This window comes from Oncorhynchus kisutch, linkage group LG1, assembly GCF_002021735.2.
Source record: "Oncorhynchus kisutch isolate 150728-3 linkage group LG1, Okis_V2, whole genome shotgun sequence".
NCBI lineage: Eukaryota > Metazoa > Chordata > Actinopteri > Salmoniformes > Salmonidae > Oncorhynchus > Oncorhynchus kisutch.
Window position 1 is genome coordinate 35913553 of NC_034174.2, and position 121896 is coordinate 36035448.

The following is a 121896-nucleotide window of genomic DNA, read 5'->3' on the forward strand; positions in this document are numbered from 1 at the left end:
AGGTTAATAATGGAAGGTGATAATGTTGAAATGTTGTATTGATGAAATGTTTAAGTTGGTGGATGTTTAAGATGTAATGGGAGTGATACATTTGGTTGGAGTAAGATTGTAATTGAGTGGGGTAAGGAAGATTAATCTTTAAGAATGAATGTTTAAAAGTTAAGGTTAATAATGAGGCACATTAATAAAGGATGTTAGCTTGATCTGGAAATCCCCAGGTTAGAACAATTAGGGGTGAAGCGGATGGACATCCTGCTTAGGTGAGAAAAATGTGGAGGTTAAGGCAGCTGAAAATGTACCTTTTTGAATGAGGGTGTTAACCACTAGGTGTTAACCACTAGATGCATCATTAGGGTAGGCGTTAACCACTAGATGCATCATTAGGGTAGGCGTTAACCACTAGATACATCATTAGAGTAGGCGTTAACCACAATGAGCTAGCAGAAAGGAAAATGGAGGGTATAAAAGGGCTATGATTTTTGGGAGAAAAAAAGTCTCTCTTTGAGCTTGCTAGACGAACCTGTCGACTGCTGGAAGAAGATTTTTTCTGTAGAATATACTTTAAGCTCAAAAGGTACAGCAAAAATCTTCTTTGAGCATTATACTTAGATTTAGATTTGTATTATACTAAAGTACAATTCTTTGGGGAATCCTTAAGGTTACCTCATTGATAGAAGTGTGAAGTTGTTAGTTTTAGATGCCATCTGAAAAACTGATCATCCTGAGGGGGGAGCACACAAAACAGTTTGTAGAGTTGTAGAAGGTAATAAACCGTATTTTTTGTTATTCAATATTGTGCTTCTCATAAAATTGTAACAGACAAAAAACATTTTCTTGGCACACTCCAACATGGGTTTAATTAAGGGTGCTGAAATTTGTCTATCAAATAAATGTACTGTCAATTTTTGCTAATCATTGATTTGTGATTGATTGGTTTGGGATTTTTTATGCCTGTTTCTGGAATTTTGAATAATTGCTTTATTGTTCGGAAACCCTATGTCATCATACATGTCGTTTTACTCTAGGTTTCTGAAATAGGCTATCCAGCTAATTTTCTTGGTAATTCATAAAATCGGGAACCCGAGTAGCTGGTGTAAAGGAACCTAATCTAAGACCCAACTATAGTTACTGAGTGCATTGGTATGAGTTGTATGGAGGGGTGTCTTTGGGCTAAAGCCAAACCAGAGGAGCGCGTCCCTCTCATGGTGTGCCGAGGTTGAAACTCTGGTCCGGACCATCCTGAGAAGGTGCTGGGTTTATAAGGTTCAGGGTGAGGGAGCGTAGGCACTTGACTTCTGGGATAGCACACGTTACTGTAAGGCCCTTACTGATGAGCTTGAGGGACAGTCCATACCTGTAGACTAACTCAGTGGTATATCAAATCAAATCAAATCGTATTGGTCACATACACATGGTTAGCAGGTGTTAATGCGAGTGTAGTGAAATGCTTGTGCTTCTAGTTCCGACAGTAATGCAGTAATATCTAACAAGTAATCTAACAATTCCCCAACAGCTACCTAATACACACAAGTCTAAAGGGGTGAATGAGAATATGTACATATACTGTAAGCATATGGATGAGCGATGGCTGAGCGGCATAGGCAAAGTGCAATAGATGGCATAAGATACAGTATATACATGTGCTGTAAGTAATGTAAGATATGTAAACATGATTAAAGTGGCATTACTTAAAGTGGAATTGTTTAAAGTGACTAGTGATTGATTATTAAAGTGTCCAGTGATTGGGTCTCAATGTAGGCAGCAGCCTCTCTGAGTTAGTTATTGCTGTTTAGGCGTCTGATGGCCTTGAGATAGAAGCTGTTTTTCAGTCTCTTGGTCACAACTGTGATGCACCTATACTGACCTCACCTTCTGGATGATAGCAGGGTGAACAGGCAGTGGCTCAGGTGGCTGTTGTCCTTGATGATCTTTTTTGCCTTCCTGTGACATCGGGTGCTGTAGGTGTCATGGAGGGCAGGTAGTTTGCCCCCGGTGATGCGTTGTGCAGACCACACCACCCTCTGGAAAGTCTTGCGGTTGAGGCTGGTGCAGTTGCAGTACCAGGCTGTGATACAGCCCGACAGGATGCTCTCAATTGTGCATCTGTAAAAGTTTGTCAGGGTTTTCGGTGACAAGCCAAATTTCTTCAGCCTCCTGAGGTTGAAGAGGCACTGTTGCGCCTTCATCACCACACTGTCTGTGTGGGTGGACCATTTCAGATTGTCTGTGATGTGTACGCCCAGGAACTTAAAACTTTCCACCTTCTCCACTGCTGTCCCTTCGATGTGATTAGAAGGGTGATCTCTCTGCTGTTTCCTGAAGTCCACGATCAACTCCTTTGTTTTGTTGACGTACAGTGAGAGGTTGTTGTCCTGACACCACACTCCGAGTGCCCTCATCTCCTCCCTGTAGGCTGTCTCGTCGCTGTTGGTGATCAGGCCCACTACTGTTGTGTCTTCTGCAAACTTGATGATTGAGTTGGAGGTGTGCATGGCCACGCATTCGTGGGTGAACAGGGAGTACAGGAGAGGGCTGAGCACACACCCTTGTGGGGCCCCAGTGTTGAGCGTCAGCGAAGTGGAGATGTTGCTTCCTACCTTCACCACCTGGGGGCGGCCTGTCAGAAAGTCCAGGACCCAGTTGTACAGGGCGGGGTTGAGCCTCCAGCTTGATTATGAGTTTGGAGGGTACTATGGTGTTGAATGTTGAGCTGTAGTCAATGAATAGCATTCTTACATTGGCATTATTTTTGTCCAGATAGGATAGGACAGAGTGCAGTGTGATGGCAATTGCGTCATCTGTGAATCTGTTGGAGCCGTATGCAAACTGAGGTGGGTCTAGGGTGGCCGGTAAGGTGGCGGTGATATGATTGATGTCTAGCCTCTCAAAGCACTTCTTGATGACAGCCAGCCAGCTGGTCTGCGCATGCTCTGAGGACGCAGCTAGGGATTCCGCCTGGGCCAGCAGCCTTGCGAGGGTTAACACGTTTAAATGTTTTACTCACATCAACCACAGAGAAGGCGAGGGGGGGGGGGCTCAGTCTTTGTTAGCAAGCCGCGACAGTGGCACTGTATTAACCTCAAAGCGGGCAAAGAAGGTGTTTAGTTTGTCTGGAAGCGTGATGTCGGTGTCCGTGAGGTGGCTGTTTTTGTTTTTGTTGTCTTCCACGGTTTCTGGTTAGGGTAGGTTTTAATAGTCACAGTGGGTACATCATCTCCAATGCACTTCTTTATAAACACATTCACAGAGTCAGCGTATAGGTCATTGTTGTTCTCTGACCGGAAAATATTCTATCAGATCTGTAGGGATTAATGAGGACTGATAACTGACCTGGTATTGGGTAGGCAGGGGTGAGTTTAATTGTTAATCCTGCAGAGGTGGTATTTTAGCTTTGACAATGGGCCTGTAGTTGGATAGGATGTGCTGGTCAATGTTGGGCTTCTTCAGTAAGGGGGTGACCTTGTAAGTAAGACCTTTAAACAGGTCAACATTCAAAAGGTCGCAGGACCAGATGTATTACCAGGACGTGCACTGCGAGCATTCGCTGACCAACTGGCATGTATCTTCACTGACATTTTCAACCTCTCATAGTCTGAGTCTGGAATACCAACATATTTTAAGCAGACCACGATAGTGCCTGTGGCCAGGAACACTAAGATAACCTGCCTAAATGACTACCAACCCGTAACACTCACGTCTGTAGCCATGAAGTGCTTTGAAAGTATGGTCATGGCTCACATCAACACCATTATCCCAGAAACCCTAGACCCACTCCAATTTGCATACTTCCCCAACAGATCCACAGATGATGCAATCTCTATTGCACTCCACACTGCCCTTTCCCATCTGGACAAAAGGAACACCTATGTGAGAATGCTATTCATTGACTAGAGCTCAGGGTTCAATACCATAGTGCCCTCAAAGCTCATCAATAAGCTAAGGACCCTGGGACTAAACACCTCTCTCTGCAACTGGATCCTGGACTTCCTGACGGGCCGCTCCCAGGTGGTAAGGGTAGGTAACGACACATCCGCCACACTGATCCTCAACATCCTTAGGGATGTGTGCTCAGTCCCATCCTGTACTCCCTGTTCACTCATGATTGCACAGCCAGGCACGACTCCAACACCATCATTAAATTTGCAAATGACACAACAGTGGTAGGCCTGATCACCAACAACGATGAGACAGCCTATAGGAAGGAGGTCAGAGACCAGGCCGTGATCAAGACAAAGGAGATGATTGTGGACTACAGGAAAAAGAGGACCGAGCACGCCCCCATTGTCATCGACGGGGCTGCAGTGGAGCAGGTTGAGAGCTTCAAGTTCCTTGATGTCCGCATCACCAATAAACTAACATGGTCCAAGTACACCATGACAGTCGTGAAGAGTGCACAACAAAACCTATTCCCCCTCAGGAGACTGAATATACTTGGCATGGGTCCTCAGATCCTCAAAAGGTTCTACAGCTGCACCATCAAGAGAATCCTGACTGGTTGCATCACTGCCCGGTATGGAAACTGCTCGGCCTCCGACCTCAAGGCACTACAGAGGATAGTGCGAACGGCCCAGTACATCACTGGGGCCAAGCCTCCTGCCATCCAGGACCTCTATACCAGGCGGTGTCAGAGGAAGGCCCTAAAAATTGTCAAAGACTCCAGCCACCCTAGTCATAGACTGTTCTCTCTGCTACCACATGGCAAGAGCCAAGTCTAGGTCCAAGAGGCTTCTGAACAGCTTCTACCCCCAAGCCATAAGACTCCTGAACATCTAATCAAATGGCTACCCAGACCCCCCCCACCACCACTCTCTTTACACAGCTGCTACTCTATGTTGTTGTCATCTCTGCATAGTCACTTTAATAACTCTACCTACATGTACATACTACCTCAACTAAATGGCACATTACCACCCTGTATATAGTCTCACTATTGTTGTTTTACTGCTGCTTCTTAATTACTTGTTACTTTTATCTCTTATTCTTGTCTGCATTTCTTGAAATTGCATTGTTGGTTGGGGGCTCGTAAGTAAGCATTTCACTGTAAGGTTGTTGTATTCGGCGCATGTGACTAAGACATTTGATTTGACTGCAGCTGTTTTGAAGAGTGATTGTACCTCCCCGGTCAGCAGGGACTTGTTGATGAGAGTGGTGACAAACTGAAGCAGGCTAGAACAGGCTTTGAGTAGAGATGTAGGGATAGGGTCAAAGGAGTAAGTGGTGGCCTTCATTTTGGGGTTATCTTTGTGTTGTCAATTGTGGTGGAGTAGAAGGCAGATTGTGCTGATTTTAGGGCAGCAGAGTAGCTTGATTGGTGATCTTTGTACAAGTAACTGGACAGTGAGGCCATCCGCCCTCTAACGCGTCTCAAGTTTACAGCCATGAGTCTTCATTCTGCACAGTTCATCAGTAAAAACCAGGGTGAAGAATGTTGGAAAGTTACTTTTCGTGTTTTTTTTTCGGGAGCAAGGATGTACAGCCTGCACTTATACAGATTGACCATGTCATCGAGGGCCAACTCACTGCAGTCAGACTCAAAGGTAGGATGGATGTGTTCCAAAAAGAGGGATGGGTTGAGTTTCCTTAGGTTGCGGAATTGAATGGTCCTCTTTGGGAGTTGGAGAGGTCAAAGACAGTGTCACAGCCTTGTGGACAGAGATGCCTAGCTCGATGACATCCAAGTCAGAGGGAGGGACAGTGATAATGAGGTCCAATGTGTGTCCACGTTTGTGGATGGGAACATTTACATGTCAGTCCAGCAAGTTAAGTAAGTCAGCAGCCATAGAGTACGTGGGTGAGTCAACATGGATGTTAAAGTCTCCCAAAATTACAATGTTGGAGAGGATGGGGCATACAGAGGTTAATAGTTCTGAAAACTCAGGAATAAAATAAGTGCTTGTCTAGGGGGGTGGTAAACAAGGTTAACAGTGCGAGGATTTGGTTGTTTACATTTCAAAGCAAGGCACTTAAAATACAGAAAATCAGCATCAGTCAGTGGGTTTAAAATAAAGCAGTCACTGTATAAAACAGCAAGGCCTCCACCGCGGCCGTGGCTACATGCCTTGTCAATATACTTACAGTGCCTTGCGAAAGTATTCGGCCCCCTTGAACTTTGCGACCTTTTGCCACATTTCAGGCTTCAAACATAAAGATATAAAACTGTATTTTTTTGTGAAGAATCAACAACAAGTGGGACACAATCATGAAGTGGAACGACATTTATTGGATATTTCAAACTTTTTTAACATATCTAAAACTGAAAAATTGGGCGTGCAAAATTATTCAGCCCCTTTACTTTCAGTGCAGCAAACTTCAGTTTCAGTTTCAGTGAGGATCTCTGAATGATCCAATGTTGACCTAAATGACTAATGATGATAAATACAATCCACCTGTGTGTAATCAAGTCTCCGTATAAATGCACCTGCACTGTGATAGTCTCAGAGGTCTGTTAAAAGCGCAGAGAGCATCATGAAGAACAAGGAACACACCAGGCAGGTCCGAGATACTGTTGTGAAGAAGTTTAAAGCCGGATTTGGATACAAAAAGATTTCCCAAGCTTTAAACATCCCAAGGAGCACTGTGCAAGCGATAATATTGAAATGGAAGGAGTATCAGACCACTGCAAATCTACCAAGACCTGGCCGTCCCTCTAAACTTTCAGCTCATACAAGGAGAAGACTGATCAGAGATGCAGCCAAGAGAGGCCCATGATCACTCTGGATGAACTGCAGAGATCTACAGCTGAGGTGGGAGACTCTGTCCATAGGACAACAATCAGTCGTATATTGCACAAATCTGGCCTTTATGGAAGAGTGGCAAGAAGAAAGCCATTTCTTAAAGATATCCATAAAAAGTGTCGTTTAAAGTTTGCCACAAGCCACCTGGGAGACACACCAAACATGTGGAAGAAGGTGCTCTGGTCAGATGAAACCAAAATTGAACTTTTTGGCAACAATGCAAAACGTTATGTTTGGCGTAAAAGCAACACAGCTCATCACCCTGAACACACCATCCCCACTGTCAAACATGGTGGTGGCAGCATCATGGTTTGGGCCTGCTTTTCTTCAGCAGGGACAGGGAAGATGGTTAAAATTGATGGGAAGATGGATGGAGCCAAATACAGGACCATTCTGGAAGAAAACCTGATGGAGTCTGCAAAAGACCTGAGACTGGGACGGAGATTTGTCTTCCAACAAGACAATGATCCAAAACATAAAGCAAAATCTACAATGGAATGGTTCAAAAATAAACATATCCAGGTGTTAGAATGGCCAAGTCAAAGTCCAGACCTGAATCCAATCGAGAATCTGTGGAAAGAACTGAAAACTGCTGTTCACAAATGCTCTCCATCCAACCTCACTGAGCTCGAGCTGTTTTGCAAGGAGGAATGGGAAAAGATTTCAGTCTCTCGATGTGCAAAACTGATAGAGACATACCCCAAACGACTTAAGTGCTTGTCTAGGTGTGCAAAACTGATAGAGACATCAGCAAAACTGATAGAGACATACCCCAAACGACTTACAGCTGTAATCGCAGCAAAAGGTGGCGCTACAAAGTAATAACTTAAGGGGGCTGAACCAATTTTTCAGTTTTGGATTTGTTAAAAAAGTTTGAAATATCCAATAAATGTCGTTCCACTTCATGATTGTGTCCCACTTGTTGTTGATTCTTCACAAAAAAATACAGTTTTATATCTTTATGTTTGAAGCCTGAAATGTGGCAAAAGGTCGCAAAGTTCAAGGGGGCCGAATACTTTCGCAAGGCACTGTATATCTAGGCGGAGCTGCCTCATTTAGGTGGTAAAAGTTCCCCTCTTTGTGCCAAGTTTCAGTAAGGCAGATCATGTCAAAGACATTGTCAGATTTAAAAAAAGAGGAGATTTGTTTGTTAAGGTTTGAAGATTGTATAGTGTAGAACATGTGTAGGCGTTGGTGGATGTAGGAGTTTCATAGCAATGGTCTCATTGCATTTTGGTTGGTCACTGCGCTCTGTACGGACTGTAATGGCTTGGAGTGGGTGACGTCAATTGCCTAAGGGTCAGCCTGCAGAAATGGCCAGTGTCCTTTATCCTCCACTCCGCTGGGCATGTTTTGTTTTGCTCTCATTGCGAGTGCACACAATAGACATTAGTTTGTTAATTAGTCTACCACCTCATTGTCTGCATGTTTTCCATTTCGGAGGAGTCCTTCTGTGTACTGAATGAAGGTTGCTGCCATTACTGCATCTTTTGGTCCAGCCTTTGGTCCTGCAGATGGATATTTTAGCACATATTTAACTTCCTGCTTTGCTCCTATAGGTACACTCGCAATGGCCGCTAATCCACCCATTATGCCATCATTAGGGGCTCCTGAGTGGAGCAGCGGTCTAAGGCACTGCATTTCAGTGCTAGAAGCGTCACTACAGACACCCTGGTTCGATTCCAGGCTGAATCACGCAATTGGCCCAGCATCGTCCGGGTTTGGCCGGTGTAGGCAATCATTGTGAATAAGAATTTGTTCTTAACTGACTTGCCTAGTTAAATAAAGGTTTAATGTAAATGTTTAAAAAAATTGACACGAATAAGGATGCCCGTTCTATTCATTCTATTTCTATGGCAGCACATGCAGAGAGGAGAAAACGAGGTAAAAAAACAACTAAACAAAAGTAATATTTGCTATTCGAACAATTACGGTGACCACTGTCATTTGGCTGGCCAATTACAATCATCCAAAATTCCATGACTGTCGCAACACAAAATCAAATCAAATCAAATCAAATGCCCCGCCCCCCTTTCGGAAAAGCTGACCACGACTCCATTTTGTTGATCCTAACTAGGATCTCTATTGATGCAACACTGACTTGCCACCCATAATGACTCTGACTATTCCTTTGAAATTCCTCAGACTAAACATGACAACCAAACAGCACAACCACACTTATAATTAAAACTAAGTACAGGGACACGCATAGTCCAATTCAACAGCAACAAAACAAATGCACAGAGCCCTAGGCATAGACACTATGACACCAGCTCTGTGCTTCCAACAAATAGTTTACTGCAGGGCTTCATTTGCATATTGCTACAAGCACTATTATGCTGCTGCAGTCATCCAGCACTGCATAAATTCACCTGGCCTTCCAATCTTTATTTGGCGATGCACAAGGCTGCAATATTTATATATATTCAAAGGCTCCGTGTTCATGCCTGTATGCGCAATGTTAAAGTGGAATCCTGCAGTGTTGATTAACCTTGCATATTTACCCTGTGCCTGACTAGATGAATGACCTGGGCTCTGATAGCACATCGCACAGGCTGCTAACATGCTAACATGAATACTGCATAGCAATGCTGTAGCAATCAAACATGAGAACTTTTCATCACTCTGTAGTCCGTACCACAGCGCACCGCACACATATTCACCAGTCAGAGTGCGTCTGAAGTTAAGACAGGCTGTCAAACTTGGCCCCTCAACTCAGAATTAAGTTATTACTGAGTTTCAGTTTGGTATTTCACTGCCTGTTTCATGTGTCACTCTGCTTATTGCAGCATTTGCAATATTCCTTAAAAACAAAAACGCAACGGAAAAAGGACGAACGTACGCCAAAGCATTCACTGGGTGTTTTGGCAGTTAATACCTGGCGGCATTGCTTTAGAACAAAGAGGCCGAGGTAATTTGGCGGTTGGTGCTATGTCTTATTGGGAGACACTGAGCAGAGCTGGGCCGAGTTGAACCACATGAACAATACTTTTTCCATCTTAATTTCCCCATAATGGACAGTTTCAGGCTAAGCTGTGGGTGGTGTGCTGTGTGAGAAGAAGAGCAGCCCAGCGCTAAGACAGGGATTCAATATAACCTGTCATACCAATGTTAATATAATGTCTATGTTTACAAAGAACTGGTTGTGCACAAAAACTTGCCACTTCTTATTCTGAGAAGTGGAAGCATCTACCGATGCGGGGAGTAGTGCTGTAGACTCTTACTTATAGTTTACATTTATTTTGCTTTGTGCAAATTGGGGAAAATCACACACAAAACATTGGCCACACAGGCACTCATGAATGACTAACCCTTTTCATTAAAACACATCCTTTCTTTCCTCATTCTTTCAGAAAAATTATACATGTTTTTTATTGAAAGCCAGGGGAGTGGAAAAGTGTCGTCTCAGGGGATCTCTGCTCTGTCTGGCAGCGACAATAACACTCCCGGTTTCACTGCTTCCCAAAACCAGGAGGGGATCAGGAGCCACTCATCTCTGGCCTGTGGTTTCAGGAACAGAAGACATCCCTGCTCTTCTTCCAGCTAGGAATGACTGGCTTTCCAGCGGGGAGGGAAACAGGGAGAAAGTGAAGGATCAGTGTGCAGGGATCAGCACGTCACTTTGGTATTAGGCCAGTGTCTGTGCCACAGTGAGGTGCTCCTGCCCAGTCCGTGCTCAGTGTCCAGTCAGTCAGTGGGCCCCTACAGTGACTGGGGCACCACCATCCCAAGGTCCTGCCTGGCTCAAGCTAAGCTCTGTTTTCAATTATGTTCAGGTCTCCAAAGTGCTTCTGCTTACTCATCTCTACACACAACATTGGCCAGCCTCCCCCTTACCGTTCTCTCTCTTTGCTTTTTTTTTCTTTCAGACCTTGAATACATATTGAATTAAACTAAATACATTTGAGAGCTGTTCACGCTGCTCATTCCATGGGTAAGTGAATGCTCCTATCACTGTCTCACCCAAGCATCTTTGACCTGTGTTTTGGCTTACTGCCCACATACCTCCTGTATCCACAGCACTAACTTGCGAGTTGGTAATATCCCGCTCGTTTAGTAAAGTGCAGCCAGGATCCATACAGAGCGCAAGTTCTCCGCTTTCTCTCTGTGTATCATACAGGTGCATGTGTGATCAAGTGTGTGTTGCTTGTGTGTTTGCCATTTCACTGGCGGAGCTTGTTTTCGGGGGGGGTTGTGTTAGTGAACTCATTTTAGCTCACATCAAGCTCGTAGCACGGCTAATACTATACAGAAAAACGCTGCAAAGCTCAATGCAGAAGATGATTATGTATCAAGCACTACACTCCATAAACCACTATAAACTACTAAATAAATCAAATAAAAAGTTAGTTATCTGTCTTCTCTCAATCATGAATTTTCCATTGTTGCCCTTTCAGAAACATGGTTGACTGAAGAGACAACCATGCTTCATGACATGTCTCCTTATAATGCTGTTTACCACTGTAGAACATCAAGAGTGGGAGGAGAGTGTCCATTCATGTTCATAAACAAGAGAATAAGGGCACAAGGCGATACCCAAATGCAGACACAGGAGGCAGATGGTTGAGCTCCAATATTTATTATAACAAAAGGGGTAGGCAAAAGGCAGGTCAGAGTACAAACAGTACCAGGCAATAGGCAGGCTCGAGGTCAGTGGCAGGCAGGCAGAGTGGCCAGGCAGGCAGAGTGGCCAGGCAGGCAGGCACTCAACGTCAACAAAACTAAGGAGATGATTGTGGACTTCAGGAAACAGCAGAGGGAACACCCCCCCATCCACATCGATGGAACAGTAGTGGAGAGGGTAGCAAGTTTTAAGTTCCTCGGCATACACATCACAGACAAACTGAATTGGTCCACTCACACAGACAGCATCGTGAAGAAGGCGCAGCAGCGCCTCTTCAACCTCAGGAGGCTGAAGAAATTCGGCTTGTCACCAAAAGCACTCACAAACTTCTACAGATGCACAATCGAGAGCATCCTGGCGGGCTGTATCACCGCCTGGTATGGCAACTGCACCGCCCTCAACCGTAAGGCTCTCCAGAGGGTAGTGAGGTCTGCACAACGCATCACCGGGGGCAAACTACCTGCCCTCCAGGACACCTACACCACCCGATGCTACAGGAAGGCCATAAAGATCATCAAGGACATCAACCACCCGAGCCACTGCCTGTTCACCCCGCTGTCATCCAGAAGGCGAGGTCAGTACAGGTGCATCAAAGCTGGGACCGAGAGACTGAAAAACAGCTTCTATCTCAAGGCCATTAGACTGTTAAACAGCCACCACTAACATTGAGTGGCTACTGCCAACACACTGTCAATGCCACTGACTCTACTCCAGCCACTTTAATCATGGGAATTGATGGGAAATGATGTAAATATATCACTAGCCACTTTAAACAATGCTACCTTATATAATGTTACTTACCCTACATTATTCATCTCATATGCATACGTAGATACTGTACTCTATACCATCGACTGCATCCTTATGTAATACATGTATCACTAGCCACTTTAACTATGCCACTTGGTTTACATACTCATCTCATATGTATATACTGTACTCGATATCATCTACTGTATCTTGCCTATGCTGCTCTGTACCATCACTCATTCATATATCCTTATGTACATATTCTTTATCCCCTTACACTGTGTATAAGACAGTAGTTTTTTTTGGAATTGTTAGTTAGATTACTTGTTCGTTATTACTGCATTGTCGGAACTAGAAGCACAAGCATTTCGCTACACTCGCATTAACATCTGCTAACCATGTGTATGTGACAAATAAATCTGATTTGATTTGATTTGATTTGCTTTGCTCAGAGTCAGGACAGGCAGGGGTTCAGTAGCCAGGTCAGAGTCCAAACGGTACCAGACGATAGGCAGGTTCGAGGTCAGGGGCAGGCAGAGTGGTCAGGCAGGCGGGCTCAGAGTGAAGACAGGCAAGGGTCAAAACCAGGAGGGCGAGAAAAGAGAGACTGGGAAAAGCAGGAGCTGAGACACAAAAATGCTGGTTGACTTGACAAACAAGACAAACTGGCACAGAGAGACAGGAAACACAGATATATGGCATCCTACCTGGGCGCATACCTGGTTGACCGGGGTGTCGGTGGTGGAAGTCGGCGATGAGGGCTGGATCCAGGATGTCTCTAGCGAGAACCCAGCACCTCTCCTCCAGGTCGTAACCCTCCCAGTCAACCAGGTACTGGAAACCCCTGCCACGTGGTCAAACACCCAGGAGGCCTTTTACCGGCTGGCCATCGATGACATGGGGAGGAGGGGTGGGCCTGGAGACGGTGTTGCCATCAGAAGGAAAGAACCCAGTAACAAAGTCCAGAGAGATATGGGACCAGGGACGATGAGGGACAGGTAGTGGCTGAAGGAGGCCAGAAGGAGCTTTCTGTGGATTCTTGTTTTGAGCACACACAGTGCACGCGGCGACGAAGGCAGAGACGTCATGAACCATTGTGGGCTACCAGAAACGTTGTCAGAGAAAGGCTAGGGTTCGACGGGAACCTGGATTACAGGTCAGCCTGGAGGAATGAGCCCATTCCAGGACCCGGGACCGGACTGAGTATGGGACAATTAACCGGTTAGTTGGGCCCCCTTCAGGTTCATGCTGGGAACGTTGTGCCTTGCAAACCAAGGTTTCAATACCCCAACCCATTGAACCTGCAAGGCAGGAGGTAGGGAGAATGGTTTTGGAGACCGAGGGTGTGGCAGAGGAACTGCATAGGCAGGAAAGAGCATCAGGCTTCATTTCCTTTCTGCCGGATTGAGCCGATGGGACAGGAAGGAACAGGGATTGAGCCGATGGGACAGGAAGGAACAGGGATTGAGCCGATGGGACAGGAAGGCACAGGGATGGAGCTTTTGGTCCTGGGCAGATCGCTGGAACTGGATGGCCTCCACTACAACATCAGAAGCATCAACCTCCAGAACGAATTGACGGGATGGGTCCGGATGGACAAGGATGGGTGCTGTGGTGAACCAATGCTTCAGGTCTACAAAGGCTCTGTCAACAGCTGGAGACCATGTGAATGGTACTTTCGGAGAGGTGAGGGCAGAGAGGGGGGCCGTCAGGGTGCAGGGTGCTGTAGCCCCGAATGAAACAGCGGTAGAAGTTAGCAAACCCCATGAAACGTTGTAACTGCACCCTGGACGTAGGTTGAAGCCAATCTAACACTGCTTTCACATTTTCAGGATCTATTTGGACATTTCCGTCTGCGATGACATATCCCAGAATAGAGATTGTAGAGTGGTGGAACTCACACTTCTCAGCTTTCACAAACAACTAGTTCTCTAGTAGGCGCTGAAGGACTTGTATGACATGGAGAACGTGTTCTTGGGCAGACTGGGAAAAAACAGGATGTTGTCAAGGTAGCCGAACACAAACCTATTTAGCATGTCCCGGAGCACATTGTTTACCAGGGCCTGGAAGACAGCGGGGGCATTGGTGAGTCCAAACGACATGACCTCTTACTCATAATGTCCCCTGGCTGTGTTAAATGCTGTCTTCCACTCATCTACTTCACATATCCAAACCAGGTGGTAGGCATTCCGAAGGTCTAGCATGGAAAAAATGTTGGCCCCCTTAGAGGTTCGAAAGCCGAGGAGAGGAGTGGTAGGGGGTAACGATTTATATTGTTATACCATTAAGACCCTGGTAGTCAATGTACGGACGCAGGATCTTAGAAAAACACAGCGCAGGCAGGAGATGCAGACAGACGGATGCCTCCAGTAGCCAGAGAATCCTCAATGTACTCCTCCATGGCCTTGGTCTCCGGGCTGGATAGAGAATATAGCCGACCACGAGGTGGTGTGGTGCCGGGGAGGAGATCAATGGCACAATCATAAGGACGGTGCGGGAGAAGAGAAGTAGCACGTACCGTACTGAATACCTCCAGGTATGGTACTCAGTGGGAATGGCAGACTTTTGACTGAGGCTTTGCTTACGCCCTGAGGAGGACGTCTCGGGGATGGCTGTGCCGCTTTAAGGCAATGGGAATGACAAAACGGGCTCCAACCCAGGATGGAGCTCGTGGTCCAGTCAATAACAGGGTTGTGTTTTTGGAGCCAAGAACATTCCAGAGAAACAGGAACATGGGGTGAATCGATGAGGAGGAACCGTATGGCATCACTGTGGTTTCCTGAAACCCATATCTGAACGGGCACTGTGCTATGGGTGACTCTTCCAATTGAGCGGCTGTCCAGTGCATCCATGGGGACAGAGAAAGGTTGAGTGGGAATACCTCATTCAGAAACCATGGTAGCATCCATGGTATCATCCAGAAAACTTTCATCAGCCCCAGAGTCAATGAGCCCAGATTAGACTTAGACTGGTCTTCCAAAAACAGGTGTACGGGTGATGGGAATTAGGGGACTCCCAGTCTAGCTCACCAGAGTACTTGTACCCACCAGAGAAGGTTTTCTTAACAGGGCAGGTGGCAATATAATGTCCCACACCTCCACAGTACAGACAACAGTTATAACTCAGCCTATGTGAGCGTTCCCCAACTGATAATCTAGCTCTTCCCAGTTGCATGGTCTCTGGAGTATCCAAGCCATCTGTCGCCGATGATTCTCGAGAAACCTTGGGTGTTTTCGGCTCTCCTCGGAAATAAACACTTTGGGATTTCCGGATTCCTTAGGGCATGCGCCAGCATCAACAGATGATTGACTGTTCCCGAGGCCCAGCCTCCTTTCACACTGGCGTTCTTGTAGGCGCCCATCAATCGTAATCGAAAGGGCAATAAGGGAATCGAGGTCTAGTGGTATTTCCCAAGCTGCGAGCTCATCCTTTATCTCCTCGACAGTCCATGGAGGAAGGTGTCAAACAGAGCCTCCGGATTCCAGGAACTCTCGGTGGCCAATCTACCACGTAGTCTGCCACACTAGGGAAGTTCTGACGTACATGCTGTAGTTTTCGAGCCGGGCACTGGAGAATCAAAAACCTTCCTCACCTCTACCATAAATTCCTCCAGGCTATGGCACACAGTGAATTGCTGCTCCCACACAGACGTCGCCCAGGAGAGTGCCCTTCCAGACGTTAGCGTGATTAAATACGCTATCTTCGATTTGCCCGATGGGAATGAAGAGGGCTGGAGTTCGAAAATCAGGGAGCACTTGGAAAGGAATGCCCGGCAGGTACCTGGATCACCTGCCTAATGCTCCGGAGGAGGTCAGCGAGTTCTCGGGGAGCCGGGGTAGGTTGAACCAACCCACCACTAGTATATAGGTTAGTGGGTGGCTGGGAGGTCTCAGATGTGGCGTGCTGCCTATGATCTACTTCATGGATTTTCTCCATTATCGCCTTAAACCCTTGGTCGTGGCATTCCATCAGGGAACGAAGCCCTTCCAAAAGGTCCTGAAATAGCTCCTCATGCCTCCCAATGGTGGCTCCCTGCAGGGAGACAATGTGATGGAGCTGGTCCAAGTCTGTTGGGTCTGTCATGGCCAGTTCGTACTACAAGGGCACAAGGCGAGACCCAAATGCAGACATATGAGGTAGATGGTTGAGCTCCGATATTTATTATAACAAAAGGGGTAGGCAAAAGGCAGGTCAGGGACAGGCGAGAGTTCATAAACAAGGTCAGAGTCCAAACAGTACCATGTGATAGGCAGGAGCTGAGAGGAGCTGAGACACAAAAATGCTGGTTGTCTTGACAAACAAGAGGAACTGGCACAGAGAGACAGGAAACACAGGGATAAATACACCGGGGATAATAAGCGACACCTGGAGGGGTTGGAGACAAGCACAAGGACAGGTAAACAGATCAGTGTGTGACAAAGAGAGGACCTCACACTTACATATGATAACATTGATGTTTAATCTCTTGGTGGTAAAAAGTGATAATTGGATGCATCTACAGTATCTGCCATCCAATTCTGTCATTGGTAGTTTCATTGATATCCTTGCACCTTGGATTTGATTAATAATGAAAATGTAAAGAATATATTGGGTTATTACAACATAAACTGATTTAAAAGTCTGAACCACTCTATGACATCTGACTTTTTGAATATTTTATACTCCAGCTATCTGTATCCCTTCATCTATAAGCCCACAAGACTGATCAGTTCATCTGCCACCCTTATTGATAATATTTTATACTCCATCTGTATCCCTTCATCTATAAGCCCACAAGACTGATCAGTTCATCTGACACCATTATTGATCATATTTTAACACATTTTTTGAATATTGTGGCTAATACAGGTATACTTTATACTGACATTTCTGACCACTTTCCAAAATTCCACTTCCCTTTGGCAGCTGGAAATGAACGGATGGGAATGATTAGTAGCATTAAATGTAGAATATTTAACACAAGTAATTGTGAGCGCTTTTAAGATGTTGATTGACGATATTTCATTGGAAAATGTTTAGAATCAAGCCATTGTGGAGCCTGCTTACCAGACTTTTCTCACATCTTTCAATTCTGTATTTCACCACTGCTTTCCCTTAGTAAACCACGTAAGACAGGAGCAGAAGGTTATGTAAACCTTGGTTTACAACCAGTCTCATAAACTCCTTTAAAAATAAAGTTGTATAAAAATGTCTCACAAATCCCTCTCCCCTGAATTCTGCAAATTACAAAAAGTATAAGAACAAATTTACTCACCTACTTCGGATATCCCCAAAAATATATTTCACTAACAAAATCTAAGAATCCTTAAATAATATAAAGTAATCTTGGAAAATCATCAATCAACTGTTGCATAAGAAAAGGGCATCTACAACTATCCCATCTCAATGTATTGTTAGAAATAAGACCTATAGTGATCCTGATGTTATTTAATGTGAATTTAAAACTTTTTTGTGAATGTGGGTTCCTCTCTGTCAACGAAAATAGAGAAAGGGAAATCCCTTGGATTACATTAAGGGACATTTCCCTTCTCTGCTTCAGTTTGATCTTCCTGATGTAATGGAGGTGATGGAGGTAATTGGTAACTTAAAGATATCAGCAGAAGGTCATGATGAGATTGGTGCCTCTTTGGTGAAATCAGTGTCTTCCTCGATTACTGAGCCTCTAATTGCCAAAGTTATCCCGCTCTATAAATCTGGGGATCCAAGATATTTTACAAATTATTGCCCAACATCTTTCCTACCATGTTTTTCAAAAATCCTAGAAGAATTGGTGCAATGTTGAAACATTTAAATTCTCTGTATTCTATGTGAGCACCAAAATGGTTTTCGTAAAAACTACTCCACAGATATGGCTCTTTTACAACTTGCAGATAAAATCTTTACAGCCCTGAACAACAATGAATACGCTCTTGGCATGTTTTTAGATTTAACCAAAGCGTTTGACACGGTTGATCATGAAATATTTCTTTCTAAATTGCATTATTACAGTTTTCATGATTATACATATAATTGGCTTTATGGTTCAATAATTGTACCTTTGTTATTCACTAATTAATAAAGCCAACTCAGGCATGACCAAATGTTCTGAATGGTTCCAGATAAACAAATTATCTTTGAATGTGAAAAAATTCTAACTTTGTTGTATTCACAATAAAAAAATATTGAAAGAAAAAGAGCCAGAATCTCAATTGTTGGGAATGAAAAGTCACATCCACTAGATTCCTCTGAATTTTAATTGATGAAAAGTTATCCTGAAAAGATCATATTCAATTTGTATGCAGCAAAGTGATAAAATCTGTTGGTATAAGAAAGATACTATAGCTTAATTTACCAATATCTCATTTACTGTAATATTGCCTGGGCCAGTACCTCCTACCTACACACATTACTCAACATACAAAATAAATTTGCAAGACTAGCCATCTCCTGGCTTCATCTGCACCTTTGTTTACGAAACTCAATATCTAGTCTATTTACGACATTAATTTATGCCAATTATGCACTTTCATCTACAAATACGCATACCTACCTGACAGTTTACCTAAAACCTTCAATGGATTCTTCCAGGTTAACACTGGAAGGTTAACACAATCCATCTATATAAAACAAGATACTGCGATAACCTTCACCCTTCCCACTGCCGCACCTCACATAGAGAATTTACTATCAGAAACCGAGGTACCATACTCTAGAATTTTTATCTTCACATTGCCAAAATATCATCATCCCTCAATAACTTCAAGCGAAGACTGGGGGTCAGCCTGATGAACCAAACTACTCAATAATCTTCTCCATATAGCCTAACTCTCACAAACTCACATTTAAATATATATTTTTCATGATTACTGATCAATTAATTTATACATTTATAATTAGTAGGTTTTGTTTTCTGTTTTTACAAACCTATCATAATTTACATAATGTTGTGCAAATTCTTACACAGGGACACTCAAAGTCAGTCTTAAATGAATCATTGTTTATTGTCACTGTGCTGGAGGGTTTCAACAAACTTAATGCACCATAGTGAAAGTCTGTCAGAAGCTCTAACGGGGCAGTCCCGTTAGTTTTCCTATATACTGACAAGTTATATTTGTATTTAGCTTATTCATCATTTACAATTAATGTTTGCTTCATTCCTGTGACGACCAATACTGGGTCATGCATGTGACAGACCAATACCTCAAGAGGCTTCTTCTCTCTAAGCTGAGACCTTGAAACTGAGATATCCCTTTCTCTAAACAAGGTTCTGGGTGTAATGCCAAATTGCAGTTACTGATAGTGAGGATTTGTTCAATCAGTCACTTGCATGAACACAGAAATTGGTTTTAGAAAAGCACAAGCAGAGAACATAGAAATTGGTAAATAGAAAAGCACCAACATGAAATTTTCCATCACAGTAAGAATTCACACCCCTGAGTCAATACAGATTAGAATCACCTTTAGCAGCGATTACAGCTGTGAGTCTTCTGGGTAACTCTCTAAGAGCTTTTCACACCTGGATTGTACAATGTTTGCCCATTATTCTTTTCAAAATTCTTCAAGCACTGTCAAGTATGATGTCAATCATTGCTAGACAACCATTTTCAAGTCCTGCCATAGATTTTCAAGCAGATTTAAGTCAAAACTGTAACTCGGCCACTCAGGAATATTCACTGTCTTCGTGGTAAGGAACTCCAGTGTAGGTTTGGCCTTGTGTTTTAGGTTATTATCTTGCTGAAAGGTTCATTAATCTTCCAGCGTGTGCTGGAAAGCAGACTGAACCAGCTTTTCCTTTAGCATTTTGCCTGTGCAGAGCTCCATTCTGTTTTTTTTTATCCTGAAAAACTCCACAGTTCTTAACAATTACAAGCATACCCATTACATGATGCAGTCACCACTATGCTTGAAAATATGGAGAGTGGTACTCAGTAATGTGTTGTACTGGATTTGCACCAAACATAACACTTTGTATTCAGGACAAAAGTGAATTGCTTCGCAAAATGGTTTGCAGTACCACTTTAGTGCCTTGCTGCAAACATGTTTTTGAATATTTTTATTATGTACAGGTTTTCTTCTTTTCAGTCTGTCAATTAAGTTATTATTGTGGAGTAACTACAATGTTGTTGATCCATCTTCAGTTTTCTCCTCAAAAAAATCACCATTGGCCTCATGGTGAAATCCCTGAGAGGTTTCCTTCCTCTCCGGCAACTGAGTTAGGAAGGATGCTTGTATCTTTGTAGTGACTTGGTGTATTGTATAACTTCACCATGCTCAAAGGGATGTTCAATGTCTGCTTTTGTTTATTTTTTACCTATCTACCAATAGGTGCCCTACTTTGATAGGCATTGAAAAACCTCCCTGGTCTTTGTGGTTGAATCTTTGTGTGAAATTCACTGCTTTACTGAGGGACCTTGCAGATAATTGTATGTGTGTGGTACAGAGATGGGGTAGTCATTCAAAAATCATGTTTAACCTGTGATTTATGTGATTTGTTAAGCAAATCTTTACTCCTGAACTGATTTGGGCTTGCCGTAACAAAGGGGTTGAATACTATTTGACAAATTTTGTATTAATTTGGAAAATGTTTTACAAACAAAATTCCACTTTGACATTATGGGGTATTGTGTGTAGATCAGTGACACAAAACCAACATTTCATCAATTTTAAATTCATGCTGTAACACAACAACATTTGGAAAAAGTCAAGGAGTGTGAATACTTTCTGAAGGCACTGTATATTCTTATGGGAGCCAAATTGTTTATGTGATCATCAGAGGGGAAACGAAAGCACATCCATGCTCCAGACTCAGCTTTCATGAATGGGTTCATAATAGCTTACAGCCAAAGCGGTTCAAACACTAGAGCCAAATTCATAGGAAGAAAATACATTCAACATTGGCCTCAGAAACCACCAGAAACTAACCGCCAGAAGCTTCTGTTTTACCACAGAGAGCGTTAGCTTCAATCTGTTCACCTCTACCTTTCCTGTCTGGCAAAGTACCAGGATGTTGTCTCTGGTTTTTAATCTGAATTTAGAGAATTGAAAACGGAATCTGAATGCATCTGAGAAGTTCAATATTTTAAACTTTGATTAACTTGAAATTATGGTTTGTAAATTTGATACACAGACAATATAATCCAATATCTACCCTATTGAAATGTAATATATAAATATAGGATTTGAATATTCAATTCAGTTTTTAAATAACATTTAAATTTAACACAATATTCATTCAATTTCAAATCATGAAATTCAAGTTGTGCATTAGACGTTCAAAAATATTATAATATTATAATCCTAATATAATATCCTAATACAAATTCAAAATGATACAATTAAAATACAATCTGTTGGCAATGAAATCACTCCATATAGAACTTCTAAGCACCTTAACCCAAAGACTTAACACTGAGTGCATGTATAGTAGTCTCTCATGACAGACTTAATATTAGCTGGCCTGTGCGCACACAAGATTTGGACCTAGGTGCCAAGATCATATGTACTGTATAGAGACCGCGGAAGAGGCGACGTGAGAGGGTTTACGCCCATCAAAATATGTCCACGATAAGCAGACTGATAAGCAGACCGCCTGCCATCCCGCTCAGCCTATGGCCTTATAATGAAGCACACAATGAGAGCACAGCATCTCTCACAGGGTCTTAGCATGCAAAGCCTCCTCTATTTGGTTTTTACTATATGTGAATTCTTCTGCATTAGGTGAATCTGTTTCAGCTACAGATGCCATTATCTACTTAATTCTAAAACGGTGACTGCTAAGTGAGGGGAGAACTATGGGATGATTGGCAGGTTGGTATTGGATTGTGGAATAATAGACATGTTGAATCATAAGGAATCATAGAGATCCAATTATATAATTTCCATGTGTTTAATATGCTAAACTGACATATGGGAATTAAAAAATGGTCAAGAATTTGATGACCAGTTGGTCAATATACACGTGACACAAAACTAAAAAGTATTGTAAAATGTGAAATATTTATTACAAAGTTAATATGTACACTTGACAGTACATGTAAAGAACAATTAGCGACTAGTCCATGAAAAATTGTAATTTCCTATAAAGATATCAATACTTACAAAATGACACATATGTATAAAATATATTGCATAACTTGCCATATCCTGAAAATGTGCTTAAAGAAAAGTAAAGGCGTTTAACAGAGTTTAGCTCAGATCTTTCCTGTCCTGTTCCCAGCATTCCTCCTCAGGTTTTCCGTGCTCGTTTTCCCATGACAAAGGGCAGAGCAGAGTCTTCCTCCCTGGAGCAGAAAGTCCGCTTCCCACTCGAGGCGTTCTCTGAAACTCTGGAGAGAGAAATTCTCATAAGTGAGTCTGGGGCTTTTGGTCATGTATCAAGCCCCAGATTAATGGAGCAGAAAGACCAAATCACATTATTAGAAAAAATGACAATTCATGACTTCTATGGAACAATTCTCTCACAGACAAATGGGCAGCAAAAGGTGTCTTTATTTGCGTTGATGAGTCCTGTTCCCTATACAGCCCTGACGAAATCACACCCAGGGCTGCTCTACCACAGATAGTTACAGCATAGCCATTTCTGCATGAATGGGTGGGTGGGGGGGGAATAATAGTAGAACATTTAGGTTGTCTCTCCCATCCCTAAATGGTATCCCCACTAATGATATAGCTAGAATAAAACACTCCTTGACAACAGTGTGTTTCCAGGGAATTGGTACAGATATGTTGAAGTGTGAGGCATGGTGGTCTGGATGCAGTACAGGTCCTAATCTACTGTCCCACTGTCACAGCATAAGGCTTATAACATAAAGGATTTCTCCCTGCTCTGTTCTCCGCTCACATTCCTCTGTGGCCACATGCCCACTAACACAGACAGAAGGTCAACATGTGGAGGTCAGGTCTCTGCAGGGGGCAGCAGGTCACCGACCGCTCTGCACTGTGGGGTACATGTAAAATATCACAACATGTAGAGCATTGGCCTGGCAGGGTGCTGCAGGTCAAAGGGCATAGTCTCAAGAAGAGCTATGGTGGCCCTTCAGGTCGTTCTCCTAGTATCTAGGCCAGTGATCCCCAGTGGGGTGACTGAAGTGTTATTTTGGAAATGTTGACACAAGGAATTGACTTTATCCATGACATCAAAGGAAATGGTAGTCTAAAACAAAAGGCTTTTGGGGAAAGGGGGATACCTAGTCAGTTGTACAACTGAATGCCTTCAACTGAAATCTGTCTTCCACATTTACACCCAACCCCTCTGAATCAGAGAGGTGCAGAGGGCTGCCTTAATCGTCATTTTGAAAGACTTATCTGTGCTCTAGCTGAAATGCCCCACCTGACCTTCCACGGTCTGCTGATTTCCTCTCTGAAATTATAAAATCCCAGAGAATGCTTTCTCCTGAACTTTCCAACCTTTCTCCCTCTCAGTTCACTCTGCTGCTTATCGCCAGTGCGACGCACAGAATCCTGAGAAGTAGTCATATGTTCTTCTCCCTGATTTCTTTTTTTCCACAATTAATTAACACCAAGGGGTAAACAGGTTTTCGGGTTGTTAAAACCTTTTTGGGATAGGGGCCAGCATTTTCACTTTTGGAGGAATAGCGTGCCCAGAGTGAACTGCCTCCTACTCTGTCCCAGATGCTAATATATGCTTATTATTCTTAGTATTGGATAGAAAACACTCTGAGTTTCTAAAACTGTTTGAATGACGTCTGTGAGTATAACAATCACTTTTTATAGCTACTGTTTACAGGCCTCCTGGGCCATATACAGCGTTCCTCACTGAGTTCCCTGAATTCCTATCGGACCTTGTAGTCATAGCAGATAATATTCTAATCTTTGGTGACTTTAATATTCACATGGAAAAGTCCACAGACCCACTCCAAAAGGCTTTCGGAGCAATCATCGACTCAGTGGGTTTTGTCCAACATGTCTCTGGACCCACTCATGGATCTTAATGTTTTTCCTCATAATCCTGGACTATCGGACCACTATTTTATTACGTTTGCAATTGCAACAAATAATCTGCTCAGACCCCAACCAAGGAACATCAAAAGTCGTGCTATAAATTCACAGACAACACAAAGATTCCTTGATGTCCTTCCAGATTCCCTCTGTCTACCCAAGGACGCCAGAGGACAAAAATCAGTTAACCACCTAACTGAGGAACTCAATTTAACCTTGCGCAATACCCTAGATGCAGTTGCACCCCTAAAAACTAAAAACATTTCTCATAAGAAACTAGCTCCCTGGTACACAGAAAATACCCGAGCTCTGAAGCAAGCTTCCAGAAAATTGGAACGGAAATGGCGCCATACCAAACTGGAAGTCTTCCGACTAGCTTGGAAAGACAGTACCGTGCAGTACCGTAGAGCCCTTACTGCTGCTCGATCATCCTATTTTTCTAACTTAATTGAGGAAAATAAGAACAATCCGAAATTCCTTTTTGATACTGTCGCAAAGCTATCTAAAAAGCAGCATTTCCCAAGAGAGGATGACTTTCACTTTAGCAGTGATAAATTCATGAACTTCTTTGAGGAAAATATTATGATTATTAGAAAGCAAATTACGGACTCCTCTTTAAATCTGCGTATTCCTTCAAAGCTCAGTTGTCCTGAGTCTGTACAACTCTCCCAAGACTTAGGATCAAAGGAGACACTCGTGTTTTAGTACTATATCTCTTGACACAATGATGAAAATAATCATGGCCTCTAAACCTTCAAGCTGCATACTGGACCCTATTCCAACTAAACTACTGAAAGAGCTGCATCCTGTGCTTGACCCTCCTATGTTGAACATAATAAACGGCTCTCTATCCACCGGATGTGTACCAAACTCACTAAAAGTGGCAGTAATAAAGCCTCTCTTGAAAAAGCCCAACCTTGACCCACAAAATATTTAAAAATCTATCGGCCTGTATCGAATCTTCCATTCCTCTCAAAAATTTTAGAAAAGGCTGTTGCGCAGCAACTTACTGCCTTCCTGAAGACAAACAATGTATACTAAATGCTTCAGTCTGGATTTAGACCCCATCATAGCACTGATACGGCACTTGTGAAGGTGGTAAATGACATTTTAATGGCATCGGACCGAGGCTCTGCATCTGTCCTCGTGCTCCTAGACCTTAGTGCTGCTTTTGATACCATCGATCACCACATTCTTTTGGAGAGATTGGAAACCCAAATTGGTCTACACGGACATGTTCTGGCCTGGTTTAGATCTTATCTGTCGGAAAGATATCAGTTTGTCTCTGTGAATGGTTTGTCCTCTGACAAATCAACTGTACATTTCGGTGTTCCTCAAGGTTCCGTTTTAGGACCACTATTGTTTTCACTATATATTTTACCTCTTGGGGATGTTATTCGAAAACATAATGTTAACTTTCACTGCTATGCGGATGACACACAGCTGTACATTTCAATGAAACATGGTGAAGCCCCAAAATTGCCCTTGCTAGAAGCATGTGTTTCAGACATAAGGAAGTGGATGGCTGCAAACGTTCTACTTTTAAACTCTGACAAAACAGAGATGCTTGTTCTAGGTCCCAAGAAACAAAGAGATCTTCTGTTGAATCTGACAATTAATCTTAATGGTTGTACAGTTGTCTCAAATAAAACTGAAGGACCTCGGCGTTACTCTGGACCCTGGTCTCTCTTTTGAAGAACATATCAAGACCATTTCAAGGACAGCTTTTTTCCATCTACGTAACATCAAGAATCAGAAACTTTCTGTCCAAAAATGATGCAGAAAAATTAATCCATGCTTTTGTCACTTCTAGGTTAGACTACTGCAATGCTCTACTTTCCGGCTACCCGGATAAAGCACTAAATAAACTTCAGTTGGTGCAAAATACGGCTGCTAGAATCCTGACTAGAACCAAAAAATTTGATCATATTACTCCAGTGCTAGCCTCTCTACACTGGCTTCCTGTCAAAGCAAGGGCTGATTTCAAGGTTTTACTGCTAACCTACAAAGCATTACATGGGCTTGCTCCTACCTATCTCTCTGATTTGGTCCTGCCGTACATACCTACACGTACGCTACGGTCACAAGACGCAGGCCTCCTAATTGTCCCTAGAATTTCTAAGCAAACAGCTGGAGGCAGGGCTTTCTCCTATAGAGCTCCATTTTTATGGAACGGTCTGCCTACCCATGTCAGAGACGCAAACTCGGTCTCAACCTTTAAGTCCTTACTGAAGACTCATCTCTTCAGTGGGTGATATGATTGAGTGTAGTCTGGCCCAGGAGTGGGAAGGTGAACGGAAAGGCTCTGGAGCAACGAACCGCCCTTGCTGTCTCTGCCTGGCCGGTTCCCCTCTATCCACTGGGATTCTCTGCCTCTAACCCTATTACAGGGGCTGAGTCACTGGCTTACTGGGGCTCTCTCATGCCGTCCATGTAAGGGGTGCGTCACCTGAGTGGGTTGTGGTCATCCTGTCTGGGTTGGCGCCCCCCCTTGGGTTGTGCCATGGCGGAGATCTTTGTGGGCTATACTCGGCCTTGTCTCAGGATGGTAAGTTGGTGGTTGAAGATATCCCTCTAGTGGTGTGGGGGCTGTGCTTTGGCAGAGTGGGTGGGGTTATATCTTTCCTGTTTGACCCTGTCCGGGGGTGTCCTTGGATGGGGCCACAGTGTCTCCTGACCCCTCCTGTCTCAGCCTCCAGTATTTATGCTGCAGTAGTTTGTGTGTCGGGGGGCTAGGGTCAGTTTGTTATATCTGGAGTACCTCTCCTGTCCTATTCGGTGTCCTGTGTGAATCTAAGTGTGCGTTCTCTAATTCTCTCTTTCTATCTCTCTCTCGGAGGACCTGAGCCCTAGGACCATGCCCCAGGACTACCTGACATGATGACTCCTTGCTGTCCCCAGTCCACCTGGCCGTGCTGCTGCTCCAGTTTCAACTGTTCTGCCTTATTATTATTTGACCATGCTGGTCATTTATGAACATTTGAACATCTTGCCCATGCTCTGTTATAATCTCCACCCGGCACAGCCAGAAGAGGACTGGCCACCCCACATAGCCTGGTTCCTCTCTAGGTTTCTTCCTAGGTTTTGGCCTTTCTAGGGAGTTTTTCCTAGCCACCGTGCTTCTACACCTGCATTGCTTGCTGTTTGGGGTTTTAGGCTGGGTTTCTGTACAGCACTTTGAGATATCAGCTGATGTACGAAGGGCTATATAAATACATTTGATTTGATAACAGAACTCATATGGCAGGCAAAAACCTGAGAAGAATCCAACCAGGAAGTGGGAAATCTGAGGTTTGTAGTTTTTCAAAGCTTGGCCTACTGAATACACAGTATCTATGGTGTCAGGTTGCACTTCCTAAGGCTTCCACTAAATGTCAACCATATTTAGAAACTTGAATGAGGATTCTACTATAAAGGAGGGGCTCATGAGACCTGTTTGAGTCAGTGGTCTGGCAGAGTGTCTCAGGCTCGTGACGCGCACTCCCGGCAGAGTTAGCTCTTGTTCCAGTGCTTTTCTTCAGACATAGGAATTCTCCAGTTGGAACATTATTGATGTTTTATGTTAAAAACATCCTAACGATTGATTCCATACATCGTTTGACTTGTTTCTACGACCTGTAACGGAACTTTTCGAGTTGTCGTCTGGACGAAGTGCTCGCGCCTCATGAAGATGGATTACTGGGCTAAACACGCTAACAACAAGAGGCTATTTGGACATAAATGATGGACTTCATGGAACAAATCAGTCATTTATTGTCGAACTGGGATTCCTGGGAGTGCCTTCTAATGAAGATCATCAAAGCTAAGTTAATATTTATAGTGTTATTTCTAACTTCTGTTGACTCCAAAATGGAGGATATTTCTCTGGCTGGATTGGGTTCTGAGCACCGTTCTTAGATAATGCTTTTTCCGTAAAGTAAAAAAAAAATCTGACACAGTGGTTGCATTAAGGAGAAGTCTATCTTTAATTCTGTGAATAACACTTTTATCAATGTTTATTATGAGTATTTCTGCAAAATCACCGGATGTTTTGGAATCAAAACATTACTGCACGTAACGCGCCAATGTAAACTGAGATTTTTGGATATAAATATGCACATTATCGAACAAAACATACAAGTATTGTGTAACATGATGTCCTATGAGTGTCATCTGATGAAGATCATCAAAGGTTAGTGATGAATTTGATCTATATTTCTGCTTTTTGTGACTCCTATCTTTGGCTGGAAAAATGGCTGTTTTTTTGACTTGGCGGTGATCTAACATAATCATATGTTGTGCTTTTGCTGTAAAGCATTTTTGAAATCGGACATGATGGGTAGATTAACAAGAAGTTTATCTTTCATTTGCTGTATTGGACTTGTTAATATGTGAAAGTTCCATATTTCAAAAAAATATTTTTGAATTTCGCGCGCTGCCTTTTCAGCGGAATGTTGTCGAGGGGTTCCGCTCGCAGAACGCCTGCGCTAGAAAGGTTAATCTGCCCAAATCATTTTCCACCATCTCTGTTTCATGTGGAATAACCTGAATAGACTGGATAAGTCAAATTAAATCAAATTGCATTGGTCACGTACACATATTTTGCAGATGTTTCCAGCTCAAACAGTGCAGTAATACCTAATACAAAACAATACACAGAAATCCCTGCAAATAAAAATAAAGAAATTAAGAAACATCAGAATAGTGCTGAGACATAGGGAAATGAGTGGAGCAGAATAGAAGAATGCTCTGTAACCTGCGGTTCACTCTACCTCGGTTAGCGCATGGCCAACAAGTCACACAGATAATTATCACCCAGAGCTGTGTTTGGCTTCCTCGCTGGACAGCAGAATGAATGTGCCCTTCTATTGCAATGGCCCTGGCTATAGATAGGACCAACTTCAACAGACTGCAGACTGTCGCCACAGAAGTTATTATGTGCTCCCCTCTCTCTCACAGCAACTTTGTTATGATGATTGGAGAGAGGACACTTGCCAGGGAAAAATCCAATAGGTCATTTTGAACTATGCCTAGTTTATTACATTTTACAAGCCACCTCCTCATTGTCATGACGTTGGCCTGTGGGTAAGGTTTATGACCCCCCCCCCCCCCCCCCCATAAATACCTTTCTCCCTTCCCTCTCTCTTGACTCTACAGAGGGACTCTTGAATAGCCTTTGTTAAACATAGAGTCTGTATTTTCGGTAATAGAACCAGTTGAAAATATGTGTTGGTACTTAATGAATATGATGTCAGTTCGGTTGTCATCTGAGAAATTATGACTGATGACAGGACGACCTAAACTGTATCTTGGAGAGTTTACACATTATAGTTATCAGATTCACATGGAATTGTTGTGCAATTCAAATGTTTAAATATAACATTATTTGTGAAAAGATTACATTTCATTTTAGCTTCCAAATGAGAGATTTGGGTTTTCATAAGGTTAGGGCTCTGCTCAATCAGTGGCCCGCCCCTGTGAAGAGACATGGGTTATAAAATATATGAAACACACCCCTCTCCCTCCACTATATAAGTGTCACGTTCTGACCTTTATTTCCTTTGTTTTGGATTTATTTAGTATGGTCAGGGCGTGAGTTGGGTGGGCAGTCTATGTTTGATTTTCTATGATTTGGGGGTTTTCTATGTTTCGGCCTAGTATGGTTCTCAATCAGAGGCAGGTGTCATTAGTTGTCTCTGATTGAGAATCATACTTAGGTAGCCTGGGTGTCACTGTGTGTTTGTGGGTGATTGTCTATGTTGTAGCTTCACGGTCGTCATTTGTTTATTGTTTTGTATGCAGTGTCAGTACTTGCTTTATTAAAGATTTACCATGGACACTTACGACGCCGCATTTTGGTCCGATCCTTCTCGCCTCTCCTCTTCAGATGAAGAGGAGGACGGCCGTGACAGAATCACCCACCAACCAAGGACCAAGCGGCGTGGTAAACAGCAGCGACGACAGCAGCAGCAACAGCAAAAACAGCGGCCAGCATCACAGGACTCCTGGACATGGGAGGAGATTCTAGACGGGAAAGGACCCTGGGCACAGGCTGGGGAATATCGCCGCCCCAAAGCAGAGCTGGAGGCAGCGAAAGCTGAGCGGCGGCGATATGAGGAGGCAGCACGGCAGTGCGACAGGTACGAGAGGCAGCCCCAAAAATGTTTTGGGGGGGGGCAGACGAGGTGTGGTAGTAAGCCAGGTAGCAGACCTGAGCTCACTCCTCGTGCTTATTATAAGCAGCGCATTACTGGTCAGGCACCGTGTTATGCGGTTAAGCGCACGGTGTCGCCAGTGCGTGCCCATAGCCCGGTGCGCTATAGAGCAGCCCCCCGAAAGTGCCATGCGAGTGTGGGCATTGAGCCAGGGCGTATGGTGCCTGCTCAGCGGGTCTGGTCGCCGGTACGCAGTTTTGGTCCAGGTTATCCTGCGCCAGCTCTGCGTGCTGTGTCTCCGGGGCGCTGGGAGGGTGCAGTGCGTCCTCTGCCTGCGCTCCGCTCGTGCCGGGCGAATGTGGGAGTGGAGCCTAAGGGAGAGGTGCGTGTAGTAAGCACTAGATCTCCCGTGCTTACCCACAGCCCGGTTCAACCTGTGCCTGCACTCTGGAGGGTCCGGGCTAGAGTAGTTGTCCAGCCTGGGGAAGTGGTGCCAAGGTTGCGCACCAGAGCTCCAGTGCTCCCCCACAGCCCGGTCCTTCAGGTGCCTCCTAACACCAAGCCTCCTGAAGGTCTCCCCAGCCTGGTGGTTCCTGTGGCAGCCCCACGCACCAGGCTGTCTCTCTGTCTCCTCCCTGCAGGTGGTCCCGCCTGTCCGGCGCCGCTGCCGGAGTCTCCCGCCTGTCCGGCGCCGCTGCCGGAGCCTCCCGCCTGTCCGGCGCCTCCCGCCTGTCCGGCGCCGCTGCCGGAGCCTCCCGCCTGTCCGGCGCCGCTGCCGGAGCCTCCCGCCTGTCCGGAGCCTCCCGCCTGTCCGGCGCTGCTGCCGGAGTCTCCCGCCTGTCCGGCGCTGCGGCCGGAGTCTCCCGCCTGTCCGGCGCTGCGGCCGGAGTCTCCCGCCTGTCCGGCGCTGCCGCCGGAGTCTCCCGCCTGTCCGGCGCTGCTGCCGGAGTCTCCCACCTGTCCGGCGCTGCTGCCGGAGACTCCCACCTGTCCGGCGCTGCTGCCGGATTCTCCAGCCTGTCCGGCGCTGCTGCCGGAGTCTCCCGCCTGTCCGGCGCTGCTGCCGGAATATCCCGCCTGTCCGGCGCTGCTGCCGGAGTATCCCGCCTGTCCGGCGCTGCTGCCGGAGTCAGAGGCGCCAGAGCCCCTCAGCCCAGAGGCGCCAGAGCTTCCGCCCCTCTGTCCAGAGCTTCCGCCCCTCTGTCCAGAGCTTCCGCCCCTCTGTCCAGAGCTTCCGCCCCTCTGTCCAGAGCTTCCGCCCCTCTGTCCAGTGGGGTCATTGAGAGGGGTGGTCATGGTTAGAAAGCCACGGAGGCGGACAATAAGGCGGACAAAGACAATGGTTAAGTGGGGTCCGCGTCCCGCGCCAGAGCCGCCACCGCGGACAGACGCCCACCCAGACCCTCCCCTATAGGTCAAGGTTTTGCGGCCGGAGTCCGCACCTTTGGGGGGGGTACTGTCACGTTCTGACCTTTATTTCCTTTGTTTTGTATTTATTTAGTATGGGCAGGGCGTGAGTTGGGTGGGCAGTCTATGTTTGATTTTCTATGATTTGGGGTTTTCTATGTTTCGGCCACGTATGGTTCTCAATCAGAGGCAGGTGTCATTAGTTGTCTCTGATTGAGAATCATACTTAGGTAGCCTGGGTGTCACTGTGTGTTTGTGGGTGATTGTCTATGTTGTAGCTTCACGGTCGTCATTTGTTTATTGTTTTGTATGCAGTGTCAGTACTTGCTTTATTAAAGATTTACCATGGACACTTACGACGCCGCATTTTGGTCCGATCCTTCTCGCCTCTCCTCTTCAGATGAAGAGGAGGACGGCCGTGACAATAAGCCCTTGACGAAAATGTAACCTCCTGCTCCGAGGACAATAGGACGACGGTCCATACGTTGAAAAGGACTAACATGTCAACTACAGAACTAAGCCAAACTCAGCGTGAGCTTTGGTTGTGAATGGTATGAACTTTGAACTCTTATTCACTACAGAAGTGATACCTCCTAGCCGTTGAGTTAGCAGCGGCCGCTGTAAACGTGGGCTAGGAAAGGATGGACAGAGTATCCCGTCTACCACACAACTACGACACTACAACGTATTCCGTTCACCACCAGAGACACTCTTCAAAGGACTCTGTTGGGCAACACGGCCTTCCATCTACCACCAACCTATTGAAGCATAGCTCAGAGTAAATATTTATTGCATTTTCCTTTTCCAAATGGGTGGTAATTTAGAACGCATAAGATTCTGTATTTACGATAGAGTAGCTGCCTACGGCCCGGCCCGATAGAGACATAGCTTCTCCCTTTGTTCCTCAAGTCTTCCCGCTCTTTCACTCAAACCCAACCCCCGTTATTTGTGTAACCAGCTGTCATATCTGTTCCGTCCGCTAGGGGAGTTTTCCTTTATGACATCATGTAATCAATGTATGATTAATTCTGTGTATATGTAATTCTGTGTGATTAGTTAGGTATTTAGTAAATAAATAATTTAATCCAACTTTGTATTGCTGATTCAACTTGTTAGCCAGGGTTCGTGAAGATATCCAAGAATTTACAACTTTCAGATGAGACTGAAATAAGGTGACGATTAATATTGACTGCTATTGATGTAAAATATTACTAGGTCTTTAAGAGTTTATTCGGATGATAACTGCTCTATAAATATTATTTAGTGGTGCCCGACTCTCTAGTTAATTACATTTACATGATTAGCTCAATCAGGTAATATTAATGACAGAGAAAGGATTTTATAGAATAGCATGTCATATCACTTAATCCGGCATAGCCAAAGACACGACATCATCATACACCAATTACACAAAGTTTTACTCACTCTCTCTCTCTCACACACACACACACACACACACAATGAAGTTGTGTGCAAATGTGCCTCATTAATTAACTCCTGATCATTCCTGAGATCACAACAAAATTTGGCTTTTCATATTATCTGTTTGTCCAGCCCTTCTATTTAGCCTCGCAATGAAATGTTTAATCAACCAGGGCTACAACTACAACACAAAATAATTTGACATACACTACCAGTCAAAAGTTTTAGAACACCAACTCATTCAAGGCTTTTTCTTTATTTTTACATTGTAGAATAATAGTGAAGACATCAAAACTATGAAATAACACATATGGAATCATGTACAAACCAAAAAAGTGTTAAACAAATCCAAATATATTTTATATTTCGGATTCTTTTGCCTTGATGACAGCTTTGCACACTCTTGGCATTCTCTCAACCAGCTTCACCTGGAATGCCTTTCCAACAGTCTTGAAGGAGTTCCCACATATGCTTAGCACTTGTTGGCTGCTTATGCTTCACTCCGTTAGTGTAAATTGTTGCATTCTTGAGTTTTATTGACAAATGTCAATAAAAAAATGGTCAGTCAATGGAAAAACCTGATCAAAATGAATTTATATGACTGGTTTAAGTAAATACATTGTTTGCTCACTGGGAAATTAATATCCAGTGACAACTGCGTGGAGTTTGGAGTTTGTGACAGCAACTACGTGACCTATTAGAGTGTATCACTAGCCACTTTAAACTATGCCACATTGTTTACATACCCTACATTACTCATCTCATATGTATATACTGTACTCGATACCATCTACTGCATCTTGTCTATGCCGTTCTGTACCATCACTCATTCATATATCTTTATGTACATATTCTTTATCCCTTTACACTTATGTGTATAAGGTAGTAGTTTTGGAATTGTTAGGTTAGATTACTCGTTGGTTATTACTGCATTGTCGGAACTAGAAGCACAAGCATTTCGCTACACTCGCATTAACATCTGCTAACCATGTGTATGTGACAAATACATTTGATTTGATTTATTACAGTCCTATAGACACTATGTCCTGGGATTTCCTATGATTTTCTATGTAGAAGAACCCATTACATTCTAACAACTTGTGTAACTTATGAGCGTCATAGAGCAAAATCAGTTACAACCCAATTCTGATCTTTTTTCTACTATTTGGTCTTTTGAACAATCACACCAGTTACTTTCACATTGGCTCCATTTCCAATTAGTTAAACAAATGTCACAATTTGGCTGCCTGTAAATGCAGCCAGAGTGGCTCAGATAAATATAAAGGGGTGGCATAGCTCTGCATGTGTTCAGAGTTGGATGCAGCACCGTGGGTACCCTCGTATACCACATAGACATTTTAGTTGACGTCTGCCAATGATACTTAACTCACAATCCATAAAAAAAGCCCTGCTGAAATTGAATCCGCTATGCCATTTAGGTCACAGCAACCGCACACTTTTGTTTGGTGGAAAAACTGTCTATAGACAGATGCACACACTCAAAACTACAGTGCATTCGGAAAGTATTTAGACCCCTTCCCTTTTTCCACATTTTGTTATTCTGAAATGTATTAAATACACATTTTTCCTCATCAATCTACACACAATAACCCATAATGACAAAGCGAAAACAGGTTTCTAGAAATGTTTCCAAAAATCTGAAATACCTTATTTACAGAAGTATTCGTACCCTTTGTTATTAGAATCAAAATTGAGCTCAGGTGCATCCATTTTCCACTGATCATCCCTGAGATTTTTCTACAACTTGATCGGAGTCCACCTGTGGTAAATTCAATTGATTGAACATGATTTGAAAAGCCACACACCTGTCTATATAAGGTCCCACAGTTGACAGTGAAGGATACCAAAAAATATCTGCAGCATTGAAGGACGCCAAGAACACAGTAGCCTCCATCATTATTTTTATTACCCTGGACCAGATGGTAATAAAAGTGTGGAAAAGTGTGTGTGTGGGTGAAAACAAATAAAATATGAACAAAAAAGGTTTGCTGTGTCCCTTCACTCCCCCCTGGGCCTGCTATTTCAACATAGCACCAATAACCTGTCTGTCTGTCTCCCTGCCTGTCTCCCGCTTTTCTGGCACTCTGTACCCTTTGTAGTGTGTGAAACTAAACAATGTTTTGCGGGAACCTGCACAATGTTATTACAATACATTATTTTGATAGATTGTAAAAAGAAAAATGAAGTTTTTTTCCACACTGTACCCCAGCCAGGTACAAATTGGGGGAGGGACACAACAAATAAATAGTTTTGCATGTGTGGCTCCTTACCACAATCGATCAGTATGGCAAAGATAACCTCTGCTCAGAGGGCCATAGAACTATGTTTTACAGAGAGAGAAGCTAGTGTGGAAGGAGTCTCTTCCACTTTGGAAGATGAAGAATTTTCTGTGTATGAGGATCATGTCTCTATCAATTCGGAGTCTGACAGTGACTTGGAAGAAGAGGATGAGATTGACCCTCAGCCAGCCCCAGGACCCGCCCATCAGCAACCAGCTCATCAGCAGCCGGCAGCCTGCAGGAGGAGAAATATGTATGTCAAAATCTTTTGAAATTGAATGGTCTTCTTGACAAAGGAATGAGCCACCCTGCATGGCCGCCAATGTGATGAAACCAGAGAAAAACACGAATGGCGGTCAGTCATGGGCAGGACATAAAGTATTCTTTTTAACTGTTCATCCCAGACACCATCCAGTAAATTATTCTGGACTGCACTAATTTGGAGGGAAGGCATGCTTTTTTTTGTTGCAAACTTTGGGTTTTTACCCTTGCTGGTGTTTTCAGATCCAAATAGGGAATCCACAGAATCCCTGTGGGATGCAGAAACTGGCAGATAACTTTTCCGTGCACAATGTCTCTGGAAACCTTCCACATTATTTCCAGGATTATCTGCTTCCATAACCGAGACACCAGACCAGCTCGGCGGCAGAGAGACAAGCTAGCTGCAATCAGTGTGGGACAAGTGGGTGGACCCGCCTTCCCCTGTTTTACAACCCTGGGCCCAACGTTACTGTTGATGAGCATCTTATGCTATTTAGGGTCCGCTGCCCCTTCAGGCAGTACATACCGCAAAATATGGAATCAAGATCTGGGCTGCCTGTGATGCTGCATAATCATAATCATGTGTGGAACAGGCAAGTGTTTACAGGGATGAGGGATGAGGTTTGCCTGAATGTGACACAGGGACACAAGTGCCCACAACATCACATGCGATAACTTTTTTAGTTTGCACAAGCTGGGACAGGAGCTCCTCAAGAGGAAGCTGACGATGGTAGGAACAGTACAAAAAAAAACAAGCCAGAGCTCCTACCTCAGCTGTTGAATACACGTAACCAGCCTATCAATTCCTCTAGGTTTGTGTTCATGGCCGACACATCCCTAGTGTCCTACGTGCCAAAGAAAGGCAAAAATGTGGTACTTATGAGTACGCTGCATAGGGATGGGTTAATCTGTGTCCAGGAACATCAAAAAACAGTAATCCATTATGATTTCAATGCCACAAAAGCAGAGGTGGACAATTTAGACAAGGTGGTGGCAAAAGAAGAAACCTACGCTGGCCACTTGTGATATTCTTCGACATCTCATTTGTCATCTGGATGGCATTGAACCCATATTGGAACAGAGAGAAGCTCCAGACGTCAAATCCAGGGGAGGCAACATATCCCAAGGACCTCAGCTTCTGCAGTCATCGTGAGGATGATTCAAAAGGAGGATGCTGGTGCCCCATTCACTCAACCCACAGAACCAACAACTCCAATACCGGAAGTAAGTGTGAGTGATGTTGTTGCATGTGTGTGTCTGAGTCTCCTACCTTGGCCTGCTGTAACTATATATGTGAGTGAGATGTTAGTAAAATTCCAGAACTAAATGTTTTCATCATTCTAGATTACAGCCAGTAGAAACAAGAAGCGATGTGATGCAAGAATTCTAGCTTAATGCTTAGCGCATAGAATTAAAAAGGTTTTGTCAGATATTATTCATCCTAATCAGACAGGTTTTTTACATGGACGATACATTGGAGATAATATAAGACAAATACTGGAAACAATAGAACACTATGAAATATCTGGAAACCAGGCCTTTTTTTCATAGCGGACTTTGAAAAGGCTTTTGATAAAGTATGACTGGGGTTTATATATAAATGCCTGGAATATTTCAATTTGAGAGAATCTCTTATAAAATGGGTTAAAGTTATGTATAGTAACCCTAGGTGTAAAATAGTAAATAATGGCTACATTTCAGAAAGTTTTAAACTGTCAAGAGGAGTAAAACAAGGTGGTCCACTATAGGCACTATAACTATTTATTATTGACATTGACATGTTAGCTGTTACAATAAGTTCTAACAATAATATTAAAGGATTAGAAATCCATGCCTTAAAAACAAAAGGTGTCATTGTAAGCTGATGATTCATGTTTTTTTTTCATGAGATCTGTCTTTTTCTTTGCAACTCTGCCTAGAAGGCCAGCATCCAAGTGTCGCCTCTTCACCATTGATGTTGAGACTGGTGTTTTGCGGGTACTATTTGATGAAGCTGCCAGTTGAGGACTTGTGAGGCATCTGTTTCTCAAACTAGACAGACCTCTAATGTACTTGTCCTTTTGCTCAGTTGCGCAACGGGGCCTCCCACTCCTCTTTCTATTCTGGTTAGATCCAGTTTGCACTGTTCTGTGAAGGGAGTAGTACACAGCGTTGTACGAGATTTTCAGTTTCTAGGCAATTTCTCGCATGGAATAGCCTTAATTTCTCAGAACAAGAATAGACTGACGAGTTTCAGAAGAAAGGTCTTTGTTTCTGGCCATTTTAAGCCTGTAATCGAACCCACAAATGCTGATGCTCCAGATACTCAAGTAGTGTAAAGAAGGCCAGTTATATTGCTTTTTTAATCAGGACAACAGTTTTCAGCTGTGCTAACATAATTGCAAAAGGGTTTTCCAATTATCAATTAGCCCTTTAAAATGATAAACTTAGATTAGCTAACACAGGAGTGATGGTTGCTGATAATGGGCCTCTGTACGCCTATGTAGATATTCCATTAAAGATCAGCCATTTCCAGATACAATAGACAGTTACCACATTAACAATGTCTACACTGTATTTCTGATCAATTTGATGTTATTTTAATGGACAAAAATGTGCTTTTCTTTCAAAAACAAGGACATTTCTAAGTGACCCCAAACTTCTGAATGTTAATGTATATTTACCCCCAAAATATATGGGGGATTGGAAATGATGCAGACAATTACGTTGATGCAATATTAAAGATGATCCCTAAGAGAGAGAGATAAAAAAAGAAGCACTGTGATGTGTGTGGACCCAAGAAGGACAGGAAGACACAGAACACATTCATCAAGTGCAAGAAATACATTTGGAACACACACAGTAAAACTCTGTCCCTCATGTGGTGTGTAGACCTGCCTTAATTTGTGTTCAATGGGGCTAATTTATAATTTCCATAAAATTCTGTATGTAAAATTTGTCCTTCCAATTTGTTCAGTTCAAAGCAATAAACATCAATAGTGATGAAAACCTTGTTTCTTTTATTAAAAACCCAATAAAGTTGTTGATCCATCAGACCCGTGAACATTGGATGAATAACAAAAACATAAACACCACACAAGGGTTAAAGCCTCAAAGGATAAGATGAACCAACTTTCAAAACAAGTCCTTTTTGGCTAGCCACAGTAGTCAACTAGCTAGCTAGGTAGCCGTTTAGCTTTCTAGCACATTCCCAAAAGTGGTTTGAAATGTGGCTCGAAATCCCCGATTCCATGTGCTTTTTGGTTGTTTATATTCCAGGAAAAAGAACTGATTAGAGTGGATTTGAGTCGCATTAAACTTCCAATGTGAACAATACTTTAGAGCGCATTTGTTTTTTCCTCCCAAAATTTGTAAAATGACTTGTTGTTTAACTTACTTTCACTGCACTTTGAAATGTTGGTGGGAGCTCATTAGCATATTTGGGGGCATGGTCTAATATATGTTGTATTTGTGCCAACTGTTAGTGGAAGTGTTGTACCAGTTTAAGTGGTTTTATCGCTATGTTGATTATTAACCTCTCGGCGCACGGAACCCGGTAGCGAGCTGAAATTACACAACATACGGTGATCGCTACATAAATAGTCATATTAAACATTCATGAAAATACAAGTGTCTCACATGTATCGAAAGCCTAGAATCTTGCTAATCCAACTGCGTTGTCAGATTTAAAAAAGGATTTACTGCGAAAGAATACGATGATCTGAGGATAGAGCCCCATAAAAAAAACTATTTCAACCAGTACAGGCTAACAAAATCAAACTGAATTAAAATAGTTTACCTTTGACGTTCTTCGTCTGTTTGCATTCCCAATGCTCAGTTACACAATGAATGATCTTTTGTTTGATAAAATCCGTTTTTATAGCCTAACACGAAACATTTTGTGAACCACTTGTGTCGTGAATTCCGTCTCTTTCCATTTTCGACGACACATTAGAGGGTAAATACCCACACAAAACGTGACTTTTCCAGTCATGTTTGGTTTCATTGCAATCAACTGGTTTGTTTGTAACACAACCAAACATGATGGGCCATTTCGCCGGAAGTATTGACCGAAAGAAACCAATTTGAAGACAACAAGTAATGACATCACTGTGCACCAATGATATGACCACTGTTTCGTTGATTGACTGTATTTTAACCCAATGACCACTGATCGTCTTGAAATCTAGCTGGGTAGATAGCCAATGAGCTGAGGTAAATGGCAATATGCAATGGTTATGTGTTGGAAAACCAACCCATGTAGTAAAATCCGGTGTAAAGAGAGTAATTCGCTATTGAAGTTTTATACCGGAAGGAGCTACGCATATTACGCACAGCATTTTTTGGTAAACGCGCAGATTCAGCTGTTTATATATCAATCAGTATGGCAACTAAGTCAGGGAAAGCTAAATCGAAGTCTAGATATACAGGTGTACACACAATTTTAGAAGAAATTGATCGGAAAAGTGAGACGGATTGTTGTAAGACGATTCATTTAGCAATTTCCTAGTGGATGAATTTTTTTGAACAGAGAGGACATGTTTTGGACTGGTAAGTTTTTCTCATGCTAATGCCCTTGTTTGAAATTAATAATATAAAATATTATTTGCGATTTTTTTAAATTTTAGAAGCAATATATAAAAATGTAATGTGAGATGCGTGTGTCTGCCGCCCCACCCCAACTCGCATGAAATAGCCTATTTGAGGCTGTTGAGGGGAGGGCAGGCCCACAACAATGGCCAAAGTGAAATGGAGACAGTAGATACAGCTGGTCTCTTTGTAATATAATAAAGACAGTAGATCTAGCAGGTCTATAATAATATATTCAACCTTGTGTTCCCTGTACTCATATATATATATATATATATATATATATATATATATGATACTCACTTTACAGCAGAAAGAGACGTCTATGGCACCTGGCATCAGCAGCACAATATTGTGTAGAGCTTTGGCAAAGTGGGTGGGGTTATATCCTTCCTGTTTGGCCCTGTCTGGGGGTCTCATCGGATGGGGCCACAGTGTCTCCTGACCCCTCCTGTCTCAGCCTCCAGTATTTATGCTGCAGTAGTTTATGTGTCCGGGGGCTAGGGTCAGTTTGTTATATCTGGAGTACTTCTTCTGTCTTATCTGGTGTCCTGTGTGAATTTAAGTATGCTCTCTCTAATTCTCTCTTTCTCTCTCTTGGAGGACCTAAGCCCTAGGACCATGCATCAAGGCTACCTGGCATGATGATTCCTTGCTGTCCCCAGTCCACCTGGCTTTGCTGCTGTTCCAGTTTCAACTGTTCTGCCTGCGGCTATGGAACCCTAAACTGTTCATATTTACTCTTGAGGTGCTGTCCTGTTGCATCCTCTACAACTACTGTGATTATTATTAATTGACCCTGCTGGTCATCTATGAACGTTTGAAAATCTCGGCCATGTTCTGTTATAATCTCCACCCGGCACAGCCAGAAGAGGACTGGCCACCCCTCATAGCCTGGTTCCTCTCTAGGTTTCTTTTGGCCTTTCTAGGGAGTTTTTCCTAGGCACCGTGCTTCTACACCTGCATTGCTTGCTGTTTGGGGTTTTAGGCTGGGTTTCTGTACAGCACTTTGAGATATTAGCTGATGTACGAAGGGCTATATAAATACATTTGATTTGATAGAGGACTGAGGGTCTTCCAAATATTGAAAGTGTGTAAATAGTTACCCATGTTATTTTGTAAATATATATATTTTTTTCTTCATATATTTTTACCCTTATTTTTTTCTCCATTTTTTTTTTGTGGGGGGGGGGTGTTAGAATACCATTTAGGCATTTTGTATATAGTTATTTGTTTCAAAATGTATACCTTCACCAATTTGGCCACTTGGGTACATTTGGGCTACTTGTGTGGGACACCTGAGTGACTTCATGATAAATGTCATGTAGAACACTCATTTTGGAAGTTATCATTCTGAAACTTTGCACAAGTACTGTTGCCCTCTTATATTTTTCACTGAAATTGTCCCCATCATCCTATCTGAATGTTTGTTTTATCTTGTTCATTTTAAAGATGATACAACAATAAAAAGGTATGTTTTTTTCATTGTATTATCTAAACCAGATCTATTGTGTTATATTCTCCTACATTCAATTCACATTTACACAAACTTCAGAGTGTTTTCTTTCAAATGGTACCAAGAATATGCATATCCTTGCTTCTGGGCCAGAGCTACAGACAGTTAGATTTGGGTATGTCTTCCGGTGTAAATTGAATACATTAGGGGGGTAAGAGGTTTAAGGTTGAGCACCCAGTTCTACAATATTTGTAATAGCGTGTGACAATCAAGAGTTACACTTTAAAAAGAGGTTACTGTGCATTTTCCAGTAAGTTAATGGCAGTTGGTCGCATTGAAGTCTGCTGCAAGTAGTTATTGTAACTTACTGTGGCTCATCTCTGTCACGCTCACTGACCTGATGGTGTGTCAGGAAGGTCAGTTTGATGCCAACCAAGAGGTTGAGGCACGGTCTAGGCCTGCCTAACTTATGCCAGTCAGAGGAGAAGAAAGGAAGGCTGTTGTCTGTCTGGAAGCCCCTCTGCAACCATTACTTTGGCCACCAACCAAACTTGTTCTTGGAATTCCTTAGGACACACCGGGGGCCTATTCTAGGGCTTGTCCATGTACATAAATCAGGTCTTTCAGGAACGTAATCAGTGGACATGGAAAAATAAATAAATAAAGGCCATGTTCACAATATTATAGTCCACAACAGTGCCCAATGGGCGGTGGGGGGTGAATACTAACCTGGGCGTGAGGTGGGGGTGGAGGGATATAAACCTGGGTAGAAGGTGGGGGTGGAAGGATATGACTACTGGATGGACAGAGAAGAGAGGGAAAACAACATTTGGTTCATGGATCAGCATTTGTGGGGGTAGAGAGGGATGAGGGATGGGTATAGGGAGGTAACTTAGAGCAGTTTACTATTGGTTTGTTAAGAGCCATCCCCCACACATATACAGTACTTCTCAAAATGCCTTGACTTACTGTATAACCGATACCATCTGGGCCAGACATTTCTGACAAAACCAAAGGTTACAGATAAGACTTTTACATGCTTTCAGAGGGAAACTCTCCCTGTTTTGCAATAATTACTTTACAATTAAGAACTAAATCATGGCTTCCTGCTCATGAGTTCACCAGTCGCTCCCAGCTCCAGCTCTCAGGGGGAGTTGTGAATGGCTGTATATAGAGCAGAGATGTGAGGCTGTGTATTCAGCCCAGCAGAGGAGGAATGACATCAGGAACGTACGGTGGCAGCCATAGACATCACTGAAAGGTCATCGAAACAGAGATGAAGAGTGTGACCTTGATTATCCCCAAACACAATGACAGAGACACAACAAGAGAGGAGTCCAATTTATTGCCCTACCATGTTTGATATTCCAGTTGGCTCCCATCAAGGTGACTGAATGCGAACAACCCTTTGTTCTCCTACATTAAAGAGTCAAGGGGAAGCACACAAACAGAAAAGCTTCAAATTATGACATCCTAACTAGCGTGCACAATGCACACACCAAGTAAGGCACAGGCTTTACATGCCAGCAGCATACCACCCTGCATCCCACTGCTGGCTTGCCTCTGAAGCTAAGCAGGTTTGGTCCTGGTCAGTCCCTGGATGGGAGACCAGATGCTTCTGGAAGTGGTGTTGGGAGGCCAGTAGAGGGCACTAGTCACTCTGGTTTAAGGTGATCCGAGGGCAGTGAAGGGGACATTGCCCTGCATAGGGTGCCATCTTTCGGATGGGTGCTAGATGGGTGTCCTGACTCTCTGTGGTCATTAAAAAACACTTGGCACTTATCATAAGATTATTAACCCTGGTGTAATGGCTAAATGGCCACGCAATAGGCATATATCACTTATCAAGCTGATCTATGGTTAGAATTCTGCCACGAAAATCGTTGCTGTGCATCACCCAGGTGGGTGCTACACATTGGATGAGGTAAGTTTCCCAAGGGGTGCATGTTTTGGTTTTTGACCTAACACTACACAGCTGATTCAGCAGTTTAGAAAACCCTGCCCTTCTATGTAAAGCCCTTTAAGTACCTCAGCTAGCAGAAAAGTGCTATGTAAATGCAATCAATTATTAACATGCTATAATTGGTTCTCCATATGAGAGTTGTTCCCTTCAGAGTCAACTCTCAGACTTGTACTTGCCATTCTCGACTTGTACTTGCCATCCTCGAGCGTTGACAAACAGCAGCACCATGAACACCTGGCAATGAGAGGGCTGTCCAAAAATTACTAGAGCGCTTCTGCACACTGATTGTACAACAAGCATTCACGTGACATGGACCAGGTTCCATAGCTGTGTTGAGGACAAGGGAATGCCCAGCGCTATATATCTGGGACTCAACGTAAATGTCTAATTTTCCCAAGTCCATTCATGGGAAATCATTACATTAGCACAGGCACCAACTGGAAAAAGTCATTCAATAGACGCTCCATTGTCAGTTAGGTGCTGTTTTCTTAAATAACTTTCCTTCCACTCTTGAGGGTATTCATTTAAAAGTAGTGTCACATTTAGGAGACAAGCAGGTCTGTGCAGAAAGTAAAATGTCAGGAAGACACACTTCAGTACTCCTGATCGTGGAAAGAATGAGCATCATGAGGTTTAAAGGGAGATGTGACCGCAGCTCATGGAAACTCCACTATGTAACGTCTGCAAAATAAATAGCCAATTGGTTTTGTGGCAACAAATGTGCATTATGAATGGGAGGATCCTTGGCAGGCATCGTCACGGCAGAGCTCCTGTCAAATCTCATGTGATGTGACAAAGTGTCAGGATTTCCGTTATGAAAACATGGCGGCGGACATCTGACCAGCAGCATTTAAATTTATCGGATCTAAATACATTGGGTGAGTAACCTGATTAGGGCGTCCACACACGGTGCTCAGAATGACAGAAATCCCATTTAGATTATGGTCATTCATTTTAAGAGAACATGCAAGTCGATGTTAGAATAACTGTCCACATTTACTTTCCCTCAGCCAACAAGATGATTAAGGAACAGCATAATCACTAGCCTATACATATACGCTGCATGAGTTTCACTTTACAGTATATGACTGGAGACAGCAGAATCTATTTGAAAACAAAAGATTACAGGGTAGCCTACTCTCCTGACAAACAAATCAATAAAAAAAACGTCATACACACTGTAATTGGCCTACGAGAAGGGGAGACACAAATAGAATATGCCGTCCATTTAAACTGGAGGTGGCAATGACCAAACAATAATAAAGAGTGAATATGCAGTGCACACTGATGCTCTCGGTTGGTGCCAATAAGATAGGCTATAGGACTACTGTTGTTCGCTCAATTAAGTTGAGCATTTTTTTTATGTATTTCTGCATAGACAGGAGTAGGCTAATTAGGCTATATAATTTTGCCAATTTAATTAAATCTACTATCCCCCATAATAGAAAAGTTGGTCAGTTTGTTGAGAAAGAAATAGCCCAAACAGACTCTGGGACAGTGTGGGGAGATATATCCCAAATTCATACAACCAGTAGGCCTACATAAAACATTTTTTAAAGCAATGAATTTGATGCAACAGATCAGAAAGTTTAGCTTAAAATGTTGATAAGATATTATTTATTAACGTTATTATCGCTGCAATGTGCACAAGGCAGTAGGCTACATGCCAATGTACATTTGGCCAACAGACAACGAAAGGAAGTTGAAAACCAACAGAACATGAGAAAAATAGGGTACTGGTTTCAATGGCATTTGGAAGTCTTTGTAAAAACAATTGCCTCCACGGATATGGTCCAATTTTGCTTAGGCTACTTTGAAGCAAGGAAAACATGCCTCAGTAAAATGTTCAATTAAGTAGTTAAATGCATACGGCCTCCAACTCGTTGCAAAGTGGTGAAGCCTGCCTTCCGATGCATTTTAATGGGGAATGGGAAGCACGCCTCAATTACCAGTTGAGAAAGATAATATAAGATAAAGATAATTTTTTAATCGTGGCCCAAAATTATTTTTAATAAACTAATTAGCATTTAGAATTGTATGCAATGATTGGGTTTATTAAATCGCTGTCTGACAGATGTTCTGCTCAAAGGCTCTGTATCTGTACGATGTGCGAATGTGATAAATAAGATACATAACGAATATAAACACCAGCCATGACATGGGAACCAGCTGTGCAACAGGACTGATCATTACTCTGAGGTGGAGGGTGAGCCGGAGCTGCACCTTGCCTGACTACACTTCAAACAGTCATAGGCTGTAGGGGGCCTCACGACTTGAGACTGGAGGGACCAAAACCTTGGGAGTAGGTTTATGATACAGTGCTGTGAGAAAGTATTTGCTCCTTTTTGCATATTTTTGAAACTAAATGTTATCAGATCTTCAACCAAAACCCATTATTACATAAGGAATCTGAGTTTACAAATAACAATTATTTTTGAAAAAGCAATTGCCCCATTACACTCAATAACTGGTTGTGCCATCTTTAGCTGCAATGACTGCAACCAAATGCTTCCTGTAGTTATTGATCAGTCTCTCACATCGCTGTGGAGGACCTTTGGCCCACTCTTGCATGAGGAACTTCTTTAACTAAGCAATATTTGTGGGTTTTCAAGCATGAACTATGCGTTTCAAGTCCTGCCACAACATCTCAATTGGGATTAGGTCTGGACTTTGACTAGGCAATTCCAAAACTTCTAATTAGTTGCTTTCTAATCATTTTCATGTAGACACACGCAAACATTGTGTGTTTTGGATCAATGTCTTGCTGCATAACCCAGCTGTGCTTCAGTTTCAGCTCACAGACAGATATCCTGACATTCTCCTGTAGAATTATCTGATACAGAGCATAATTCACAGTTCCTTCTATTAAGGCAAGTCGTCCAGGTCCTGAGGCAGCAAAGCATCCCCAAACCATCACACTACCACCACCATGCTTGACCCTTGGTATAAGGTTCTTACTGTGGAATGCATTGTTTGGTGTTCTCCAGGCATAATGGAACCCATGTAGTCCAAAAAGTTGACTCAAGTTCGCCAAAAAGCACATGGAAGCACCTGGATGATCATCAAGACTCTTGTAATAATGTTCTATGGACAGATGAGTCAAAAGAATAACGTTTTGGACGATATGGGTCCCATTATGCCTTGTGAAAACCAAACCTGACATTAGCAGATTGTTAGTTGAAAAAGCATTAATCCGTGTCAAGTCAAGCAAGGCAGCTGTCCTAGCAGTTGCATCAGCAATTTCAGATCCAATCTGCCCATCAGTAAGGCCTACAATTACCCGCTATTGGCAATTTCCTCGCATCAGCTAACTCCAAATGACAAAAACCCAGCTAGCAGAATTGAGCTGAAGACTGCCCGTCTACAACAGATGTCCTGATGTGGCAACATGGCAGGAGCTGACATGATGATGAGGCCGCATGTTTCCAAACATCAGTGTTGTGTGTGAAGGTTTTGTTATTAAATTTGTCTGAAGAGCAGAATAACTTACTCATAGCATCTGTCAGCGAAGACGTCGGAGATGGAACTGAGAAAACAGAGAGGAGAAACTTGCTATTAAAACTTTCTATTAATAGTGTTCAACCAGTCATCACAACGGAGCAACACACACAAGTGGAACAGAGAAGAAAGAGATAGAGAGTTAAGCCTGGCTGCAGAATTGGCACCAGTCATTGAAACCAACACCATCAGGCTAAAAATAGGGCCATAACACATAACACACATCTCATCAGCAGCCCTCCCTCGCCTCATAACTTGTTGACAGAGCATATCTCTCACATCCAACTCTCCTACTTCGAAAGCACATTTGTATGCTGCTGCCACCCAGCTAAATGGTGGGAAGAACATGTGCAACAAACAGGATGCAGGTTTCTGACAGATTATATATAGTAATGCAATACATCACACCGAGAGAAGAGTTTTCGAAAATCAATACGGGACAAATTTGACAAAAATGAATCTATAGAAATAAACTCAGCAAAAAAAGAAACGTCCTCTCACTGTCAACTGAGTTTATTTTCAGCAAACTTAACATGTGTAAATATTTGTATGAACATAACAAGATTCAACAACTGAGACATAAACTGAACAAATTCCACAGACATGTGACTAACAGATGGAATGATGTAATAATGTAATAATGTATGTGGGCCACACGACACACAAACAAAAGAAAAGGTAAACCCAAGAAATGCATATTTCAGGAGAGTTAGCACCTTGCAGTCTTTGTAAGACTCTGCTTATGAGCGTGGGGGGGTCAATGACAAAAAAACACAATTGTGATTGTCAAAGTGGTATCAAAGATTAGGAAAAGGAAAGCACTTCACTGAATAATTTTCTCCCTGGGTGGTTTCTCTGCCTTTTGGACAGAGAGGAAGAGAGAGAAAGGGAGGAGACAGACATAGAGAAAGAGAGAGAACACTGTCCAGGTGATACTAACCAGCTGAGTCGTTTGGACTATGGCCCAGCCCAGGGATAGAAAACACTAATACGGGACCTATATGACAAAAATGTATCTATATAAATATATATATACAGTACCAGTCCAAAGTTTGGACACACCTACTCAATCAAGGGCTTTTCTTTATTTTTAACAGTTGCTGCATTGTAGAATAATAGTAAAGACATCAACACTATGAAACCACACATATAGAATCATGTAGTAACCAAAAAAGTGTTAAACAAATACAAATATATTTTAGTTTCTTCAAAGTAGCCACCCTTTGCCTTGATGACAGCCTCTTGGCATTCTCTCAATCAGATTCATCTGGAATGCTTTTCCAACAGTCTTGAATAAGTTCCCACATATGCTGAACACTTGCTGGATGCTATTCCATCACCCTGCGGTCCAACTCATTCCAAACCACCTCAATTGGGTTGAAGTCGTGATTGTGGAGGCCAGGTCATCTGATGCAGCACCCTATCACTCTCCTTCTTGGTCAAATAGCCCTTACACAGCCTGGAGGTGTGCTATCCATTGTCCTGTTGGAAAACAAATTATAGTTCCACTAAGCACAAACCAGATGGGATGGTGTATCGCTGCAGAATGCTGTTGTAGCCATGCTGCTGCCTTGAATTCTAAATAAATCACAGACGGTGTCGCCAGCGAAGCACCCCCACACCATACCTCCTCCTCCATGCTTCATGGTGGGAACCACACATGCAGAGATCATCCGCTCACCTACTCTGCGTCTCACAAGGACACAGCGGTTGGAACCATTTCCATTGCTTGTGTTTCTTGGACCAAGCTAGTCTCTTCTTATTATTGGTATCCTTTAGATGTGTTTTTTTTCTCTTCAGCAATTCGACCATGAAGGCCTCATTCACGCAGTCTCCTCTGAACAGTTGATGTTGAGATGTGTCTGTTACTCTGTGAAGCATTTATTTGGGCTGCAATGTGAATGTAATTGCTGATTTCGGGGGCTGGTTACTCTAATGAACTGATCCTCTGCAGCAGATGTAACTACGGGTCCTGCTTTCCTTTGGCGGTCCTCATGGGAGCCAGTTTCATCATAGCGCTTGATGGTTTTTGCGACTGCACTTCAAGAAACATTCAACATACACACACACACAAACACAGCGGGTACATACATACAAGGGGGTACATACAGTGAGGGAAAAAAGTATTTGATCCCCTGCTGATTTTGTACGTTTGCCCACTGACAAAGAAATGATCAGTCTATAATTTAATGGTAGGTTTATTTGAACAGTGAGAGACAGAATAACAAAAAAAAACAGAAAAACGCATGTCAAAAATGTTATAAATTGATTTGCATTTTAACGAGGGAAATAAGTATTTGACCCCCTCTCAATCAGAAAGATTTCTGGCTCCCAGGTGTCTTTTATACAGGTAACGAGCTGAGATTAGGAGCACACTCTTAAAGGGAGTGCTCCTAATCTCAGTTTGTTACCTGTATAAAAGACTCCTGTCCACAGAAGCATTCAATCAATCAGATTCCAAACTCTCCACCATTCCCAAGACCAAAGAGCTCTCCAAGGATGTCAGGGACAAGATTGTAGACCTACACAAGGCTGGAATGGGCTACAAGACCATCGTCAAGCAGCTTGGTGAGAAGGTGACAACAGTTGGTGCGATTATTCTCAAATGGAAGAAACACAAAAGAACTGTCAATCTCCCTTGGCCTGGGGCTCCATGCAAGATCTCACCTCGTGGAGTTGCAATGATCATGAGAACGGTGAGGAATCAGCCCAGAACTACACGGGAGGATCTTGTCAATGATCTCAAGGCAGCTGGGACCATAGTCACCAAGAAAACAATTGGCAACACACTACCCCGTGAAGGACTGAAATCCTGCAGCGCCCGCAAGGTCCCCCTGCTCAAGAAAGCACATATACATGCCCTTCTGAAGTTTGCCAATGAACATCTGAATGATTCAGAGGACAACTGGGTGAAAGTGTTGTGGTCAGATGAGACCAAAATGGAGCTCTTTCTCATCAACTCAACTCGCTGTGTTTGGAGGAGGAGGAATGCTGCCTATGACCCCAAGAACACCATCCCCACCGTCAAACATGGAGGTGGAAACATTAAGCTTTGGGGGTGTTTATCTGCTTAGGGGACAGGACTTCACCGCATCAAAGTGACAATGGACGGGGTCATGTACCGTCAAATCTTGGGTGAGTACCTCCTTACCTCAGCCAGGACATTGAAAATGGGTCGTGGATGGGTATTCCAGCATGACAATGACCCGAAACACAAGGCCAAGGCAACGAATGAGTGGCTCAAGAAGATGCACATTAAGGTCCTGGAGTGGCCGAGCCAGTCTCCAGACTTTAATCCTATAGACAATCTGTGGAGGGAGCTGAAGGTTCGAGTTGCCAAACGTCAGCCTCGAAACCTTAATGACTTGGAGAAGATCTGCAAAGAGGAGAGGGACAAAATCCCTCCTGAGATGTGTGTAAACCTGGTGGCCAACCGCAAGAAACATCTGACCTGTGATTGCCAACAAGGGTTTTGCAACCAGATACTAAGTCATGTTTTGCAGAGGGGTCAAATACTTATTTCCCTCATTAAAATGCAAATCAATTGATAACATTTTTGACATGCGTTTTTCTGGATTTTTGTTGTTGTTATTCTGTCTCTCACTGTTCAAATAAGTCTACCATTAAAATTATAGATGAATCATTTCTTTGTCAGTGGGCAAACGTACAAAATTAGCAGGGGATCAAATACTTTTTCCCCCTCACTGTACATACATACAGTCGTTGCTAAAATATAAATTTTTACAAAGTCTGCTGCCTCAGTTTGTATGATGGCAATATGCATATACTCCAGAATGTTATGAAGAGTGATCAGAAGAATTGCAAAGTCCCTCTTTGCATTGCAAATGAACTGAATCACCCAAAAACATTTCCACTGCATTTCTGCCCTGCCACAAAAGGACCAGCTGACATCATGTCAGTGATTCTCTCATTAACACAGGTGTGAGCGTTGACGAGGACAAGGCTGGAGATCACTCTGTCATGCTGATTGAGCTTGAATAACAGACTGGAAGTTTCAAAAGGAGGGTGGTGCTTGGAATCATTGTTCTTCCTCTGTCAATCATGGTTACCTGCAAGGAAACACGTGCCGTCATCATTGCTTTCCACAAAAAGGGCTTCACAGGCAAGGATATTGCTGCCAGTAAGATTGCACCTGAAATTTATTGGATCATCAAGAACTTCAAAGAGAGTGGTTCAATTGTTGTGAAGAAGGATTCAGGGCACCCAAGAAAGTCCAGCAAGCACCAGGACCGTCTCCTGAAGTTGATTCAGCTGCGGAATCATGGCACCACCAGTACAGAGCTTGCTCAGGAATGGCAGCAGGCAGGTGTGAGTGCATCTGAAGAGGGCGAAGACTTTCGGAGGATGGCCTGGAATCAAAAAGGGCAGCAAAGAAGCCAATTCTCTCCAGGAAAAACATCAGGGACAGACTGAAATTCAAATCAAATCAAATTTTATTTGTCACATACACATGGTTAGCAGATGTTAGTGCAAGTGTAGCGAAATGCTTGTGCTTCTAGTTCCGACAATGCAGTAATAACCAACAAGTAATCTAGCTAACAATTCCAAAACGACTACCTTATAGACACAAGTGTAAGGGGATAAAGAATATGTACATAAGATAGATGAATGAGTGATGGTACAGAGCGGCATAGGCAAGATACAGTAGATGGTATTGAGTGCAGTATATACATATGAGATGAGTATGTAAACAAAGTGGCATAGTTAAAGTGGCTAGTGATACATGTATTACATAAGGATGCAGTAGATGATATAGAGTACAGTATATATGTATATATATGAGATAAATAATGTAGGGTATGTAAACATTATATTAGGTAGCATTGTTTAAAGTGGCTAGTGATATATTTTACATAATTTCCCATCAATTCCCATTATTAAAGTGGCTGGAGTTGAGTCAGTGTGTTGGCAGCAGCCACTCAATGTTAGTGGTGGCTGTTTAACAGTCTGATGGCCTTAAGATAGAAGCTGTTTTTCAGTCTCCCGGTCCCAGCTTTGATGCATCTGTACTGACCTCGCCTTCTGGATGATAGCGGGGTGAACAGGCAATGGCTCGGGTGGTTGTTGTCCTTGATGATCTTTATGGCCTTCCTGTGACATCGGGTGGTGTAGGTGTCCTGGAGGGCAGGTAGTTTGTCCCCGGTGATGCGTTGTGCAGACCTCACTACCCTCTGGAGAGCCTTACGGTTGTGGGCGGAGCAGTTGCCGTACCAGGCGGTGATACAGCCCGACAGGATGCTCTCGATTGTGCATCTGTAGAAGTTTGTGAGTGCTTTTGGTGACAAGCCGAATTTCTTCAGCCTCCTGAGGTTGAAGAGGCGCTGCTGCGCCTTCTTCACGATGCTGTCTGTGTGGGTGGACCAATTCAGTTTGTCTGTGATGTGTACGCCGAGGAACTTAAAACTTACTACCCTCTCCACTACTGTTCTATCGATGTGGATAGGGGGGTGTTCCGTCTGCTGTTTCCTGAAGTCCACAATCATCTCCTTAGTTTTGTTGACGTTGAGTGTGAGGTTATTTTCCTGACACCACACTCCGAGGGCCCTCACACCTCCTCCCTGTAGGCCGTCTCGTCGTTGTTGGTAATCAAGCATACCACTGTTGTGTCGTCCGCAAACTTGATGATTGAGTTGGAGGCGTGCGTGGCCACGCAGTCGTGGGTGAACAGGGAGTACAGGAGAGGGCTCAGAACGCACCCTTGTGGGGCCCCAGTGTTGAGGATCAGCGGGGTGGAGATGTTGTTGCCTACCCTCACCACCTGGGGGCGGCCCGTCAGGAAGTCCAGTACCCAGTTGCACAGGGCGGGGTCGAGACCCAGGGTCTCGAGCTTGATGACGAGCATGGAGGGCACTATGGTGTTAAATGCCGAGCTGTAGTCGATGAACAGCATTCTCACATAGGTATTCCTCTTGTCCAGATGGGTTAGGGCAGTGTGCAGTGTGGTTGAGATTGCATCGTCTGTGGACCTATTTGGGCGGTAAGCAAATTGGAGTGGGTCTAGGTGAGATGGTCCTTGACTAGTCTCTCAAAGCACTTCATGATGACAGAAGTGAGTGCTACGGGGCGGTAGTCGTTTAGCTCAGTTACCTTAGCTTTCTTGGGAACAGGAACAATGGTGGCCCTCTTGAAGCATGTGGGAACAACAGACTGGGATAGGGATTGATTGAATATGTCCATAAACACACCAGCCAGCTGGTCTGCACATGCTCTGAGGGCGCGGCTGGGGATGCCGTCTGGGCCTGCAGCCTTGCGAGGGTTGACACGTTTAAATGTTTTCCTCACGTCGGCTGCAGTGAAGGAGAGTCCGCATGTTTTAGTTGCGGGCTGTGTCAGTGGCACTGTATTGTCCTCAAAGCGGGCAAAAAAGTTATTTAGTCTGCCTGGGAGCAAGACATCCTGGTCCGTGACGGTGCTGGTTTTCTTTTTGTAATCAGTGATTGACTGTAGACCCTGCCACATACCTCTTGTGTCTGAGCCGTTGAATTGAGATTCTCCTTTGTCTCTATACTGACGCTTAGCTTGTTTGATTGCCTTGCGGAGGGAATAGTTACACTGTTTGTATTCGGTCATGTTTCCAGTCACCTTGCCCTGATTAAAAGCAGTGGTTCGCGCTTTCAGTTTCACGCGAATGCTGCCATCAATCCACGGTGTCTGGTTTGGGAATGTTTTAATCGTTGCTATGGGAACGACATCTTCAACGCACATTCTAATGAACCGAATCAGCGTATTCGTCAATGTTGTCGTCTGACGCAATACGGAACATATCCCAGTCCACGTGATGGAAGCAGTCTTGGAGTGTGGAATCAGATTAGTCGGACCAGCGTTGAACAGACCTCAGCGCGGGAGCTTCTTGTTTTAGTTTCTGTCTGTAGGCAGGGATCAACAAAATGGAGTCGTGGTCAGCTTTTCCGAAAGGAGAGCGGGGCAGGGCCTTATATGCGTCGCGGAAGTTGGAATAGCAATGATCCAAGGTTTTTCCAGCCCTGGTTGCGCAATCAGCAAAAGGTACAGGGATTGGACTGCTGAGGACTGGGGTAAAGTCATTTTCTAGGATGAATCCCCTTTCCGATTGTTTGGGGAATCCGGAAAAAAGCTTGTCCGGAGAAGACAAGGTGACCTTAATCCCATTGAGAACTTGTAGTCAATTCTCAAGAGGTGGGTGGACAAACAAATACCCAGATATTCTGACAAATTCCAAGAATTGATTATGCAAGAATGGGCTGCCATCAGTCAGGATGTGGCCCAGAAGTTAATTGACAGCATGCCAGGGCGGATTGCAGAGGTCTTGAAAAAGAAAGGTCAACACTGCAAATATTGACTCTTTGCATCAACTTCATGTAATTGTCAATAAAAGCCTTTGACACATTAAATGCTTGTAATTATACCTCAGTATTCCATAGTAACATCTGACTAAAATATCTAAAGACACTGAAGCATCAAACTTTGTAGAAATTAATATTTGTGTCACTCTCAAAACTTTTATCAAATCAAATCAAATTTATTTATATAGCCCTTCGTACATCAGCTGATATCTCAAAGTGCTGTACAGAAACCCAGCCTAAAACCCCAAACAGCAAGCAATGCAGGTGTAGAAGCACGGTGGCTAGGAAAAACTCCCTAGAAAGGCCAATACCTAGGAAGAAACCTAGAGAGGAACCAGGCTATGTGGGGTGGCCAGTCCTCTTCTGGCTGTGCCGGGTGGAGATTATAACAGAACATGGCCAAGATGTTCAAATGTTCATAAATGACCAGCATGGTCGAATAATAATAAGGCAGAACAGTTGAAACTGGAGCAGTAGCCTTCTTTTAAACTTTTTACATATGCGATACATGACACACACACACACACACACACACACACAGTTGTAGTCGGAGGTTTACATACTTAAGTTGGAGTCATTAAAACTCATTTTTCAACCACTCCACAAATATCTTGTTAACAAACTATAGTTTTGGCAAGTCAGTTAGGACATCTACTTTGTGCATGACACAAGCAATTTTTCCAACAATTGTTTACAGACAGATTATTTCACTTATAACTCACTGTACCACAATTCCAGTGGGTCAGAGGTTTACATACACTACATTGACTGTGCATTTAAACAGCTTCTGATAGGCTAATTGACATAATTTGAGTGAATTGGAGGTGTACCTGTGGATGTATTACAAGGCCTACCTTCAAAATCAGTGCCTTTTTGCTTGACATCATGGGAAAATCAAAAGAAATCAGCCAAGACCTCAGAAAGACAAATGTAGACCTCCACAAGTCTGGTTCATCCTTGGGAGATATTTCTAAACACCTGAAGGTACCACGTTCATCTGTACAAACAATAGTACACAAGTATAAACACCATGGGACCACACAGCGTCATACTGCTCAGGAAGGAGACGCGTTCTGTCTCCTAGAGATGAGCGCACGTTGGTGTGAAAATGGCAAATTCATCCCAGAACAACAGCAAAGGACCTTGTGAAGAAGCTGGAGGAAACAGGTACAAAAGTATCTATATCCACAGTAAAACGAGTCCTGTATCGACATAACCTGAAAGGCCACTCAGCAAGAAGAAACCACTGCTCTTCTAAATTATGTGGATATATTGAAGAAACATCTCAAGACATCAGTCAGGAAGTTAAAGCTTGGTCGCAAATGGGTCTTCCAAATGGACAATGACCCCAAGCATACTTCCAATGTTGTGGCAAAATGGCTTCAAAGTTAAGATATTGGAGTGGCCATCACAAAGCCCTGACATCAATCCTATAGAAAAGTTGTCGGCAGAACCGAAAAAGCATGTGCGAGCAAGGAGGCTTACAAACCTGACTCCAGCTCTGTCAGGGGAAATGGGCCAAAACTCACCCAACTTGTTGTGGGAAGCTTGTGGAAGGCTACCCGAAACGTTTGACCCAAGTTAAACCATTTAAAGGCAATGCTACCAAATACTAATTGAGTGTATGTAAACATCTGACCCACTGGGAATGTGAGGAAAGAAATAAAAGCTGAAATAAATCACTCTACTATTATTCTGACATTTCACGTTCTTAAAATAAAGTGGTGATCCCAACTGACCTAAGACAGGGTATTTTATTAAATGTCAGGAATTGTGAAAAACTGAGTTTAAATGTATTTGGCTAAGGTGTATGTAAACTTCCAACTTCAACTGTATATACACCTATTTTGGAGGGGGGGGGGCTTTATTTAACTAGCCAAGTCGGTTAAGAACAAATTCTTATTTTCAATGACGGCCTAGGAACAGTGGGTTAACTGCCATGGGGATTCGGGGATTCGATCCTGCGGTTACTAGTTCAATGCTTTAGCCACTAGGCTACCTGCCGCCCCACCTGTTCTGAAAGGCCCCAGAGTCTGCAACACCTCAAAGCAAGGGGCACCACCAAGCAAGCGGCACCATGAAGATCAAAGAGCTCTTAAAACAGGTCAGGGTCAAAGTTTTGGAGAAGTACAGATCAGGGTTGGGTTATGAAAAAATATCCAAAACATCCCACGGAGCACCATTAAATCCATTATTAAAAAATGGAAAGAATATGGCACCACAACAAACCTGCCTAGAGAGGGCCACCCACCAAAACTCACGGACCAGGCAAGGAGGGCATTAATCAGAGAGGCAACAAAGATAACCCTGAAGGAGCTGCAAAGCTCCACAGCGGAGATTGGAATATCTGTCCATTGTACCACTTTAAGCCGTACACTCCACGGAGCTGGGCTTTACAGAAGAGTGGGCAGAAAAAAGCCATTGCTTAAAGAAGAAAAAAAAGAAAACACGTTTGGTGTTTGCCAAAAGGCATGTGGGAGACTCTCCAAACATATGGAAGAAGGTAGTCTGGTCAGATGAGACAAACATTTTGTTTTTTGGCCATCAAGGAAAAATCTATGTCTGGTGCAAACCCAATACTTCACATCACCCCGAGAACAACATCCCCAAAGTGAAGCATGGTGATGGCACCATCATGCTGTGGGAATGTTTATCATTGGCAGGGACTGAGAAACTGGTCAGAATTGAAGGAATGCTGGGTGCGCTAAATACAAGGAAATTCTTGAGGGAGACTTGTATCAGTTTTCCACAGATTTGAGACTGGGACAGAGGTTTACCTTCCAGCGGGACAATGACACTAAGCATACTGCTAAAGCAACACTCGAGTGGTTTATGGGGAAACATTTAAATGTCTTGGAATGGCCTAGTCAAAGCCAAGACCTCAATCCAATTGAGAATCTGTTGTATGACTTAAAGATTGCTGTACACCAGCGAAACCCATGCAACTTGAAGGAGCTAGAGCAGTTTTGCCTTGAAGAATGGGCAAAAATCCCAGTGGTTAGATTACAGAGACATACCCCAAGAGACTTGCAGCTGTAATTGCTGCAAAAGGTGACTCTACAAAGTATGGACTTTGGGGGGGGTGAGTAGTTACGCTCAAATTCAGTTTAGTCTTATTTCTTGTTTGTTTCACAATAAAAAATATTTTGCATCTTCAAAGTGGTAGGCATGTTGTGTAAATCAAATGATACAACCCCCCCCCCCAAAAAAAATCAATTTTAAGTCCAGGTTGTAAGGCAACAAAATAGGAAAAATGCCAAGGGCGAGCCACTATATTTATCTGACTATTCACAACAATTGTATTATTGTGTGCACGTAACCATACTCGTTGATCTACAAACCAAAATTCGGAGTAAACCACCCTCCCGCTTAGCCTCTTTCTCTCTGCTGGTGACAAATTGCCAGAAGCATTGCAGGAAGTAAATGCAGGAAGTGTAACCCATTAATGGAAATTATTGCGTCACAATACCAGGCAGCCATTGCAATTGTTTTTATGAGGGTTATTTTATTTTCATGACGGTCTTCATTCATAACTGTTGGTTACAAGGTTATACAGTAATTGTGCCAGCCCTAACTGTGCCATTGCATTGCATGGGTTTTTTAAATAAATCCCTTACTTGGCATATCACATGGTCATCATATCAAGCAGCTAATTTTGGCCTGGATGAAATACAATAGCTGGGATGATGTGAGGTTTACTGAGTTCTTTATCCAAAAATAGTACCTGAAAGGGTGGGTTAAACTTGGCTGTGAAACAGAGGAATGGTAAGTGTGTGTGGTGCCAGGCATAATCAAATATGACCCGATTTGGCTTGAATCCCCTGAGATCAGTGTCTTGGGGCCACAGAGGGCCTGGGAGGCAGGTAAGGACAACCCAGGACAAGGAGCCCATCTAAATGGATTAAACTAGGCCTCTTTGAAGCTGGTTCTTTTCATTGGAAGGCTATTAATATTAATAATGAAAAGCCCAGCGTGAATACTTCCTGGCCAGGGGAAAATGAACAAAAAATGATAACCTAACAGAGAGGAACCTCTAGCGAACTTCTGACTGCTAATAAAACACTTTATCAGGGGATTAACCCTTGCTTTGTAAAAACTACACAGCCACTCTGAGTCCATTAAATTAATGAGTCGATATACTTGGAAAGACGACTAGCTAATTTGACGTTGCATAACTTTTACTCACTTGTTCAGTTTAATCTTTATACTGAAGAGAAATTGATCAGAAAAGTAAATCCTTGTCATACATTGTGTTGCCCATGCTGCACTCCATGGCTTAATCTACAGTGCTTCCAGAAAGCATTCAGATCCCTTGACTTTTTTTTTTTACATGTTGTTACGTTACAGCCTTATTCTAAAATAGATTATTTTATCCATCTACACACAATACCCCATAATGACAGAGAAACAGGTTTTTCGAAATGTTAGCAAATGTATTAAACAGGGGGAAAAAACGTATTTACTAGTACTTTGTAGAACTTTGTCTAAGCTTAAGATGGCTATTTAAGTGAAAATGAATTCAGCCCTAAGTCGGCCTTTTTGAAAGTGAAGTTTGTAAGTTCTTCATGTAGCCTTATCAATATACAAATATAATGTATGTAGCCTACTCACTATTTCAGTGTTATTTTTGCAACATTTTCCTTTATATTATTCTCTTCTCTTGAAAGTAAATCAATACATGTCAGGGGAGGGGAACTTAAAAATAAAATCAATAAAGCAAGTTGGAGGCTGAATAAACTGCCATAGTGTGCAGAAGGAATGAGATTCACCAGAAATAACAAATGGAGAGAACCACAAAAAAGCAAACACATTGGATCAATCTATCCTGAACACCTGCGTTGAGCAGCCCTGATTTATCCCATAATGAGCAGAATACTGCAAGTAATGTTTCTCTCCTAAACATTAAATCAAAACCAAACAAGGACCTGCTTATAGTATGTACCTCCATACGGCTGGCCTTTCACTTATGTAAGATTAGAAGACAGCATTAAATGTTCTCTTCAGAGATGCTCTAAATACCCAACACCTGTGGAGAGTGCAGCCAAACTTCTCAGGATTCTTCAACAACACCCCTCTATGCAAGTTTAATGAATTCAAGAGCTTTTCATCACTTTGCCTGGACAAAGATAATGTTTTATTACAGTGTGTGGAATAAAAAAATACTTTCGTGAAGAGCTCTTCTCCCAAAGATGATCTTTGAGGGCTGTATAGTCCCTTGGAAGTTCTCGACTGTGGAACAGGGAGCAAACAGAATAGCCTAATTATTACACCATTGGGTAAAAAAGCTGATGCATTTTTGTTTTATCGCCTAACAGTAACATGACAGCCTACCACATAAAGAGGGCTCTAATAGGCGCTGACAGGTGATTAAATACAGACAGAAGAGATGGCACAAGCCTGGAGGCCTCATCTCCCTCTGCTCAGTCTGGTGTTCACACTCACACAGGATCACAATGTGACCTCCGGAAGCAGGAGTGAAAAACGGTACCATTACAATCATATGAATGGAAACATGAATAAATTCGAAACAGAGTGACACCTGGTGAGAAGATTTCTATTTGATGACCAAAAGATGAATCTGCTCAAGCAGGTGTGAAGATTATTCAGTAATGGCTGACTCTCACCTGAAAGACCATGTAAACCCTGGATGGGATGGATAAAGGATGAGAAGGATATATGCAATCGATTTTTAGCAAGCCTTTTCTGAAAGAGGAAGCCAATATTTGTTCATATCTCCCTGGAAGTCCTAATAAAACACTTTTACAAGACATTTACATGCCTTAATGCGGACAAACAGAGAGTAAATTGCCTCTGGAAGGTGAGAGCACTCCTCTTGGTGCCCCTCCAGGGGAAGACTAATGAAATGTCTATCTGCATAAAGAGTTAGGTAGGTAGGTGGGCCGTAGCAACTGGTGGGGCTAATGCCTGTCTGTTAGCTATTAGAGCAGGCTGCTGGAGCAGCTCTCCGTCTGACTGACTAACTGGCTCATTACTGGGGGGAGTGGGAGAGAGGTCTGACCAAGTGCTGCTCTGATGATAGCGCCGGCTAAGAGGCAATTTAAGTGGTGTGGTTCAGAGCATTGTCAGGTGTCCGAGTCCCCAGCTGGAAGCCGAGCCAGGCGGTGGCTTTATCAGAGGCAGGTGATGTGCACACACACACACACACACACACACACACACACACACACACACACACACACACACAGGGTTATAATTAATTATCACACCTGCCAGATTTCACACAGACACACTTCCAGCTCCATACAGGCAGAATGTGGGGCGACAGAAAAGCATATTTGCGTGAAGCTCTAGGGCCTCATATGAATAGGAGCAGGTCAATGGAACATCAGCCTCTGCCCAAAAAATATTAACTTGCTGTATAGAGCTCTAAATTGTGGTGGGAGTCTGGACATCTCATAGTGCTTATTTGATAAGGCCCTCTGGCACACAGCATACACAGGTCTGACACTCTGAACAAGGGAGCACACTATTAATTACATTCTGTAGCTGATGGCTCTACGAATCTGCATCCTTTGGGGTCCAGGTCGATATTCCAGACAAAAGCAGCACGTGTTCTATTAACAGCTGCCTGGCTCACGACCAGCTTCCTTGAAAAAATATATTTTCAAAACAATAATGTATATTGTTCCAATACTGTATATCAAAATATTTAATATATCAATCTCTGTAAAAATAGAAATCTACTATAGAGTTTTTTTCTCCTTTGATCAGTTGGTAACTTGTCCCAACCCTATTTTAATAAGAGCTTGGTACTGTTAGGTATCTGTGACTGATTTAGAGTGTTATGTTCAACACGTAACTTTAGTCTTCAACTAGCCAACCTTGCAGTGTCTTTCTAAAGAAAAGGCCATTTAAACTATTCTGGGCTGAAGTGCAGGCAGGCTGTGGGGGTATGAATGCTGATAGAACTCTTTCCAGAGGCCCGCAACGAGCTGTGTGAGTCAGAACCAACTCAATACTCCCGCTGAGAGTCCGACTTTAGTTTCACACAGAGTTCCTCAGTAATACCACACACACACACACACACACACACACACACACACACACACACACACACACGCACACACACACACACACACACACACACACACACACACACACAACAGCTCTCCTGTTTTGAGAGCTGTGAAGCATTGAAACAGAGAAACCCCGGGAAGACAAGTCAAATGTCTGCTTGTTGAGGAGTGTAGAATCAGCTATTCAGCTGGCTTGGGGTGAAGTTCCCCCAAGGTACAGATCAAGAATACCCTTCCCCAATCCTAACCTTAACCATTAGTGGGTAAAATGCACAAATTCAGTGTCTAGGGGCAACTTCACCATAATCAATTCTGCCGTCTCCTGGGCTCGCTCACCTGCTGATGGACACGTCACTGAGACAGCTGGGTGACCTGGAAATGACCTCTACAACAGAAGGCTGCTGCTCCTCAGAGGGCTCCTGCACTGGTGATGTCATCAATATGCAGAAGGCCTCTGAGTCACTGGGACTGGGATCCCTCTGTTCCTGTTCTGCTGCTTTATCTACAGAAAGGAATGGAAAAGAACATGTACAATACTAATGATCATGTCATAAAAGACTGGTAGAAAATCAATCATTGGTGAAAATGAGCTGTCAAGAATCTATGTTGGGAAACTGTCCTTGACAAGTCTTTTAATCTGGATCTATCCTGTTTTAACGTTGTACACATGATGTGTGAGCAGGCTGCATGATAGATGCTAAAGTCATCCATGTCAATTTCGATCTTATATTATAGATATTTCCCCAATGTAATGTTCAAAATGCCTTTAAACACAAACAAACCACTGTGTCTTCTAGGCGGTGGGCAAAATATATGACCAGCAGTTAATGGTATTCTATGCATTATAAATATGATTACCTCTGCACATACTGACGTTTCGTTCTGTGACGGGGGAATTCCATGTAAAGCAATGAAACGCTTGATTTGTCGACAGTTAAAACACCATGTGTGTTTTTTTCTTTTCAAGATGAAAGTAAACAGAATGCTAGGTAGTGCTAGGTACTAACAGCCAATACAGCACGGGCTGGAAGCTATAGCAAGCCTCGATTGGTCAATTGCCCTGCAATATCCCCAATAATTAGCATACTGTTAAGCTTCCCCAACTTAATGTTCACTCACTGATCACCTCTTGCTTCACCTCACTTTGATAGTAGAACTTTCCTTTTATCGAAAATGAATAGACTCCGTCATTTTGTTGGCAGCCATTGCTTTCAGTGGACTACAAGTGTGACCTTTTTTCAAGACATTCAACACACTGAATCCCAAAAGAGCTTGTGGGTGTGTTGCATGTCTGCCTAAAAATTAATACATAATAACTTATGCAACAAGTTATGGCAGTATGCTTCCACGTTTTATGCAATACATGTGTATCTTATTTGGCTGACGTGCCAAAGACGAACCACACATTCGGAGGTAATAGCGTGTGTATTGACTTACAAAATTAATTGTACTCTGGGGCTGTAATTTATTCCCTGCACTACATCAGACAGCATGGGTATGGTGGTGTGCATGTTAACAAGCATCTTTAAAAGGGGTATGACTAAAGACATCAGCATGCTTCAGTTCGGCTGGGCCTAGCCGAACTCAGCAAGCCGAACCGAACGAGTGTACTCGTATACTCCCTTAGAGCTTCGCTTGAAAAAAGATTTTAAAAACGGCAATAGTAGTACTGTTTCCCCTTTTTGAGAAGGCGTAACAACTATACACTTTCTCAAAATAGTCGGAATTAATTTAAGATAACTCAAGAAAACGGTCATTAATATTGACGTTCTTCAGTTGTGCCACCAGAGACTCTGGGTTCACGCCCAGGCTCTGTCGTAACCGGCCACGACCGGGAGGTCCGTGGGGCGACACACAATTGGCCTAGCGTCGTCCGGGTTAGGGAGGGTTTGGCCGGTAGGGAAATCCTTGTCTCATCGCGCACCAGTGACTCCCGTGGCGGGCCGGGCGCAGTGCGCGCTTACCAGACACATTGGTGCGGCTGGCTTCCGGGTTGGATGGCGCTGTGTTAAGAAGCAGTGCGGCTTGGTTGGGTTGTGTATCGGAGGACGCATGACTTTCAACCTTCGTCTCTCCCGAGCCCGTACGGGAGTTGTAGCGATGAGACAAGATAGTAGCTACTAAACAATTGGATACCACGAAATTGGGGAGAAAAAGGGGTAAAAAAAAAAAAAAGAAGAAAAAAAAAAGATATTGACTTTCTTGAAAAAGTGATCTTAGTTGCGCAATATTACAAGATGTTTGGTGGACTATTTTTCAATGAAATGAGTCCTACGGTTTACCAATCACCGACGAAAGGGGCGTAGACTTCGGCTCCGAACTTCGGCTTCCCTCCAGCAAAAAATGTTGTGTGCAAGAACAGCTGAAAAAAAAATCTCGCTGAAGTCCAAAACGAACAAAAACGCCATAAAATATCTTCATAATATATGCACGAACACTATAGAGTTCATGCATCTAACTTTTGGCTGGGAAGCATGCGGACACCTTAATGCCCACATTGAAACAACACTATAACAGAACACGTATCAGAGCCAATATGAGAGGGTTCAAATAAGCTGTCTCCACATTTTTTTATTTCACCAGGTAGGCTAGTTGAGAACAAGTTCTCATTTACAACTGCGACCTGGCCAAGAAAAAGCAAAACAGTTCGACAAAAACAAGTTACACATGGGATAAACAAACGTACAGTCAATAACACAATAGAAAAATCTATATACAGTGTGTGCAAATGTAGTAAGATTAGGGAGGTAAGGCAATAAATAGACAGTGGCGAAATAATTTCAATTTAGCATTAAAACTGGAATGATAGATGAAGATGATGAGAAAGTAGGGATACTGGGGTGCAAAAGAGCAAAAATAAATAACAATATAGGGATGAGGTAGTTGGGTGGGCTATTTACAGATGGGCTGTGTACATGTGCAGTGATCGGTAAGCTGCTCTGACAGCTGATGCTTAAAGTTAGTGAGGGTGATATAAGTCTCCAGCTTCAGGGATTTTTGCAATTCGTTCCAGTCATTGGCAGCAGAGAACTGGAATGAAAGGCGGCCAAAGAGATGTTGGCTTTGGGGATGGCCAGTGAAATATACCTGCTAGAATGCGTGCTAAGGGTGGGTGTTACTATGGTGACCAGTGAGCTGAGATAAGGCGGGGTTTTAATTAGCAAAAACTTATAGATGACCTGGAGACAGTGGGTTTGGCAACGAATATGAAGCGAGGGCCAGCCAACGAGAGCAAACATGTCGCAATGGTGGGTAGTATATGGGGCTTTGGTGATAAAACGAATGGCACTGTGATAGCAAATTGGATGTAGTCTGAGTAGAGTGTTGGAGGCTATTTTGAAAATGACATCGCTGAAGTCAAGGATCAGTAGGATAGTCAGTTTTACAAGGGTATGTTTAGTAGCATGAGTGAAGGAGGCTTTGTTGCGAAATAGGAACACCGATTCTAGATTTAATTTTGGATTGGAGATGCTTAATGTGAGTCTGGAAGGAGAATTTACAGTCTAGCCAGACACCTAGGTATTTGTAGGGCGGGTGCGGGCAGCGATCGGTTGAAGAGCATGCATTTAGTTTTACTAGCATTTAAGAGTAGCTGGAGGCCACGGAAGTAGTGGTGTATGGCATTGAAGCTCGTTGGGAGGTTTGTTAACACAGTGTCCAAAGAAGGGCCAGAAGTATACAGAATGGTGTCGTCTGCGTAGAGGTGGATCAAAGAATCACCAGCAGCAAGAGCGACATCATTGATATATACAGTGAAAAGAATCAGCCCAGGAATTGAACCCTGTGGCACCCCATAGAGACTGCCAGAGGTCCGGACAACAGGCCCTCCGATTTGACACACTGAACTCTATCAGAGAAGTAGTTGGTGAACCAGGCGAGGCAGTCATTTGAGAAACCAAGGCTATTGAGTCTGCCGATAAGAATGTGGTGATTGACAGAGTCGAAAGCTTTGGCCAGGTCGATGAAGACAGCTGCACAGTACTGTCTTTTATCAATGACGGTTATGATATAGTTTAAGACCTTGAGCGTGGCTGAGGTGTACCCATGACCAGCTCGGAAACCAGACTGCGGAGAAGGTACAGTGGGATTTGAAATGGTCAGTGATCTGTTTGTTAACTTGGCTTTTGAAGAATTTAGAAAAGGCAGGGCAGGATAGATATGGGTCTGTAACAGTTTGTGTCTAGTGTCTCCCCCTTTGATGAGGGGCATGACCGCGGCAGCTTTCCAATCTTTAGGAATCTCAGACAAAACAAAAAAGCGTTTGAATAGGCTAGTAATAGGGGTTGCAACAATTGCAGCGGATAATTTTAGAAAGAGATGGTCCAGATTGTCTAGTCCAGTTGATTTGTAGGGGTCCAGATTTTGCAGCTCTTTCAGAACATCAACTATCTGGATTTGGGTGAAGGAGAAGCGGAGGGGCTTGGGCAAGTTGCTTCGGGGGGTACAGAGCTATTGGCTGGGGTAGCGGTAGCCAGGTGGAAAGCATGGACAGCCGTAGAAAATGCTTATTGAAATTCTAAATTTCTGTAGATTAATCGGTGGTGACAGTGTTTCCTAGCCTCAGTGTAGTGTGCAGCTGGGAGGAGGTGTTCTTATTCTCCATGGACTTTACAGTGTCCCAAAACTTTTTGAGATTTGTGCTACAGGAAGCAAATTTCTGTTTGACTGTGAATATTGGTTCCTAACTTCCCTGAAAAGTTGCATATCGCGGGGGCTATTCGATGTTAATGCAGTACGCCACAGGATGCTTTTGTGCTGGTCAAGGGTAGTCAACTCTGGAGTGAACCAAAGACTATATCTGTTCTTAGTTCTACATTTTTTGAATGGGGCGCTTTTTAAAGATGGAGAGAAAAGCACTTTTAAAGAGCAACCAAGCATCCTCTACTGAAGGGATGAGGTCAATATCCTTCCAGGATACCCGGGCCAGGTCGATTAGAATGGCCTGCTCGCTGAAGTGTTTTAGGGAGCGTTTGACAGTGGATGCAGGCAATGATCGCTGAGATCCTGGTTGTAGACAGCAGAGGTGTATTTAGAGGGCTAGTTGGTCAGGATGATATCTATGAGGATGCCCGTGGTTACAGATTTAGAGTTGTACCTGGTGGGTTCCTTGATAATTTATGTGAGATTGAGTGCATCTAGTTTAGATTGTAGCATATCCCAGTTTAGGTCACCAAACAGTAGGAACTCAGAAGACAAATGGGGAGCAATCAATTCACATATGGTGTCCAGGGCACATCTGGGGGCTGAGGGGGGTCTATAACAAGTGGCAACAGTGAAAAACGTATTTCTGGAAAGGTGGATTTTTAAAAGTAGAAGCTCGAACTGTTTGGGCACAGACCTGGATAGTATGACAGCCTGCAGAGTTCTATCTCTGCAGTAGATTGCAACTACACCCCCTTTTGCAGTTCTATCTTGGCGGAAAATGTTGTAGTTGGTGGCCTTCCTAAGCCAGGATTCAGACACGGCTAGGACATTAGGGTTGGCGGGAGTGTGCTGAAGCAGTGAATAAAACAAACTTAGGGAGGAGGCTTCTGACGTTATCATGCATGGAACCAAGGCTTTTACGGTTACACAAGTCAACAAATGAGAGCACCTGGGGAATAGGTGTGGTACTGGGGGCTACAGGGCCTGGGTTAACCTCTACATCACCAGAGGAACAGAGGAGGACTTGGATAAGGGTAGGGCTAAAGGCTATAAGAACTGGTCGTCTAGTGCGCTGGGAACAGAGAATAAAAGGAGCAGATTTCTGGCCGTGGTAGAATAGAGTCAGGGCATAATCTACAGACGAGGGTATGGTAGGGTGTGTGTACAGTGGAGGTAAGCCTCGGCATTGAGTGACGATGAGAGAGATTGCATCTCTGGGGGCACCAGTTAACCCAGGTGAGGTCTCCGCATGTGTGGAGGGTGGGACAAAAGAGCTACATAAGGCATGTTGAGCGGGACTGGGAGCTCTACAATGAAATAAAACAAAAAGTACTAACCGAGATAGCAGTTGACAAGGCATATTGACATTAGAGAGAGGCATAAAGCAATCACGGGTGTTGATCGGGAAAGCTAAGACAGCAATGAATAAATGGCGATGAATGGGCAGAGAGGGTCAGTTAGGTACGTACAGGACCTGAGTTCGAGGCTGGGGCCGACAGACAAACAAAAAGAGGTACAGAGTTTGTGAATAGTCCAGCAGGCATCAGCTGTGTAGCCGAATGATCATATTTGTCCAATGAGCAGCAATACGTGAGTCAGGGAGTCGCTACTACACTAGGCGAGTGGGCGACAACGGCGTTCAGAAAGCTAGCGGGCCGGGGCTAGCGGATGGGTCTTTGGCGACATCGCAATGGAAACGCCTGTTGAAACCACATTGGACGATTACGTCGGCAGACCAGTCGTGAGGGATCGTCAGAGCTCTGTGTTAACAATAAAGGGTCCAGGCCAATTGGCAAAAGAGGTATTGTAGCCCAATAAGTTAGCTGGTATATGGGCCTAGCTCAAGGCTAGCCCAAGGTTAACTGGTGCTTGCTTCAGGACTGAGGCGTTAGCTAACAGTAGCCATGCGATTGCAGCTAGCTAGCTGGGATGATCCGAGGTAATGGTCCAGAGCTTGCGGCAGGAATCCGGTGATGTGGTAGAGAGAAGCAGTCCGATATACTCTGGGTTGATATTGTGCTGTGCAGACTGGCAGGTATTGTCCGAGCTAAAGCTGGCTGGTGTCCTAGCTAAAGGTGATGACCGCTAACCGTGACTAACAAAGACTGATAGCTAGTAGCTAGTTAGCTGGCTAGCTCCTGATGGAGGTTCCAGTTATAAGGAATAAAAATAGCAGATCTGTACCACATTGGGTGAGGCGGGTCGCAGGAAAGTATATTTAGTTTGTAGATAGAAAGTGAGATTAAAGTATATATGGGGAAAAAAATGACTTTTTACACGGGATAAGACAAAGACAAACACACGTCCAACTGCTACACCATCTTGGAAATTCACATAAGATGCAAAAGATTAAAAAAACATTTTGGGGAGAAAACAGCCTTGTGGCCATGCTGCTGGGTGTATAGCTGAACCCTGGCCCTGATCAACCGTGACCACCTGACGAGAAGCCATCAGAGGTCTGGGGCTGAGTGACGATGTGAAGGTTGTGATAGCAAATCCCCCTGAACAGGAATACAGAGAGAGTTCTTCATATAGAAACCGTCCCTGCGTCTCTCTCCTTTTGTAAATTGCTTATGGACAATGAGCTCTGCTGGGGAGGCTGGGGCCTGTAAGATATTCTGTGGCGACGGTGCTAACCCTTGTTTAATCCGCTCAACATGTTAATTAGGGTTACGGTGGTACCTGCAGAGCTGGAGCCCGCTCTCCGGTCCTCCTCTACTCCCTCATCCCTCACTTTCTGTTTCATCTCCCTCTTCCTGGTCTTTTCCAGGCGACCCCGGACCTGGGCGATAAGGCGGGAGAAATCACTGTTATGCTGCCTCCCTGTAATACAGATGAGGAGAGGTAAGAAGCCAGGTTAGGCATGCAGAGATCAGACATGCACATACACAGTAACACACGTAAGCAGACAGATCCTGTTTCTGAATGTTGCATAGAGGGAGAACTGCAGTTTGATTCCCTTTTATACAAAAAACCCACATCCAGACACGGAGAAACAAGCGTGGTTTAAGACCCAGATACATCAAGGCACCGATCATACAAACTCCCCCCTGCTTATTATATCATAACTAGAGGCACGCACTCTGGAAGATAACCAATGTTAATGTAAGATCTGGTGTGTTAGAATACAGGACCCCTCTCTGAGTACATTGTTGAGAACAGCCGTATATTCAGTTGCAGTGATGGTAAAGGACAGTGTGTCATGGAAGGTTTGTGAGGATGTTTTTGTTTTAAATAGCAGAAGAAAAAAGACAAGGGTTTCACTAATATGATAGACAGACGAGGGTGAGCTCCATAAAAAAGGCCTCTCCGAGAGCTTATCAGCCTACACAGAAACAGTTAAATGATAAGAGATCAAATTAAACTGCAAGTTTCTGCTGGAAAAACAAACTCATTAAAACATGAGCTAAACCACAAATGAAAACCAATACGATTAAGGCAGACAAAGCTATTGGATCAAGTCAGCAGAAGGCATTCAAGTTGAGTGCAGAAACAGAAGGGTTCAATTCAGCCAACAAAAAACTATATGAAAAATTACAATAATAGAACTGAGCACAAACTCCAGAGAATGTAAAACAAAGAGTATGAAATCACAATTTCAGGGCTTTTATTGCAAAACAATGGATCTGAGAGAAATAAAAAGCACATGCTATCCTAAAAATATTTATACTCAGACCTTATACCTGGTTACAGATTTGACTGAAAAGATGTTTCATTCTAGGATTGGGTGATATGGCCAAAATATCATTTTATTTGTTTTTTGTTTTTTTGTTTCTGAATAATAAAAGTTCTAAATATGCTTTATGAGTAGTTCATGACCCTAAGGTGGCAACACAAATACGTGATTTCAATGGGGCGTTCTCCATTCTGATTGTTTATACTGTTCAATCCAACAAACGAAAATAGCTAGCTAGCTAACATATTCATGTTTCGACCTATCCCAGTGTTGCCTATTTAGCGACTTTGTTACGCATTTTTCCAAGTTTTCAGGTGCCTCCAGCTCCTTTTATTGGGGAGTTTTGCCACAGAGAGTTTCTATGGTTTTGATAACATTGATCGAAGTTTCCCACTCAATTCTAGCGATTAGCATTAGACAAACTAGCAAATCAAATCAAATGTTATTTGTCACATGCGCCGAATACAACAACCTTACAGTGAAATGCTTACTTGCAGGCCCTTAACCAACAATACAGTTAAGAAAAATAAGTGTAAAGTGAAAAATAGATAACAAAAAATGTTTCATAAAAAATTTAAAATAATTAAACAGCAGGAGTAAAATAACAATAGCGAGGCTATATACAGGGGGTACCGGTACAGAGTCAATGTGCACCGGTTAGTCGAGGTAATATGTACATGTAGGTAGAGTTAAAGTGACTATGCATAGATAATAAACAGAGAGTAGCAGCAGCATAAAGAGGGGGGAGGGGCAATGCAAATAGTCTGGGTAGCCCCTTGATTTGCTGTTCAGGAGTCTTATGGCTTGGGGGTAGAAGCTTTTAAGAAGCCTTTTGGACCTAAGACAGTAGTTTGCAGACAGTAAGATACAAACTAATAATGTAGTTATAGAACGCTTGTAGAAAGCAGCATCGCTGTCACCAACATCTTTCTGCATCTATCTGACCATGCAGACCAGACAGCAGAGTGAACTGCATGAAAGTTGAGCAACTGGTTTTTCCTTGAGTGACAGGGGTCAGGGCATGGTGTGGGAAGTGGCAAGCAGGAGGAGAGGGAGAAAGACTACATGTAGTAAACGGAGTAAAGTATTAAACAGACATTACAAGCACTGGAGTTGCACATCACATTCAACAAACCAAACATTGAAATACCATTATAGAAGGTAAAGTAAAAACCCAAACCGGTCTGTGCGTCAAATACTGGTACATTGTAAAATAAGGTACTGTACAGCCCTATTTTATCATTGTGCAAATTAAACTCCTCATATCATGTGTCCTGTCAATACAACTTAGGCCCAAAGTAGTCCAGATTAAACACAGAACACACGCACCCGGGCCAGAATTCAATTACAACCGCCTGTAGGTAAGTGATTTCATTATGAGATTCCTTTCCTCTGACATGCCTGTTATAGCCGTGTAATGCAGGACATTGTGTTCTCTCAGCCTGAGCACAACTAACATCCACTCACCTCTGATGATCTGACTATGTGACTACAGCAGATCATCTGGATAGATCCTCTGGAATCTGCTCAGAAAAATCTCATTCTGATCACTATCATATCTTTTACAGAAAACCAGTATATACAATCAAATAAATCCCTAAGACCAGACCAGAAATTAGTTCTCATTCTCCCATCAAAGGACATAGTAGATACTGTAAATCCTCATTTTCTGAAAGCACTGGACCCTGGCTGCAGTCGCTTAGGCCAGCCTTGTGGCACCTAACATTCCAGCAGGTCCAATGTTTACAGTAAATTGAGTTGAGGTGTGTGTGTTTGTGGGGATGCTGGTGCTCTACAGCTGCATGGTCCTACTGCATGGTCCGCATTAGCCCTCCATTTCATGCCACCTTTCCCCGAACCCCAACTCAGCAGTACTGTTCTGTTTGCACATGTACTATAAAGTAAAACCAAGGTGCCAGATTCACCAACTTGAGATATTCAGCTGCAGAACACTGATACATTTCACCGGTTTGCTTGCTTATCCGCGCAGACTTCACAAAGCAAGGACAAAAAAGGGCTATCATTGCGTTTTGGATTTCGAGGCATAAATATTTCAAACAAAAGACATACTTGTTTTTCTTTTTACTCAGATTAGGCCTAGAAGACCAGTGACTGAATCAGACTTTGTGACTTGGCTTTGACAGGTTTCCACCTTGAAGAGTCTTGAGTGCGTACACTAAATGAAGGTCAAAGAACATACATGTTATTGGACATGTTCTGATGACATTGAATATTTGAATATTTTGGGAGGAATAAAAATAGAACTTCCTTGAACTACACCATTCAGTTAGAGCAGTATTCAGAGAGCCAAGGTGAATGCTCACAATCCATGGGTTGATTACTCACCACATGGCAAATTTACATCTTAAATACAAGACCCTGCTCATGGCTATTTGTTGGGTTTCATATAACGACAAGCTATTTAACGTTCATTCTGCATATTACATGAAGCAAATTATAGTTTAATTTAATTAATTTCCACCACTTGTTTGTTTCGTAGACAGGGGTGTTCTATGTAAATGAATGCTAATTCGTACAATGCCTGCTACCAAAGTATTGTAGCTAAAGAAATCAGTTTCATATGTAGCCCCAGAACGACAAACCACTTTCTTGGCTGTAGTTTGAGTCTGAGCTGTAATGAAGAAAGAACAGTGGAGAAATTGAGAAATATAGATCATTATCAAACCAGTAATTTACATCTAAATGAGCTCAAGACCTGGTATCTGTTCCAAATATTATCTGTGTGACATCCTGTCAGCAATTCTTGAAGACCCATACTGCTGCCTTGCTTGTTCCAGTAACTGACTTAAAGCGGAGGACATCTTCCTCAGTAGCACAAGGATTGTCTCCAGGAAATGCCATGTTTGATGTGACTCCAATCATGTCGTCACCTCCTTATAGGTAAACCGTCCGTCAACCACACAACGACAGCTCTATGGGCAACTTGCACAAATGTCACCACTGATAAGATTTCACAATGACCTTCCTCAAAACATGGGTTCAGCTGCACAAAGAGAAAGGGAGAAAAAGGGAGCAGAGAAGAAAGAAGAGAAGATCATCATGACCTTTATCTGGCCTTATTGTCTCAGGCTTTGATCCAGCTCAGGAGAGCAGCTTTCATGGACAACATCAAACAGATGTCTTTAATGGTGAAACTTCCAAAATACTACTTGATGGCGGGAGAGCAAATAGTCTTTAAGAGAAAATAAAAATAATGGATGTGCAAAACTGTGGATTCATGGAGGCATACGAGAGGGCTATATGTTACTTGATGGCAATAAGACCGAAATAAATTGGGGTTTAATCAGTTTGAGGTGAAATTGCGGCTTCTGGAAATCAGAATGACAGAAAGACAAGATGGTTGTCAGAGTTGACAGAAAAAGGCAAGTGTTTTTTTCTAATACCTTATTAAACATTTTGGTCTCTAAACGAAAACGTTCTAGCAACAGTTCAATAAAAGATGGAACATGCTAGTAGATACCATCTGGCTTTTTGCAGTTTTTTTTGGCGCTCCCTTGTGTACTAAGCGGGTAATTCTGTAAATCCTGGGATGAGAGAAGAATGGTATGACGATATGAAAAACTCTATTAGTTGCGGCATTCAAAGTCAGCCACTAGATGGCACCATATCACACCAGGGCTATAAGAACTGAACCGATGCACATGGGGCCATTTGGTATGTGAAACTTATGTACATGTCCTTAGAAGCTGTGTGAATATCGTCACTGCAACCTTTAGATGGCTGCACCAGACCAGTTGGTTGCACTATAAATGTCATGTGTTTCAGACATAAGGAAGTGGATGGCTGCAATCTTTCTACTATTAAACTCGGACAAAACAGAGATGCTTGTTCTAGGTCCCAAGAAACAAAGAGATCTTCTGTTGAATCTGACAATTAATCTTAATGGTTGTACAGTCGTCTCAAATAAAACTGTGAAGGACCTCGGCGTTACTCTGGACCCTGATCTCTCTTTTGAAGAACATATCAAGACCATTTCAAGGACAGCTTTTTTCCATCTACGTAACATTGCAAAAATCAGAAACTTTCTGTCCAAAAATGATGCAGAAAAATTAATCCATGCTTTTGTCACTTCTAGGTTAGACTACTGCAATGCTCTATTTTCCGGCTACCCGGATAAAGCAATAAATAAACTTCAGTTAGTGCTAAATACGGCTGCTAGAATCCTGACTAGAACCAAAAAATTTGATCATATTACTCCAGTGCTAGCCTCTCTACACTGGCTTCCTGTCAAAGCAAGGGCTGATTTCAAGGTTTTACTGCTAACCTACAAAGCATTACATGGGCTTGCTCCTACCTATCTCTCTGATTTGGTCCTGCCATACATACCTACACGTACGCTACGGTCACAAGACGCAGGCCTCCTAATTGTCCCTAGAATTTCTAAGCAAACAGCTGGAGGCAGGGCTTTCTCCTATAGAGCTCCATTTTTATGGAACGGTCTGCCTACCCATGTCAGAGACGCAAACTCGGTCTCAACCTTTAAGTCTTTACTGAAGACTCATCTCTTCAGTGGGTCATATGATTGAGTGTAGTCTGGCCCAGGAGTGGGAAGGTGAACGGAAAGGCTCTGGAGCAACGAACCGCCCTTGCTGTCTCTGCCTGGCCGGTTCCCCTCTTTCCACTGGGATTCTCTGCCTCTAACTCTATTACAGGGGCTGAGTCACTGGCTTGCTGGAGCTCTCTCATGCCGTCCCTGGAGGGGGTGCGTCACCTGAGTGGGTTGATTCACTGTTGTGGTCATCCTGTCTGGGTTGGCGCCCCCCCCTTGGGTTGTGCCGTGGCAGAGATCTTTGTGGGCTATACTCAGCCTTGTCTCAGGATGGTAAGTTGGTGGTTGAAATCTCCCTCTAGTGGTGTGGGGGCTGTGCTTTGGCAAAGTGGGTGGGGTTATATCCTTCCTGTTTGGCCCTGTCCGGGGGTGTCCTCGGATGGGGCCACAGTGTCTCCTGACCCCTCCTGTCTCAGCCTCCAGTATTTATGCTGCAGTAGTTTATGTGTCGGGGGGCTGGGGTCAGTTTGTTATATCTGGAGTACTTCTCCTGTCCTATTCGGTGTCCTGTGTGAATCTAAGTGTGCGTTCTCTAATTCTCTCCTTCTCTCTTTCTTTCTCTCTCTCGGAGGACCTGAGCCCTAGGACCATGCCCCAGGACTACCTGACATGATGACTCCTTGCTGTCCCCAGTCCACCTGGCCATGCTGCTGCTCCAGTTTCAACTTCCACCTGACTGTGTTGCTGCTCCAGTTTCAACTGTTCTGCCTTATTATTATTCGACCATGCTGGTCATTTATGAACATTTGAACATCTTGGCCATGTTCTGTTATAATCTCCACCCGGCACAGCCAGAAGAGGACTGGCCACCCCACATAGCCTGGTTCCTCTCTAGGTTTCTTCCTAGGTATTGGCCTTTCTAGGGAGTTTTTCCTAGCCACCGTGCTTCTACACCTGCATTGCTTGCTGTTTGGGGTTTTAGGCTGGGTTTCTGTACAGCACTTTGAGATATCAGCTGATGTACGAAGGGCTATATAAATAAATTTGATTTGATTTGATTTGATTCATTAGCATCAGTGGCACCATAAGATACTAGAGCAATAACTACTGATCAAGTGGACTGTGTCTCGTGCAAATTAATGTTAGATTTAAATTATGCAGATGAATTTGTGAAATATTGTGAAAATAACACTGAACATATTTCAAATATCTTAGAGATACTTTGGGATTTTGGCAATGATTTTTCTACTTCCTACTTTATCTGCTTCCCCAGAGTCAGATGAATGTCTCTGTGTCCAGAATGAAGGAAATTAGAGGTACTTTCGCGAGCCAATGCTAACTAGCGTTGGCACAACGCAGTATTACAGTATTACCGGCTTAGTACACAAGGGAGCATCAAAAAACTCTGCAAAAAGCCCATTATTAGCATTCTGGTAATAGATGCCCAAAATTAGCACAAGTCATATATTTAATACTATATTTACAGTCTGCAGGGATACTGGAGTGTTGGAGGTAGATGTACAGTGGGGCAAAAAAGTATTTAGTCAGCCACTAATTGTGCAAGTTCTCCCACTTAAAAATATGAGAGAGGCCTGTAATTTTCATCATAGGTACACTTCAACTATGACTGACAAAATTAGACAATTGAACCTTTATTTAACTAGGCGAGTGAGTGTGAACAAATTCTTATTTTACAATGACAGCCTACCCTGGCCAAACCCTGGACAACACTGAGCCAATTGTGCACTGCCCTATGGGACTCCCGATCACGGCCAGTTGTGATACAGCCTGGAATCGAACCAGGGTCTGTAGTGATGCCACTAGCACTGAGATGCAATGCCTTAGAACACCGCACCACTCAGGAGCACCTCAAAGTAATAGCGAATTTTCATGGAGGTTGCTAGATAAATTTGCTAACGAGCGCAAATTATTTATTTTTTTGCAAAGACAGGCATTCCATCTCAAAGTCATACATATATAGGAAGGAGCTACCGAATGTCATTTTTGGTGAGTTAGGACATTTACAAGTGAAAATTAATGAGATATCTTGCAAATGAACAGTACTGGCTCTGGAGCAGAGTGTGTACACACTGTGTCTGTGTGGAATCTGGAGTCGCCAGGGCAACGGGCCTGCTTGCTCTGCTTGTAGTAGATGGGGGAGGAGCAGACAGGCCGAGACTGGAGAGGAGAAAAAAAACGCAAGGAAATCAAAAGATGGCAGCTGTACAGATAACTCATCCAAAGGGTATTGACTTCTCAAACATGGCAGAAAGCCAACACAATATGATTCCCCGTTGCATTATTAATTCAGCTAATTACTGAGCTAAATAACTAGCAAGTTTAACTTAGCAAGTTAACGCAGAATTCGCATTAGAAATATACATTTAAAATAATGTGACAGGTGAAATGAAGAATGCAATCTGCTTTATCTTCTAACATTTTGTACAAGTTGACTGCAGGTATTTATTTAAGAGGCTACAAATATTAAAATGAATAGAAAAATTCAAAAGAAAAAGTTTAAACGGTATTGATGGTATTGACAAACCATACCGTGGCTATTTCCAAATACCCGGTATACGGTACAATGCACTCGGAAAGTATTCAGACCGCTTGAATTTATCAAAAGAAAATTGCATTATAGCTTTTTTGCACTCAATCTATACACAAAACCCCATGATGACAAAGCAAAAACATATTTTACACATATTTATTACAAATAAAAAAATGAAATTATTCCTTACATAAGTATTCAGACCCTTTACTCAGTACTTTGTTGAAGCACCTTTGGCAGCAATTACAGCCTCAAGTCTTTTGGGGTATGACGCTATAAGCTTGGCACATCTGTATTTGGGGAGTTTCTCCCATTATTCTATGCAGATCCTCTCAAGCTCTGTCAGGCTGGATGGGGAGCGTCGCTGAACAGCTATTTTCAAGTCTCTTCAGAGAGGTTTGATCGGATTCAAGGCCAGGCTCTGGCTGGGCCACTCAAAGACATTTAGAGACTTGTCCCGAAGCCACTCCAGCGTTGTCTTGGCTGTGTACTTAGGGTCGTTGTCCTGTTGTTAGGTGAACCTTCCTCCCCAGTCTGAGGCCCTGAGAGCTCTGGATTTTTTTAAAATCAAGGATCTGTCTGTACTTTGCTCCATTCATCTTTACCTCGATCCTGACTAGTCTCCCAGTCCCTGCCGCTGAAAAATATCCCCACAGCATGATGCTGCCACCACCATGCTAGGGATGGTAATAGGTTTCCTCCAGACATGACGTGAGGTGCCATTAATACAGGTAACGAGTGGAGGACAGAGGAGCCTCTTAAAGAAGAAGTCACAGGTCTGTGAGAGCCAGAAATCTTGCTTGTTTGTAGGTGACCAAATACTTATTTTCCACCATAATTTGCAAATAAATTCATAAAAAATCCTACAATGTGATTTTCTGGATTTTTTTGTCTAATTTTGTCAGTCATAGTTGAAGTGTACCTATGATGAAAATTACAGGCCTCTCTCATATTTTTAAGTGGGAGAACCTGCACAATTAGTGGCGGACTAAATACTTTTTTGCCCCACTGTACATCTACCTCCAACACTCCAGTATCCCTGCAGACTGTAAATATAGTATTGGAACTGATTATTGATTTATGCATTGTTGGGTTTTGAGTTTTCAAGAAAGACATTTCACTGACATGACCTGATTGAGGACTACAGGAAATGGAGGACAGAGCACAGCCCCATTCATATTGATGAGACTGTAGTGGAGTGGGTCGAGAGCTTCAAGTTCTTCGGTGTCCACTTCACTAAGGATCTATCATGGTCCACACACACCAACATAGTCATGAAGAGGGCACGACAATGGCTCTTCCCCCTAGGGGGGCTGAAACAGTTCTACAGTTTCACCATTGAGAGCATCTTGACTGGCTGCAACACCGCTTGGTATGGCAACTGCTTGACCTACGACCGCAAGGCACTAGAGGGTGGTGCGTATTGCCCAGTACATCACTGGGGTCGAGTTCCCTGCCATCCAGGACCTCTATACCAGGCGGTGTCAGAGCAAGGCCCTAAAAATGGTCAAATACTCCAGCCACCCAATTCATAGACTGTTCTCTGCTACCGCACGGTAAGCGGTACCGATGCACCAAGTCTGGAACCAACAGGACCCTGAACAGTCTCTACCCCAAGCCATAAGACTGCTAAATAGTTATTTAAATAGTTAACCAAATAGCTACTCGGACTATCTGCATTGACACTTTTTGCACTAACTTTTATTACTGATAAAATGCACTGCTGCTACTGTTTATTATCTGTCCATTTATTCCTAGTTATATGTACATATCTACCTCAATTACTTCTTACCCCTGGGACATTGCTATATACACGGTGTATCGAGTCAAAGTTATCGTTGTGTATTTATTATAGTGTGTTTTACTTTTCTATTATTTCTCTATTTTCTTTCTCTCTGCATTATTGGAAAGAGCCAACAAGTAAGCATTTCACTGTCAGTCTACACCGGTTGTTTACAACGCATGTGACAAATACAATTTTATTTAGATTTGATTGCCTCAGTACAAATAAGTGGCTTATTATCAGTACAAATAAGTGGCTTATTATGCATCTCAGATGTTTGATGAATGAGAAACACATGCAGAGGAAAATAGTGTATGAGGTACATATGGTGTTATACACTGTATAGTGTATATGTTAAGCAGTGTGGAGCCACAATCATTTCAGTGTGCCCCTGGGAAGGCCCCGGGCTGACAGATTACTACCATAACCTGCCAAGGGCACAGGAGCAAGCTGCAGCTTACTTTTGAGGGGAAATAATAACACTGGTCTCCATTGACAGAGATCTGTTTGGTTTGGCATTGTTCGATGGTCCAGCTATTCAATAATACAACAGTAACACACTGAGGGTGGAAGGTACATTCATTAAGAGTGGCAATCTTTCTCACGTTTGGAAGCGATAGCGAGACTGCTTCAACCTACTGCATGTGGCCAGCACTCTGTGTTCCTGTGTATGCGTGTGTCTATATCTGTCTGTCTGTCTACTGTGTGTTAGTGTTGCACGGTATACCGGTACCAAGGTAATATCACGGTACTAAAACGTCATGATACCAACATTTTAGAATACCGTAGTACCGTTTAATATGATACTACCAAATATATTTTAGCTCAACCAAAGTAAAGATCCCGCTGATTCCTCTTATAAAATGTTAATACAGTTTTGTATATAAAATTCTGTTGAATATTTTTAAGCAAACTAGTCTCTGGTAAGTGTCGGTCCAATAATGTCCACTTCACTCTCATGTGCACATACGCCTCCCTTTCCAGCCATAACTCACCTGCTTCTCTCCATCTGCTCTTCCTGCACATCCATTCCTCAATCAGTTTTAAAAAATAAAATTGGTCCGTGGCAACACACGGGGATGTATTCCCTGATGAGTCTTCTGTTGTTACATTTGTACATTTCATACACTGGAGCAGCATGCAGAGCTGATATAACCCAGGCCCTGCATGTCCCCAGGCACCCTCATTTGTTGACTTCTGTGATCGAAAAAGCCTTGGTTTCATGCATGTCAACATCAGAAGCCTCCTCCCTAAGTTTGTTTTACTCACTGCTTTAGCACACTCTGCTAACCCTGATGTCCTTGCTGTGTCTGAATCCTGGCTCAGGAAGGCCACCAAAAATTCAGAGATTTCCATATCAAATCAAATCAAATTTATTTATATAGCCCTTCGTACATCAGCTGATATCTCAAAGTGCTGTACAGAAACCCAGCCTAAAACCCCAAACAGCAAGCAATGCAGGTGGAGAAGCACAGTGGCTAGGAAAAACTCCCTAGAAAGGCCAATACCTAGGAAGAAACCTAGAGAGGAACCAGGCTATGTGGGGTGGCCAGTCCTCTTCTGGCTGTGCCGGGTGGAGATTATAACAGAACATGGTCAAGATTGCACCATGGTCAACATGGTCAAGATGCACTCACCATACCCAACTATAACATCTTCCGTCAAGATAGAACTGCCAAAGGGGGCGGAGTTGCAGTTTACTGCAGAGATAGCCTGCAAAGTAATGTCATACTTTCCAGGTCCATACCCAAACAGTTCGAACTACTAATTTTGAAAATTACTCTCTCCAGAAATAAGTCTCTCACGGTTGCCGCCTGCTACCGACCCCCCTCAGCTCCCAGCTGTGCCCTGGACACCATTTGTGAATTGATCGCCCCCCATCTAGCTTCAGAGTTTGTTCTGTTAGGTGACCTAAACTGGGATATGCTTAACACCTCGCCAGTCCTACAATCTAAGCTAGATGCCCTCAATCTCACACAAATCATCAAGGAACCCACCAGGTACAACCCTAACTCTGTAAACAAGGGCACCCTCATAGACGTCATCCTGACCAACTGGCCCTCCAAATACACCTCCGCTGTCTTCAACCAGGATCTCAGCGATCACTGCCTCATTGCCTGTATCCGCTACGGAGCCGCAGTCAAACGACCACCCCTCATCACTGTCAAACGCTCCCTAAAACACTTCTGTGAGCAGGCCTTTCTAATCGACCTGGCCCGGGTATCCTGGAAGGACATCGACCTCAACCCGTCAGTTGAGGATGCCTGGTCATTCTTTAAAAGTAACTTCCTCACCATTTTAGATAAGCATGCTCCGTTCAAAAAATGCAGAACTAAGAACAGATACAGCCCTTGGTTCACCCCAGACCTGACTGCCCTCGACCAGCACAAAAACATCCTGTGGCGGACTGCAATAGCATCGAATAGTCCCCGTGATATGCAACTGTTCAGGGAAGTCCGGAACCAATACACGCAGTCAGTCAGGAAAGCTAAGGCCAGCTTCTTCAGGCAGAAGTTTGCATCCTGTAGCTCCAACTCCAAAAAGTTCTGGGACACCGTGAAGTCCATGGAGAACAAGAGCACCTCCTCCCAGCTGCCCACTGCACTGAGGCTAGGTAACACGGTCACCACTGATAAATCCATGATTATCGAAAACTTCAATAAGCATTTCTCAACGGCTGGCCATGCCTTCCGCCTGGCTACTTCAACCTCGGCCAACAGCTCCGCCCCCCCCGCAGCTCCTCGCCCAAGCCTCTCCAGGTTCTCCTTTAACCAAATCCAGATAGCAGATGTTCTGAAAGAGCTGCAAAACCTGGACCCGTACAAATCAGCTGGGCTTGACAATCTGGACCCTCTATTTCTGAAACTATCTGCCACCATTGTCGCAACCCCTATTACCAGCCTGTTCAACCTCTCTTTCATATCGTCTGATATCCCCAAGGATTGGAAAGCTGCCGCAGTCATCCCCCTCTTCAAAGGGGGAGACACCCTGGACCCAAACTGTTACAGACCTATATCCATCCTGCCCTGCCTATCTAAGGTCTTCGAAAGCCAAGTCAACAAACAGGTCACTGACCATCTCGAATCCCACCGCACCTTCTCAAATGTGCAATCTGGTTTCCGAGCCGGTCATGGGTGCACCTCAGCCACACTCAAGGTACTCAACGATATCATAACCGCCATCGATAAAAGACAGTACTGTGCAGCCGTCTTCATCGACCTTGCCAAGGCTTTCGACTCTGTCAATCACCATATTCTTATCGGCAGACTCAGGAGCCTCGGTTTTTCGGATGACTGCCTTGCCTGGTTCACCAATTACTTTGCAGACAGAGTTCAGTGCGTCAAATCGGAGGGCATGCTGTCTGGTCCTCTGGCAGTCTCTATGGGGGTGCCACAGGGTTCAATTCTCGGGCCGACTCTTTTCTCTGTGTATATCAATGATGTTGCTCTTGCTGCGGGCGATTCCCTGATCCACCTCTACGCAGACGACACCATTCTATATACCTTCGGCCCGTCTTTGGACACTGTGCTATCTAACCTCCAAACAAGCTTCAATGCCATACAACACTCCTTCCGTGGCCTCCAACTGCTCTTAAACGCTAGTAAAACCAAATGCATGCTTTTCAACCGGTCGCTGCCTGCACCCGCATGCCCGACTAGCATCACCACCCTGGATGGTTCCGACCTAGAATATGTGGACGTCTATAAGTACCTAGGTGTCTGGCTAGACTGCAAACTCTCCTTCCAGACTCATATCAAACATCTCCAATCGAAAATCAAATCAAGAGTCGGCTTTCTATTCCGCAACAAAGCCTCCTTCACTCACGCCGCCAAGCTTACCCTAGTAAAACTGACTATCCTACCGATCCTCGACTTCGGCGATGTCATCTACAAAATGGCTTCCAACACTCTACTCAGCAAACTGGATGCAGTCTATCACAGTGCCATCCGTTTCGTCACTAAAGCACCTCATACCACCCACCACTGCGACTTGTATGCTCTACTCGGCTGGCCCTCGCTACATATTCGTCGCCAGACCCACTGGCTCCAGGTCATCTACAAGTCCATGCTAGGTAAAGCTCCGCCTTATCTCAGCTCACTGGTCACGATGGCAACACCCATCCGTAGCACGTGCTCCAGCAGGTGTATCTCACTGATCATCCCTAAAGCCAACACCTCATTTGGCCGCCTTTCGTTCCAGTACTCTGCTGCCTGTGACTGGAACGAATTGCAAAAATCGCTGAAGTTGGAGACTTTTATCTCCCTCACCAACTTCAAACATCAGCTATCTGAGCGGCTAACCGATCGCTGCAGCTGTACATAGTCTATTGGTAAATAGCCCACCCTTTCTCACCTACCTCATCCCCATACTGTTTTTATTTATTTACTTTTCTGCTCTTTTGCACACCAATATCTCTACCTGTACATGACCATCTGATCATTCATCACTCCAGTGTTAATCTGCAAAATTGTAATTATTTGCCTACCTCCTCATGCCTTTTGCACACATTGTATATAGACTCCCCCTTTGGTTTCTACTGTGTTATTGACTTGTTAATTGTTTACTCCATGTGTAACTCTTTGTTGTCTGCTCACACTGCTATGCTTTATCTTGGCCAGGTCGCAGTTGCAAATGAGAACTTGTTCTCAACTAGCCTACCTGGTTAAATAAAGGTGTTCTCAACTAGCCTACCTGGTTAAATAAAGGTGTTCTCAACTAGCCTACCTGGTTAAATAAAGGTGAAATAAAAATAAAATTAAAATTAAAAAAATAACAAAGAGCACAGGCCAGTCGGAGTAGGCTTTGCAAGTTCGCTGACAGGGAGGACAAATAGAGTACCACTGCGCAACAGGTATGCTTGCAGCTTCATAGCAAAGTCTCTAGCTCAAACAGTAAAACAAAATATGACCCATATTACTGGAGCTACATTTTTTGTGCGCATTTTATACAATTTCACAAACCATGTCACGGGCCTTTTAAAATAAATTATGGGTCACTAAGTATTGGTTTGATAAACAACATTGTTCTGTCATGTTACCTAGCTAATAACCTGCTAACTTGACAGTAGTTCTGGGCAAATTTGATTGGCACAAGAAAAAGGGAAATGTGTCTGCTTCACTACTCATAACATGGGCTTCAAAAGGTACTGTAGGAATCATATAGGCTGAATGGATGCCTAAACTATATAAAAAATCTCTCTTTCTGGTGCTCCTTAAATTCTGTTTGGTGCCTAACGTTTTTAACGTTGGGAGCAGTGTGTGTATGCGTTTGTGGGAGAGAGAATGGTGTGTGTGTTTATGAGAGAGAGGGAGACAGATTGCGTGAGCGAGGGACAGTCTGTGTGGCTCTGTTTACTGAAGAGTAAAGGTTTCATGCAGTGTTTTTATCTTCCTGTCACAATGACATTCAGATCGTTATGAATATACAGTGTATTCGGAAAGTATTCAGACCCCTTGAATTGTTCCACATTTTGTTGTGTTACAGCCTAATTCTAAAATGGATTAAATAGTTTTTTCCCCCCCTCAATCTACACACAATACCCCACAATGACAAAGCAAAGTATTCAGACCCTTTACTCAGTACTTTGTTGAAGCACATTTGGCAGCGATTACAGCCTCGAGTCTTCTTGGGTATGACGCCACAAGCTTGACACACTTGTATTTGGGGAGTTTACCCCATTCTTCTCTCAAGCTCTGTCCGGTTGGATGAGGAGCATCACTGCACAGCTATTTTCAGGTCTCTCCAGAGAGGTTTGATCGGGTTTAAGTCTGGGCTCTGGCTGGGACACTCAAAGACATTCCGAGACTTGTCCCGAAGTCACTCCTGCGTTGTCTTGGCTGGGTGCTTAGGGTCGTCGTCCTGTTGGAAGGTGAAACTTCGCCCCAGTCTGAAGCAGATTTTCATCAATCTCTCTGTACTTTGCTCCGTTCATCTTTCCATTGATCCTGACTAGTCTCCCAGTCCCTGCAGCTGAAAAATATACACACATCATGATACTGCCACCACCATGCTTCACCGTAGGGATGGTGCCAGGTTTCCTTCAGACATGACGCTTAGTATTCAGGCCAAAGAGTTCAATCTTGGTTTCATCAGACCAGAGAATATTGTTGTTTTCTCGTGGTCTGAGTACTTTAGGTGCAAACACCAAGAGGGCTGCCATGTGTCTTTTACTGAGAAGTGGCTTCCGTCTGGCCACTCTACCACACAGGCATGATTGGTGGAGTGCTGCAGAGATGGTTGTCCTTCTGGAAGGTTCTCCCATCTCCACAGACAAACTCTGGAGCTCTGTCAGAGTGACCATTGGGTTCTTGGTCACCTCCCTGACCAAGGCCCTTCTCCCTCCATTGCTCAGTTCAGTCAGGCTGCCAGCTCTAGGAAGAGTCTTGCTGGTTCCAAACTTCTTCCATTTAAGAATGATGGAGGCCACTGTGTCCTTGGGGACCTTCAATGCTGAGTACATTTTTGGTACTCTTCCCCAGATCTGTGCCGGCACAATCCTGTCTCGGTGCTCTATGGACAATTCCTTCAACCTCATGGCTTGGTTTTTGCTCTGACATGCACTGTCAACTGTGGGACCTTGTATAGACAGTTGTGTGCCTTTCCAAATCATGTCCAACCAATTGAATTTACCACATGTGGACTCCAATCAAGTTGTAGAAACATCTCAAGATATTTTGTGTAGCACGAACATTAAGAAAACGGTAACAAGGAGTCAGGGGACGGGGCGAACAGGACTCTAGGACACGAAATGTTTTCCCTGTGGTATCGCGATACTACTTGCGCGGGCCGACCCTGGCCTGACGGATCAGTTATCACAGCACACCAGCTATTTATAGAACACCCCTCTGTGAGGTGCCATTAATATTTCAATATCCCTCTTTCTCAAAGTTAGCTCCACCAAGCTATTTCTAGTTACTCCCACCTTTCATCCACCTCTTGCTATCACAGCACTTTAACTAACAAACTCTCTCTCTCCCTCTGTCCGGTAAAGCAAACACAATTTGGCTCAGTTTCCTCCTGCTGGGTAAAGTCTATTACTTTTCAGAGTTATTCCCTAAAGAGACACTGAAACACCCCAGCAAACCTAAACGTTTCCCTCCTCTTCATGTCTGCTGCAGTGACAGTCCCTGATGCTTAATCACATCTCCAGCACATCTCCACTCCCTCAGGTGCACTTTCAAACAGCCCCTCCAGACAGAGACCTTCTCAGATATACAGTAACACAGCTATCAGGGGAGCGTATGGTCTTCCTGGCGATTCTCTCCGCCGGAGAGTACGAGGGCCTCCCCACATAATGAAGCAGGATCAATGATGCAAACATGTTGCACTCCCACTATTTTGATCCAATCTGTGAATATGAGAGCCACTCCTCTTCTCTTGGGTTGTGGCCTGATTCACTTCACAGCTCTCAGCTTTTTCTGCTAAACTGCTACAAGGACTAAAGTGAGTGCACCACTGGTGGAATGGACTGCAATGACTAAGCACTCTGAACTATTAACGCACACTGCAATGTTTCAGAATCTAAGACTTTGCACCAGTGCAAATGCAAACACAAGAGTGAGAATACACTCAGAGCCCAGTGATGCTGCTAAACTAAACTATTTCCATGCCAATCCCTCACCAGGAGCAATCATTCAGATTCACGGAGGAACAAAACAGGGATCCACTGTCAACTGAGTCAATATCGCACACATCCATTGTAGACAATAATACACAACGCAGTGCTGAAGTCAACAGAGAAAAGGCTTTCAGAAAACAATTCTGAACTCCCACTGACAACAGATCAATGGTGGAAGTGCACCACAGAGATGACTTACTGTAAGTTGAATGCATCTCGTCGATCTTTCCCACACTTTGATTCTTTGAGAAGTCCATGACCTGCAACACAGTTGGACAAACAAAAAAACATGTACTGTAGAGTGATCATTTGCATTTCAAGAACACACTAGACAAGGTTATTTGCAAGGGACAATGCCTTTTATTGAACATTATGTCATGTTGGGAACAACAAAAAGTATCCGGGGGTCCTGTGGCACAAGTCAGAGATGCTGTGATCAGGTATTGGTACGTACACGTTTGGTTTTCCCCTGAAGTTGGTTCCTGGCCTTCTCGTTGGCCTCCACTTCATTGGCAATGTCTTTGGCTGTTGACAGAGAATGAAAAGAGACCTTTAAGACCCTCCGGATCACAAGCATGGCTTGTTATGTGAACTGTTGTTTTCAACACATTAAGGTCTCTGCCTCTGAGGCCACTGCTGAGGAATTGAAGCACACCCAGAGAAACAAAACAAAAAACAGGAAACGATCAAGTGGTTCAAACTTTTGTTTGTGATTTGCACACAGACACACACGAAGAAAGAAGTAGGCATAGCTCAGAGCACCACTTCATATCTAATAGTCTCAGCAAGGGCTGTTGGACTGGATGCTCTGTCCGCCGAGCTTAAAGAGGTAAAGTAGTGTGTCGTTTACAGCCTTTACCCTCCGACATCTTATGCCCAACGACCAACTGAAAAGAGCTAAGAGGTAGGAGGACACACCATTATACATCTAGCATGATCATGTATCAAGGTCACTTACTGACAGTCTAATACCATGTACAAGTAATATACACCCTAAAGATATCACAGAAGCATGACAAATGCCAAGGCAAGAAAAGAATACTCGCTAGAGTAGAAATGATTTAAGTGTTGGTAACAGTAGATTCTCAAATCATGTGCTAGGCTCAGAACAGGCCTTGGTGTTTGATTGAAACACTACATCTCAACAGAGATGGGGTGTGTTCTAGGGATGGGCATGGTTATAATATTCTTGAATTATTTCTAAATGAAATTCAAATATCCATGTGACATTGTTACATACAAGGATATACCATGACATGTCACATTCATAAATGAATAAAACCAAATGAATGTATTTCTTCATGACGTGCAACAATCACAGATGTCTATGTTTTACAAGTTGACATCACAGTAGAGTGCAATAGAGTTCAGTACAGTAGAGTACAGTTCAGCACAGTAGAGTACTGAACTGTACCCCCCCTGGGGTGCATGTTTTGTTTTTTGTCCTAGCTCCCAAGTCCAGAAGACTATGGGAGGCGCACAGTACTACATAGAGCCATGACCACATGGAACTCTATTCCACATAAAATAACTCATGCCAGCAGTAAAATTAGATTTTTTAAAAAACGGATAAAAATACACCTTACGGAACAGCGGGGAGTGTGAAGCAACACAAACATAGACACATGCATACAAACGATAACATATGCAATATACACACATGGAGTTTGTGTTATAGATAAGTGGTAGTAGAGTAGAGGTCTGAGGGCACACACTTAATATGTTGAGCAATCTGTTATGAATGTATTGTAATGTTTTTAATATGTATAACTGCCACCATTTTGCTGGACCCCAGGAAGAGTAGATGCTGCCTTGGCAGAAGCTAATGGGGATCCATAATAAATACAAATACTACACAGCTGATTCAAATAACCAACTCATCATCAAGCTTGGATTATTTTAATCAGCTGTGTAGTGCTACGGCAAAAACCAAAACGTGCACCCAGGGGGGTCCCAGGACCGAGAACAGTACTGACTTAAACTCTACTCTACTTTTCTTTACTGTACTGTAGTGCTATACGGTATTGTATTGTACTGTAGTGTACAGTACAATAATGAAAAGTAGAGTATAGATTAATATTTTGTCGAAATCTAACAAATTTCAATATAGGGAATAATTCCCGGGAAATACCTCAAAAATCTGAAGTGCCCATTTAAAAACGAGATATGGTCACTGTGCCAGGGTTCTCCCAAAATAAGTAATTAATTTAACTAGGCAAGTCAGTTAAGAACAAATTCTTCTTATTAATGACTGTCTTGTTCAGGGGCAGTGCAACAGATTTTTACCTTGTCAGCTCGGGGATTCGATCTTGCAACCTTTCAGTTACTAGTCCAATGCTCTAACCACTAGGCTACACCACCATGTAAAGATTTCACAGCAAGTGAAACTGATGTTAAGTAATGATAGAGTAACTTCGATCGCCAATGACTTATGAATTGCGAAACAGGTCGTTCATAAATTTTGAGAGTTATCCTCAATTAATTCAGCGCATTTCAGCGGTAGGCATAGGCTCTCTCGAAAGAGCGCGCGTTCAGGACACACAGACGACACTCTCAGTAGGCTATAGCATTGTCGATTGATACAAACTTTGTAACGGCAGTCAAACAAAAGTCAAATTACCAAAGTAGTAAGTTTGCTAGATAACCTCCAACTAATGACAGAATATCTCCTATTTATCAAAATCGAGTTGATAATTATATAGATAGCAGATCAGCTCATGAATAAGGGTCAGATGAAAAGAGGAAATGTTTTAAATATGAATGTATCTTAACGGAGACCAACTCTGTAAAAAAAATGACCATAGTGGCAGACGGCAGGGAGAGGTGAGGGAAGTGGTGATTGAAGGAAATTACCAGGCAGCCCACTGGCTCCACCCCTGAGCCTTATATGGACTTCCTGCCCCAACGAGGAGAGCCTATCGGTCATTAAGCCAGGGAGTACCTGGGGATAAAAGAGGAAGCGGCCTGCACAAAGGGGCAGAGAACAGAGAGGGAAACATGTGTTGAAGAGTGTGAGGAGAGAAATATTTGTCTGATTACCCCCACTGTGCACCGAACCGGTTTGGCTGAGGACCTGCGTTTTAGGATCACCCCTGGAGAACGGAACAGACAACGAGACCAGATTGTGGACTGTGAAATGGTGAATTCCCCACTTTTGTCAAGTGTGCATAACTCCCTAATAAACTTCCAATTTGCATTCTAGTTGTGCTCCTTGTGCGTGTTTGGTTATTGAACTTGGTGACGTGGAAACCCCACACCCTTGAACCTGCTACAATATCTACTCTCATACCATTTATTGATCACATATTCTCTACAGAAGCTCTCATAAGGGCAGCAATACGAGACACGAGTCAGGATTGGGACAGTAGGGCATTAGCCTAGGCTATAAATAAAGCTATATAAAGGCTACTACGAGTGACACAGTGGTCTAAGAAACTGCATCGCAGTGCTAGCTGTACCACTAGAGAACCTGGTTCGACTCCAGGCTCTGTCACAGCCGGCCGCGACCGGGAAACCCATGGGGCAGCACACAATTGGCCCAGCGTCATCCAGGTTAGGGGAGAGTTTGGAAGGCTGTGATATTCTTGACCCATCGCACTCTAGCGACTCCTGTGTCTGGCCGGGCACCATGCACCCTGACACAGTCGCCAGTGTACAGTGTTTCCTCTGACAAATTGGTGCGGCTGGCTTCCGGGTTAAGCGGGCATTGTGTCAAGAAACAGTGCGGCTCGGCTCGGTTGTGTTTCGGAGTACCCACGGCTCTCGACCTTCGCCTCTCCCGAGGCTGTACGGGAGTAGCAGCCATGGGACAAGACTAACTACCAATTGGAAACCACGATTGAGATCCAGTGAAAAAAATTTACAGTGATTGATTATCTGAAAAGTCACAGGCTTTTGGTCGGGAGAAGGACAGGCTACTTAATGTGAGTTAAGCGCAAGCAGACTTGTATAACATGCTAGCAAAATCAATCACTGTAATCAGCTAATATTTGAGCAAACTAGAATAAAAATCATTAGCACTGACCTCAACTTAGCTAACAATTCCCAAGCCTAATTGTTACCATATATCCAAACAGAGATTCAGTGAAAACAAAAATTTGACATTGATTGATTTATCTAGACGATTCATCCACTCATCTTGCTGTCCCAGTCAAAACGGTGCTGAAATGATCATCTAGGTAAGCACACACACAACTATTGCTTTAAATTAGCATAACAGTTGGATATAACTTTGGGAGACTCAGTATAAGCAAGAATTTGATACATGCCTTAAAATGCATTAGCCTACATTATTTAAATATTTTCATATTTCAGTTGATCATTACTGAAGTGAGTTGTCTAGGCCCAATGACTGTTTCCTTGTCTCCTCACTCCGCTTCCGCCCACCTCGCCCCATTGTTCTCAACACCAGTTTCAATCAATATAGCACACTGTTTTCTAGAAATCTAGCTTTTTTCAGGTTCGGCTCATTTAATTTCTGTGATGTCAAACCAGGCATGGGCTCGGGCTTCAGCTCACCGGAATTGGGTCCGACCAGGATCACATTTCCAGTTCTGATGAGAACTCTAAACTGCATTTGGGTTTTGTGTGCAGTCCGGCAGTATCAATTATGTGCTTTGAATTTATACCGACTTTGTGTGACGTAAATACACTAGGCTAAAGATTTCCATGTGACAATCTGTTTGAATAATGTGATATTTAATTTTTTCCAATCAGCTGCTGTGCTTGTGTATTTTGTGGAGTTGCACTCGTGCACATTGGGGAATATTTTTTTTATTTTCCGGGTCTTGTCATTTTAAGTCCCGGGATCCTGGTTACCGGTTTAAATCCCTAGTCAGTACAATACAGTACTGTAGAGTAGAGTTTAAATCAAACAGGTTTACATACACTTATGTTGGAGTCATTGGAGTAATTTAAACTTGTTTTTCAACCACTCCACAAATTTCTTGTTAACAAACTATAGTTTTGGCAAGTCGGTTCAGACATGTTTTGTTTACAGACAGATTATTTCACTGTATCACAATTCTAGTGGGTCGGAAGTTTACATACACTAAGTTGACTGTGCCTTTAAACAGCTTGGAAAATTCCAGAAATGTATGTCATGGCTTTAGAAGCTTCTGATAGGCTAATTGACATAATTTGAGTCAATTGGAGGTGTACCTGTGGATGTATTTCAAGGCCTACCTTCAAAGTGCCTCTTTGCTTGACATCATGGGAAAATCAAAAACAAATCAGCCAAATACCTCAGAAAAAATTGTAGACCTCCACAAGTCTGGTTCATCCTTAGGAGCAATTTCCAAACGTCTGAAGGTAACACGTTCACCTGTACAAACAATAGTATGCAAGTATAAACACCATGGGACCACGCAGCGGTCATACCACTCAGGAAGGAAACGCGTTCTGTCTCCTAGAGATAAATGTACTTTGGTGCGAAAAGTGCAAATCAATCGCAGAACAGCAGCAAAGGACCTTGTGAAGATGCTGGAGGAAACGGGTACAAAGTTATCTATATCCACAGTAAAACGAGTCCTATATTAAAAGGTCGCTCAGCAAGAAGAAGCCAAAGCTCCAAAACCGGCATAAAAAAGCCAGGCTACGGTTTGCAACTGCACATGGGGACAAGATCATACTTTTTAGAGAAATGTCCTCTGGTCTGATGAAACAAAAATAGAACTGTTTGGCCATAATGACCATCGTTATGTTTAGAGGAAAAAGGGGGCGGCTTGCAAGCCGAATAACACCATCCCAACCGTGATGCATGGGGGTGGCAGCATCATATTGTGGGTGTGCTTTGCTGCAGGAGGGACTGGTGCAATTCACAAAATAGATGGCAACATGAGGGAGGAAAATTATATGGATATATTGAAGCAACATCTCAAGACATCAGTCAGGAAGTTAAAGCTTGGTCGCAAATGGGTCTTCCAAATGGACAATGACCCCAAGCATACTTCCAAAGTTGTGGCAAAATGGCTTAAGGACAACAAAGTCAAGGTATTGGAGTGGCCATCACAAAGCCCTGACCTCAATCCTATAGAAAATGTGTGGGCAGAACTGAAAAAGCGTGTGCGAGCAAGGAGGTCTACAAACCTGACTCAGTTACACCAGCTCTGTCAGGAGGAAGGGGCTAAAATTCACCCAACTTCTGGTGGAAAGCTTGTGGAAGGCTACCCAAAACATTTGACCCAAGTTAAACAATTTAAAGGCAATGCCACCAAATACTAATTGAGTGTATGTAAACTTCTGACCCACTAGGAATGTGATGAAGGAAATAAAAGCTTAAATAAATCATTCCCTCTACTATTATTCTGACATTTCACATTCTTAAAATAAAGTGGTGATCCTAACTGACCTAAGACAGGGAATTTTTACTTGGATTAAATGTCACGAATTGTAAAAAAAAATATTTAAAAAAACTGAGTTTAAATGTATTTGGCTAAGGTGTATGTAAACTTCTGACTTCAACTGTACGTGTTTAGCAGATGTTATTGCGGGTGTAACGAAATGATTGTGCTTCTAGTTCCGACAGTGCAGCAATATCTAACAAGTAATATGTAACAATTTCACAACATATACCCAATACACACAAATCTAAGTAAAGGAATGGAATTAAGAATATATAAATATATTGATTAGCAATGTCAGAGCGACAGACTGAGATACAGTAGAATAGTATAAAATACAGTGTGGAAATATGAGATGAATAATGCAAAATATCTAAACATTATTAAAGTGACATTATTAAAGTTACATTAAAAAGTGACTAGAGTTCAATTTATTAAAGTGGCAAACGACTTCAAGTCTGTGTATATATGCAGCAGCCTCTCTGCGCTAGTGATGGCTATTTAACAGTCTGATGGTCTTGAGATTAAAAAACAGCTTCGGTCTCTTGGTCCCAGCTTTGATGCACCTGTACTGACCTCGCCTTCTTGTTGATAGCGGGGTGAACAGGCAGTGGCTCGGGTGATTGTTGTTCTTGATGATCTTTTTGGCCTTCCTGTGACATAGGGTGCTGTAGGTGTCCTGGAGGGCAGGTAGTTTGACCCCGGGCGATGCGTTGTGCACACTGCATCACCCTCTGGAGAGTCCTGCGGTTGCGGTGCGTTGCAGTTGCCATACCAGGCGGTGAGACAGCGCGACAGGATGCTCTCAGATGTGCATCTGTAAAAGTTTGTGAGGGTTTTAGGTGACAAGCCAAATTTCTTCAGCCTCCTGAGGTTGAAGAGGCATTTCTGCGCCTTCTTCACCGCACTGTCTGTGTGGGTGGACCATTTCAGTTTGTCAGTAACGTGGAGGCCGAGGAACTTAAAACTTTCCACCTTCTCCACTGCTGTGCCGTCGATGTGGATAGGGGGGTGCTCACTCTGCTGTTTCCTGAAGTCCACGATCATCTCCTTTGTTTTGTTGACGTTAGTACAGTAGGCTTGGGCGGTATCCAGATTGTCATACTGTTCATGTACCGTACAGGGATTTTTGGTAATACTGGCACTGAACACATTCAAACCTCCCTTAGCCTCTATAATCCGAAGTAAATCCGAAGTACATGTAAAATCCTATGGAGAATGCTAATGAGTGCATTGCGAATATTTTATACGGTCTCTGACCTAAACTATTTGCAGGACATATATCCAAGCTCATAAAGTTTTACAAGTATCAACAACAACAAAAAACACTACTCAAGAGTTTGCTGCACGCACAAAACAAGTATTAGACAACATGGCTCTTGCTCCAGGAGGGGATCCTCTGGTGTTAGGGTACCAAGCGAAGCTTGATTTTGGAAGAAGCTACCCACTTAGCTAACTAGCTACTAAATTAACAAACCAAATGCACAACTGCAGAGCATTTAGCACATATTAGACAGTTAACGTAATAGTTATATGATATCTAGCTGGCAACATTTAGTTGTGAATTCCATACTTCAACTAGCACGCTCCCGTAGCACATGCTGCACAACAGTGAGTGACTCACAAGGCTCTGGTCTCTCGTCATTGTGTGCTTGTTAACAAACACCGGTAAGCTTCATAATGAAAAATTACGTTGTTAACTCCTAACGTATTGCACAAGTTGACTGCAGGTATTTTCTTAAAATGTAGCTACAAATATATTTATTTATTTAAAAATGTCAAATAAATAGTATTGACGGTATTGATTAATCATCCCGTGGCTATTTCCAAATACCCCAGTAAACGGTATACCGCCCAAGCCTACAGTACAGTAGAGCACACTAGACTAGAGTACAATATAATTAACTATACTGTACTGAACTCTACCGTATCGCACTGTAGGGATGGGCATTTGAAATTATTTCACTATTCGAATAAGATCATGATTTCCAGATATACATACACGTATTTACATATACAGTGCATTCGGAAAGTAGTTAGACCCCTTGATGTGGTGGCAGTATCCTGCCGTGGGGATGTTTTTCAGTGGTAGGGACTGGGAGACTAGTCAGGATTGAGGGAAAGATGAACGGAGCAAAGTACAGAGAGATCCTTGATGAATACCTGCTCCAAAGTGCTCAGGACCTCAGACTGAGGCGAAGGTTCACCTTCCATCATTCCATCAGGACAACAACCCTAAGCACACAGCCAGGACAACGCAGGAGTGGCTTCGGGACAAGTCTCTGAATGTTCTTGAGTGACCCAGCAAGAGCCCGGACTTGAACCTGATCAAACATCTCTGGAGAGACCTGAAAGTAGCTGTGCAGCAACGCTTCCCATCTAACCTGACAGAGCTTGAGAGAATCTGCAGAGAAGAATTGGACAAACTCCCCAAACACAGGTATGCTAAGCTTGTAGCGTCATACCCAAAAGATTTGAGGCTGTAATCGCTGCCAAAAGGTGCTTCAACAAAGTACTGAGTAAAGGGTCTGAATAATTCCTTTTAAATTATTTTTAATACATTTGCAAAAATTGCAATAAACGTATTATTTCTATGTCATTATGGGGTATTGTGTGTAGATTGATGAGGGGGAAAACAATTTAACCAATTTTAGAACAAGGCTGTAGCGTAACAAAATGTGGAAAAAGTCAAGGGGTCTGAAAACTTTCCGAATGAACTGCATGTATTTCGATTTTGTGTAGGCCAGTCTCAAACTTGTATCTGCTCTTTGTGACAGATGGGGTTTAAACAGCTTCCAATTAATTTGCCTGTATTTATTTATCTGAATGTATTTTTCAAATCAAAATCAATCATTATTTATATAGCACATTTCAGACATGAATGCAACGCAATCTGTTTCACAGGAAAAAAAATAAAAAATTCTACAAACAAAAGAGGATAAAAAACACAAGACTAAAAAGGCAACCTAAGCAAAAGAAAAGATAAAAAGGTGTGTTGTAAGATCTCTTTAAATATGTCCACAGTTTTTCTGGCAGGCTATTCCAGAGGCTGGGGGCATAGTAAGTAAAGGCTACCTCTCCATGCCTCTTGGTCCTAGGCTTTAGGATAGTTAAAAGGCCAGTGCCAGAGTATGTGAGGGACCTATTGGGTACATAACTCAAAAGCATGTCTAATTTGTATTGGGGTGCACAATTGTGGATTGATTTAAAAACCAATAGAACAATCTTAAAATGTATTCTAAAACTCACTGGCACCCAGTGCAGAGACTTTTAAAATATGGTGTAATGTGTGCTCTCTGTCTGGTCATGGTAAGTTCCTGTGCTGCAGTATTCTGAATGTTTTGCTGTTGACCAATGGCTTTCTTGGGTAGCCCAGACAGGAGAGCATTACAGTAGTCAAGCCTGCTTTTAATAAAAGCAGAATGTCTCTTTATCAACCTGAGATAGAAACATCCGCACACTTATTTATTTAAAATGCATTAGGGTTCATATTATTGCTTGGATAACCTTATCTACTATTATGTATTGATTTATTTTCCTTCTTTATGCGGTGCTCACTGCACAGAAAGCCAAAATCATTTTCACTGAATCATCACTGTGTATCTTTGTAATGTTTACATGTGTCAATTACTCCCGTAAGGGATGGGTTGTCAACTGGTGATTTGACACGGAAAAAAAACATTTAATTAATTCAGTCAGTCTAAGGCTCTATGATTTTTTTAAACCGTCAAACAAAAGCTGTTGTGTATTTTTTTGTAATGGATGTCAATCATGAATCAACAATGGCCAGAAAAGTCTGAAGCTTTATAGCAGTTATACAATGATAGCTTTGAATGATGGAAAGTCAATTTATGGTGGCCAGAAAACTGCTCTGGCATTTACTGTCATAATTTTACCATCATCCATGGTTGACTCCCTGCCATTTTCATTATTCTACCACAGTGAAAATGGCACTCTCACCTGATTTCGGTTCCAGGGCGTCACACTGGGCATTGTAGAAGTGTACAAAGTCCTGGTGCCTCCTAACCAGCTGATCTTTGTTACCCTGGACAGAGAGGTGGCACTCCTTCAGCCTCCTCTTCAGCTCCTGCATGGACAGCAGTGTGTACACCAGCTTCCCCATCGGCCTCCTCTTAGCACCTAGGGAGCTGTGGAACATGAAGCCATAAGGAAAATCAGTTTATAACCGACTATAACATGGTCATTAGATATTAAGCCTACACAGTTACGAGCTCTGTAGTGAGACAGATATTCAGTGGTACTATTATTCCATGATGAACTACAGTGTGACGTGTTGTTGTTGCAGCTCTCAGACCTCTGGCTTGCCCAACAAGAGTCCATCATAGGGAGGGCACCACAGAGGAAGACAACATGAATGTTATAGTTAACTTAAGGCCTGATATACAGGGAGGGAGGGGGGCTCTGTTAAAAAAATATATATTAGAAGCCGGGAGTCACTCAGCTACCACTTGTCAGATCAGATGCATATAATTAGAGCCAGGCAACTTGGCAGGGGTGTACAGTATAAAGCTCTTTCCTATCGCTGACCTCCCTGTAAGGCCAATTAATCAATTGGGATTTTAGCTGGGCTTTCCAAGTAATTATTTTTCGGTTCACTCAGTTCGGTCCCCTCTCCTACTACAAAAGCATAATGTAGACTAGACTTTCAAATAAGCTGCTTTTCAGATAGAAAGTCCATGACTAATTCAGGGCCGGATAAGGTTCTGCCCACATGGCATCTTTTCATCACCAAGCTGCATTGAAAACTCTCCAGCTCCTATGCAGAGCTGTGTGGCAGGTCAAATGTGTTGAAGAGTATAGGAAATTCTGTAATCCATCACTCTGACATCAAGGTCCGCCACACATCAAGGGTTCCATGCTGTCACGCACACTTGCCTGCTTCTGACGGAGCCTCAGATATCACAAGCCCACATTAATCATAACGTGGAACCATGCATTAGATTTAAGCAGAAAGGAATATTTTCAGGTTGTAGACATCAATTTCCTTAGAGGAATGAATATTATCTCCCCAAACATAAATCTAAACATGATACACAACACAGACAGAGACACATTCAAATATAAGTAATATACCCCACCTAGAGCTAGCTTTACATCGGGGTTAATCTTGAGTGGCACAGCGGTCTAAGGCACTGCATCACAGTGCTAGAGGCGTCACTACACACCCGGGTTCGATCCCGGGCTGTATCACAACCGGCTGTGATCGGAAGTCCCATAAGGCGGCGCACAATTGGCCCAGCGCAGTCCGGGTTAGGGGAGAGTTTGGCCGGGGAAGGCCGTCATTGTAAATAAGAATTTGTTCTTAACTGACTTGCCTAGTTAAATAAAGGTTAAAAAAAATACAAAATAATACAAAATGTTATGAGAATTCTTTAAAGGGATAGTTCACTTTTTTTTTAAAGTTTCAGCTTATTCTCTGACTTCATTAGTGTTGTTGTTTCAGGGAGGTCAAAAATAAGTTGAAACTTCCAAAAAGTTATCCACCTCTTGAACCCCTGTGAGATGTGTGTCCACTAGTACCTCCTAAGGCTCTCCTTCTTCTCCCCTCGGGTCAGACAGGTGTCCAGGTGCTTGTTGATGAGCTGTTCAGAGATGCCCACAGAACACACAGGACACTCCACTGCAAAACACACACAGAAATAGGATTTAGAGACAAATACACACATAGAAAAGAAGAGACATTGACCATGTTTACATGCACTACAAAATATCCCGTTATTACTTGGGATGCTCAAGTATTCTATTTTTAAGTTGACGCATATAAACATCATATTCCGTTTACAATAACCCAAATAAGCTTGATTCCCTGTTTTGAGAAACCTGAATAAGATGCCTGGGATATGCTAATCTTAGACGGGACACTGTGGCAAGTAAACATCTCATCCAGTTTACTGTTTGCTTTTCTCGGTCTGCGTAGGCTCAGTTTCACATATTATCACCTTTGAAGTTCAGATGGGAACATTAATAATTAGAATAGTATCTGAAGTTTGGACACTGACTGTAGGCCACCCATGTAACCTTATAATATTAACTCCTGCAGAATGAAATTTTCCTTGCAGTAAAATGACAGACCAAATGTTTGTCTCAGGAACAGGAATGGAAAAATATGATTTCATTTTTTGAGAAAATGTGAATGCAGTGATATAAAAGCTGACAGTATTTCACTTTCAACCCTATAAAATAAGAATCCAAGATGAACTGAAATACAGTCAGAAACATGTTGGATCGTTTCACAGCTTTCATTTGCTTGAAACCGGTCAACAAAGTGATGTCATTTGAAAATGTTGCACGGAAATTGAAAAACGTCTTCACTCCACGAATGAAGGAGAAACAAAATAGATTATTTTATCAATGTCTAGAATGTTGATGCATTCATTCTATCAATCTATAACATTCTGGTGAGCAAGTCATGTATCTATACTGAACAAAAATATCAATGCAACATGCAACAATTTCAAAGAGTTACAGGTCTTATAAGGAAATCTGTCAATTTATATAGATTCAATAGGCCCTAATCTATGGACTTCACATGAATGGGAAAACAGATATGCATTGGTTGGTTACAGACACCTTAAAAAAAAGGTAGGGGCATGGATCAGAACAACAGTCAATGTCTGGTGTGAACACCATTTACGTCATGCAGCACAACATCTTCTTCGCATAAAGTTGATCGGGCTGTTGATTGTGGAATATTGTCCCACTCTTCTTCAATGGCTGTGCAAAGTCCCTGGATATTGGCAGGAACTGGAACATGCTGTCGTACACGTCAATCCAGAGCATCCTAAACATGCTCATTTCTGGTGAGTATGCAGGCCATGGAAGAACTGGAAATGTTTAGCTTCCAAGAATGGTTTACAGATCCTTGCGACATGGGGCTGTGAATTATCATGCTGAAACATGAGGTGATGGCGGCAAATGAATGGCACGACAATGGGCCCCAGAATCTTGTCAAATTTCCATCGATAAAATGCAATTGTGTTTGTTGTCCATAGATTATGCCTGCCCATACCATAACTCCACCACCACGGAGCACTCTGTTCACAATGTTGACATCAGAAAACCGCTCGCCCACACGTCTGCCATCTGCCGGGTACAGTTGAAACTGGGATTAATCCGTGAAGACCACACTTAAAACAGCGTGCCAGTGGCCATCGAAGGTGAAAATTTGGCCACAATGCCAAACTGCAGTCATGTCAAGACCCTGGTGAGGACAACAAGCACGCACATGAGCTTCCCTGAGACAGTTTCTGACAGCTTGTGCAAAACTTATTTGGTCGTGCAAACCCACAGTTTCATCAGCTGTCTGGATGGCTGGTCTCAGACAATCCCACAGGTGAAGAAGCCGGATGTGGATGTCCTAGGCTGGCATGGTTACACGGGATCTGCGGTTGTGAGGCCGGTTGGACGTACTGCCAAATTCTCTAAAACAACGTTGGAGGTGGCTTATGGTAGAGAAATTAACATTAAATTATCTGGCAACAGCTCTAGTGGACATTCCTGCAGTCAGCATACCAATTGCACTCTCCTTCAAAACTTGAGACCTCTGTGGCATTGTGTTGTGTGACAAAACTGCACATTTTAGAGTGGCCTTTTATTGTCCCCAGCAGGTGTACCTGTGTAGTGATCATGCTGTTTAATTGGTTTCTTGATATCCCACACCTGTCAGGTAGACAGATTATCTTGGCAAAGGAGAATTGCTCACTAACAAGGATGTTAACACATTTTCACACAACATTTTAGAGAAACAAGCTTTTTGTGGATATGGAAAATGTTAGGGATCTTTTATTTTAGCTCAGGAAACATGGGATCAACACTTTACATGTTGCGTTTATATTTTTGTTCAGTATAGTTATAGACAAATTGATTAACAAATAGCCTACCTAATATCGGAAACGATATGCAGAAAAATAAGAATATTCTGTTTTTTCATGGTTCAGCAGTGGCGGTTGGTGCCGTTTAAGGCATTTTTAAGGCATTTTTTATTGTTTTTATGAGCATGGCCTATTACAGCATATTGGATGACTGTCATTCACATTTACCCGGCTTAATGTAACATCGACAGGTTTAGGTTACTAGATGATACTCTAATTTCCCCTATACCCATCATGAGGTTGCTACAACCTAGCCTATGAATGAATGTTTACAACGTAGATCAAGAGAAATTTGAGTAATCAAGGTGGCAGACAGTGACACATTCAATATCGCCTTGCACGCTTTCCTGCATTTAGCTGATCTAGGGTGTAGTCATTAGTCCAACAGTTGCAAACAAGAATTTATAACAAATGCAGGTATGTTTATCTCCGTTCCGTTGCATAATTCCTTCTCGCAGCTACTCGCTCTCCTACTCTCACCTCTTCCATTCGCTTGTGGGCTTCAGTGCACAACAAATACATTAGCTATCTGTGACCAGGTGAAAAAAACTTTCCAAGCCAAACCTTCACATCATAACCGCTACACACACAGCCTACATTGTTGTCACCATATTAGCAGACGTCATACCCAACATAGCTACTAAAACTAAATCATTAGTAAACCCGCTACAATCATGCAGTACAGTGTACAGTCAGCAAGCAGATTAGCAGTTATACCGGCAGGCCCCGGTGGCAATAAATTATTAAAACCAAAAGCTACCAGAGTTGTATTTTTTCCACTTTCACTTAGCCAGCTAGCTAACATAGCATCCCTCTCGGTTTGAGCCAGGTGTTTGAGCAAGCTAAACTAGCTAGCTGCATTTGCAAACTAAGTGAAGCTCTCTCTCGCTTCTTCAATATAAAATATGTTGTTTTCTTTTTTTACATTTAATTTTTTCCTAAATTGTTTTCTCTGTTTAGTTTTCCAGGTATCTGTTTTCCCCTCCAAAAATCACACTTTTTTAAATAGAAAAACCACTAAATTGGATGTTCCAAGTCCATAACAATGGTTAAACTGGAGACCACTTGAAGTCTGGTAAAAAAATATATACAGTGGGGCAAAAAAGTATTTAGTCAGCCATCAATTGTGCAAGTTCTCCCACTTAAAAAGATGAGGCCTGTAATTTTCATCATAGGTACACTTCAACTATGACAGACAAAATGAGGGAAAGAAATCCAGAAAATCACATTGTAGGATTTTTTATGGATTTATTTGCAAATTATGGTGGAAAATAAGTATTTGGTCAATAACAAAAGTTTCTCAATACTTTGTTATATACCCTTTGTTGGCAATGACAGAGGTCAAACGTTTTCTGTAAGTCTTCACAAGGTTTTCACACACTGTTGCTGGTATTTTGGCCCATTCCTCCATGCAGATCTCCTCTATAGCAGTGATGTTTTGGGGCTGTTGCTGGGCAACACGGACTTTCAACTCCCTCCAAAGATTTTCTATGGGGTTGAGATCTGGAGACTGGCTAGGCCACTCCAGGACCTTGAAATGCTTCTTACGAAGCCACTCCTTCGTTGCCAGAGCGGTGTGTTTGGGATCATTGTCATGCTGAAAGACCCAGCCATGTTTCATCTTCAATGCCCTTGCTGATGGTAGGCTTTGTTACTTTGGTCCCAGCTCTCTGCAGGTCATTCACTAGGTCCCCCCCGTGTGGTTCTGGGATTTTTGCTCACCGTTCTTGTGATCATTTTGACCCCACGGGGTGAGATCTTGCGTGGAGCCCCAGATCGATGGAGATTATCAGTGGTCTTGTATGTCTTCCATTTCCTAATAATTGCTCCCACAGTTGATTTCTTCAAACCAAGCTGCTTACCTATTACAGATTCAGTCTTCCCAGCCTGGTGCAGGTCTACAATTTTGTTTCTGGTGTCCTTTGACAGCTCTTTGGTCATAGTGGAGTTTGGAGTGTGACTGTTTGAGGTTGTGGACAGGTGTCTTTTATACTGATAACAAGTTCAAACAGGTGCCATTGATACAAGTAAAAATATATTTTGGGTGAAGTTACCCTTTAATTCCAGTGCTTACCTAGCAAGAGGCTATTGTTTAACCGTGTTTTTGTAGCGCACATGTGATGGTAGAGTTAAATACCCACTGGTTTGATGCAAATAATCATGGTATCATTCTGCCAGGTAAGCATAGGCTACTTTATACAGTAGTTAACATTTACATCAAGAAGGTTTTTGGGAATACCTTTCCATCTACCAGAAGACTTTTCATTTGCATCATCCCTAACGGCTACACAAAGTGTATGCGCACCGCACATACAGCTGGGGATTTCTCATTGCCTCTTCAGAAAGATGCAGCAAATACAAATCACTGATGAATTCTGTTCAGGTCTCATGATAAACTTGGACAAATTAATAAATGTTCAATACTTTTAGTTGATTCCCTACTAAATTCGATACATTTTTAAATATTGTTGAATTCCTTTTCATGTCTGGATTCCTTGATTCTGTCCGTGTTCTCCGTATCGCATATTTTATAGGGCCCTAATGCACTGTGTGCATGTAAACGTGGTCATTGTGAAATGGCCACTGTTCCATGTAGCATTGAAATCATCCATCATTTTAAATTGACATGAATATTCTATGCAGCTAGTACAATGAAAAAAAGTACAACTAACATTGCTTTCCCATTTTAAGCATAGGCCCATATGCATTAGAAATACTGTGTTTTGGCAGCCAAGTCTTCCTCAAATTCTAAATGTTCTAGTGGAAAATATAATTAGTGTCTCCACACCACACACACACACACACACACACACACACACACAAGACTTCCTGGAGACTCCTTCCTGGAGACAGGCCTTACCTTTAACTACAGGATTCATGTCCTGTGATGTGGACGGCGAGTCAGCCAGAGACGACAGCCCTGTCATGGAGATGTCCATCTTCTCAATCTTCACAGACACCAGCACCTGGGCCGGTATCTCCTCCTCCATGGGATCCTCATTCACAGAGACCTGATGACCAGGGTCTACTTTCACAGTTTGTGTATGAAGTGCTGGCGGGGCCTCTGTAGTGAGAGATGATGTGGAAGTGATTGGCCCCTTCTGGAAAAAGTGACTGAGGATGGAGCCATTCTTCTTGGGGCCCCTGGTCTGTCTGTGTGTTTTACACTTGACAGTAGAGGCTGGGGTCTTCGGGGATAATGGAGGCGAGTCGAAATTAGCTTTTGACAACTTCTGCCTGGGATAAGCAGGCGGGAGAAAAGAACATTAGAACTACAATGAGAAATACAATGAGTTGGTCACAACAGAGGAACAAGAGGACAGAGCTGACAAATCCTCCAGGTCTAAATAGTCTGATAAAATGCATTGACTATTCCACACAGATATGCACACCAACCAAAAATGACACACACACAGTGATAGTGAAACAAACGCTCACTAATTTACTAAACAAAAACAGGCGCATGCAGACTCTCTAGAGAAGGAAAGGTTTGGGGCCCACTGGAAATAGGAGAGGGTTATCTGCCAATAAATGCTGCTGACAGTAATGTGAGCCCCTTGACGTAAACTGCACATGTCCAATTATCTCGCACTTTCTTGCGGAGCGAGAACAAGTCGGCCAGTTGGCCACAATCTTGGAAATGTGGAAAGCAAACAAATTGAGCTGGTAGCTGCAGAGCCATTACTGGGCCATAAAGTGGAATCAATGAGGTGTGCAATGCTCTGCTTTCCATATTGAAACCCTTTTATTTGTCTTCGCTCTGAGCATTAGAGCAGGTTACAGCACACGCAAGGCAGCCAGCACCTTCACAGCACACACCATGCGGTGTAGGAAAGGCCATAAAACTCCCACTCGGACAGGTGCTCAGCTGCTCCCAGTACCTTACCCCCTGCCTCTATTAGTAAATATAAAGCCACAGGTAATATTATGCACATCCAGTCTAAATTAAATGCACTTAATGAAGAGGTGGCGGTCTGGTGGGCAGTAATATTTGACATGTATATACAGTATACTGTATATGCTCACTCCTTCAAATGCTCTCATGTCATCTGAAAAACACATCTAGTGGCAGTAACACTATCACGTAAAGCAGCCAGGGTATCAGGAGGGCATCTTGTGCTTTGAGGAGCCGAAGGCTCCACTCTCAGTGTTTACCCTCTATTATATTCTAATGAATAAAAACATTTTAAGCTAATTTCCTGCAATTCTACACATTCTGCAATGACTTATGCCATGATAATAATGATACCGGAGTGAGAGTGACTAACAAAATCAATGGAGGCTCCGTGAAGATCAGGGCCCCTGGGCACGTGCTCTGCATGCCCCGGGCTGTATTCAGCCATGATTACTACAAGTTTAGATAACTGGCTAGACTAACTTCGCAATCTAAAAAGTATTAGTTGACATGGCAAAGTAAGTGAATGGCAATGACTGACATAACAAGAGAAAAACTGCTGATGCACAACGAAATTTCGAAATTGCACTTTGTGTATACTACTATTCTAACAGTAAATTAAGAGCCCGACTGGACATGTCACGCGATCCACCAATAACACTGACGTTTCTTTGGTTTCATGGAAAAATTCCAACATTTAGCCTAGGCTAATTTTTAAAAATTTAACCAGGTAGGCAAGTTGAGAACAAGTTCTCATTTACAATTGCGACCTGGCCAAGATAAAGCAAAGCAGTTCGACACATACAACAACATAGAGTTCCACCTGGAGTAAAACAAACATACAGTCAAAAATACAGTAGAAAAATAAGTCTACATACAATGTGAGCAAATGAGGTGAGATAAGGGAGGTAAAGGCAAAAAAAAGGCCATGGTGGCGAAGTAAATACAATATAGCAAGTAAAACACTGGAATGGTAGATTTGCAGTGGAAGAATGTGCAAAGTAGAGATAGAAATAATGGGGTGCAAAGGAGCAAAATAAATAAATACAGTAGGGGGAGAGTTGTTAGTTGTTTGGGCTAAATTATAGATGGGCTATGTACACACAACATCTGCTCTGACAGATGGTGCTTAAAGCTAGTGAGAGAGATAAGTGTTTCCAGTTTAAGAGATTTTTGTTGTTCGTTCCAGTCATTGGCAGCAGAGAACTGGAAGGAGAGGCGGCCAAAGGAAGAATTGGTTTTGGGGGTGACCAGAGATATACCTGCTGGAGCACGTGCTACAGGTGGGTGCTGCTATGGTGACCAGCGAGCTGAGATAAGGGGGGACTTTACCTAGCAGGGTCTTGTAGATGACCTGGGGCCAGTGGGTTTGGCGACGAGTATGAAGCGAGGGCCAGCCAACGAGAGCGTACAGGTCGCAGTGGTGGGTAGTATATGGGGCTTTGGTGACAAAACGGATGGCAATGTGATAGACTGCATTAAATTTATTGAGTAGGGTATTGGAGGCTATTAAAAGGCTAAGTATAAATACACACACGCAAACATTGTTTTTTCTAATGATATTAGATTGTTCATTTACCCCTTTAAACCAAAGCAGTAGTGTTTATGTTTAAAAAGTATTGATTACCATGTAAGTTTCACTAATATTAAGCCCACCATGACTTGGTAGGTAGCAGATCAAAGTCAGAATTGAAAGAAGTCCCACCCTTATTCAATAGTAGAAATGCCTCTGTAGAAATGCCTCTACACAAACAGACTCCACACACTGCATGCACACACTGCATGCTCCACCTAACCTCATTGCAAGCAATCTTTATGAAGATCATCAAAATGCCAATACTTGGGTTATGGGAGTCGATACAACAGCACGCCACAAAACAAATAATAAGCATAGACTAAATGGGTGCCTTTGTCATTCTTGTATGGCTTCTCTCATTCCAGCATTGGCACGGAGTCAGGAGTCAAACTTTGTAAATACTGCATATGACCAACCTGAATCTCCCCTGAATCTCCCCCACTCAGATCCACTTAGTTACACTCATCCTGCATCTGCTGGACAAAACCCTGGAAGAGTCTGGGCTTTGTCATAATAAACAGCGCACCTCAGAGGGACATTGACTGACTGCCTATTGCCTTCTAATCGGAGTTACATCATAGACCTTTCCTCCACTATTCCATACATCACCCAGTAGGAACATCATTAGCCACAATTTTCAGAGGTTGAAAGATGCTGAGGTTAATCTGCCAAAGTAGAGAATAGTGTAGTTAATAAAACATTAAATAATCTATTCTCTTTGTGCTTGATGACTATTCATAGATTCTAAATTAAGCCAGGAAATAGAATAGATTGGAGTTAACTATATCTGTAATTAGATGAGAGAACCAATGAGTTATCTGTGTTATTGGCACAGTGGGCAGCAGTGATGCGCACCACAAGCACACACACATCTATGTACCTCCATGGCCTTTAGGGAAGAGTGTCGATGTACTGCTTCCCCTAAACGAGGTGTGATTTGGTATGTGTTGAGCCCAGGTCACGGAGGAAGGGATGACTTGGAGATAATCTAAGCCTACATGACAGTTTGAACTGATTGCCTGCCTGATTTACGATTCAGAGGCACAGAGCGCAGTTCCATTGTGAATAACAACGAAGAGAGGAGACCCATGGTTTGAAGCAGGAATAACCAGTTTCCCAGAGGAAAGGGCATCCTGATAGTTACTAAGAATCCAGGAGATCTGCTCCCTAAACAGGCTGTCACCAGCCACACACAGCGACCATTTACATTAAAAACAACATCCATATAGGGAGGGAAATACATTACTCTAAAGGCCAAAGGAAAGTATTCGATGCTGCTTGGTTTCTTGTTGTCATTTTGTTGACACAACGCTATGCAACTTTCCAAACACAAAGTGGTAGAGAAATGGTCATAACAGCGGGCGTTAGATTAAATAGCTGATAATAAATAGCAGGCCAGGCCAGAAGCCCCCCCAAAGGTGAGCGGCAGGCCGGGGAGAGAGGCCAGGATTTTGGGAGCTCATTGATCATGGATGAGCAGACCTGAAGTCACCAGAGGACCGGATAGAGTCAATACAGCCTCCTTAAAGCCGAGAGTCTAATTGCATTTCAACTGTCCCAGGATATTGATTATAAAGTTGCCAGGCAGCTTCTTGCACACAGAGGAGAAAATGTTACCTACGACAAATTGCATCTCAAGCCCAAAGTATCAAAATAGCTCATAGTTTGCTTTTAGGGTCTGATACTTATGGCCTGCTATCAAGTATCTAGCCTAATAACAACTTATTAAATAACTACATGATCAGTTAGGTAGGCTACTCAGCAAAATTAACACATTTCAGAAAGGACAAAAAGTAGATGAGAGTCAAGACATACAATACAAAGCAAGGACTATGCTATTTGATTGCATCTCAGACAGCAGGGAAATGAACAAATGGGTACTCTGTAAACATCCTGCTTTCTGAGGGTCCAGTCCCCCGTGGTGGTGTACCTCTCTTTCACATGCTCCCTGCTAGACAAACAGGAAATTAAAGGACAGAGGAGAGGGCAGCCACATAAGCCACTCTCTCCAAACCCCGATGGCCATCTGAAATTCCTCAGTTGTAAATTAGAGCTTTCTGAGGGATGACGCCATTCAGATGATTGACGTGAGTGAGCAGCATGGTTTAAACATTGATAACAGCAGCACCGTGAGATCAAGTCTGCTGCCTGCAGCCTCAAATCCTGCCTGGGCAAAAATATTATGTTTTATGCTCACTCATAAAATACTCATAAAACAGTGGACTTATTTACTGGAAACATCCATGTGTGGAATTACAAAAGTGCAAATATATTTTATGTGATTGACTCAATATCATGCCATGGACATAGTCTTGTTGACAACAGCATTGCATTGTAGTAAATAGGAAATAATGCTATGCAAAAAAGAATATAGCTCAGGTATATTAAATAGAAATCCCCGTTTGATTATAAAGGGAAATCCACAATTTAGAGGTGTATTAGTAGCAGGTAAGTAGTAAGATGTTAGATAAAAATGGTTTAAATGTTGTTCACCAGAGGGGAAATTAAAATCTAGTCAATAACAGTGGCATCCCCAGACATGCATTCCTAATCTTTCACATTCATTTTTGTTTCCTGGTATTTTTATGATGTAAGCTCAAAACAACCTTGGCTTTTTTATGCTTACATCCTCTCCTGTGTTTGTGTTTGAGGGTATGTTTTTGGTGTCCTGTAGTAAATATCCCTTCTGTCGTTTTTATTACTCCATTACTGCCATTCCCAAGGCCAAAGTATGCACAACATTGAATTGACTTGCTCTAACAGTGTTTCCTGCTACTATGGAGGGAAAAGGACATTGTTATCATTCCTTCCATTTTATCCTCAGGATTATCATTCTGAAATGACAACATTTAAAATGGCATCCCCAAACATCGGCACAAAAAGTGTATTAAAAGGCAGTCCTCAAAACCAGTGTTTCCCCAAAGTCGGTCCTGGGGCCCCCCTGGGTGCACTTTTTGGTTTAAGCCCTAGTAATACATAGCTGAATAAAATAACAAACTCATCATTAAGCTTTATTTGAATCAGCTGTGTAGTGCTAGGGCAAAAACCAAAACGTGCACCCACGGGGGCCCCAGGACCGAGTTTGGGAAACCCTGCTCAAAACAGCACTTTTGAATGGTTTTGTATACTGACTGTATAAATCATTAGGAACACCTTCTTCAATTTTGAGTTGCGCCCCCTTTTGCCCTCAGAACAGCCTCAATTTGTCAGGGTATGGACTCTACAAGGTGTCGAAAGCATTCCACAGGGATGCTGGCCCATGTTGTCTCCAATGCTTCCCATAGTTGTGTCAAGTTGGCTGGATGTCCTTTGGTTGGTGGAACATCGCTGACACACACGGGAAACTGTTGAGCGCAAAAAACCCAGCAGCGTTGCAGTTCTTGACAGACAAACAGAGGCACCTGGCACCTCCTACCATACCTCCTCTTCAAAGGCACTTAAATCTTTTGTCTTGTCCATTCACCCTCTGAATGGCACACATAAACAATCCATGTCTCAATTATCTCAAAGCTTAAAAATCCTTTAACATGTCTCCTCCCCTTCATCTACATTGATTAAGTGGATTTAACAGGTAACATCAATAAGGATCATAGCTTCCAACTGGAATCACCAGGTATGTTTGTCATGGAAAGTTCCTAATGTTTTGTGCACTCAGTCTATATAAGTAATACACATGTATTTGCAAATAATATGCACTTTCAAGCCTTTGATTAACATTTTTCTACAGAGAAAGGAACCTGCCAGCTGGGCTTATGGTATCAGGCATACCCTCAGCCTTCAAACACTGAGCTTGGTGGCTTTTTCAAAATATACATTTTTGTAGTTTCTCTATAATGAATTGGCATTTCATCTGTCATATAGGTAGGCACAGATGTGCTGTAGGGTGTCTAGTTGCCTGAGGAGATGCCTCTATGTAATATAAGAACGAGAAATAGGATAGATACAGTATGTTTACATTTTTCTACCGGCATATCATGTAATAATTTCATATACAATACAGGTACCTTGCAGTTTGAAAGTTTGTGACCAGGTCATCCAGTATCCGGTTGTTTCTTAGGTCCTGTTCTGTTGTAGGCTAAAATAGAGAAAAATACATGCCTGCCTGATTTTGACATATGGAACACTTAAACAGATTCAATTAAAAAGACAGCTTAATTGTCACAACGATGCAATGCATTCAGTACCATCAGGGATCATACTTACTGAATTACACACTGGACATTGCAACTTGTAGGACATAAATGTTCTTATGCACAAAGAGCAGACTGTAAATAGAAATGTACATAATCAGGTGTGATTATACTGTATTGTTAAGAGACAAGTGGTGCCATCTACACACCAGGCTATAGCTATAACATGGTCTTGAAAACTAACGCTGGATAGTTTGTCTGGGGACTATATCCGGTTAACTTACAGTTGTGAGAGCATTTTGTCATCACTGCGATACTCAGGAACTCAAAACAAATGGGACATCGAAGAAGGGTATCAACATTCTGCATACAGAAAGAATAGTGTCCGTTTGTTGTTCACACTACTGGGTTAGCTAGCTGGCTATTATGCATCATGTTTTAAAAGGCAAAACAATAAAAGCAAGTTAGTTAGCTAACTTGCTGTCTGACAAATATTCTGTACTAACTAACGTTAGCTTGCTATCATGGAGTGTGGGCTATTTTGCGAAAATAATAATTGTAAGAAGTAGCTAGACTGTAGCTCGATGACGTCGCCGTTAGCTTGTCAATGAGGGAGTTTTGAACTAGCACTTACTTTGAGGCAAGTCAGATTTGGTGTTAAATCCGCTTCATTAAAATTGGCCATGGTGATAGTTCTCTATAAACAGTGGTTAGAAGAACGCATTTAGAAAGAAACTGGGGCTACTAGCTATGCTTCATTGTATAATACCGCTCAGATTTATTTTCATACCAAATGCACCCTTCCGGGAGGATCATGTCAATTCCTGTCTCGGTTTGCTCTTCGTGACCAATGGGCACACATAAATGTACCGGTTGGGCGGAGTATCTCACAAACGTTTGGCCCGTTATTTTATACCACTGTCATTAGACAGAAAAGTTGCTATTGGTTTGACCACTGCTCCTGCCTGTACTTGTCTTGACTTCATGCATGGTTACTATCTGTAAAGTGCTTGTCATCCAAATACTTGATATACAGACGGTTTATGTTCCTATGGTTTGCTTCAGAAATTCCACATTACTAGAATGGAAGATAAGCCTCCTCTGTCCCATAGAGATCCTACTAAATTACTAACGGGGCTAATTCATACAAGCCTTAAAATTTTCAGAATATAAATATCAGCCATATTGGTTTGCCAAGAGGCACATAAAGGACTCTCATACCATGAGAAACAAGATTATCTGGTCTGATGAAACCAAGATTGAACTCTTTGGCCTGAATGCCAAGCGTCATGTCTGGAGGAAACCTGGCACCATCCCTACGGTGAAGCATGGTGGTGGCAGCAACATTCTGTGGGGATATCTTTCAGCAGCAGGGACTGGGAGACTAGTCAGGATCGAGGGAAAGATGAAGGGAAATTGCAAACGATGTAATAAATTTTAGAATTAGGCTGTAGCGTAACAAAATGTGCTAAAAGTCAAAAGGTCCAAATACTTTTAGAATGCACTGTATTTAATCTGTTACATGTGTCAAGTCTTGAAATCAGAGATAAACAAATGCACGTGGCATAATACAGTGGCAAGAACAAGTATGTGACACCCTTGGAATTATCTGGATTTCTACATAAATTGGTCAAAACAATGTGATCTGATCTTCCTCTAAGTCACAACAATAGACAAACTCAGTCTACTTGAACCTTTCTTGTCTATATTGAATACTTCATTTAAACATTCACAGTGTAGGTTGGGAAAAGTATGTGAACCCCTAGGCTAATTACTAATTGTTGACTTGCATAAAGCTGGAAAGGGTTACTGTCACGACTTCCGCCGAAGTCGGTTCCTCTCCTTGTTCGGGCAGCGTTTGGCGGTCGACGTCACCGGCTTTCTAGCCATCCACCTTTCATTTTTCCATTTGTCTTGTCTTGTTTTCCTACACACCTTGTTTCTGGTACATGCTAACATCTCTGTTGACGAGTCTATGATATGTAAAACACAAAACGAAAATGGTGTTCACGGGAGGACACCATGGAAGAAGCTACTGCTGTCCAAAAAAAACATTGCTGCAAAATATTCTTTGGAGAGATGAAACTACAGTTGAGTTGTTTGGAAGGAACACACAACACTATGTGTGGAGGAAAAAAAGGCACAGCACGCCAACATCAAAATCTCATCCCAACTGTAAAATATGGTGGAGGTAGCATCATGGTTTGGGGCTGCTTTGCTGCCTCAGGGCCTGGACAGCTTGCTATCATCGACGGGAAAATAAATTCCCAAGTTTATCAGGATATTTAGCAGATTCCAAGAACACAGGATGAGATGTTACTATCCTTTGTGCAAGCACTTCCAAGAGTTAATGAACAGTGAGCCTGGTGAAATTTGGGGAGCGCATCGTCAGTAGTGTACCTTTGGTTCCTAGGGTGTTTCGGCCTTTCACACTATACACCCTCCCCAAAGGCGGCCAGCGACAGGGTGATCAATCCTACGCTTGCGTCCCATTCCCAATTAGTCATAGGAGTTGCCTTGTTGATGATAGCCAACATCCCATGGGACTATGCATGGCAGGGGCGTCCTCCTCCCTGAGTCAAGCATTGTTGACCGCATACCTCCTGGCCCTCCCACTTCGGGGCCCAGCTGGGGTCTTTCCTCTTCATCCAGAGCCACTGACTGCTGCCTTCTGCCGCCTCCGATACAGCTTTGATTGCCGAACGCTGGCTCTGGCCCTTAATTCCAAGGTCTCTAAGCAGTCTGGTTGTAGATGTTGCCACAAAACCTCTGCAGCCCACCTCCACTGGTCGGACTTCTGTGTTCCAGCCATGATGCCGTGCTTCGGCAGCTAGATCGGATGCTTACGCTCATAAGCCTCATCTACTGAGTCCTCCCAGGGTACTGTGAGCTCAATGATGAAGACCTTCTTGAGCGAACGGGACCAGAGCACCATGTCAGGTCTTAGGGTGGTGGTTGCGATCTCCGGAGGAAACACAAGTTGCCGGCCAATGTCAGCTAGCATTTTCCAGTCGCGGGCCAAGCGCAGCTGGTCTCGCTCTAATGGTGTCGAGCCTCGCTTCGGTGGTTTAGCCCCTTCGCGGACAAAGTTTGTCCGTAAGGGGTGTGATGCTGCTGGGGGTGGTAGGGAGTTGCTGGCAGCTCGCTTGTCCTCCAGGGCGGACGCAAGGTTTTTAAGGCCTTGGTTGTGACACCAAGTGTAGCTTCCTTGGGTGAGGCTTGTTTTACACCCCGTGAGAATGTGCCTGAGGTTGGCTGGCATGGAACAGAGGGCACAGTCCGGATCTTCACCATACCATTGGTGAAGATTAACTGGAGTTGGAAGGGCGTCATATGTTGCTCTGATGGAAAAGCTCAACCGCCTCGCTTCCATGGCCCACAGATCCTTCCAGCTGATCTTCCTCTTCTCCACACTGTCCCATCAAGTCCACTGTCCCTGTTTGGCAAGAGAGACTGCCTTGGCCCACCTTGCAGCCTCCTCCTGATGGCGTACTTCCTGCACTACCATCTTCCGCCGCTCTGGTGCAGTGGCCTTACTCCAAGCAGCACGGCTAGTTAGCCCAAGGCCTCCTCTCCCTTGCTGAACATGACCCACAATGTCAGCATGTCTGAGGGCTGCTGTTGCCTCCTGGACTGCTTTTCCTGGCCTCCATTTGCGCCCAGTTGCCAAGGTCGGCGCGTTGTTGCTCACCACTGGGTCTCGAGATTCATTCAGTGTCATCTGGAGCCTGGTTTTTGAACACTTGAATTCCTCTGTTAGACTGGTGAGGGGCAGCTTGAGGACACCATCTCCATAGAGGCCGATGGTGGTAAGGCATCGTGGAACTCCGAGCCACTTCTTTAAGTAGCCTGTGACTCCTCTTTCCATCTTCTCCACTGTTGAGATTGGAACCTCATACACTGCTAAGGGCCACAACACCCGGGGTAGGAGACCAAACTGCAGACACCAGGCCTTTAACTTTCCAGGTAGCTGGGTGTTGTCGATGGACTGTAGGCTACTACTGATGTCTTTGCGCAGCTGTTGCACTTGGTCTTTGTCCTTCAGGCTTGCATCATACCACCTTCCAAGGCTTTTTACCGGCTGCTCAGACACTGTTGGGATTTGGTCATCTCCGATGAAGAATTTCAGGTCAGAGAGTACTCCCTTCACAATCGAGATGCTGCGTGACTTGGATGGTTTAATCTTCATACGGGCCCAGCTGATGTTCTCCTCGAGTTTTCTGAGCAGTCTCCTGGTGCATGGGACAGTGGTGGTCAATGTTGTAATGTCGTCCATGTAGGCTCTGAGTGGAGGGAGGCGGAAACCAGAGTCGACTCACTGTCCACCAGCATCCCATTTTGAGGATCTGATGATAACCTCCATTGCCATTATGAATGCCAACGGAGAAATGGTACATCCTGCCATTATACCTACATTCAGGCACTGCCATAAGGTGGTGAACTCTGAGGTGGTGAAGCAGAACTGCAGATCCTGGAAGTACGACTTCACCAGGGTTGTGATGGTGTCCGGTATGTGGAAAAATTTGAAGGCAGACCACAGGAGTTCATGGGGCACAGAGCCAAATGCATTGGCGAGGTCGAGAAAGACTACATGGAGGTCCCTTTTCTCCACCTTGGCCATTTGGATCTGGTGCCAGATCATGCTGGAATGTTCCAAGCAGCCAGAGAACCCTGATATTCCTGCCTTCTGTACAGATGTATCGACGTACGCATTCCTTTGCAGGTACTCGGCCATCCTCTGGGCAATGACCCTAAAGAAGATTTTACCCTCGACATTCAGTAAGGAGATTGGGCGGAATTGGCTGATGTTCACTGCATCCTTCTCCTTAGGGATCAGGACCCCGCCTGCCCTACGCCACACTTTGGGTATTATCTTATTTTTCCAAGCTGTTCTCATAAGCCTCCAGAGGAACCTCAGGATGTCTGGTGCGTTCTTATACACTTTGTATGGGACTCCATTTGGCCCCGGGGCTGATGCTGTTCTTGCCCCTCGAACTGTGTTTTCCACCTCTTTCCATGTCGGAGGGCTGGTCTCAATATGATGTTCCGGGTGTTCAATGGGTGGGATATCTGATGGGATGGCCAGATGTTCATGTCGCTTTGAGTCAAAGTTTGTTGTTCTCAGGTGCTCCTCTAGGTCTTTCTTTGTTGTTTTTAGAGCTCCACTTTTTTCCTTCGTGAAGAGACTTTTAAGGAACTTGAAGGGATCTTTATAGAATCGAGTTCTAGTTTGTTCTTTCTTCCTTCTGCGTTTCCGTAGGTTCTCTGCTCTACGGAGGGATGCCAACCGGGTTTTGATATCAGCCTGAAGTGCCTCTATGCCCTCCTTCTCCACTTCCGAGGCCTTCTTCCACTGTTTCTTAAGCTGTCGCCTTTCTTGAACGAGGCGCTTGATTTCTTGTTGTCTCCTGGAAACTGGTGGGGTTGGAACCTTTCTCCCGCCTTTTGCCTCTTCCACTCCAAATCTTTCTGTCCCGTACTCATAGATAATGTCCCCCATCCTCTCCAACTTCTTCTCCACTGTGCCTCGAAGTTTCTCGAGGGTCAAGGTAAGGTCAGTATTCACTGTTTCCCACAACTTCTTGTCACTGGCGCCGGGCCACTTCACATATGGTCTGTGCCCTGGTAGTCTCCTCTCGACTGCAGGTCTGGGAGGCTCGGTGAGTTCCACTCCTGTTGTTGGTTCCACCTCAGTTGTTACTTCGGTGCTTGAGTTTACGTCCTCCATGACAGTGGTACTGATGCACTGCAAACTATGGTTTGCGTCCAGTTGCTGTGCTTCATTCGACTGATTTGATCGCTTTCGCAGAAAGTAATCAATGCGAGGCCTCTGTCTCTCTTTACCCAAACACCCCTTCTTCCCCTGGTGGATCCTCAACCCATGGTGTGATGTAACTTTCCTCCAACCACAGACACATACCTGCATCTGTTTGTGGCCCGCTGTTGCAGCAGAACTTGTGACAGTTGCTGTGGTGTTCTCTTGTGCTGTGCTCTCATTACTCGTAGTCGTTTCCGGTCCAGTCGTTACCATGTTGTCAGCCGATGAGTCATCTTCCGCCCCCGCTCTCGCAGACTCTAGGGGTATTCTCGTATGTTGACTTTCTGTAGCTAAAGCGGGTGTTTCCAACATACTGCGACGCATGGGAAACTACAGAAATGGGAAGCTACCCCATGACTGTCCCAGTGGGGTCTATTCCCTCCTGTCAGCCGTCTCTCCGTGCCGCCACAAGGACTTTCCCCTGTTGTCAGCTGATCTTTCTCAGCAGTCACTGGACAAGTCCAGATATTCAGATTCCAAGAACACAGGATGAGATGTTACTATCCTTTGTGCAAGCACTTCCAAGAGTTAATGATGTTAATGGTGAAATTTGGGGAGCGCATCGTCAGTAGTGTACCTTTGGTTCCTAGGGTGTTTCGGCCTTTCACACTATACACCCTCCCCAAAGGCGGCCAGCGACAGGGTGATCAATCCTACGCTTGCGTCCCATTCCCAATTAGTCATAGGAGTTGCCTTGTTGATGATAGCCAACATCCCATGGGACTATGCATGGCAGGGGCGTCCTCCTCCCTGAGTCAAGCATTGTTGACCGCATACCTCCTGGCCCTCTGCAGGAGAATGTTAGACTATCTGTCCGCAAATTGAAGCTCAACAGAAGTTGGGTGATGCAACAGAACAACGACCCAAAACACAGAAGTAAATCAACAACAGAATGGCTTCAACAGAAGAAAATACTCCTTCTGGAGTGGCCCAGTCAGAGTCCTGACCTCAATCCGATTGAGATGCTGTGGCATGACCTCGAGAGCAGTTCACACCAGACATCCCGAGCGTATTGCTGAACTGGAACAGTTTTGTAAAGAGGAATGGTACAAAATTCCTCCTGACCGTTGTGCAGGTCTGATATGCAACTACAGAAACCATTTGGTTGAGGTTATTGCAGTCAAAGGAGGGTCAACCAGTAATTAAATCCAAGGGTTCACATACTTTTCCCACCCTGCACTGTGAATGTTTACATGGTGTGTTCAATAAAGACATGGAAACATATAATTGTTTGTGTGTTATTAGTTTTAGCAGACTGTGTTTGTCTATTGTTGTGACTTAGATGAAGATCAGATTACATTTTATGACCAATTTATGCAGAACTCCAGGTAATTCCTAAGGGTTCACATACTTTTTTCTTGCCGCTGTAATTACTCACGTCTCTGAAATTTCACAAACTCATATTGTAGTGCATGTCTGGATATCACTACGTTCTGAAGCCTGCAGCCTTGCTGGCTCGGTCGAAGTGGCTGTCTGAAGGTCTAATTAGCCCCTACACCCTCAATCATTTTTACTCCCACAGCTTGCGAGGGGAAGGAAAAGTGGGTGATTTGGGATTCAGCCCCTGATTTTACTTATGCAGGAAAATAAAAGTAAAGCGATATATGAGAAATGGTATAATATAATTATTGTGAGCCTAAAGTATTGTCATTTTAAATACAATTTATACAGGTTTTATACACATTTTCTGTATAAATAGCCTCTAAAATATGCTATGATGTTATTGTCACGCCTTGGTCTTAGTATTTTGTGTTTTCTTTAATTATTTGTTCAGGCCAGGGTGTGACATGGGTTATTGTGTTGTCGTATTGGGGTTTTTTGTAGGCATTGGGATTGTGGTTGATTAGGGGTGTGTCGAGTGTAGGCTTGGCTGCCTGAGGCGGTTCTCGATCAGGGTCAGGTGCTTCTCGTTGCCTCTGATTGGGAACCGTATTTAGGTAGCCTAAGTTTCGCTTTGTATTTCGTGGGTGATTGTTCCTGTCTCTGTGTAGTGTTCACCAGATAGGCTGTATTAGGTTTCACGTTCCGTTTGTTGTTTTTTTGTATTTATCGTTATTTCATGTACCGTCACTTTTTTCATTAAAGACATGAGTAACCACCACGCTGCATTTCGGTCCGACTCTCTTTCAACAAACGAAGAACCCCGTTACAGAATCACCCAACACACACGGACCGAGCGGCGTGGTAACAGGCAGCGACAGCAGGAGCAGCGAAAGGAGGACGTTATGGACAGCAATGGCATGGAGTATACGACGTGGGAAGAAATCGACAGGTGGGCGGCCGACCCAGAGAGAGTGCAGGAGCCCGCATGGGATTCGCTTGAGCAGTGCAAAGAAGGCTATAGGCGAATGGAGTCGAAAAGGAAAACACGGCGGCGCAGAGCGAAACCCGAAAGTCACCCCAAAAAATGTATTGGGGGGGGGCTCAGGGAGAGAGTGGCAGAGTCAGGAGTCAGACCTGAGCCAACTCTCCCTGTTAATCATGAGGAGCAGCGATATAAGGACTTCTGGTCTTGGGAGATGATATTAGACGGAAGAGGACCCTGGGCTCAGCCTGGTGAATATCGCCGCCCCAAGGAGGAAGCAGAGGCAGCAGGAGATAGGAGCCGGCGATACGAGGGAACACGGTTGGCAAGGAAGCCCGAGAAGCAACCCCAAAAAATGATTGGGGGGGGGGGCTTACAGGGAGTATGGCTATGCCAGGTAGGAGACCTGCGCAAACTCCCTGTGCTTTCCGGTGGGCTGAAGAGACCGGGCAGGCACCGTGTTATGCTAGTGAGCGCACGGTGTCTCCAGTGCGGGTGCATAGCCCGGTACGGTTCATACCAGCCCTTCGTATTTGCCGGGCTAGAGTGGGCATCGAGCCAGGTAAGCTTGGGCAGGCTCGGTGCTCAAGAGCTCCAGTGCGCCTGCACGGTCCGGTCTATCCAGAGCCACCTCCACACACCAGTCCTCCGGTAGCAGCTCCCCGCACCAGGCTTCCTGTGCGTGTCCTCGCTCCAGTATCACCAGTGCCCGCACCACGCATCAGGCCTACAGTGCGCCTCGCCTCTCCTGCTCTGTCGGAGTCTCCCGCCTGTTCAGCACAGCCAGAGCCTTCCTTCCCTCCTGCGCTGTCGGAGTCTCCCGCCTGTTCAGCGCAGCCAGCGTTTTCCTCCTCTCCTGCGCTGTCGGAGTCTCCCGCCTGTTCAGCGCTATCAGAGCCTTTCTTCTCTACAGCGCTGCCAGAGCCTCCTGCCTGTTTGAAGCAGCCTGAGCTGCCAGTCTGCAGTGTGCTGTCAGCCTGCATGGAGCAGTTAGAGCTGTCAGTCTGCATGAAGCAGCCAGAGCTGTCAGTCTGCAAGGAGCTGCCAGTCTGCAAGGAGCTGCCAGTCTGCAAGAAGCTGCCAGTCTGCAAGGAGCTGTCAGTCTGCAAGGAGCTGTCAGCCTGCATGGAGCAGTCAGAGCTGTCAGTCTGCAAGGAGCTGTCAGTCTGCAAGGAGCTGTCAGTCTGCAAGGAGCTGTCAGTCTGCAAGGAGCTGCCAGTCTGCAAGGAGCTGTCAGTCTGCAAGGAGCTGTCAGCCTGCATGGAGCAGTCAGAGCTGTCAGTCTGCAAGGAGCTGCCAGTCTGCAGGGAGCTGTCAGTCTGCAAGGAGCTGCCAGTCTGCAAGGAGCTGCCAGTCTGCAAGGAGCTGTCAGTCTGCAAGGAGCTGTCAGCCTGCATGGAGCAGTCAGAGCTGTCAGTCTGCAAGGAGCTGTCAGTCTGCAAGGAGCTGCCAGTCTGCAGGGAGCTGTCAGTCTGCAAGGAGCTGTCAGTCTGCAAGGAGCTGCCAGTCTGCAGTGTGCTGTCAGCCTGCATGGAGCAGTCAGAGCTGTCAGTCTGCATGAAGCAGCCAGTCTGCAAGGAGCTGTCAGCCTGCATGGAGCAGTCAGAGCTGTCAGTCTGCATAGAGCAGCTAGATCCGCCAGTCAGCCATGATCTTCTAGATCTGCCAGTCAACCAGATTCTTCCAGATCAGCCTGTCAACCAGAATCTTCCAGATCCGCCAGCCAGCCAGGATCTACCAGAGCCTACTACCTACCTGAGCTTCATCTCAGTACTGGGCTTCCTCTCAGTACTGGGCTTCCTCTCAGTACTGGGCTTCCTCTCAGTACTGGGCTTCCCCTCAGTTCCGGGCTGCCCCTCAGTTCCGGGCTGCCCCTCAGTTCCGGGCTGCCCCTCAGTCCCGAGCTGCCCCTCAGTCCCGAGCTGCCCCTCAGTCCCGAGCTGCCCCTCAGTCCCGAGCTGTCCCTCAGTCCCGAGATGCCCCTCAGTCACGAGCTGCTCCTCAGTTCTGTGTGGTTCTGGGTGAGGACTATTAGGCCATGGTCGGCGGCGAGGGTGGATTATCCCAGGACGCGAAGGGGAGGAACTATGACATTTATGGAGTGGGGTCCACGTCCCGACCGGAGCCGCCACCATGGACAGATGCCCACCCGGACCCTCCCTATGGTTTTGAGGTGCGTCCGGGAGTCCGCACCTTGGGGGGGGGGGGGGGTTCTGTCACGCCTTGGTCTTAGTATTTTGTGTTTTCTTTAATTATTTGTTCAGGCCAGGGTGTGACATGGGTTATTGTGTTGTCGTATTGTTTTTTTTTGTAGGCATTGGGATTGTGGTTGATTAGGGGTGTGTCGAGTGTAGGCTTGGCTGCCTGAGGCGGTTCTCGATCAGGGTCAGGTGCTTCTCGTTGCCTCTGATTGGGAACCGTATTTAGGTAGCCTAAGTTTCGCTTTGTATTTCGTGGGTGACTCTGTGTAGTGTTCACCAGATAGGCTGTATTAGGTTTCACGTTCCGTTTGTTGTTTTTTTGTATTTATCGTTATTTCATGTACCGTCACTATTTTCATTGAAGACATGAGTAACCACCACGCTGCATTTCGGTGCGACTCTCTTTCAACAAACGAAGAACGCCGTTACAGTTATACAATATCAGTATTTGACGCATTGACAACTTGTCTAAATCCTATCATCAAATGATTTCAGCCAGTGTATTACTGTGGATTCACTGTATTGTTTGAATGTGTAACAGTATAACTTTAGACCGTCCCCTCACCCATACCCGGGCGCGAACCAGGGACCCTCTGCACACATCAACAACAGTCACCCACGAAGCATCGTTACCCATCGCTCCACAAAAGCCACGGCCCTTGCAGAGCAAGGGGAGCTACTACTTCAAGGTCTCAGAGCAAGTGACGTCACCGATTGAAACACTATTTAGCGCGCACCACCGCTAACTGTTTCACATACGTTATACTCACCCCCCTTTTGACCTCCTCCTTTTCCGCAGCAACCAGTGATCCGGGTCACGGCACCAATGTAACAGTATACCTTTAGACCGTCCCCTCACCCATACCCGGGCGCGAACCAGGGACCCTCTGCACACATCAACAACAGTCACCCACGAAGCATTGTTACCCATCGCTCCACAAAAGCCACGGCCCTTGCAGAGCAAGGGGAACTACTACTTCAAGGTCTCCGAGCAAGTGACGCTATTTAGCACGCACCACCGCTAACTAAGCTAGCTGTTTCACATCCGTTACAAATGGAATGTTGGCATATTGGCAGTTATACAATGGGTGGGTCTAATCCTGAATGCTGATTGGTTAAAACCACATTCCAGCCAGTGTATATTCCACAAATGACCACCGGCAAAATCTATGATGTTAAAATGCCTATTTACTCTGTTCCATTTGACTGCATAATCCACTGACTCGTTAGCCCAGCCAGTCACTTTGTAAATTTGATCTCCACTATAAAAAGCATCTAGACATGATCTCACATTTCTTTTAGACTAATTTGAATATTGAAACAGCTGTGATTTGTATAAACCTTGCATTTTTCAATATTCAAATTCGATCTCTAGATGTCCCATAGTAATGATCGTGTCGGGATGAGACAGACAGGCAGGCAGCTTTTCTCAAACAGTCAAAATAATGAATTTTTGGATATATACAAAGAACTATCAATAGAAAACAGGTCAAGTGAAACGAAGTGCAACTAGTTTGCTGT

General features: G+C 43.6%; 1 protein-coding gene across 4 annotated transcripts; it reads right to left on the reverse strand.

Annotated features, from left to right (window-relative positions):
- Positions 1-22064: 22064 nt before the first annotated feature.
- Positions 22065-110912, reverse strand: LOC109895400 (E3 ubiquitin-protein ligase RAD18). 4 transcript variants are annotated; one of them, XM_031822705.1, is made up of 14 exons: positions 110842-110912; positions 110686-110748; positions 110336-110414; positions 110125-110186; positions 109926-109996; positions 103311-103687; positions 98100-98199; positions 96519-96706; positions 86672-86742; positions 86417-86477; positions 68762-68902; positions 61772-61937; positions 47048-47083; positions 34918-35543 (listed from the first exon to the last, which is right to left on the reverse strand). In XM_031822705.1, the coding sequence occupies exons 2-14, from the start codon at positions 110734-110736 to the stop codon at positions 35441-35443; spliced, it is 1506 nt and encodes a 501-aa protein (XP_031678565.1). In that variant the 5' UTR covers positions 110737-110748; positions 110842-110912; the 3' UTR covers positions 34918-35440. The 4 variants fall into 4 exon arrangements, with proteins under 4 accessions (XP_020344650.1, XP_020344665.1, XP_031678565.1 ...); XM_020489061.2 differs by lacking the exons at positions 34918-35543; positions 110842-110912 and adding an exon at positions 22065-22412 and having other exon boundaries at positions 110686-110833; XM_031822704.1 differs by lacking the exon at positions 110842-110912 and having other exon boundaries at positions 110686-110833.
- Positions 110913-121896: the final 10984 nt, after the last annotated feature.

Bases quoted from the DNA above. Each gene is read 5' to 3' on its own strand.
- LOC109895400 (XM_031822705.1), bottom strand. From the start codon at position 110,736: ATGGCCAATTTTAATGAAGCGGATTTAACACCAAATCTGACTTGCCTC. The intron at 110,187-110,335 runs GTAAGTTAACCG...TTCTATTTACAG, and splicing joins GACAAAATGCTCTCACAACT to TCTGCTCTTTGTGCATAAGA. The intron at 61,938-68,761 runs GTACCACCGTAA...TCCTTTCTGTAG, and splicing joins AGCGGGCTCCAGCTCTGCAG to ATAAAGCAGCAGAACAGGAA.